This window comes from Loxodonta africana, chromosome 1 (assembly GCF_030014295.1).
Source record: "Loxodonta africana isolate mLoxAfr1 chromosome 1, mLoxAfr1.hap2, whole genome shotgun sequence".
Classification (NCBI taxonomy): Eukaryota; Metazoa; Chordata; class Mammalia; order Proboscidea; family Elephantidae; genus Loxodonta; species Loxodonta africana.
Window position 1 is genome coordinate 237,930,424 of NC_087342.1, and position 121,901 is coordinate 238,052,324.

Below are 121,901 nucleotides of genomic sequence, written 5' to 3' on the forward strand. Positions count from 1 at the left end.
TGTAGTAGACCATATGATTGTCTGATTCAAAATGGCCAATACCAGTTCTTTTCAACACACTAATGCCTGGGGTACTGATCTTTATGTGTTCTACTTCACTTTTCACGACTTCCACTTTTCCTAGGTTCATACTTTGTGTGTTCCATGTTCTGATTATTAATGGATGTTTGCAGCCGTTTCTTCTCATTTTGAGTTGTGCCACATTAGCAAATGAAAGCCCTAAAAGCTTTACTGCATCCACATCATTAAGGCAGACTCTACTTTGAGGGAACCCCGATGGTGCAGCGGTTAGGAGCTTGGCTGTTAACCAAAAGGTTGGCAGCTTGAATCCACCAGCCACTCCTTGGAGACCCTATGCGGCAGTTCCACTCTGTCCTATAGGCTCGCTGTCAGTCGAAATTGACTCGATGGCAACGGGTTTGGTTTCTTGGTTTTTGAAGAGGCAGCTCTTCCCCTGTTGCCTTTTGAACGCCTTTCAGCCTGAGGGGCTCATCTCCTGGCACTATATCAGACAGTGCTCTGCTGATATTCATAAAGCCTTCACTGGCCAATTTTTTCAGAATTAGATCATCAGGTCCTTTTTCCTCGTCTGTCTTAGTCTGGAAGCTCTGCTGAAGCCTGCCCACCATGGGCGGCCCTGCTGGTACTTGAAATACTGGTGGCCTGGCTTCCAGCATCACAGCAACACAGACACCACAGTAGGACAAACAGATAGCCGGGTGGTGGAACTATCATACGTCTCCTCGATATGTCTTGATCTGGTAGCTGTCTTGTCTGTTCTACTGCAGGGGAACAACTTCCATGTTATTTCCTCCATATTCCCTTAGTGTGTGTATCTGTGAGGAAGGCACAGAAGGCTTCCTCTTACTTCTGATTTCTTGCCCTAGCTCATCATCATAGCAGTTTAATTGGCTCATGTGTTACTGTGAGAGACTGTCCAGATTCTACATGCCTTCCCTGACAGATGGTCCAAACCTATTCTTGCCCCCAAACTTCAAACGCTCACATGAAACCATCTTTCCTTAATAGTAAATGCTTTATCGGTTTCTATAAGATTGACCATTGCATCTAAGGAATCATTAAATCCTGACCCATAATAAAGGTGTACTGGTAGACCCTGACATATGACCCATTCAAATTATGACAAACAGTATTTGCTGATGTTATCATTCTCATGCCAATCCCCAAAGACAAATAAGATCAGATTTATGAAGATACTGATAGTAAAACGCAATAATAATGAAAACTAAAAAAATGAGGTATTCCACTATGTCAAGCCAACTTATGATGGAGTCATCGGAACGGAACCCCAATGCAAGTTGGGGACTACCTGTATTTAAAAAAAAATTAAGGAAGAGGTAAATCTAATTTGATTCCAGTTGCTTTATCTGGTCTCATTAGAATGTCTAAGATTTTGTCAACAAGGACTTTTATTTTTTATGCCCAAACCAAATCTGTTGCCATTGAGTAAATTTCAACTCATGGCGACTCCAAGTGGGTCAGGCTAGGACTGTGTAGGATTTTCAATGGCTGATTTTTTGGAAGTAGATCACTAGGCCTTTCTTCAAGGCACCTCTGGGTGGACTCGAACCACCAACCTTTCAGTTAGTTGTTAAGCGCTTAACTGTTTTCCCCACCCAGGGCTCCATTTTATTTGCCAAATAATATAAAGTAAGAACTTGATGGACATGTAAGATCAGCACAATCCTGACTTGCTATATTCTTACTTGACTCCTTTAAATCTTTCCTGGAACGAGGTGGGGAGCTTATAATGTGTAAACACACGAAAACAGGCAATGGACAAAAATACCATGTTTAAATGTCCTGAAACTTGTTTTTTCTTTATTCTTCCTTCCCCTCTCTTAATTTTTTATGAATCCCGTTATCCCATCCAGGTCGAATAGTAGAGCTTTCCCACGTGCTGCATCCCAATCACAAGAGTTAATCATCTGGACGCTCACAATAGTAAATTGTCTTAACCTTCGCAGCAATCACTTCCTTGAGTTTTGCTTTTTATAGTTGTATCACCCACAGAGCACCCCTATTCACAACAGTTGTCTGGCGTCTCTTGTTTTCTGTTCTTTTTCCTTATTTATTTATTTTTATTGTGTCAAAACGCACATTAGATTTACCATCAGCCACATTTGGTACATCCAACGTTGTTCGCCAGTCACCACTGTCTACTTCCAGAACATTCCCATCACCCTAAAAGGAAGCTCCACGCCCATTGACAGTCACTGCCCCTGTTCCCTCAGTCCCTGCAACCACCAACCTGCTTTCCGTCTGTGAACTTGCCAGCTCTGGGTATTTCCTATAAATGGGATCACACGGTATGTGGTTTACGTCTGGCTTCTTCCACTTAGCATCATGTGGAACATCGTTTCCCCCGTCAACATAATGTATTCAGGTGAACCCACTGGAACTTTTGTGTCTTATGGCTCCTCAGATGGTTTCTCATCTGGCAGCAGTGGTGTCCTGGATTGAATTATGTCCCCCAATAACGTATGTCAATTTGGCTGGGCCGTAATTCCTGGTATTGTGTGACTTTCCTATATGTTGTAAATCCTGCCTCTATGAGGTTAACGAGGGAGGATGGGTGGCAGTTGTGTTAGCGAGGCAGGACTCAACTTACAGGATTGATGGGATGGTGTCTTGAGGCAATCTCTTGGGATATAAAAGACAGAAGTGAGCAGAGAGACAGGGGGACCTCATACCACCAAGAAAGCAGTGCCGAGAGCAGAGCATGTCCTTTGGACTCGGGTTCCCTGTGCGGACAAGCTCCTAGTCTGGGGTAAGATTGATGAGAAGGCAAATAGAGACAAAGCCTTCCCCTGGAGCTGACACCCCGAATTTGGACTTTTGTTCTACTTTACTGTGAGAGAAGAATTCTCTGTCTGTTACAGCTGTCGAAGCCATCCACTTGTGGTATTTCTGTTACGGTGGCACTAGATGACTCAGTGGTAACACACCCGGGCCGGTAAGGCTCTGCCATTGTACACTGGGATGATAACCTAATAGTCACAAGGCAATCAAGAGGGGCATTTTTAAAATAAGGCTGTAAATACCCCAGTGGAGAGCCTTTTGCTGCAATGTCTCACTTAGGAGTTAGGATGTAAGAACATAGAATAGTTTGGGCATTTTTATTGGGTTTTCAATAATTCAATTCACTCTGAATGACTGGCTGATCATTAAGTTCACAAAAATAATTTTGAACAAAAAATAATTGATTAAAAAAACAAAAAATTAACTCCTGGCGTTTTTTGTACTGTTTTCACCCAAGAATCCTTTAAAAATGTTTATAGTAACCATTTTTTCATGTTTAGATAAACACCTAAAATAATTGTAATAAATCGTATCCAGCACACTTAAAGGCCTGGGCTGTATTTTCCCAAGAAGAAGAATAGTCGCCATCAAGGGGACCCTGACTCATGGCAGCCCCCCCCCGCCCCGTGTGTCGGAGTAGAACTATGCTCCGTAGGGTTTTCAATGGCTGATTTTTTGGAAGTAGACTGCCAGGCCTTTCTTCCAAGGTGCCTCTGAGTAGACTTGAACTGCCAGCCTTCTGGTTAGCAGCCCAGCGTATTAATGGTTTGCGCCACCCAGAGACTCCTATTTTCTTAAAATCTCTGAGCAAATAAACACACGCTGGGGGTTAATCACCACTTGAACATGGTATACTTTGTCAGAATTGTTATATTTATCTATACCTTCACAAATATATTCCCAATGAGGTAGTTAATGTGGGACTGGAAGGACTGAGTTCCCTGGGGCATAAGTCTTTGGTTTTCCAAGGACCACGTCACCTTCTTTTTGTTTCATTTTTGGCCATTTGGGATGGTTGCTTGTTCATAAGCTTCTGGAGCTCTCGAGTTATCCTTTTGATATTTAATCCATTCCTGGAAGCTCCAAAAGTAGCCTCATTGAAAGGGAAAATGAGAAGGAAGTTGCCTGCCTGGGGCTTGGGCTCCTGGCTGCTGTCTGGCTGGAGACCCAGGGAGAAGCCCGTCTTGCAGGCGTGCGCCTGGATGCGTGGGGCTTGGGCTCCTGGCTGCTGTCCGGCTGGAGACCCGGGGAGAAGCTCGTCTTGCAGCCGTGCGCCTGGATGCGTGGACGGTATGGAACGAAGGGCTTGCGCGGTGTGTGCTTGCTCGTTAACTTGGGTTCGGTCTTGGGTGGCTCTCTCGTTGCTAGAAGTACATCTTGCTTGTTCGTTTGTTCCCTAAGTGGGGAAGTCTGTGTGTTTTTAGAACATGTTCTTTCACCTTTCTCCATGGTGGGTTCATCCTTAGTGAAAACTCTACCTGTGACCTGTAAGAAAGACCAATAGGGTGGAGAACTGTACACATTACTGAGCCCCCCTCTATCAATGTTGGCAAAGGAGATGCTGGCATCACCCTGGGGGGCACGGCCACATCCTTTCCCCTGGTTTCTTGGGCCAGTTAAGTGAACCAATCTGATGACGTCATGGATGAGTTTCCTCTTCACTGACACATCAGTGGAACAGTGCAAGGACAAGTCCGGGCTGAAGTTGACTTCTAAGAGCCATGGCTTCAAGTTGTCATCAATCAGAACGTCAAACCCGAAGAGCTCGAAGCAGTTGGCAGCACAGGGGACTGAGGGAGCAATGGTGAGCACCGTCAGGATGACCACGCAGTTGATTTTCTGCCACAAGAGCAGGTCATCCACGTCACTGCTGCAGAGATAGGAGAAGAACCTGCTGAGGGTCCACTTGCAACCACGGCCGATCACGTCTTCGAACTTCTCGTAGGAGGCCCCCAATTTATTGAGGCTGCTGTTGGTCAGGTGGGCATAATTGTTTTGCAAATTACTGAGGTCGAACTTTTCAGTGGCAAACCGTACTAACCCTTTCTGGTAAATATAAATGGTCAGAGGCTTAAAGCCAGTGACACAAACGTAAATACGGAGGTTGCATTTATATTTACCAACAAGCAGAGGGTTGCAGATATATTTCTGCACTACGTATGTATCATGGAAGACTAAGTCTTCAATGTCATTGAAAATTAGGATGCCTCTTCCACAAGATAATTCCGCAGGCTTGCAGATCCAGTAGCCGGGCTTCGTACCGAACATCTGTCTCTCTTTGGAGTACTCAGCTACAAACTTGTGGTAGTCGTTGGGCATGATGAATGTCAGAGGGATGAATTCGTAAAGAGAAGCACCGTAAACCCCCTTCATGTACTTTAGGAGCTTTGCCAAGTCATCCTTCCTGGTGAGTTTGGCTGTTCTTGGGTGGTGGTTCAGTTGCTGCCAAGGCTTGAGGTTGGCATGCTCCACCATTGGAAAAGGGGAAGCCCTCCAGTACAGGTTCCAGTCTTCGTCTTCCGCGTCCCACGTTCCTTTATCAAATTCATTCCAGCCGTGCTCCAGGAGGACGCTTTGCACGACTTTGGGGGTGGTTTCATCCACGCGGAACACTGGTGGTTCCACCCCGTCCCCTGGATGTTCCTCTTCCACCATCAGATAAGGTTTTCTTTTCTAAAAACAGACATCAGAAAAGGGTTAGAGGAGAGGGCTGAGGTGAGCTAGGGGAGCTTTCAGGTACAACAGTGCGATTCCTAATGCCAGCTGCCTGGCCTGTACTTCCCACACTACCTACACTACACGCCTTCCTTCACAAACATGCCCGTCTCTGGTTCCTCTGCAGAAATAAATGCGTCTCTGCCCACGCACCTCCTGAACTGCCTATGACATTCTATTTAAAAAAATAAAAAATCCTCTGCTGTTGAGTCGATTTCCAATTCGTGAAAACCCCATGTGTTACAGAGTAGAACTGATATCCACAGGGTTTGGGCTGTGATCTTTGTGGAAGCAGGGTGCCAGGACTCTCTTATGCAGTACCACCAAGTAGGTTTGAACTGCCGATCTTTAAATTAGCCTCTGACCACAAACTGATTACTCTACCCAGGGACCGAAGGCATCCTATTAGTGATACGCTAAAACGTTTGTGATCCCGCCATCAACGTTCTGAGGCTGACAGTCAATACTAGGTCAATAGATGAGTCCTGTAGGCTTAAAACTGAGCGTTATTTAGACCAAAAAAGTAATGCAAATTGTTTATGGTTAAATGAACCTGGAAATGTTAAAAGAAGCTTAAAACAATGATGTTATGTGGTTAGTAAGCATTTCATTGGCTTGAGGAGTTTAAGGAAGGCAGTCAGACACCTCCGATGGTGCTCCCAGTACCCACCTGTTCACGCCAGAAACCCTGAAAGGCTTTCAGTGGCCAGAGGTCTGCATCATTCAAATAAATGGCAATTTGTGAGAAAAATAATAGCGAAGGAAAATTTGAGTTTTTAAAAACTCATTTGACAAAAACAATACTGATGTGAAGACTGGGCCTAGTACCATGAAAGAGAAAAAGAAAATAGAAGAGTTGACATTTTTCTTAACTTTTAAAGAGAGACAAGATAGCTTTTGAGAAAATTATAGCTGCTGATGAAGCATGAAATTTTGGTATGATCTAGAAAAAAAGTAAAAATGTCAAAGTCTCTCGGGGGACAATGTGTATTTCTGAAGTTGTACGATGAAGTGTTCGTTAAATATTCCAAGTGAAGGCAACTTTAATTTGTTTCTTTGATAAGGTTAGTGTTGTTCACGACTAATTGATCACATAAGGCCACATAAATACCTCACTGGTAGAAACCACGGGGTGTTTGGGAGATTACGGTTGACGCAGAAGGAATAAATTTTGGTTTAGTAGTTCTCACGTATGCCATGGGAATACTTTGACACCGGCTGTATTGTCAGTGAAGCCAGTTTTGACCAAAAAAGAAAAAAACAAGAAAAAAAAGGAGAGAGAGAGGAGAGAGGCAGAGACGGGGAGAGAGAGACGTGATGAAAAAAGCCAGAGAACAATAGGTTGGTAAGGTTGTGGGGAAACAAACGCTCATCCGCTGCTGGCGGGAAAACATAACGGTGCAGCCGCTGTGGAGAGCGGTTTAACGGTTCTTCAAAAAGTTGAACCTAAAACTACCATATGACCCAGCAATCCCAGCCCGAGGTATATACCCAGAAGTGACGAACAGAAATGCAAATAGGAACCTGTTCACCAGTGCTCACTGCAGCATTGTTCACAACAGCCAAAAGGAGGAAACAACCCAAAAGTCCGTCAGCTGAATGGTACACAAAATGGGGTCTACACATACAACCGAATGTTGTTGTTAGGTGCCGACAAGTTGGTCCCGACTCATAGTCAGTTCTGAAATACTGCCTGGTCCTGCGCCATCCTCACAGTCATTGTTATGGAATGTTACTCAGCCGTAAAGAGCAACGAAGCTCTGATGCGTGCCACACCACGGAGAGGCCTCAACAAGGTCATGCTGAGGGAAGCAAGTCAGGTGCAAAAGGTCAGATACTGTATGGTTTCACTTACATGAGATAAGCCAATATACAGACACCAAAGACTGTTCCTGATTACCAGGGGTGAGAAGGAAGGGAAAAGGGGCAGTTTTTGCTTAGGGGCAGTGAGGTTACGTTAATGGTGGTGGAATAATTTAGAAAAGGATAGTGATAATGGTTTCACTACATGAAGAATATAATCAGTGTCCCTGAATTATACATGTGGAAATTCTTTAACAAATAAACAAACAAACAAAAAAAAACCCACAGGCTGGGGTTACCTGTGCACTGAGGAACTGAGTTATTGTTACGTGCCGTTGAGTTGATTATGAATCATAAAGACTGCTTAAGACCCCTTATGACAGAGTAGAACTGCCTCATAGGGTTTTCTAGGCTGTAAATCTTTATGGAAGCAGATTGTCAGGTTTTTCTCCCAAAGAGCAGCTGGGTGGGTTTGAACTGGTGACTTTTTGGTTAGCAGCTGAGTGTTTCACCATTGCACCACCTTGTTGTTGTTGATGGTAGTGCCACCTAACAACATCAGGGCATAAGCTGAGACACCTGACAATTTCACCAGCTCCGTCTTAAACCGGAACTTAGATGGAACGGCTCAACGAAAAGGGCTGCACAGACTTTATTCTGTAAATCACTAAACATTCTCTCAAAACTTAACAACCTTACCTAGGACTATAGCTCTAGGCTCATGTGAAGTCACATAAATATGTTAAGATCAGCCCTGGAGTGTATCAAAGTGTAATTTTACTAACAACATGTGAACTGCCAACATTCATTTTTTAAAAAGTACTATAGGGACAGTTGGGGCCCTGGCGGTACAACGGTTAAGAGCTTGGCTGTCGACCAAAGGGTTGGCAGTTCGGATCTACCAGCCGATCCTTGGAAAGCCTATGGAGCAGTTCTACCCTGTCCTGTAGGGTCTCTACGAGTCAAAATCGACTCAACAGTGACAGGTACGGTTACAGTGAAAACTGTGAAAGCCAGAACGTGCCAGGACTGCCTAGATTTTTCTGGGTCTCTTAAGTTTCCCACTTTTGACAGGGTGCAGTCTTACCACTTTTCTATTGCTCTCTATTAGTGGAAAATACTTGCACTTTCCTTCTCTGACAGGTTTCCACCTTACACAGATTCTGGCTTTTGCAGGTTTTACTGTATATGACAAACATCATGGCCTCCAACTTGGGTTTCGATATACTTTCTTAAGTAGGAAGATGAAGACTAAGTTTTACAGTTATGAAGTCCCTGCATGGTGCAAGCAGTTAGCATGCTCAGCTGGTAAGGGAAGGGTTAGCAGTTAGAGTCTGAGACACCTCAGAAGAAGGGCCAGAGGTCCACTTCCAAAGAAATTAGCCCAGAAAACCCTATTGAGCATATTTCTATTCTGGCACACTTAGGGTTGCCATGCATCAGGGTCAACTCGATAGCAACAGTTTGGGTTACAATTACGGTCCATGCCCCCACACGTCTGTCAGTTTGTCATATGTGGGGGCTTGCATGTTGCTGTGATGCTGGAAGCTATGCCACCGGTATTCAGATACCAGCAGGGTCACCCATGGAGGACAGGTTTCAGCTGAGCTTCCAGATTAAGACAGACTAGGAAGAAGGACCCGGCAGTTTACTTCTGAAAAGAATTAGCCAGTGAAAACCTTACAAATAGCAGCGGACCATTGTCTGATATAGTTCTGGAAGATGAGCCTCCCAGGTTGGAAGGCACTCAAAAGATGACTGGGGAAGAGCTGCCTCCTCAAAATAGAGTCAACCTTAATGACATGGATGGAGTAAAGCTTTCGGGACCTTCGTTTGCCCATGTGGCACAATTCAAAATGAGAAGAAACAGCTGCAAACATTGACTAATAATCAGAACATGGAATGTAGGAAGTATGAATCTAGAAAAACTGGAAAACATCGAAAATGAAACGGAATGCAGAAGCATCGATATCCTAGGCAATAGTGAGCTGAAATGGACTGGTATTGGCCATTTTGAATCGGACAATCATATAGTCTATTATGCCGGGAATGACAACTTGAAGACAGATGGTGTTGCATTCTTTGCCACAAAGAACATTTTAAGATCTATCCTGAAGCACAACACTGTCAGTGATAGGATAACACCCATATGCCTACAAGGAAGACCAGTTAATGCGACTATTATTCCAATTTGCGCACTGACCATTAAGGCCAAAGATGAAGAAATAGAAGATTTTTATCAGCTTCTGCGTTATGAAACTGATCAAACACGCGATCAGGATGCATTGGTAATTACTGATGATTCGAATGTGAAAGTTGGAAACCAAGAAGAAGGATCAGTAGTTGGAAAACATGGCCTTGGTGATAGAAAAAATGCCAGAGATCCGATCATAGAGTTTTGCAAGACCAACGACTTCTTCTCTGCAAATACCTTCTTTCACCAACATAAACGGTGACTATACACGTGGACCTCGCCAGATGGAATATGCAGGAATCAAATTGGCTACATCTGTGGAAAGAGATGATGGAAAAGCTCAACATTATCAGTCAGAACAAGGCCAGAGGCCAACTGTGGAACAGACCATCAATTGCTCATATGTAAGTTCAAGTTGAAGCTGAAGAAAATTAGAACAAGTAGACAAGAGCTAAAGGACGAACTTGAGTATATCTCACTTTAATTTAAAGACCATCTCAAGAATAGATTTGACACTTTGAACACTAATGACTGAAGACCAGATGAGTTGTGGAATGATACGAAGGACATCATACATGAAGAAAGCAAGAGGTCATTGAAAAGACAGGAAAGGAAGAAAAGACCAAGATGGATGTCAGAGGAGACTCTGAAACTTGCTCTTGAACGTCAAGCAGCTAAAGCAAAAGGAAGAAATGATGAAGTAAAAGAACTGAACAGAATATTTCAAAGGGCCACTCGAGAAGACAATGTAAAGTGTTATAATGACATGTGTATAAAGCTGGAGATAGAAAACCAAAAGGGAAGAATACACTCAGGATTTCTCAAACTGAAAGAGCTGAAGAAAAAATTCAAGCCTTGAGTTCCAACAGTGAAGGACTCTATGGGGAAAATATTAAACGATGCAGGAAGCATCAAAAGAAGATGGAAGGAATACACAGAGTCATTATAACAAAAAGAGTTACTCAACGTTTAACCATTTCAAGAGGTGGCATATGATCAGGAACTGATGGTATCGAAGGAAGAAGTCCAAGCTGCACTGAAAGCATTGGCGAAAAACAAGGCTCCAGGAATTGACGGAATATCAATTGAGATGTTTCAACAAACGGGTGCAGCACTGGAAATGCTCACTCATCTAAGTCAAGAAATATGGAAGACAGCTACCTGGCCAACTGACTGGAAGAGATCCATATTTATGCCTATTCCCAAGAAAGTTGTTCCAACTGAATGCGGAAATGATCGAACAATATCATTAATATCACATGCAAGCAAAATTTTGCTGAAGATCATTCAAAAGCTGCTGCAGCATTACCTCGACAGGGAACTGCTAGAAATTCAGGCCGGTTTCAGAAGAGGACGTGGAACCAGGGATATCATTGCTGATGTTGGATGGATCCTGGCTGAAAGCAGAGAATACCAGAAGGATGTTTACCTGTGTTTTATTGACTATGCAAAGGCATTCGATTGTGTGGATCATAACAAATTATGGATAACGTTGCGAAGAATGGGAATTCCAGAACACTTAATTGTGCTCATGAGGAACCTTTGCATAGATCAAGAGGCAGTTGTTCAGACAGAACAAGGGGATACTGATTGGTTTAAAGTCAGGAAGGGTGTGTATCAGGTTGTATCCTTTCACCATACCTATTCAATCTGTATGTTGAACAAATAATCTGAGAAGCTGGACTATATGAAGAAGAACGGGGCATCAGGATTGGAGGAAGACTGATTAACAACCTGTATTATGCAGATGACACAACCTTGCTTGCTGAAAGTGAAGAGGACTTGAAGGATTTTCTGATGAAGATCAAAAACCACAGCCTTCAGTATGGATTACGCTTCAAAAGAAAGAAAACAAAAATTCTCACAACTTGATCAATAAGCCACATCATGATAAATGGAGAAAAGATTGAAATTGTCAAGGATTTCATATTACTTGGATCCACAATCAACACCCATGGAAGCAGCAGTCGAGAAATCAAGCAATGCATTGCATCGGGGAAATCCGCTGCAAAGGACCTCTTCAAAGTGTTGAAAAGCAAAGCTGTCACCTTGAAGACTAAGGTGCGCCTGACCCAAGCCACGGTATTTTCAGTTGCCTCATACGTGTGCGAAAGCTGGACAATGAATAAGGAAGTCCAAAGAAGAAATGATGCCTTTGAACTGTGGTGTTGGCAAAGAATATTGAATATACCATGGACTGCCAAAAGAAAGAACAAATCTGTCTTAGAAGAAGTACAACCAGAATGTTCCTTAGAAGCAAGGATGGTGAGACTGTGTCTTACAAACTTTGGACATGTTGTCAGAAGGGATCAGTCCCTGGAGAAGGACATCACACTTGGTAAAGTACAAGGTCAGTGGAAAAGAGGAAGACCGTCAATGAGATGGATTGACACAGTGGCTGCAACAATGGGCTCAAGCATAACAATGATTGTGAGGATGGCGCAGCACCGGGCGGTGTTTCGTTCTGTGGTACATAGGGTCGCTATGAGTCAGAAACGACTTGAGGGCACCTAACAACAACAGTATGGCCCATGGGAAGGTGTGGCCACAGAAAGAATGTTGGTACCTTTGACCTAGAAGTCCTGAAAACAGCTCATTTGTCAATGAGGCCTGGTGTATACCGAATTCCTATGCGGTATTCCAAGATGCTGATATCAGATCTCCACATAAAAATGGGTGATGGGACACATATGAGACCTTCTGCAGGCCAAAGCCGGGGAGGGAGTCGGGAAGATGCTGGCCCAGAAAGCACAGGCTGCTGTGTTTGCTTCCCTAATCAGAGAAATGCCAGCACACTTGACGGGTGGATGAGCACCAGGCACAGATAATGTGATCGCTGGAGTCCCGGGGGCTTCACAGAGCACAGCCACATCGTTGTTGGCAAGCTGCAAGGGATGAAGACGAAGCTTTCTATCTGTTTATGTCCAAGTCCCTTACCATGAAACGCTGCATGATGGAAATCCCTGGTCAAAGTCCTCATCGAGGAGGAAAATAACCACACACATTTAACTAAACTGCACCTACAGCCAGAACAAGTGAAAACATGTTCACCTCCGAACACGCTGCCAAAAGGCACACGCTGTCAGGTAAGCAACGTTCTCACACCCTACACTGGCTGTAGCACAAGCAGATTCAATCAGACCCTGAACGGCATTTCGTGGGTAGTTGCAGCCTTATTCTTCAGAAGCCAAATTCTCAAGTTTTATTGGATAATTAATATGATTACAGGGCTGTATGATCTCTTTGAGGCTGGCTCAGCCCTAGCCAGAAACTCTCCTGGATTGTGAAGGGGAAAAGGTGTCTCTTGCCCTTTGTGGTGGTCCTGGGCATTCTGGGTCCCATGGGATAGGAAGGAGCCCAAATCAATGTACCCACCGCTGCAGGGCCACTGTTTTCCCTGAAGATGGACTCTTGACCAAGAGTAAGGAGGAGAGGGTAACTCCCAGCATCACCGCAGCCTCTGTACCCAGTAAGCCTCCAGTTTTCATAACCGCTTCCTTCCAAAATGGGCTTTCATCAAGCGACTGGGGGTCTGTTCCCAGTAGGGCAAATGATTAATCAACTCCCTCCACCACCTGTCTGTCAGTCTGTCATGCTGTGGGGTCTTGCGTGTTGCTGTGATGCTGAAAGTTACGCCATCGGTATTTCAAATACCAGCAGGGACACCGATGTTGGACAGGTTTCAGCAGAGCTTCCGGATTAAGACAGACTAAGGCCAAGTGATCTACTTCCAAAAATCAGCCAATGGAAACCCTGTGGATCACAACAGAATATCGTCTAAAGTAGTGCTGGAAGACGAGCCTCCTCGGTCGGAAGGTGCTCAAAATACACAGTGATGGCAACAGTGGACTCAAGCATACCAACAACCATGAAGATGGCACAGGACTAGGCAACGTTTTGTTCTGTTGTCCATGGGGTAACCAGCAGCCAGAGCTGAAGCAACGGCAAGGAACAATACCACCGTTAACTCCTTAAGGTACGGATGCCTCCAGGCAACTTTCCGTTTCAGCTGGGATCCAGCTGAAGTGTTAACCCGTGTAAGTCAGTGTCCTGAATTTCAGTCCCCACTGAACTGAGTAAGGAAGTGTTTTGGAGTCAGGGAAAGGGATCCTTCTTTAGGTGACCCTGAAATCAGAGCACAGAAAAGCAAATGGGTTCCGTCAATGCAAAACCTGCTGCCGTCAAGTACACTCTGGCTCATGGTGACCCCGTGCATTACAGAGCAGAACCGCTCTGACAGGCTTTCTCGGCCGTGGCCTTTATGAAGGCAGGTTGCCAGGTCTTTCTTCCATGGCAGTGCTGGGTGGGTTTGAACTGCCAACCTTTAGGCTAGTAGCCTAAAGAAAGCTGCTTGCACCATCAATGCAGAGAACCAATTTTTCTACTAAAACACCAGGCAATGATTATAACCAGTGTTCCTATTTATATCTCACAAGTGGCAAAGATGAAAGAAATCAAACTAGATACTTGGATAAAAAGATCTCCGCTGTTAGGGATCTAGAAATTAACTCCAACAGTGTTTCCCTGCTTATTCAGAATCCCTGAGGATTCACTATACATGGCCTGTATTTTCACTTGCCTCTTGTGTTGTTGTGGGTTCATGGACTGTTTTACTGTGATTAGGGGCAGCGGCAGCTGTCTGCAAACATGAGGAAGAGCCATGTGCTGTCTCGTTATGAACACAAAGTTCACGCACACCACTGGTTTTTCACACTGCTCCTTGGCACGGCGATTTGCAAATTTAGAAGTCGGTTGTTTGGACATACAAAGCATTCCATTTTTATTAAATAGAAAAAAACAGAGGCCATAGGCCTCCTGTAAAATTCTCCTGAGTTGGCGCAGCCAGTTTGTGGAGAAAAGTCCGGCTCCAACTCTTTGACTCCGGGATGGCCAGTGCCTGGTGCTTCCCCGTTTCCTGATGGGCACTTCCCCGTTTCCTGATGGTTGTGGTTTATTGTTCAGGTGGAACAGAGAATACTCCTTATAGTAAGGAGAGGGGGGAATATATATATAAACAAACCCCAACTCGTAGCGACCCTGTAGAACAGAGTAGAACTGCTCCATATGGTTTCCAAGGCTGTGAATCCTTATGAAAGCAGACTGCCACATCTTCCTCCCACAGAGCCGTTGGTGAGTTCAAAAGCCAACTTTTCGGTTAGCAGCCGAGCACTTTAACCACTGGGCCACCAGGGCTTCTTCATATACGTAAGATTTACTCCTTTTTTCATTTGGCAGCCTCAAAGGAAGAGCTCCTACGTAAAAGTCCTTCTAAATAAACACTGGTGTTGCTCTAAACCCAGGGCCATTTGATTGTTTTGTTATTCAAAATCAGAGCCAGTGTAAAGTTTCTGCGCTAATTACGAAGGAAGCCCTGTTTTCTCAATAAAACTTGAAGCTACCCGAGGGCATGATAACTTGAGGACATGTCTTGCCCTCCAGACTAGCTGGCATTATACCCGTCTTCAAGAAACGTTTGTTAAACTGACTTGGAATGGAAATGCTATAAATAGTCCAAGGACTTCACCCCTTTACAAACTGGGGATGGAAGACAGTGTTTTGAGTCCTAGAAAGCCTTCAACAATATCCCACTGCCTATCGGAGTCAACTCCACAGCCACAGGTTTACGGTACAAAGTCCGCACTTCTCGGCGTGCAGTCAAGCCTTCCAGGAGCTTCTGGTAGCCTGATCTCCCTCACAGCCCCGCCCCTCACCCTATGATCCCGAACCACACACTCCAGACGTGCAGACACTCCCTGAGCAGGCCGTCTGCAGCATCAGGCTCCCACCCCACCGTCCTTCTAGGCTCACACGCCCTCCCCAGCTGCTCCTCCTCTACAGACCCACCTGGCTTTCAAAACCCAACTTGAGGGCCTTCTCCTTGAGCCCTCCTTTCTCCCCGCTGTGGGAAATGTTCTCACTCTCCTCTGGGGTCAGTACTGTTGTTGCCGTTATTTGCCATCAACTCAGCTCTGACTCATGGTGACCTCATGTACAAAAGAACAAGACATTGCTTGGCCCGGTGCTGTCTTCGCAGTCATTGGCATGCTCAAGGCCATTGGTGTGGCCTCTGCGCGTTTTGAGTGCTTCCAGCCTAAGGGGCTCATCTTCCAGCGCTATATCACACAATATCCTGTTCTGATCCACAGGGTTTTCATTGGCTAATTTTCAGAAGCAGATCACCAGGCCTTTCTTCCTAGTCTTCCTTCGTCTGAAAGCTCCGCTGAAACTTGTCCACCATGGGAGACCCTGCTGGTATTTGAAATACTGGTGGCATTTCTTCCAACTTCACAGCAACATGCAAGCCCCCACAAAGGACACATTGAAGCCTTCCCTTCCTCCCTACTGTAAGATCCTTCTCTCCCTGTTCTGAGGCCCACACTGCTTCATGCCTATCTATGGAAAACCTCATGTTCTGTCCTCGAGCACAGCCCAGGAGTCCTACAGCACAGCTGGGGTGTTCTATATCACGTACAGGTGCCCGTGAGCTCCACTGGACTGCACCTTGTTCAATCTGAGCATCTGTCACAGCTCCTGAGAAACATTGCACGCTCAAAATGTTTTGGTAAATTTCACTATGGAGGAGCCCTGGTGGCGCAGTGATTAAGAGCTCGGCTGCTAACCAAAAGGTTGGCAGTTCAAATCCACCAGCCGCTTCTTGGAAACCGCATAGGGTTCCTGTCCTTTGTCCTACAGGGTTGCTTTGAATCAGAATTGACTTGAGAGCAATGGTTTTGGAACTATGGGGTGCATTTAAATGATAGGGTCCCTCCCTTGGCTAACATTCTTCACAGACACACGTCTATGTGTTTTCTCTTACAGAGCTAGCACCTGGCACCTTGTAGGGCCTCAGCACACATTTGGGGGACAGAAAACTGTGTTGAAGTAAAACAACCCAGGTCACAGTGGGGTGCCCTCCCCTCTGAATCCACACTCAGGGTAGAATATAAAACGAACCTGTTGGTGAGAGACGTACTTACTCTTCCTTGAGGCCCTGGCCGCCCTGCCCTCTGGAAGGGGCCCTTCCCGGGATGGGGGCCACACTCCAGTTTCAGGAGTGGCCCGCATGCACTTATCCCTGCACTTGTCTTGATGTAAAGCAGGCAGGAAAGGCCCTCATGTAGACACTGGTCCCGAGGGCGGCTTTCGAGGTGTCTCTGCTCAGTAGCTGCACACCCCATGGAAACAGGGCGGCCTGGGGGTGAGTGCTGGTTGCCTAGTGACGCAGAGCCCCGCTTCATCACAAAGGTGAGTGTCATCACCACTGAGAGAGGTGGGGGCTCCACTGAGAAGAGGGGTCTGCTGCAGGCTGAACTATGTCCCCCCGAACATGTTCTGGGACCCTCAGCCTTACGCCTGTGGGTGTGAGCCTGCCTGGAAATGGGGTCTCTTTGTTATGTTAATGAACCATGTCAGAGCAGGGCGGGTCCCAAACCTAATCCCTTCTGAGAGATAAAAGGGCAGAATAGACACAGATGGGGGACGAACATGGAAACCCTGGTGGCGTAGTGGTTAAGAGCTTGGCAGCTAACCAAAAGGTCAGCAGTTTGAATGGACCAGCTGCTCCTTGGAACCCCTATGGGGCCGTTCTACTCTGTCTTATAAGGTTGCTATGAGTCGGAATCGACTCGATGGCAACAGTTTTGGTTTTTGGCTTTGGGAGGACAAGTGGGGAAGTCACCCGCCCTGTGAGGATCATCTACAAGCCAACAATGCAAGGAGCACACAAGCCTACTGACAAGAAAGGAATCAGGGGGGCTGAGACCCTGATTTGGGCTTTTAGCCTCTAAAACTGTGAGAAAATAAATCTCTATTTTTTTTAAACCAGTCACTTGCGGTATCTCTGTTATGACAGCGCTGGGTAAGAAGACAGGACCAAGGCTCGTCAGCATCTTCATCCCAGCTTCAGGCGGATTGTCGTCGTTCCAGGGCCCCCTTTGAGCTGCGGACTCTGAGGACGAGAGGTGGGCGGGGCAGGCGGGCGGGGGGCGCTCCCTACAGAAGCAGGCGTCTCCTCTTCCTGGGACCCCCTTTTGCTTTGTTGTTGCTGTTAGTTGCTGTCGAGTCGATTACCACTCATGGTGACCCTGTGTGCCAATCTGTTCCCATAAAGATCACAGCCAAGAAAACTGCCCCCAAAGGGTTTTCTTGGCTGTGATCTTTATGGGAACAGATTGCCAGGTCTTTCTTCTGAGAAGGCTCTGGGGGAGTTCAAACTGCTAACATTTTGGTTAGCAGTTGTCTTAGTTTTCTAGGGCTGCTATAACAGAAATACCCCAAGTGGGTGGTGTTAAGAAACAGAAATTTATTCTCTCACAGTTTAGGAGGCTAAAACCAAAAAAAAAAAAAAAAAAAACCAAACCCACTACTGTCAAGTTAATTCCAACTTATAAAGGCCCTATAGGACAGAGTGGAACTGCCCCATAGGGTTTCCATTGCTGTAATATTTACGGAAGCAGGCTGCCACATCTTTCTCCCGTGGAGCGGCTGGTGGGTTTGAACTGCTGACTTTTCAGTTAACAGCTGAGTGCTTAACCACTGTGCTACCAGGGCTCCTTCTTGGAGGCTAGAAGTTTGAAGTCAGGGCACCAGCTGTAGGAGAAGGCTCTCTCTGTTGGTGCTGGGGGAAGGTCCTCATCTCTTCTCGGCTTCTCTTTCTCGGCTCCTTGGTGATCTTCGTGTGGGATGGCGTCTGTCTTTCACCATCTCTGCTTCTTCTCTGTGCCTAATTCGCTTGCCTTATACCTCACAGGTGATTGGCTTAAGACATATCTTACACTTACAGGACTTCATTAACATAACAAAGAAAAGCCTATTCCAAATGGGATCACATGCACAAGTACCGGGGTTAGATTTTACAATACATATTTTGGGGGGACACAATTCAATCCATAAAAGCTGCCGAGTGCTTAATCATTGTGCCACCAGGGCTCCTCCGTTTGCTTTACCTTAATACCAGAAAACCAAACCTGTTGCCCCTGAGTCATTTCCGACTCATAGTGACTCTATAAGGACCGAGTAGAACTGCCCCATGAGGTTTCCAGGGAGCGGCTGGTGGACTCGAACCATCGTTTGGTTGGCAGATGAGCTCTTAACCACTGAGCCGCCAGGGCTCCTGCTTTTCCTTAAAGGGATCTAACTTCCCCAGGTGGCACAAATGGTTTAGACTTGGCTATTAAGCTAAAGGTTGACGGTTTGAACACACCCAGTGGTGCCTCGGAGGAGAGGCCTGGCAATCTGCTGCTGCAAAGATCACAGCCGAGAAAACCCAATGGAGCTCTGCTCTGTAACACGTGGAGTCACTGTGAGTTAGAGTCCACTCCACAAAAATGGGTTTTTTGTTTTTTTTTTTGGTTTAGTGGATTTGTAAATATTTTATGCCTGCATAAAAGCACTTGAGTTTCCAAAATGAATCTTCAGTGTGTTGTTTAAACCTGGTTTATCCCAGAGGCCCCAACGCCTCGATCAGACCCACCCTTCCAGCTAAGATCCACCCCTCCAGCCCCTGTGTTCTTGTCAAGGCTGGCAGGCCTGTCTCAGGCCCCACATGTGGCCCGTGACCACGCTAGTCAACTAGAACCTGTGGACTGCGTCCATCCCAGAGCCTCCTAGCAGAATCCTCTGCCCAGCTCATTTAGACTCCAGCATGCTGTTCCCTCGGCGGATTGATGTTTAATGTTTTATCCTCAACTGTTTAATTACAGGCAACATTATAACCCTTCCAGAACAATCATTTGCTTCATGGACTGAGTAAAAACTGCGCAACACAGCAGTTGAAGCTGTTGACTTGGTGAGATCCAGCAAGAAAGAAACAGTGAGGATTTTCTAATTAGCAAGCCCAAGATGGAAGGAACTCACAGTGGAACGTGGATGGCATTTGTCTTTCTGGGGTGACATGTGTGTTCCTTGTTAATCATTGTTGTCCTCCAGCCATATGTGCCGGTAAACTTTGTGAAAATGAAGTGTAATTAAGTTCTCCACTCTGACTGTCTCCTGGAGCGGGAAATGGAGGGCTGCTTTAGCAAGTATTTTGTTTTCGTTTGCAGTTGGAGATGGTAACGCAGGCACGGGGAAGGGTATCTGGGCCCAGACTATTGAGTATAGCGATTTATTCAACAGTTTTTAATTTTCCCTTTCAATTTGAGAAGTTCAGGTGAGACTGAGAGACTCCATGCTTACTCTCTGCTTAGGTATCTGGGCTAAGAAATGGGGGAACCAGCTACCGAGCTGAGGAGATAGCTAAGGGAACTGAAAATAAGGAAAACGCAGTGTGGGCTTAACCAGAAGCCAAACCCACTGCCAAAGAGTCAATTCTGACTCGTAGCGACCCTCTAGGGTGGGCTCATCAGGCGAAATGCCTGTGTTTCCACCAGCAGTACTATCAGCAAATACACTTCCCCAAACTTCTCTGTCTCCTTTTGAGTATTTCTCTGGATCTCATACCGGGCTCCATTCTCTGCTGGGCTTGAGTTCTCCATAGTCCTCAGATGTGGGAAGCTTTAACAATGGCTTAAGCCCCCCAGTGACTGACCACACAGGTTTTGGGCTTAGTGGGCAGAGCACACCAGCTACCAGGGCAGCACTGGTCTGAGGCCGTCTTGCCTCTCAGCCTCTGGCTGAGGCACACGCTCTTTGGGGCTCTCTAGATTCCGTTGTGTGGACTTAACCGATGTCCACCATTTTATAGTGTATGCTGTCCCCAGCTTCAAATATGAGTGCCCACTCAGTGCCAGAGCGTATACCTGCTCTGCGAGAATCAAGAGGGCGCTGGGTGCATTTTCATGCTTAAATCTTTAAGGTGAAGTGCAAGGAAACTCTCAACCAATATGCCAAATTTTAATTTTAACTCTTTTAACTCCTTTCCCCCAGGCCCTCTGATGGGAAGATAATTCCATCTACCAGACCAACGACTTCTTCATTGCAAATACCTTTTTTCACCAACATAGATGGTGACTACACACATCAGGAAACCCTGGTGGTTAAGAGCTATGGCTGCTAACCAAAAGGCCAGCAGCTCAAATCCACCAGGTGCTCCTTGGAAACCATGTGGGGCAGTTCTACTCTGTCCTTTAGGGTTGCTATGAGTCGGCATCGACTCGACAACAATGGTTTTTTTTTTTTTTTTTTTTAAATACACGTGGACCTTGCTGGACGGAACACACAGGAATCAAATCTACATCTGTGGGAAGAGACAATGGAAAAGCTCAGTATCATCAGTCAGAAAGAAGGCCAGGGGCCAACTGTGGAACAGACCATCAATTGCTCATATGCAAGTTCAGGTTGAAACTGAAGAAAATTAGAACATGTCCACGAGAGCCAAAGAAATATCACTGCTGATGGCAGGTGGACCCTGGCTGAAAGCAGAGACTACCGGCAAGATGTTTACCTGTGTTTTATTGACTATGCAAAGACATTTGACTGTGTGGATTACAACAAATCACGGGTAACATTGCGAAGAATGGGAATTCCAGAACACTCAATTGTGCTCATGAGGAACGTTTACACAGATCAAGAGGCAGTTGTTCGGACAGAACAAGAGGATACTGCGTGGTTTAAAGTCAGGAAAGATGTGCATCAGGGTTGTATCCTTGCGCCATTCAATCTACATGCTGAGCAAATACTCTGAGAATACATGAAGAAGAACAGGGCATCAAGATTGGAGGAAGGCTCATTAACAACCTGCAATATGCAGGTGATATAGCCTTGCTTGCTGAAAGTGAAGAGGACTTGAAGCACTTACTGATGAAGATCAAAGACTACAGCCTTCAGTATGGATCACACATGAACATAAAGAAAACAAAAATCCTCACAACTAGACTAATAAGCAACATCACAATAAACGGAGAAAAGATTGAAGTTGTCAAGGATTTCATTTTACTTAGATCCACAATCAACAGCCATGGAAACAGCAGTCAAGAAATCAAAAGACGCATTGTATTGGGCAAATCTGTTGCAAAGGACCTCTTTAAATGTGAAAAGCGAAGATGTCACTTGAGGACTAAGGTGTGCCTGACCTAAGCCATGGTATTTTCAATCACTTCATATACATGTGAAAGCTGGACAATGAATAAGGAAGACCAGAGAATTGATACCTTTGAATTATGGTCTTAGCGGAGTATACTGAATATACCATGGACTGCCAGAAGAACGAACAAACCTGTCTTGGAAGAAATACAGCCAGAATGCTCCTTGAAAGTAAGGACGGAAAGACAACGTCTCACATACTTTGGACATGTTATCAGGAGGGACCAGTCCCCAGAGAATGACATCATACTTGGTAAACTAGAGGGTTGTTGAAAAGGGTACGACCCTCAGCAAGATTAACTGACAACAGTGGCTACAACAATGGGCTCAGGCATAACAAGGACTGTGAGGATGGCACAGGGCCGGGCAGTGTTTCCTTCTGTTGTGCATAGGGTCGCTATGAGTCGGAGCCCACTCGACGGCACCTGACAACAAGGTCTACCTGCTACTCAACAAAACCGCTTAGACGTCTAGTAACATATAAAAATTAACATGTCCACAACCAAACTCTTGCATTTTTACCCCACAAATCTGCTCTTCTGTGATCCTTCCCGAATCTTGGCAGTTACTTCATTCTTCCAAGTCTTTGTGAAGCCAAACTTCTGGCGGTTTCTTTGGCCCTCTTTCTCTACACCACCAGCACCTCCCATATGTTGTTGTTGGGCGCCATTGAGTAGACTATAACTCATTGCGACCCTATGTGACAGAGTAGAGGTGCCCTATGGGGTTTTCTAGGCTGTAATCTTTACAGAAGCAGATAGCCAAGTCTTTTCTCCCACATTACTGCTGGGTAGTTTCAAACCACCAACCTTTCGATTAGCAGCTGAGTGCTTACCCACTGTGCTGCCAGGGCTAGAATATCCCAAATCTGACCCGTTCTCACCTCCTCCGCTGGCAGCACAGCCATCTCCACACCGTAACCAGAGTGGTCCTTTTAAAATGAAGTCATACCCTGTCAGTCCCCTGATCGAAGTCCTCCAGTGGTTGCCATATTGCTCAGAATAAAATTTAAAATCCTGGCCTAAGTCCTTATCTCCAGGACCCAGCATCATCTGGCCCTGGCTCATTTCTTTTGTTTTTTGTTTGTTTGTTTTTGCAACCATCACTATGATTTATTTCCAACCCCTTACCATCACCCTAAATAGAAACTCTGAACCCATGAAGCAATAAATCCCAGTTCCCTCCCTCCCCCCAGCCGTTCATAACCGCTGTTCTACTTTGCTCTCCATACTTTTACCTACTCTAGCTATTTCATGTAAGTGATGTATTCCATAGCATCATACGATATTTGCCCTTTCATCTGACTGACTTCACTCAGCATGCTGTTTTCAAGGTCCACCCATGTCATTGTGTACATCAGGACTTCATTTCTCTTTATGGCTGAGTAATATCCCATTGTATGGATACAGCACATTGTGATTACCGACTTAGCAGTGGAATTGTTTCCACCTTTTGGCGACTGTGAACAGTGCTGCTGTGAGCAGTGGTGTCTGTTTGAGTTCCCGCTTTCATGACTTTGGGGCACACGCTCAGGCCGGCTTCTTTCTGACCTCATCTCTGACCACTGTCTGACTCCACACTGCACTGCAGACACGCTGGGCCCCGGCTATCTCAGGCCATTGGTGCTTCCAGTTTATCTAACTGGGCTCTGTTCTGCTGGAGGGCTCATGGTTCTGTTCCTCTGTCTTTCAGGCCACTATTCATGTATCACCTGGTCAGAGAAGTCGCACACGTCCACCCTACATAAAACAGCAATTTTCCTCCATCAGGGCGTGATCACCTGCCTTGGCACCCTTAGCTACGTTATTGTTCTTCATGCCACTTACCACCAATAACTTATTACACATGATTTGTTTAGAATAAAACTCTGAGAGAGCAGACACTGCTCTTTTGTTCACTGCTGTATTGACCACGCCTGGAACAATGTTTGGCACGCAGCAAGGAGTTAGTAAATACGCGTTGAGAGAATGATCTGACACACTCTCATGTACTTATTAGGTCATTTCCGTGTGTGACAAGAACTGTTGAGGGCAAAATGACCCTGCTTGGGATCTGCTGGGGCTGAGGATGGAAGCTCAAGGAATTGGTAAAGACTAAGGAGTGGTTGCTGGGCAAGCAGAAGCCAAGATGGTCTCCTTGGGAACTGTGCTGTGCAACGGAGCCTGAGGGGAGCGGGGCTGGTGGAGGAGAGAGGAAGTGAGACAGGAGGGAGTGCTGGCCAAGGGCCACTGGAGCGGCACAGGAGTTCTTGCCAAAATCGGCATTGAAAGAGCTGCAGCTCTCAAATGCGAAATTTCCTACATTTGTCTTGCCGCAAGGAGGTTATGCTCTTCTCAGGATTTCGCTCATGGACTCGACGGTGCATGGGGTGTGTAAATTCTCACATTGGTACCCACTAGTGCAATCTCAGCTCTTGACTGGCTTCTTGGCCACATTTTCAAAGTCTCCATGGCTGTCGTTGGTGATCTTCAGGGCAGTGGCCGGAGACCAAGGAAGCAAGGCCTACACTGCGGAACTGGGAGGAAAGACGCCAGAAGAGGGAGGATAGCACCGAGTACATAAATAAGTTTCTTTTGAATTCCTGGATGAAGACTTCACCTTCCAAAGCATCCTGGCAGGAAAGCCTCTGAGGTTTTTCTTTGTTTTATTTTTATAAACAGAGTGGCTAAGGACTAAAGGTAAGGGAGCCTTGAGAGTCAGATTTATGCTCTCTCATAAAAGAGATAATGAATTGGCACTGAACCAAAGTGAACTGGGAACATCTACAAACATGGGCAGGGGAGGATATGAAACACCGGGCAGCGCTGGTGAGTGGGTAGACACCGCCCTGCCCACGCACAGCTGCTGAGGCTGTGGTGACCAGCCCTGTCCTCTGGGGGCACTGTGCAGCCTCCATTGTCGTCTCCTCTGGAAGCTGGAGGATTGGCCCAGCCCAGGGCATGTCCACCAGGGCAAAGGAGCCTGGCTGGCCCTATGAAAACTCCTGGAGGACCACACAGTGCCCCCACTGGAAACATGTTCTGAGTCTCCGGCCCCTCGAAGAGCACTGAAAGCCATTTGGAGGGAAGAACGGAGAGGTAAGGGTGAGGAACCCTACCAGACTCTCCTCCAGACTCAGATATTCTCTCAGCTGTGCCATTTGCCCACCTTCTCACCCCTGGGCTCTCTGGGGTGACAGACAAGTTTCCCGGTTACTACAGGGGACAGTTTTAAGTGCCAGAGTGCTCTGGAGCACTACAAGAGGGCACCTCACCCAGGCAGGGGAGCTGCCAGTGGGGCGGAGGGCCATTTTAATAAGGCCTCCCAGGATGAGTGAATTTTGAGGGTTAAATTAGTTATGCCCTCAAACAGGTGGGGGCAGGGGAAGGGGATTTTAATAAAGCAGCAGGAAGTACAAAGTCAGAGATGTAAGAGAAATTGTATTTTTGGGAAAATAAGGGATGTGGGGCAAAGAGACTAGACCGAGTTGTGAAGGGCACTATATGCCAGGGTTCCGTGTTTGGATTTTATCCTGAAGGAAACGGAGAGCCTTTGGTGGACTGTGGGGAAGGGACCGTTCCGTGTCATTCTCACGCTTTGGAAAGACTGTTGATTTGGTTATGAACCAATAGTGACCGTAGAGAAAGGAGAGATTTGGAAGATATTTGAAAAGTCGCACCCCGGGAGCTGGAGGCAGATTGGATGCCGGGTTGCAGAGCAGAGGACAGTGCTGGCCCCGGGCTCGGGCGGTGAGGGTCATGCTTCTGTGTGGCTGTTTGTATGAGGGCCACGGGAGGGTGCTACTGAAGGTGCAGAAGGAGAAAATGGTTGTTGTATGGGTGTCCTCGGGCTGCCCTAACAAAGTACTATAAACTAGGGGCTTACTGAAGCAGGAATTTGTGCACTCAACGTTCTGGAGCCTAGAAGTCAGAAGTCAGGGTGTCAGCAGGGCCATGATCTCTCCAAAGCCACTAGAGGAAGATCCTTCCAGTCTGTCTCAGCTTCCAGTGGCTCCAGCGTTCCTTGGCTTGTGGCAGCATCACTCCAGTCTCTGCCTCAGCCTTCACAGGGCCGTCTCCCCGTGTGTCTGTCTGTGTCTTCTTATAAAGACACCAGACAGATTGGATTAGGAGCCACCCTGCTCCAGCATGGCTCCATGTTAACTGGTAACGTCTTCAAAGACCTGTTTCAAATAAGGTCACATTCTGAGGTTCTGGGGACTAGGATTTCAATTTTTTTTTTCTGGGGGGGCACAATTCAACCCATAACAGTTGTCCAGCAGGATTGTGAGTGAGAAATGGGACCAGAGTGCCTGAGGAATGACTGAGTGGGACATCAGAATGTAGGGGTGTCTGGAAGTGGCACAGGCGGAAGCGAATTGCCCCCACCTGGTGCCTTGACATGGTAATCGGTGTCCCCCACTGAGGGAGGAGTTGGCCGGAAGCTGAGGAAGGGCCAGGTTTGCCAGGGTGGGATCCACGCAGCTACAGCTGCTCAGCTTGAGGGCCTGGCCGAGGCTGGAGGCCGGGATTTACTAAGATACCAACTGCTAAGTTGTCTGAGTTTGTCCCAGAGGTCTGGGCAGCCTAGATATGGCAGCTAGGATGGTGATTTATTCAGGATTGGAGTTTTGCTAGTTGTCTGGATGTTAGAGAAGTTGTTTTTCAAATGTTGTCTCATGGTGTCCAACGGGCAATGGGATCCTGTGATGTCACAGCCCTGAACCGCAGTAATAATATTAATTCTAATAGTGAAAGATCTTTAATCCTAGAAATTCTTTTTTTTATTCTCAGTTTTTTTTTTTTTTATACAAAAGGATAAATATTATATGTTCCCGATTATATGAAATATCTAGGAGAGGCAAATGGAGGGAGACAGAAGTTTATTCATGGTTAGCAGGGTGGGGGGCAGGGAGGAGAGGAGCCGTTGCTTAAGCAACACAGAGTGTCCGTTTGAGGGATGACGACCTTTTGGGGGATGACGACCTTTTGGGGGATGACAACCTTTTGGAGGATGACAACCTTTTGGGGGTGACAACCTTTTGGGGGATGACAACCTTTTGGGGGTGACGACCTTTTGGGGGATGATAGCCTTTTGGGGGACGACAGCCTTTTGGGGGATGACAACCTTTTGGGGGATGACAACCTTTTGGGGGATGACAACCTTTTGGGGGATGACAATCTTTTGGGGGTGACAACCTTTTGGGGGACGACAACCTTCTGAAACGGATAGTGGTGACAGCTGCATAACATGGTGAATGGAATTAATGTCACTGAATTGTGCTCCTAAAAACGGAGAAAATGGCAAAAAAAAATTTAATATTTATTGTTATATAAAACCCGTTGCCATTGAGCTGATTCTCATAGCGACCCTATGGGACAGAGCAAAACTGCCCCACGGGGTTTCAGGGCTGTAATCTTTACAGAAGCAGACTGCTGCATCTTTCTCCCATAGAATGGCTGGTGGGTTTGAACCGCCGGCCTTTCAGTTAGCAGCTATGCACTCTAACCATTGGCCACCAGGCTTTCTCTCTCTCTCTCTCTCTATATAACCACAATAATTTTTTAAAGTTCTCAACTCTTTACAATGTACTTTATATGGAGCACCTATATGAGCACGCTGTTGCAAGAACAAGAGAAATAGGATTTAAAACAATGACACATTAGGCTCCCACATTGGCTACACTTTCAGACACTTGGGGAGTTTTCAAGCATTGCTGGTGCCCAGGCTCCCCAGACTGGCTGACTTGGCATGGGCTCTGGGTGTCTGAGGCGCTGAGAGTCTGGGGGTTAGAGGTCAGAAAAAGAGAAACCCTAAAGTGCAGAGGGAGTCTCTGGATGGGACAGACAGTTAACATACTTGGCTGCTAACGAAAAGGAGGTTCAAGTCCACCCAAAGGCACTTTGGAAGATAGGTCTGGAGATCTACTTCCAAAATGTCACAACCTTGAAAACCCTATGGAGTGTATTTCTACTCTGACACATGAGGGGTCGCCATGAGTTGGGGGTCGACTCGACGGCAACTGGTTTGGTTTTATGACCTGATGGGAGCAATGCTCAGGACTGGAGGAGTACTAGGCTGGGTGGAGGCTAGGGGCCAGTAGAGGACTGTCCACAGCCAAGGAGAAATGAGAAGGACAAATCACACAGGACTAGAGGGAGCCTGAGGGAAAGGGAGTGAACGGGAGAGGAAAGAGTGGATGAAAGCATCTTGGGGTGAAAGGAGAAAAGAGGAACAAAAATCAGGGAGGCCTGATTGAGAGGCACCAGAGGATGTGAGCATGAGAAGTGAAGAAGGGCCCAAAGGGTGGCAGTGTCCTCAGGACCAGCACCACAGGGCTGTTAAAGAAGATGAGGGATGACAAAGGATAGCTGTCATGATGAATGTGGGTTTTGACTGTAAGGATGGACATGTAACATCTAACAGTCTCTAGGTCCAATTTTATCATGTAAATAGGTTACATAAAATATCCTAGCTGAAATTATTCTGGAAGACCTTTGTCAGGGATTAAATTATGTCCCCCCCAAAAAAGTGTGTGTCAATTTGGCTGGGCCATGATTGCCGGTATTGTGTGATTTTCCTGTATGTTGTAAATCTTGCCTCTACGGTGTTAATGAGGTAGAATGGGCGCCAGTTGTGTTAGTGAGGCAGGACTCAATCTACAAAATTGAATTGTGTCTTGAGGCAATCTCTTTTGAGATATAAGAGAGAGACGTGAACAGAGAGACAGGGGGACCTCGTACCACCAAGAAGGCAGTACCAGAAGCAGAGCACGTCCTTTGGAGCTGGGATCCAAAGCTCCTAGTCTGAGGGAAGACTGATGAGAAGGCCGACAGAAAGCGCCTTCCCCTGGAGCTGACGGCCTGAGTTTGGACTTCTAGCCTACTAGACTGTGAGAGAATAAATTTCTCTCTGTTAAGGCCATCTACTTGGTATTTCTGTTACAGCAGCCCTAGATGACTAAGAACAACCTCCAACAACCCAATTTCCACCTTGGAGTCAGCTCCACCCCATGGCAACCCCGTGTGTGTCAGAGCAGAGCTGGGCTCCATAGGGGTTTCAGTGGCTGATTTTTCAGAAAGATCACCAGGCCTTTCTTCGGAGTACCTTTGGGTGGACTTGAACCTCCAACCTTTCAGTTAGCAGCCAAGCACGTTCACTGTTTGCACCATCCAATGATCTACAACCTTCTAAATCACTTCTTTGATGAAATCATTTCGTGTGTGTGATCCAGATGAGGACTTAGAATAAAAGTATTTGAACAGAAAGTGAGCCCATAATATAATTGCATTTATTTAGAAACTCATAATCTATAAATTTCAAGAGGCATAAATGCTAGTCCCAGCTACGTCACCTGCTGACTTTGTGAGGTAAAGTTAATTCACTTTGGTGGACATCAGTTTATTCATCTGTAGAATTATGGTGTTAGACTATATTATTTTAAGCAGTATTTCACTTCTTAAAAAAACAAAAATAACAACAACAAAAACAAGTATAACTGTACAATTTTAAGCAAGTTCTAACTGGCTGATTGTACCCTGAGTTTCTTTCTCTTGTAAAAGCTTGCGTCTGAAATTAAACTAACTGGTACCTGCATGTGTACCTTTGATCTCTACGGACAAGACAGTGGACAGATAATTTGTTATAATAGAAAAAAGTATCACATGGACAGTGAAATTACATAAGGCCTTCAGAATGGCAAAATATTGCTGAATAGTTGTGGAGAATCACCTGTATTCTCTGAGGCATCTTCAAATAAAACGCTTGTGCCGATATTTTCTTAGTTCACCTGCCACAACAGTTGTTGCCATCACATTTTTGTTTGCATTTCTTCTTCTTCCTGTGCTTGGTTTGTCTGCTCTTTAGCAAGTGGCTTGATCTGGGTCTTGGCCTCTAGACGCTCAACAGTTCCATAAGCCACCATAGTCACAATCAGGATTCCTAGCAGGATGTAGAGTTTGGTGTAGACACATAAATATGTGCTATATCCAAATGCAATGACGAACCCCAGCGCCTCCCACAGGCGGTAATTTGCAAAGGCAGCCTCCTTATTCTTCTCAAACAGAGTGCCATAAAGAGCTGCAAATGAGACACAGGAGTGAAAATGCTGAAAACAAACCTCAGACGTGAGCCTTTTAACTATTGCTGAAAATAGCATTGCTTTCCCACAGCCCTGTTTCCTTAACCAAATCGGGACCTTCTCTTTTTAAAAAAACAGAATTATCTCATGATGTGGAATATATCATGTCAGGTCAGTCCCGAGCAATGAAGAGCCAACATATGTATAATAAACACCGAACTAAATGAGACGAAGGAGCACTTGGGTGCTAACTGAGAGGTCCGCAGTTGGAACCTACCAGTCTGCTTCCGTGAAGATTTACAGCCCTGGAAACCCTATGGGGCAATTCCGCTCTGTCTTATAGGGTTGCTGTGAGTCCAAATTGACTTGACAGCAATGGATTTGGTTTTTAATATGATATGTTAGCTCTTGAAGGCATCTAGGCTGAGACCCTCACTCTAGATAAGAAAAGAGAAGCTTAGAGATGGAACTGGCCTAGGATGAGGCATGGCTGTTCGTCAGAGTTCAAAAATAAAGACAGACAAAATTCACAATTATATTGGGGAAAGGCATGAGTTCTTCACTTAGAGAATGCCTTCAGAAACGTGCACACTAGCTGGGAGAGAGGGGACCTCAATCTCTGGATTTTCAGATGGCCACAGCAGAGTTCATGCAATTACTGTTGTGTGGAACTTTCATTCCTATCCTGGATAGTTGAAGAGAGAAAGAGTGTGATGGATTGAATTGTGTTCTCCAAAAAGTTATGTGGAAGTTATGGGGTCCCTATGAGTGGGAAATCAACTTGACAGCACCTAATAGCAACAACAATAACTCCTGTACCTATAAATATGATGGTATTTGGAAATAGGGGCTTTCTTTTCTTACGTTAATGAGTCATACTTGAGTACGGTGGGTGCAAAACCTAATCATTTCTGAGTGGTGTCTTATAAAAAGAGCAGCAGAGACACACAGACACACATGGGGGAAGAAGAGTCTACAAGCCCAGGAGTGGCAATGATCGCCAGCAGTCACCAGAAACTAGGAGAGAGGCCCATAGAAGGAATCCACGTGCTGGACACCCTGATCTGGATGGCCTTTTAGCCTCCAGAACTGTTCTTTACAGCCACCCACTTTTATTTTTTTGTTACAGCAGCACTAGGAAACTAAGACAATGAGTTTAGCCAAACAACGCTCCAATGTCAAAAGTACCCCCACCCATGACCTGGATGAAAAGTGTTAAACTGACATTAAAGGACTAGGATCAGTCTTGGAGGAAGTACAGCCAGAATGCTCCTTAGAAGCCAAGACGGCAAGAACTTCGTCTTGCTCATGGATGTGTCATCAGGAAAGACCAACTGCTAGAAGAGGACATCGTGGTTGGTAAGGTGGAGGGTCAGTGAAAGAGAGGGAAAGTGTCCATGAGATGGATTGACACAACAGCCTCAGACGTGCCAGCAATCATGAAGATGGCACAGGGCAAGGCAACGTTTCGGTCTCTTATATGTAAGGTTGACATGAGTCAGGACCAACTTGATGGCAACTAACAAGAAGGAGCCCTGGTGGCACAATGGTTAAACACTCAGGTGCTAACTGAAAGGTTGGCGGTTCAAACCCGCCTAGTGGTTCTGTGGGAGAAAGACTTTGCAATCTGCTCCCATAAAGATTACTGCCTAGAAAACCGTCGTTTTCTAGGGGCAGTTCTACTCTGTCACATGGGGTTGTTATGAGTTGAAAATCAACATGATGGCACACAACGACAACAAAGGACTAGTATTGAAGAACCCGCAGGTGATTTCCTGAAGGTTTGGGAGAAAAATGACCTAATCTGGTAAACGCTTCCAGATGAGAGTATATTACTTGTTGTTTGCAGCATAGTGAATTTGTCGATATAACTAGATGGGACTCCATGTCTCCCAGGCGTGAGTGAGACAGCCACTGTGTCTGTGAAGGGGTAGCAGTCATGATGACGGACACGTGCAGTAAAGGCATTGGTTCCTGAGGACCATCGCAGCATCGCAGTGACTTCCAGGCCTCCAATGAGTCCTCCTGGTGCACCACCTTCCCGAGCTGCCCGCTCTGCCCTGCCTCAACTCAGCTGGTGGGCCTACCTTCTTTACCAGGAGACCCTCACCTTCCTAAACCACCACCTCAAGCTGTACATCTTCCACCATGGCCAGAAAGGGCACCCACCTGTGCAATGGGCCCACCTTGTCTCCATGGTTAGAGCCCCTCTCATGCCCCTTCCACCTTGTTGTGTTATTGTTAGGTGCCATCGAGTCAATTCAATTCATAGTGACCCTGTATACAACAGAAGGAAATACCGCCTGGCCGTGCGCCATCCTCATGATCGTTGTTATGCCTCAGCCCATTGTTGCAGCCACTGTGTCATTCCATCTCATTGAGGGTCTTCCTTTCCCCTTACGCTCCTGTTGCCACCTTCCCTTCAGCCTCGAAGCAATGCACACTCGAGTCTCCCCACTGGTCACACGAGCTAGCAGATCATCCTCGCGGTCCCTCTCACCCCCACTTACACTTGGCTACCTACAATCTTATCCGTGCAATCCACCCTTCACACACTGACTCAGGACCTGCTATACAGTAATCACAGAACCAGGCACTACAAACACGAAGACAGGCAGGTTTCTACTCCCAAGGAGCTCACGGCCTACTGATTAGATGTGGACTCCTGGCTGTTTAGATTCGCTCTCAGATCTGACCTGTCCGTTCCACCTGCTAGGAGAACGGACAGGTCTGGCTTTCACCATCTCTAGGAAACCCTATGGGGTGGTTCTACTCTGTCCTATAGGGTTGTCATGTCTCAGAATTGACTCGACAGCACCCAACAACAGTCTTACTTGTGGGGTCCTTGGGTGGCGCAAACAGTTAATGCACTCAGCTGCTAACTGAAAGGTTGGAGGTTCAAGTCCACCCAGAGGTGCCTTGGAAGAAAGGCCTGGTGATCTACTTCTGAAAAGTCAGCCACCGAAAACCCCACGGAGCACAGTTCTATGCTGACACACGCTGGCACGCCATGACCTGGAGCTGGCTCAACAGCCACTGGTGGTTAGCCTTATTTTACTCCAGAATAAACCTCCCTGTCTGCCGAATAATTTTCTAATTTTCTAAAATGCAAATACAGGCATGTCACCCCCGAGTTCGAGACTCTTCCGTAGCTCCACCTTGGTCTGGGAGTAGAGCGTGGTGCAGGCCCCCCACCCCCACCTGGCCCTGCTCCTACCCTACATCCCGCACTCTGGCTGTACTCACACACTCTTCAGCGCCGGCCGCATTCGCCTGTGGTGGCCCAGAGGAGGTGCCCCACCTGCGCTCCTGGTGGCCCCTTCCCCGTGATGCTGAATCCCAGCACCCGTCCACCCAGCCAAGGGCTCTCGGGTTGCTGACCCTTCACCCTCACAGCTCTGAAGAATCCTCTTTCACGCCTTCCTGCCCCCCCGACACTCTCCCTACGCCTGTCTTCCACTAGACTGTGGACTCCCAGAACTGTGATCCCCGTGCTCATCATGGTGTCAGGTCAGCAAAAGATATCTGCCGAGGGTGAATGGATGGCTGGACGGATGGACAGACGGACAACGTAGCAACGTGAGTAGGGCACAGAGGGAAAGACCCCATCGTCGACCTGCAGGGTCACCGAGTGCAGTCAGAGACAGGGGCTTTTAAGGGGAAGGTGACCCCAGAAAATGCAGGAGCAGACCAGGGCGGGGCGAGCCGTCCTTCTTCTTCCCCTTCAGCAAGGCAGATCAGCTGCTGTGCTTGGTGCAGCCCCAAACCAAACAGAAAAACAAAACAAGCAGTCATGGCGACCCTGAGTGTCAGAGTAGAACTGTGCTCCACGGGGTTTTATTGGCTGATTTTTCAGAAGTAGATCCCCAGGCCTTTCTTCTGAGGCACCTCTGGGTGGGTTCGAATCTCCAGCCTTTCGGTTAGTAGCCAAGCATGTCACCATTTCACAGGTCCAACCAGAGATGCATGATTGCAGGGGACTGAAAGAATGAGCGAATGGAACGTCTCAGGTGGCCTCTGGGATGGGGCCAAGGGAACACGCAGCCACTGCCCCCGCCCTATAGACCAGCCTGTCTCCAGGCAGGCCACTGTAAGTGAAGGGGCTGAGGCAGAGCCTGGCCCAGCACTGAGGCTGGACATGCCTTCCCACAACTTCAGGGGGTGGGGGGCACGTGGGGAGGAGAGCCCACACCACAAATTCCATGGGGTCAGTCTTTCCTTGACTTTTCTTCTGCTCCTTTTACTTTGCTTCTTTCCTTCTACCCCAGATTTCAAGGGGAGCAGAAAGGGTACCCGTGGAAAAGGCCCAGCAGGATGTTGACAGGTTGGGTTGCTCTCTTTCGTTTCTGCTCCTTTGCGCTGTGCCAGCCATCAGAGCAGGTGTCACCGTCCAGGCCTTTGAGTGGAGGCCAGGGTACCAGAGACCAGGATGGAGGCACCTTGGAGGACAATGTACTGAAGTCTGCAAGGCTCGATTTATAACCCAAACTTCAACCTCCCTCATTCTATAGCAATGGGAGACTCACACAGTGGAAATGATTTCCACCCTCAGGCAAAAGCTCAATAAATCTCAGGGCTGAAGTGTGTCAGAGACTGGTGGTCTGGCAGGCTGGGCATTCCCTGGGTAGGAAGCCCCTTGGAAATCAATGCAGGAGAGATTCTACCTGCTCAGCACCTGCAGGGGCCAGCCTCCTCGGGAACAGTCACCTGCAACCCACGACTAGGGTGAAACTGGGGGAGTTGGGGCTGGCAAAGTGAACTCTGTTCTCTTGCCTGTGAGGGTGTGTTTGGTTTCTCCCCTGGCTTTTCTCTCTGAGGTGGCTCGCCAGCCGGTTACCCAGGAACACTCTTATCAGGCAGTCAACGGATCAGAGACTGGGAAAAAACCAACACTGACGGCAGTTTGGGTGCAGGCCAAGCGCACGTGATTTCAAAACAGCCTCAGTCCCGGTAGCGTGGATTTCCTCCAAAACAATTCTACAGATTGTAAACTCTGTGAGATACCTGGGACAGAAACTGTTTCTTTATAATTTTTTAAAATACTCTCGTGCCTAGCACAGTGTGAGGTACGTGATAAAACAAGTCCTCTACTGAAATTTTGACTTCCCTAATCACTGGGCAGATCTCTGGTGGTGCAGTGGTTAAAGCGCTCGGCTGCCAACCAAACCGTCGGCAGTTGGAACCCATCAGCTGCTCCACAGGAGAAAGATGTGGCAGTCTGTCTCCGTAAAGATTACAGCCTTGGAAACCCTATGGGCAGTTCTACTCTGTCCTATAGGGTCACTATGAGTAGGAATCAACTACACAGCTGTGGGTTTGGTTTGTTTTTTTGAATCATTGGGCAAGTGCAAATCAAAACTACAATGAGTTACCACTTCACACCCACTAGAATGGCTATAATAATTAAAAAAAAAGGACAATAGTAAGCGTTGGCAAGGGTGTGGAAGAATTGGAACCCTTAAACATTGCTGGTGGGAATGTAAAATGGCGCAGCCTTTGTGGAGAAGTTTGGCAGCCCCTCAAAAAGTTAAACATAGAACTACCAGCAATGCCACGTCTGTGTACATATCAAAAGGAACTGAAAACAAGAACACAAAAAGTGAACACCAATGTTCACTGCAGCTCTATTCACAATAGCCAAATGGTGGAAAGAGCCTAAATGTCCAGCAACAGATGCATGGATAGACCAACTGTAGAGTACATACACTGGAATATTATTTAACCACAAAAAGGAATGAAGTTCTGATACATGCTAAGATCTGGGTGAACCTTGAAAACATATTGAGTGAAAGAAGCCAGTCACTAAAGGACACATACATAAAACATATAGAATAGGTAAACGCACAGACAGAAAGGCCAGAGGTCACCAGGAGTCCCTGGGTGGCACAAATTGTTACACACTCGACTACTAGCCTAAAGGTTGGTGGTTTGAACACACCCAGAGGTGCCTCAGAAGACAGGCCTGGTGCTCTGCTTCTGAAAGGTCACAGCCTTGAAAACCCTACAGAGCAGTTCTACTGTGCACACGTCCTGAGTCGGAATCAACTTGACGGCAGCCGACAACAGGCTGGAGAGAGAGAGAAGGAGAGTCATCGCTTAAGGAGTGTGGGCTTTCTGTTCAGGGTGATGAAAAAGCTTTGGAAATGTGGTGGTGATGGCTGTATGTGTCGAAAGTGTAAGTAATGCCACTGAGCTGTACACTTAGAAACTGTCAAAATGGCAAATTTTAGCTTACAAATATTTTACCACAATAAAAAATCATATCACGCACACACGCACACAGATACCTACCCTTGCTTAGAAGGCGTGGGGGTGGGTTGACCAGGAGAAGGCAGCGGAGGAACGAGAGGGCAGATTCGGGCACCGCTCCGGCTGGCCCACCCCGGCCCTGGAGCGAGGTACAAAGCAGCTTGTACTTGGGTAGAGACAGGCTCTATTGGACCCTCATCCTTTTTCTTGACCTAAGCTAGGCAGGCCACACAGAAGCAAACAAAACCCAGAGGGCCCGTTGGCCCCCTAGAGCCCAGCACTGGGTGATATAAGTGGTTAAGTGCTCAGCTTCTAACCAAAAGGTTGGAGATTCGAGTGCACCGGAGGCACCTCAGAAGACAGGCCTGGTGACATACGCCTGAAAAATCAGCCACTGAAAACCCTGTGGAGCACAGTTCTCTGACACACGTGGGGTCGCCATGAGTCACAGTCAACATGACAACAGCGGGTAATAATATTAGAGCCCATTGCTAAGCTACAAGGAGCCCTGTTGGTGCTTGGCTGCTAACCGAAAGATCAAGGGCTCAGACCCACCCAGCAGCTCCGAGGGAAAAAGGCCTGGCGATCTGCTTCTGTGAAGATTGCAGCCCAGGAAGCCCAAGGGGCAGGCCCACTCTGCACATGGGATCACTGTGTGTCAGAGTCCACTCGACAGCACACAACAACAGCAGCACTAAGCGGCAGCCTCCCGTCCCTCTCCTGGGGCCCCAGCCAGGGCCTTCCGGTGACATGATGGTCCATCACTTCTAGCTTACCATCCCACACCCAGACAGGCAGAACCTGCCCAGAGCGGGGACACAGCACCTATCTCCCACTCTGCCCCAGGTGTGGCCTGGCGTCTCCCTTACCCACCTCTCATGGCCTGCTCCCGCAGTGGGAGACGGGCCTTCCCAACAGTGCTCACAGGAAGGGGGGAGGTTCCAGGCCAACAAGAAGGTTCTGGAAACTCCCGGGAAGTCAACATCAGGAGCAGCTTCTAGGCTTTTGGTTACCTCAACTGCCCGCCCTCCGTGGGAGTGTGTCTGGAGGCATGAGGTCACAGGCAGGTGGGGGAAAACAGCGATGTCATCGAGAGAGGGGTTAAGTCCCAGGAGGAAAACTGCCCAGCGAAACTCAGGGTACAAAAGGCACCCTCTTCCCATGAGCAAGCCTCCTCCTGCCCCGAACAGCCACATAAGCGGGTTCCAAAAACAGGCGTTTATTCACAAGTCTGAGAGAGGGCTGTCTTATCTCCCCATCCAGAGCGTGTTGTTGTGCTTGTCTGAGAAGTTTTAAACAACTTTCTCTGTATTTAAAGGGAGAGATGAAGAGCAGATATCTTTGTGTTTATTTAATTGGCTTTTTGTGAAGTTACTCATAACGTTTCAGCTGCTGCCACGGACCAACAAGTACAGCCCCTAATTATTTTTCTAATTCTAAAGTAGCAGTGGGCGGCTCCCCTTAGAATCACAGATATGCCCTTTAAGCAGAGTATGTAATCTGGGAAACAAGGGCCTCTTTGGGACTCTGAGAAGATAGCCTTTGTGTGTGAAATTCTGCAAAGGAAAAGTTCAAAGAGAACCAAACAACAAAACCCTCAGAAGTTTAGTCAGCTTCTGAGATTATTCTAAAGACTCCGTATCTTTCTTTTGAGAACGACCTTAAAATTGAATCCAAACACAAGGTTCTAGGGAAGGACGTTTGAGTTGAGAGGCCGTGGCTAGAAGTGGTAGATTACTTCATTTTCTAAGGCAAAAGGGTTCTACTGCACCCTTAGCAGGTTGCAGTAACAGGAAAGATGCAGCCCAATTTCATGAATATTCCAACAACATGGGCCACTAACCAAAAATTGGACCTTAGAGCCTACCCAGGGGCACCTCGGAAGAAAGGCCTGGCAATCCACTTCTGAAAAATCGGCTACTTAAGATCCTACGGAGCACAGTTCTCCTCTGACACACGTGGGTCACCATGAGTAGGGGTCGACTCAATGGCAACTGGTTTTTTTTTTATGGGCAAAGAATTTTAAGTAGTTTTTTGGTCTATAGGCTGGTACTTTTCAGAGATTTCAAGATGAAATTTAGATTGCAAATGATTATAAATCCCTGTGCCCCTCAGCTAAGGAAACCCACTCCCTCTCTCTCTCAGTCCAGTGCTGGTCACCTCGAGTCTAGATCAGCTTCTTATGTAGCCATGTGCTTCTAAACACGTGAGGTTATTTCATAAATTTAGCCTTTCTGGGCCTTAATTGTCTTAGATGCCAGACAAGGAATTTGAAATTCTCGAGTCTGATTGCAAAGTTTGACCACCAATGAGGAGACACTTGATGGGGAAGAGAGGACTAGAACACCCGTCATCTCAGGCCCCTGCGTTCAGAATAACTTGCTGCATCAGGGATGTAGGAAGAGCTCTCGGCATGTGAGGGCTTGAGAGCCAGAAGTTAGCTGGAAAGTAGGCAGTGCCTCTGGCCCTACAACAGAAAAGACGAGGCTGAGGAAGACATGAATAGTAACTGGACAAGAGTGAGGACCCTTCACGTGGAGCAACAGAGGAAGGAGAGTCGGGAACAAGAGGAGGAAACAGAATGTGTGGTTAATTGCCTCCATGAACAACTAACTGCCTAGTTCGCGATGAGAACAGAACTGGATGGTGCCTGGCTACCACTAGTGAACATTTTGATCAAAGAGTGTGTAAGAGAATCCTGATCAAAAGGGGGGAAAAATGTAAAACATAATTTCAAATTCTAATGGAATCCAAACTTTCTGGAGCCATGGAGGGTAGATGGACCCCTGAAATTACTGCCCTGAGAAAATCTTTAAACCACAGACCGAAAATATTCCCTGAAGTCTTTAAACCAAACAACAACAACAACAAAAACCCAAACCTGTTGCCATCAAGTCAGTTCCAACTCATAGTGACCCTATAGGAAAGAGTAGAAGAAAATAAAAAGAGTTTAGGTTAATTAGTGAAGAATGTCTGCCTTGAGCATTGTGCTCTTTTAAAGAGGATCAGATTGACAGTAGCAACCCGGAAAGTTTAGATAGGAAGCTTGGGAGCAGGATGTTTATGTTAATGGGGGAGGAACAATTTGGAAAAGGAGGGTGAACATGGTCACACAACTTGAAGAATGTAATCAATGTCACTGAATTGTACATATAGAAATAGTTGAATTGGTGTGTTTTGCTGTGTATATTTTCAATAACAATAATTAAAATAAAAGAGTAAGGAACCAGTTCTCCTTCCTCCCTCCTAAGTCAGGCTCTATCCAGAGGAAGGTGGAACACAGCTGGCAGAAAAGGCACCCTGATGTGGGCCACAGGAGCCGCCTTTCAAGAAAATGTGGAGAAAGAAATCTGGGGAGGCTCCATTTTTCCCCTTTTAGGAATCTGCACCCCCGTGTGCCTGTTTCTGTTGTGTGTAGGGTCACTGTGAGTCGGAACCGACTCGACGGGCACCTAACAGCAACAATAGGACTATGTGTGTGTGACTTCAGGCCCAGCCTAAAGGAGGTGATGCCCAAAGCCAGTCATAACAAACAAACAAATCAAGCTTTTGAGGGAATTCCTCAAGATTTTGTTCCTATTTTAACTCAAACATAAAGAAAGCAACACATTTATTATGTCAAAATTCACCGAAATACCAATGGTTAACAGCATGGTGGCTGGAGAGGAGAGACATTAAAAAGGAAAGGAACGTAGACTGACGGTGATGTTCCAATAATTCTGAAATTACTTCTCATGTGTATGAGGGCTAAACAAATAAGCAAATACACATTTATCTGTGTACACAGTGGGTGCCAGGTGTCAGAGGAAGAAGCCACAGAGGAACAAGGGGAAGACAAGAATGAACCCAGAGGTGCTGGATTCGAGTTGGATACAGCACCCGTATTTATTGCAATACGCATACAGACAGATACAGAAATAAGTACGGATATGTGTGCGCCCTGGTTAGCAGACGCATGTGCGTTTTCTCACTCTGGCCACTCAGAGGGCCTAGGAGAACAACAACGCAGTAGCACTGAGCACACCTAGTGCCCAGTTCTTGGTTTCTAATATTATCCTCCAACGACAGGAACCTGAGCTCCTTGGAAGGCAGCTCATTCTACGGTTGGAACAGGAAAAACACAAGACGAGCCTCGAATATCTTGTGGTGCCAGAAAGTAAGGAAAGTCAGATGTTTGGAGTCTATCAACCCTCAAATAGCCCCTTTGCAGCTAACAGAGCAAAAGAGGTTTTTAGACCAGACCAGACATTTTATGTCCTAAATGCAGTGTAATGGCACGTACGGGTTGCTGTGGCAACTGTACCCATCTTTTCTCAGCTGTCAGAGAGAATAAACTGATAGGAGTTGTTGGCACAGCTCTGACGTTCCAAAGGCCCCCAAAGTCCCTAGCACCCAGTGGGAAATAGCAAGGCCCGAATTTCACAATTCTGCCCGGAGGGAGGGGACCGAGGGCTGAGCCATCATTGCTTCTAAGGTGGAGTGCCACAATTAAAATCTAAATTGAGAGGTGAGGCCTAAGAAGGTGGGTTAGGCCACACTGGGTTTCACTCTGCTCCACTGATGAGGAGAGTAAGTGGCCCAGGTGCTTTCTTCAGGGAAAGGCACACATTCAAGGAGAACAGGATTAGAAATCCAATTTGCTATTTGCAATAAAATGCGGCAACACTGTTCGTGGGATGTGTGGCAAAAGCCAGGTGAAATTCCCAGTTTTTAAAAGACAGAGACCTTATGAATGTGTGGTGCTGAATGAAGGCCCCAGGGAGCCCACCTGCAGGGAATTTGGTCATTAAGATGCCACTCCCGGCTGGGACCAGGGCAAGGACAGACTCCACAAGATATTCTCAAACATATGAGAATAAAGATTTCCCCCAACAGCGGTTTTGTCCTTGAAATAAAATATTTACTTTTTATCTGCTCAAAAAGACAACTACGGCATTTTAATTTCACGCCCCTTATTCGATTTGTATTTGAACACTTTGGCTAAGGCTTTTCCTTGGAGTGTCATCTGACCGTAGAAGGGAAGGGAGAATTGAAGCAATTATGCAGATATCTCAGGGAGAGAAAACACAGCACTCTGGCTGGCAACCCTTTCAAACACCTGGAGAGTCACAGGACAGAATACCCTGCGGCTGTTTGCTTCAGTCCTTGTTTCACTTTAGGGTGGAGGTCATCTTCAACAATAAATGCTCTCAGAGAAGCCAGTTGCATTTTAGGCAAACGCAGGCCGGGAGATACATTTGCGGAGTTTCGTAAAGTTCCGAGGACCTTTCATACTTCCAAGGAGCCCGGTGGTACAATGGTTAAATGACGGGCTGCTAACCAAAGGGAGGAGACAGCGGCTCTGCAGGAGAAAGGCTTGGCGAGCTGCTCTCGTAAAAATTACAGCCAAAAAAAGAGAAAACCCTACGAGACGGTTCTGCTCTGTCACATGGGGCGGCTATGAGTGGAGATGGACTGGGCAGCACCCAGCAGCCATCCTTGCCTCCACGGGCATGCTGAAGTGAGCTCGACATGGGGCGGCTATGAGTGGAGATGGACTGGGCAGCACCCAGCAGCCATCCTTGCCTCCACGGGCATGCTGAAGTGAGCTCAGCCCTGGTGCTCACGGGGTGAGGGGCCCAGGAGTCCTACGGGGACATGCCAGGCCATTGGTTTATATCTGGGCTGCCAAGGAAAGCCGAAGTGACTTTCTGTTTACCTCTCCTGCACTGAGTCAGCATTTGTTCTGTTGAGTGATATCACATAACTTGCACGTGAGCAGTTCCAGTCATTCCTCCCTTCCAGTCATTGACCTTGATACCAGCAAACCAGACTATGGCCAGGAGCCATTTGGGTACAGAACGTCACTAAAGCCACCTGCATTACTGAGGCTGGAGGAAAGACTGGAACTCAAATTCCTTAAATCCAACAGGATTAGGTCCGTTCCAAGATTTTTTTTTCAGCTGCCCTACAAATACTGGCAGGAGTCCCAGGGTGGTGCAAACGGCTAACGTGCTGAGTGACTCACGAAAAGGTTGGAGGTTTGAGTCTACCCGGAGGTACCTCAGAAGAAAGGCCTGGTGATCTACTTCTAAAAAATCAGACACCGAAAACCCTACAGAGTGTAGTTCTGCTCTGACACACGTGGGGGCGTCATGAGTCAGAGTTGACTTGGTGGCAACTAGTATTTCATTGCAGAAAACAACCAACCAACCAAAAAAGCCCCCTGGCACTGCCAATCTTTTCCCTGGTAGTTGCTCCGCTTCCTTGCTCCATTTCCACCTCAGGCCCCTCGAATGTAAGCTGCCTGCACCTCTTTGCTCCATTTCCACGCCGGGCCCCTCGAGTGTAAGCAGCCTGCACCTCCTTGCTCTGCACTCCAAGAGCGTGGAGGTGCCCCTTCCTCCCCTGACTTCTCTGGACACCACTCCTCCGGCCTCCTGCCCAATCTTTCCTCCTTTAGGGCCTCTGCAGGCTCACCGTCCACCCTGCCTGTGGCTGTGTGCACGCCCCGGTCAGCCGTGAGGTCTGGTGAGGACAGGGCATCGGCATCCAGTCTGACTCCAGCCAACCCCTCTGCAGAAGCCTCTCCTCATCTCCCCTCCCCCCATACCCCCACGCCGTACTTCCAGAAGGCTGACCGCTCCCCTGGCTGGCCACAATGTGGTGCCCCCTCCCAGAGTGTAGCTCGTCTCCTGTCCCCAGCCCTGGCTGGGGCCCTGCGACTCTGCTCAGAATGCTCTTGATGAGGGCGGTGGACAGTCAGGAAGGGGCCGTCCCCACAGGGACACAAGGCTGCCTCCGGGCAGAGCTGGCCCTGGGTGAGCAGGACAGGCCCACAGTCTGCAGGCCCCACCTGAAGGAGCTGGAACTTGTCCTTTTACATCACGGCCTGAGTAAGCGCACAGAGGACAGCTCTCAGACCCAGAGTCAGGACGTCAGGACGGAAGCTCTTGGCCTGTCCCACTGCCTGGTCCCACTGTCCTTGCTTGGGACCTAGGCCAACTCCCACAGGGCTCTGGGCACACAATGTCCCCCACCCCCAATGAGCCTGCTCTCCCAACCCACAGGAGACCCCGTCGGGAAACTTGGAAGGGGGCTGGTGCCGGGCCTTGACTCACCGTTGTTTTGGGTCTGCCACACAGCGTCTGACAAGCCCCAGAGGGCGGAGAAGATGAAGAACACAGCCAGCTGGTCAGGATAGGGCTTCCACAGCAGGAGGGCAATGATGCAGCACAGGTGGGTCAGTGCGCCTGTGGGGGGCGGGGGGAGGGGAAAGGGAAGTGAATGCCCACCCACTGAGACAGCCAGGCAGTGGGCTCAAATGAGGTGACACAAAGGTGGCCTAAGAGTGGTGGGGGGGCAGGGATGCAGTGCCCACTGCCATCCAGACTGGGACAGGCCAGCTTAGGAGTAGGGACACAGAGGTGAGTCAGGGAGCCTGCAGGTGTGGGGGGGACCACAGGGATGGGAGTGTCCACCACCATCCACATGGAGACAGGCAGTGGGTGGGCATAAATGAGGTGACACAAAGGGACCCTTCCCATAACCACTTGAGCTCACAGCACTGAGGCCACAGGGCCCTGAGTGCCCGCCACCGTGGAGATGGAGGTGGCCAGTTGTCTTAGGTGTGGGGACGCCAATAGGACCCTTTCTGTGACTATTTGCAGATGTAGCACAGGTCTGGCCATACCTCAAATGCCCACCCTTGAGTGAGCTGGGGCAGGAATTGAGTCCTGTAGCTGTGGTCCAGAGCCTGGGGACTGGGTGAGGGGAGACACAGCTCCTGTTCGCTGATGAACAGAGAGAAGGCAAGGTCTCCTGGCGTCGCCCTCACCCCTCCACAGTGCACATGCTTAGGGCTGCCCTGGCCAGGGCCCAACCTACCCAGCACGTAGATGGCGACGCGCCCTGTGTACTGTGACAGCTTTCCGTACAGCAGGGAGCACAGCGCGTTGGTGGCTGAGAAGCAGATCATCACGTAGCCCACGAAGTGGATGCCCAGGGCACAGGTGACATAGGACTGCGGGGGAGGAGCAGGGGTCAGATGGAGCTGCACCTGTACCAGGGCTGAGCCCACATGAGAGTTTGATCAGGGGATACAGTTCACACGAAATCGTTGTTTGTCAGGTGGCAGCCGACACACCTATTTGACCCTCCAACTCCCAGTGTACAAGAGCGAGGCTGAGCATTCTAAAAACAACCCCCTCTGGGACAGGAACAAAGAAGGAATGATTGGGAGTAGATCTGGACAAGATTCTTCTCCATGTCTTTGCCCTCTGTTGTGGCATCTTAGGCATTTTTCACAGGGGCTAACAGAAACCATTCTTCCTACTAGACAGACAATTAAAAGAGGATGCGAAGAAAGTGGGTGGAAATCTCGATAGTAAGTGTCCTCGGCGACCACGTTAAATGGTCTCCAACCAGGAGTACTGACCAGACCTGCTGACCGTGTTCCCTCCAGGAATGCCAGTCAAGGACAGACCTGCAGAGGAGGGAACAGGACCCCCAGGCTTCCACCAAAGCCTGGCAGCAGAGCGTGCGGCTGCCAGTGGGTTGGGGTATCAATGGCAGGTCTGATGGGAGAAGCAGAGAGGTCTTGCCCAAAACACCATGTGGACGATTTGCCATTTTGCTCAGACTTTTGAACTTCTCAGACTCCCCACCAAAGCTGTCCTGGGAGTAGGGGCCAGATAAAATACAGGACACACAAATACTGCACAGGGCATGTGTACACTAAAAGCATTTGTTGTTTATCTGAAATTGAAATTTAACCGGCATCCCATTGTCTGCCCTGCTAACTTAGAAGCCCTCACAGGGAGAGAGTGGAATTGCTGTGGTAGAGAGGGTGAAAGATGGGGTGAAGAAGTATGGGCTTCCTAGGTCAGGGTGGACTAGACCTAGAGGGAAGGGCCCGTGGGACAGGGTACCACCCCCAGTTCCTGCTCAGCTCCTGCCATACCCCATCTCACTCCAGTACTTCCTGGAAGAGAGAACTCCCACTCTCATCCAGTGGGGAGACAGACTTTGGGGCTGAGAGCCAGTTTTGGCGTGTCCCTCCCTTGACATCTGTGAAGGTTCTTTGGGACAGGAGACCACCCTGCTGTGAACCCCAGAAAAGCCTTAGCGAGCAGCTCCCTGGTGGACGCTGACCAGGGCTCCAGGTCTGATTGGGCCAAATTCCCAGGGCAAGGGGCACTTGGGGTGCCTGGTGTTCCTGTCCCACCTCAACCAGCCCCTGAGAGGGGTGTTCCTTCATGCAGAGAACAGTAAGGTGAATCAGGAAGATGGTGGAGATCATGGGTGGGAGGGGCACTGTGCCTGAGAGCCATAATGAGTCATTTCTACACTGGGATGTTTATTTGAAAGTTAGAATGATAAAGGACTCCAATGCTATCTGTGGATTTGAATGTTTCCCCCTATTTCTCACTCTAAAATGAGAATATAGCATGAGTCACTGGCAGATATAACACAAAGAACTACCCTCTGTGACAGCTCAGTAATAGCTGCCCGGCTAACAGCCTTGGTGCGTTCCCCTGCAGATACTTAGCAGGAGCGAAATTTTCCCTTGAGACGAGAACTCAAAGCTCATGTGAACTGGAAGTTCCTGGGAAGCTGGTTCCTTGGAACCAGCTGGAAGTTCCTGGGAAGCTAGAATCATAAACTTGTCTGTCATTGGACCGAGGGAGACCTCCAACAACCAAGGACCCCTGTCTTACCTCTTGGCCTCAGGTAGGGGCACCAAGGCATCCCCGCATCCTCAGTCAGCAGCCCAGCAGGCGTAGTAATAGGACCTTGCCTGCTGTGCGCTGCTGGCTTCCTGCCCTCGTACCTTTGTGTAGTCGCCAGCCAGGAACCCCTGCTCGAAGCCACTGTACATGGGCAGCAGAATCAGGAGGCGCAGCCGCGGGTCTCTGAGGAGCTTGAAAGTCGCCAGTAAGTTGGACCACAGATGCAACTTTTCTCCTTCACTTTTCTGCTGGGGATCTTGTATTGGTTCCAGAACTACTGCTACGAGCAAGACTGCCAGCAAGCCGCATCCTGATGGGAGGGGAAAGGGGGATGCTGCAGTGCTGGTGGGGGAGCCCGGCCTCGCGCATACCTCAGAGGGCCCCGCTGTTGACACCTTTCCACCCAGACATGCACAAAGTGACTCCTCAGCTCCACTGTCTGTAATGAAGCTACTGTCCCTTGGGGCTAAGCTGGCCAGGCACCCGAGGGACTGCGTCCTTTGCAGCTATTCACGTCAGCCACCCTACTTCTACGGTTCATCTCAATCCAGGTTTAAGGTGATGTTAGACAGGCAAGCCAGTGATCTCCAGTGTCACCTGGATCCTGACATGATTTCACGTCTGTTGGTTCTATGATCAGCCTCTCACTTCCAGGCTTTGACATAGCGCAGTGGGTCCATGTTGTCTTCCATGGCATAAATACAAAAAATTAGGGAGAGACCCCCGATGTGCCCTTAACCATCCACTCAGTTTCTCTCATCCTGATCTTTGCAGCAATTTTTCTACTAAGAGCCAGTCTCACCCTGAGATGATGAGCCCGTAAGCTTACCATTCACCACAATTTTTGTTTATTCCAAACCTATGTATAAAAAAAAAAAAAAATTTTTTTTTTTTTTTTTTTTAGGAGCTGGTTAATTGTGGGATATCTCAACTGCCATAGGGTATTGTGCATTTGAAAACAGGATTTATGTACTAAATGGGAAAGTCTTGCAGATAAATGGCCGAGTGAATGGCGGTGTGTCCAACGTGCCTCCACATGTTGTGAACGCGTAGGGGTATAAAGATCTACTTGTTTGGATATGCACTCAGTATTTCCTATTAGTGCCTGATCCAAGCCATGGAGTTTCCAGTCGCCTCATATGCATGGGAAAGCTGGACAACAAATGAGGAAGAACGAAGAAGAATTGATGCCTTTGAATTATGGTATTGGTGAAGAATATTGAATATACTATGGATTGCCAAAAGAACAAACAAATCTGTCTTGGAAGAAGTGCTACCAGAATGCTCTTTAGAAGCAAGGATGGCAAGACTGCATCTTAAATACTTTATCAGGAGGGACCAGTCCCTGTGAAGGACATCACGCTTGGTAAAGTACAGAGTCAGCGAAAAAGAGGAAGACCCTCAATGAGTTGTATTGACACAGTGGCTGCAACAATGGGCTCAAGCATAACAATGACTGTGAGGATGGCACAGTGTTTTGTTCTGTTGTACGACTCTAAGGCACCTAACAACGACAACAACAATATATGCCCAGAAAATAAAGAGGGCACAGGTTCCCAGTGGAGAGGGGGCGGTGAGGACAGGTGAGAGGGAAGCCTGTTCCTGTATGTCCTTTGACAGTGTTTCCATTTTGAACCCTGCGAATGGGGTATCTATACAAAAAAAAGAAAGAAAGAAAAAGTATTCTTTTTACTCTTGAAGGGACACCCCTAACTTTCATTATTACAAAACTTCATGGCTAAATCTTTGCACCTACCATCCACACATATGATTTTTTGATAAACCTTCCTTTCTCTGGAGCCCTGGTGGTGCAGTGCTTAAAAACTTGGCTGCTAACCAAAAGGTCAGCAGTTGGAATCCCCCAGTTGCTCCTTAGAAACTCTATGAGGCAGTTCTACTCTGTCCTATAGGGCCACTATGAGTCAGAATTGACCCAATTGCAATGGGTTAGGTTTTTCGTTTTTTTTCTTCCTTTCTCTAGACAGGAAAATCTGGTGGCGTAGGGGTTAAGTGCTACGGCTGCTAACCAAAGGGTCAGCAGTTTGAATCCACCTGGCACTCCTTGGAAGCTCTATGGGGCAGTTCTACTCTGTCTATAGGGTCACTACGAGTCGGAATCAACACATGGCACTGGGTTTGGTTTTGGTTTTTTGGTTCTCTAGACTGAGAAACATTTACTCTTTTACTTTTTTCTTTATAGTGCTGTTGTTAGTTGCTACGCACTCATGGTGAGCCCGTGTACGACAGAACAAAGCATTGTCTGGTCCTGCGCCATCTTCACAATCCTTGGTGTGCTAGAGTCCAGCGTGGCAGCACTGTGTACTCTGAGTGCCTTCCAGCCTGGGGGCTCATCTTCTAGCACTACATGGAGAATGTTCTGATGTGATCCACAGGGTGTTCATTAGCTGATTTTTGGACCTAGATCACCAGGCCTTTCTTCCTAGTCTGTCTTAGTGTGGAAGCTCTGCTGAAACTTGTCCACCGTGAATGACCCTGCTGGTGTTTGAACTACACAGCTTCCAGCGTCACAGCAATACGCAAGCCAAGTATGACACATTGAGGGGGTAGTCTCTGTTTGGAAACCCTTTCATTCCCTTAATGATTTTAAGGGCCTTTTGTGATATCTTTGTGTCCCCACTGTTTTTCTCTGCCCGGCAGTGATAATTACACGTGGGGTTTGGGCACCACCGACTAATTCCGGGGGGCGGCAATCTCTCCTCTCTCCGGCTGGTGGACAGAATCCTTCAGAGTAATTTCTAACCACTGATTCTGAGCTCCGAGGCTGGGGCCTGCCATCCCTTAAAGACGGTTTGAATTGTTTTACGTCTTTACTTGGTTTCACCAGCCTGACCTAAAGTCCCTTCTGTCTCTCACAGGCGATAGGAACCCTTGTGTAATCTACCGCAGTCGGCTTACCACGTGCTGCCCAGCACAGCTAACGGGTGTGACTGGAATCGTGGGTCTCTCGGCCAGCCCTCCTCCAAGTCGTCCCCCCAAACGGTAAAACCAGCCCTGGCACGCACCTCAGAGGGACCTCGTAGTTAACACCTTTCCACCCGGAGAGGCACTAAGTTACTTCTCAGCTTCAATGTCTGTAAGTAAGCTGTTTTCCCTTTTGGCTAAACATATTCTCCTTCCAATTTCATGGTAATTCAACATTTTAATAAAGTCTCTGAAACACTGCATGGAAGCCCGAGTACCTCTGCCCCCCAACCCCCTGCCATGTCATGGTCACCCTTCATTTCCTCTAAGGTCCCTGGGTGAGGCGGACTGTTTGCGCTCTATTAGGAGCCAAAACGTTGGTGGTTTCAACCCACCAACTGGCACTGCGGAAGAAAGCCCTGGTGGCCTGCTTCCGGGAAGATTACAGCCAAGAAAACCCTACGGAGCAGTTCCGCTCTTTAACACATGGGGTCTCCGTGAGTCAAAACCTACTCTAAGGCAAGGGTTTATCCCCCTTCCTTTTCTTTAGTGTTGTGATCACTGACAAACTGTCAAACAGGCTGCCATGGGTTACTAGGCCTGGGTATGTGGGACACCCTTGGGCACTTCGTAGCTAAAGCGGACCGCAAACCCAGCTCGGTGATGGACTGCGTGTAAAACAATGCAGAAGAGACATCCTCCCACTAGCTGCACGTACGTATAACTCCTGCTGGCGTCTCACCTGCAGGCTGAGGCTTCAGCTTTGGAGCAGCGCAGCAGGACGCAAGTGCCTCCTCAGACAAGAAGCCTCATGGGAGCACGGGAGAGGTGATCAGGGAGATGGACCACAACTCCCCTTAGTTAGGACGTGAGCAGCCGGAGCTGCCCTTTACCCAGATCCTCCTGAGAGGCACCACCGGGAAACGGCTGGTGTTGCACAACTATATAACGCGCTGCAATCTAAAAAGCACGGCTCTAAATTCTAGAGAACGGCTCTAAGTTCTAAGAAGAATGACTCTAAAGAGAATCTGAAGAGGCGAAACTAAATTAGAAGGACAAACTCCACAAATCCCTGAAATGACTTGAGGGAGGTGGTGGTCTTTATCCTGTGGTCCATTTCTCTCCTTTCCTTTATAAAGAAACAATTTTCTTTATAGTCACATGGTCTTGCTAAAGCAAGAAGACATACGTACATAAGACCCTGCAGAAAGGTGTGCTCAGAATAATAAGAGCTGCTCTCTGTGTGTTACATATATGTGCTGTCTGCTTTGACTAAGCTTCTAGACGTCCCCCCTGCCTCGGGATCCCGGATTCTCTGAGAAGCAAGGATGACAGGTAATGCATAGACAGGGCCTGGGCTGCTGTGGAGGGGACATGGGAAGAGGGCCTGGCTGCTGTGGAGGAGACACGGGAAGAGGGCCTGGCTGCTGTGGAGGAGACACGGGAAGAGGGCCTGGCTGCTGTGGAGGAGACACGGGAAGAGGGCCTGGGCAGCGGCTCTCACTGGGGAAAGCACAGCTGCTCGGTGCATGTTTAATGAAAAACTAGTTTGCTCTGTAAACTTTCAACTAAAGTACAATAAAAAAGAAAAAACCGAGTTCTGTAAACTCAGGGTTGCTATGGCCTCTTTCTCTCCCCCACATTCCACATCCAGTTCACAGTTAATCCCATTGGTCTTTACCCTAAAATCACCTCAGCTCTACTCTTTCTCTCCACTCCCTCTGCCCTGCCCCTGGCTCCTCCTTCCTCCTGTGTGGATCATCACACCAGCTTCCTAACCCACCTCTCTACTCATTGCTTCTCTGTTCCTCCAAACCAGGCTGCCACCAGAGTCAGCTTAGGACACAAATCTGAGTGTGCCAAAGCCTCTGCAATCTGCTCATAGCAGGTCGTGTGACCCCCACACACACCCCTCCTTTCTGTCCCCTCCGTCCACCTCCAGCTACTGCTAGCTCTCACTGGGCTTCTGGGCACCTCTGCTCTGCTGTCTTCTCTGCCTCTGTGCCCTGTGCACATCTGCTTGTACGCCCTCTCACCCCTCTGTCAGCCTGGTTAAACTTTACTCAGCTCCCACACGGTCTCAAAGCCCCTGGGACCCACTTGCTCCAGGAGGATGGACTTACTGGTCAACAGGGAGCTTTGCTCCAAACAGCTACCATATCAGAGCCTGGTTAGTCAAAGGTGTATACGTGCCCTTTACTGGATGCTAAGCGTACTACAGGGTGGCTATGTGTTGGAATCAACTCGATGGCAATGGGCTTAGTTTTTTGGTTTAAGCATTGGGATGATGAACTGGACTGCAAGTGTAGTGAAGGTGAGGTTTTTATCTGGAGAGAAGGCCTAGTGTGCTGGGCAACATGTGCTTCCCGCGTGGTCACGTGATTGTTCACGAGAGCTCTCTGCATTCCTCTGACTTGGACGTGATGTTGAGAGAGACCCGGGTGTTGGCGGCAGCTTATGTCTCACCATGAAGGTGCTCCCCGCCATCAAACCTGTTGCCGCCGGGTCGATTCTGACTCATAGCAACCCCACATGACAGAGTAGAACTGCTGCATAGGGTCCCGTGGCTGTAATCTTTAAGGGAGCGGGTCGTCAGGTCTTTTCTCCTGAAGAGGGCCTGGTGGGGTCACATCACCAACCTTTCGGTTAGCAGTTGGCCCACTGTACCACCAGGGCTCTTTTTTCCCACCTGTGTCTGCCAGCTTTACTCATCTTGGATTCCCAGGAGGAGGTTGGGCTCGGTCCCACCAAATCTGATGTATCTGATATTTAAGGGGGACATATTTCACACCTTCATGAATTCAGCAAGGACATGAATGTAAATTCCCTCCCAAATGCTTAAAACAAAAGAAAACCCTAGTGATGTCCCCTTCAAAGTTGTAATAAATCCATGAACACAAGAGTTGTTGTTGCCTTCATGTTGATTCTCATTCATGGCGACCCCACATGTGCAGAGTAGAACTGTGCTCCATAGGGCTTTCAAGGCTGTGACCTTTTGGAAGCAGATCACCAGGCCTGTCTTCTGAGGCATCTCTAGGTGGGTTTGAACTGCCAACCTTTTGGCTAGTAATTGAGTCCTTAACCATTTATGCTAAAAGAAACTCTAAGGATAAGACTCGTAAGGATAAGCCTCATAAATGTCATATGATAGAACTCATATGACAATTAACCTCCTTTGGGCAACGGTTTTCTCATGAACTTCCAATGTCTGTATATCTTTGCTCTGTTGCTGACCAGTGATTGGGAGCCATGAGGCTCCGTGGATGTGAGGATGCGGGGGTGTGGGACCTATCAGGAGGAGCCATGCAAATACATTCCTCAGAAAAAAGGCAATTTAGAGATGTGATGGACTTTCAGGGTCACTTGCAGGTAGTTGAAATACAAATAGGCAATCCACCAATGGGTGGTCCACTGTGGTGCTGACCCGTATGGTGTCACCAGCCCCATGTGGACACTGAGTACTTCAAATGTACTGGAGAGACAGGAACTGAATTTTTGATGTAATTTAATTTAAATAACAGCCAGATGTGGCTAAAGACCACCACCATATGGGACTGAGCAGGCATAAAACACTCCCATCATCACAGAAAACTACAAGACAGCACTGATGATCTACTGTATTCAATTTCGTACAGAAAATACCCACTTACGACCCAGCCCAACACATTTTCCAGGGATATTTCAATCAAGAAAGGTAATTGTTGTTGTTTTTAGTGGCCATCAAGTTGAGCCCAACTCACGGTGACCCCATGTGGACAGAGTAGAACTGCCCAAATAATTGGGTTTTCTTGGCTGTAATCTTAATCCTTTGGCAACTCATGGGACATACAGTATTCCAACCAATTTTTATGCCTCTGGAGTTCTCTGGGAAGGAACTAGCCTGATTTTAATGGTTTAGCCTTAAGGTGGGAGCCTTTTGAAATGTGTGGAACTCAAGAGCCCTGAGTTGGAGCCTCATTTTTGGTTAGACTGAGCATTATCTTAGGTGATACCGCCTGAGTGTGTGAATTTTGTAGTTTTGACAGGTTTGCCTTTATTTTTGTGAGATAAGCCTCCTCACTATGTTTCCCAGTTGCTATGTTCTCATTCGAATGTACTATCTCGAGAATACGTCATCACCAGTCTTCATTCAGTCATAGTGGTCATTTTCTCCTTGACGCCATTCATTGTTTCCAGGTGTTACTGGATCCCTGCTTTTCTAGCTTTTGAACAGTACATAATACACGGCAGTGCTACTTTTCAAGAGACTCCAAAGTCCTATAAGTCATTCTTAGCCTGCATTCAATCTTAGGGTCCTGTCATTGCTTCCACGTGTAGCAGGTGGTATGAGCAGGTCTGCAGTATTCCAAGGCAGCTGTTTCTGCTTCTTAGCTGCTAGTACTGCTTTTGTTATAATGAAGAATACACAGTAGTGGTAATTTTCCTGAGTTTCAAATTTCTTTAGTTTTATATTTTTGGCCTGCCTATACTGCTTTTGCTTCTCATTTTGAGTCATGACACATCAGTAAATGAAGGTCTTAAAAGCTTGACTCCATCCACATCGACGACCTTAATGGTCGACTCTAATTTGAGGAGGCAGTTCTTCCCCAGTCGTCTTTTGAGTGCCTTCCAAGCTGGGGGCACATCTTTTGGCACTCTATCAGGCACTGTTCCGCAGCTATTCCTAAGGTTTTCACTGGCTAATTCTTTTCAGAAGTAGACCACTGGATCCTTCTTCCTGGTCTGACTTAGTCTAGAAGCTCAGTTGAAACCTGTCCACCATGGGTGACGCTGCTGGTATTTGAGTGACACATGGGGGACCTCGTACCACCAAGAAAGTAATGCCAGGAGCAGAGAATGTCCTTTGGACCCAGGGTCCCTGCGCTGAGAAGCTCCTAGACCAGGAGAAGATTGATGACAAGGACCTTCCCCAGAACCACCAGAGAGAAAAAGCTTTCCCCTAGAGCTGGCACCCTGAATTTAGACTTCTGGCCTCCTAAAATTGAGAGGATAAATTTCTCTTTGTTGAAGCCATTTGCTTGTGGTATTTCTGTTATAGCAGCACCAGATAACTAAGAAAAGTTTTGAAGAGTTTCATGAAAAATAAAAAAAAGGCTAAGAAGAAGAAGACTAAAATAAAATGTATGTATGTGTAGTCATTACTGGGTGTCTTTATGTTTTGCAAATTGGCAAGACATGAAATAAACGATTTTATCATTGACTAATATCAGCAGGATTTACAATGTCTGGGATCTGCTGGGACAAACGGGATCCCAGATAATAAGTATCAAAACCTGTAACTCATAATAAAAATTCTGAATTGGCCTTTTAATCGGCATACCTTCCATTAGTGAAAACATTTGGTATCTACAAAAAATTCAAAGCAGAAAATAATTGGGTCACCAATTAACAGAAGCAGATCACCAGGACATTCTTCTATGGCATTGCTGGGTAGGTTCAAACCGCCAACCTTTACGTTAGCAGTCAAGCACAAACATTTTATGTCACCCAGGGACCTTAAACCAAACCAGCTGCTATTGAATCAATTCCAACTCCTGGCAACCCCATGTGTTTCAAAGTAGAATTGCTCCATAGGGTTTTCAATGGCTGATCTTTCAAAAGTAGATTGCCGGATCTTTCTTCCAAGACACTTCTGGGTGGACTCGATCTGCCAACCTTCCTGTTAGTAGCTGGACTCTAGAAAGATTATCCTTTGGGTAATGATGTTTTCAGTGCAGGAAAGAGGCCCCCGCCCTGGCCCTCCATACACATACCTGTGTAGATGCCTACTAGTGTGTAAATGAGCTCCTGGGTCGGGCGCTGGGTGCTGTTGGTGGGCTCGGTGGCCATCAGGCAATCACTGGCCCCACAGTGCAGGAACTCCTCATCCGGAAGATCCTCTGTGAAGTCGAGAGTAGACAGTGAGGCCGGGCATTTGGGGAGTGGAGGGGACAGGTGAAAGAGAAGGTGAGGGTCACAGCAGGTCAGGGCCAAAAAACACAGATCTCAGGACACATCTGCCTCCAGCGTGTCAGCATACTTGGATTTGAGCCACTTTGAGTGAATGTAGTTTGTTTTCTGTAAAGATTCACTTAAGAATAAATATGGAATAAACAGTAGTTACTTGTCATATTTTCCTGACATAACTGAAATTTTTCAACTTTTCAAAATAGATCAAAAAGAAAGTCTAGTTATAGCAGTTAAAAGCTTGGCTGCTAACGAAAAGGTTAGCAGTTCGAATCCACCAGCCACTCCTTAGAAACCCTATGGGGCATTTCTACTCTGTCCCCCACTTGTCTGTCAGTTTGTCGTATGTGGAAGCTTGCATGTTGCTGTGATGCTGGAAGTTGTGCCATCGGTATTCAGATACCAGCGGGGTCACCCATGGAGGACAGGTTTCAGCTGAGCTTCCAGACTAAGACAGACTAGGAAGAAGGACCTGGCAGTCTACTTCTGAAAAGATTTAGCTAGAGAAAACCTTACGAAGAGCAGCAGAACACCGTCTAATATAGTGCTGGAAGATGGGCCCCCCAGGTTGGAAGGCACTCTAAAAATGACTGGGGAAGAGCTGCCTCCTCAAAGTAGAGTCAACCTTAATGATGTGGATGGAGTAAAGCTTTCGGGACCTTCATCTGCTGATGTAGCACGACTCAAAATGAGAAGAATGGCTGCAAACATCCATTAATAATTAGAACCTGGAATGTACAAAGAACGAACCTAGGAAAATTGGAAGTCATCAAAAATTAAATGGAATGCATAAACATCAATATCCTAGGCATTAGTGAGCTGAAATGGACTGGTATTGGCCATTCTGAATTGGACAGTCATACGGTCTACTATCCTGGGAACGACAACTCGAAGAGGGAAGGCATTGTGTTCGTCATCAAAAAGAAAATTTCAAGATCTGTCCTGAAGTACAACTCTGTCAGTGATAAGATAATACCCATAGGACTACAAGGAAGACCAGTTAATACAACTATTATTCAAATTTGCACACCAACCACTCAGGCCAAAGATGAAGAAATTGAAGATTTTTACCAACTTCTGCAGTCTGAAATTGATCAAACATGCAATCAGGATGCACTGATAATTACTAATGATAGGAATGCAAAAGTTGGACTCAAAGAAGAAGGATCAGTAGTTGAACAGTATGGCCTTCGTGATAGAAACGATGCCGGAGATCCCATGACAGAATTTTGCAAGACCAATGACTTCTTCATTGCAAATACCTTTTTTACCAACATAAGCAGCGACTATACACGTGGATTTGCCAGATGGAATAGGCAGGAATCAAATCGACTATGTCTATCGGAAGAGATGATGGAAAAGTTCAGTATTGTCAGTCAGAACAAGGCCAGGGTCCCACTGCAGAAAAGACCATCAATTGCTAATATGCAAGTTCAAGTTGAAACTGAAGAAAATTAGAACAAGTCACCGAGAGCCAAAGTACAACCTTGAGTATATTCCACCTGAATTTAGAGACCGTCTTAAGAATAGATTTGACCCATTGAACACTAATGACTGAAGACCAGACATGTTGTGGAATGACATAAAGGACATCATACATGAAGAAAATAAGAGGTCATCAAAAAAACAGGAGAGAAAGAAACATCCAAAATGGGTGTCAGAAGAGACTCTGAAACTTGCTCTTGAATGTCGAGCAACTAAACCAAAGGGAAGAAATGATGAAGTAAAAGAGCTAAACAGAAGATTTCAAAGGGCAGCTCGAGAAGATGAACTGAAGTATTATGACATGGATAAAGGCCTGTAGATGGAAAACCAAAAGGTAAGGACAAGCTCAGCATTTCTCAAGCTGAAAGAAGTGAAGAAAAAATTCAAGACTCAAGTTGTGATATTCAAGGATTCTATGGGGAAAATATTAAATGACTCAGGAAGCACCAAAAGAAGGTGGAAGTAATACACAGAGTCACTATACCAAAAAGAATTGTTGGACGTTGATCCATTTCAGGAGGTACCATATGAGCAGGAACCAGTGGTCCTGAAGGAAGCAGCCCAAGCTGCACTGAAGGCACTGGAGGAAAACAAGGGTTCAGGAACTGACAGAATACCTGTTGAGTTGTTCAGCAAATGGATGCAGTGTTGGAAGTACTCACACGTCTATGCCAAGAAATTTGGAAGACAGCTACCTGGCCAACCAACTGGAAGAGATCCATATTTATGTCCTGAAGAAGGAAAACCAAAAGGTAAGAACATGCTCTGTATTTCTCAAGTATGCTTCCATCTTCATGTCTTATTCCCAAGAAAGTTGATCACACCGAATGTGGAAATCATCGAACAATATCACATAGTAGCAAAATTTTGCTGGAGATCATTCAAAAGTGGCTGCAGCAGTATATTGACAGGGAATTGCCAGAAGTTGAAGCTGGGTTCAGAAGAGGACGTGCAACCAGTGATATCATTGCTGATGTCAGATGGCTCCTGGTTGAAACCAGAGAATACCAGAAAGATGTTTACCGGTGTTTTATTGACTATGCAAAAGCATTCGGCTGTACGGATCATAAAAAATTATGGGTAACATTGTGAAGTATGGGAATTCCAGAACACTTAGTTGTGCTCATAATGAACTTGTACCTGGATCAAGAAGCAGTTGTTTTCACAAACAAGGGAATACTGCCTGGTTTAAAGTCAGGAAAGATGTGTGTCAGGGTTGTATCCTTTCACCATACCTATTCAACCTGTATGGTGAGCAAATAATCCAAGAAGCTGGACTGTATGAAGAAGAATAGGGCATCAGGATCAGAGGAAAGCTCGTTAACAACCTGTGTAATGCAGATGACACAACCTTCCTTGCTGAACCAAACCAAAAGCCAAACCCAGTGCCGTTAAGTTGATTCCGACTCATAGCAACCCTATGAAGAGTATATGAAGCACTTACTGATGAAGATAAAAGACCACAACCTTTAGTATGGGTTCCACTGCAAGATAAAGAAGACAAAAATCCTTACAACTGGACCAATAAGCAACACCATGATAAATGGGGAAAAGATTGAAGTTGTCAAAGATTTCATTTTACTTGGATCCACAGTCAACACCTATGGAAGCAGCACTCAAGAAATCAAAAGGCACATTGCATTGGGTAAATCTGCTGCAAAAGACCTCTTTAAAGTGTTGAAAAGCGAAGATGTCTCCTTGAAAAATGAGGTGCGCCAGATGCAAGCCATGATGTTTTCAGTTGCTTCGTACGCATGCAAAAGCAGATGATGAGTAATGAAGACCAAAGAAGAATTAACGCCTTTAAATTGTAAAAAAAAAAAAAAAAATTTTTTTTTTTTTTAATTGTGGTATTGATGAAGAATATTGAATATACCACGAACTGCCAAAAGAATGAACAAATCTGTCTTGGATGAAGTACAGCCACAATGCTTCATAGAAGCAAGGATGGCGAGACTATGTCTCATATACTTCAGACATGCTGTTAGGAGGGATCAGTCCCTGGAGAAGGACATCATGCTTGGTAAAGCGGTGGGTTAGTAAAAAAGAGGAAGACCTTCAAAGAGATGGATTGACACAGTGGCTTCAACAATGGGCTTAAGCATAACAATGATTGTGAGGATGGGGCAGGACTGGGCGGTGTTTCATTCTGCTGTACATAGGATCACTATGAGTCAGAACCAACTCAATGACACCTAACAACAACAACATGAGTCGGGTTCAACTCAAAGTTCATGAGTTTTTTTTGTTAGTTGTCATATTATTTTCCTAACATAACTGAAAATTTTCAACTTTTCAAAAATAAATCACAAAGAAAGGCCAGTTATACCAGGTGTCAGGAGCTCTGGGCTCCCTGTGAAGTGTCTACAGCCAGCTACATGACCTGGGCTGGTTATTTAATATTTCGTGAATGTTAGCTTCCTTGTCTGTTAAAAGAATAAAATTTGAACCATTGGTGATTGTCAGTCGGAACAGCATCAGAACCTCTGTAGAGTTGGAGATGTCGTGTGGAAAGAATACCCAGTGTTTTATTGTTTTCATAACAGAAATGTCACCACGTAAAACCCTACAGCATCTTCTTGGCTGGTGAGAAGGCGTTGTGATGGCCACGGCACCAAAGGCTGGGAAACATGCATGCGCTCAGCTCTCGAGCTCTGTCCTGTGACCACTGCCTTCAAAGTGAACTTTTCAGTCCCTTACCAACCAGTAACGCCAGAGTCTGGACTTCCGTCTCCATTTCTGTTGCGTTGCTGCTGACAGAAACAGCAGTACTGAGTTACAATTGAAAAGTATGAACCATAGAGTTCTCCCTTCTGTAGATGCATTTAGGAAGTGATGACGTCACATGAGGAGAAAGCGCAGAAGGTTTTGGTTACAGAGTTCCCAAAGGCGGGATTTTATATGGGATGGCAAGAAGGACAGCCACAAGGAAGGGAGAGAAGTAATCCTGGTAATGGTCAGCAGTCAGGAATTTTTTCTCCATTGGGAAAGGTTTCTTGCAAGAACAGATAAGATTTCTTTCTTCAGCCGTTGGTTTAAATCCTTCACACAGACATCAAAGGGGGCAGGCACAGACAGACACTGCTTTAGCTCCTGCCTGGGCAAGGTCAGGCAGACAAAGATCTGCTCAGACACCAGCCCATCAAACACTCCAATCAGTTTAAGGATAAGTGGTCTTAAAAGGAACGTTTAAAAGACTCAATGCAGTGGAAAAATAAATCAGTCCAACCAGTTTTTAAAGAGTGTAAAAGGGCAGTAATGACTCGACTGCCCAGACTACACAGGACATGGCCCCTGGCCACGGCTCCCCAGTGCTGGCTGTGGGATGCAGCACCAGAATCAGAGGGGCACTGTGAAAAAGATGGGCCCATAGACCCACCCGGATTTTCCCAGGGAAGAGCCCTGGGAACAGGTGACTCTGAAACACAGCCAAGTGAGAGCCACCTCTTGAAGCACGGCCTTATCCACCTGCCCAAATTACCCTGAGAACAAAGCCAGTACCAGTTGCCCTCGAGTCAGCTCCAACACGTGGCAACCCCATGTGTGTCAGGGTAGGACTGCGCTCCATAGGGTTTTCAGTGGCTGACTTTTGGAAGTAGGTTGTCAAGCCTTTCTTCCAAGGTGCCTCTAGGTGGACTTGAAGCTCCAGTGAGCTTCGGTTAGCAGCCGAACACATTAATCTTTTGCACCACCCAGAGACTTCACAGAATAAAGACCTGTCCTTAACCTGGGTCAGTTACCCTCTCTCAGCGATCCCACTGAAATCCCTGCCACCCCGAGGCCAGTAAATGCTCTTTTGTCTTTCACCTTGAGTGGGAGTCTGGCCAAATACCAGAGATGAAATCAAATTGCCCCACACACCAGACGACTGGAATATGAGAAAGAAGATTCCAAAGTACTGGCTGACCACGTCTTTGCTGGCTTCGCCTGCTTCCTCTGCGTGCCTGTTTCCCAGGATGGTGATGTACGTGCATTGGGCGGACCAGAGGGGGGCGCCTCCCAGGCCGAGCAGTATGGAGGTGGGGATCAAGGTGTACCTGTAAAAAATGCAAGTATACCTTCAAATACGCCGTGCATTTCCCTGTCCTTTCTTCCGCACACTTGGGCAGGAAGGAAACCCCTGCCTAGCCCACTGTAAGGCCATTATGTTTACTGACTGACTGGGTTGATGACTTCACCGTTACCCACTGCCACTGCATCGATTCCATCTCACAGTGACCCTATAGTCCAGGGTAGGACCATCCCATAGGGTATCCAAGGCGGCAATATTTATGGAAACGGACTGCCACATCTTTCTCCCACACAGCAGCTGGTGGGTTTGAACTACCAACTTTTTGGTTAGCAGCCGAGTACTTAACCACTGCACCACCAGGGCTCCTTCAAGTTTATAAAAACGCATTGCTGTCTAGTTGATTCAGATTGATAGTGACCCTATAGGACAGAGTAGAACTGCCCCGTAGGGTTTCCAAGGCTGTAATCTCTATGGAAGCAGACTGCCACATCTTTCTCCCGTAGAACAGTTGGTGGGTTCGAACCACCAACCTTTCGGTTAGCAGCTGAGTGTTTAACCATTGTGCTGACACCAGGACTCCTTCGAATTTATCTAAACCCATTGCTATCAAGTCAATTCAGATAGTGACCCTATAGGACAGAGTAGAACTGCCCCGTAGGGTTTCCAAGGCTGTAATCTTTACCCGAAGCAGACTGCCACACCCTTCTCTCTCAAAGTGCCTGGTGGGTTTGAATCTTTTGGTTAGCGGCCGAGCACTTAACCACTGCACCACCAGGGCTCCTTAGAGCCAGCATGGAAGCAGAGAAGTACCATTTGGAAAAAGAGGAAGAAAGCCAAACTACTGTCCTGTTACTGAGACTAAGAGAACAATTTCAAGAAACAGAGCCTGTTTTGAAGGGGACACAGGGGCAACAATGAGGGTGTGAGCACAAAGTACGTGAGATGGAAGGTCCCCTCAGAGCCGAGCCTGAGGAGCCACCAGAAGCCCGCCGCACGTGTCAGGGGAGGTATACCAGCTGGCGTGGAAGTTTCCCAGGGAGAAGGCCACGTAGCAGCACATGGAGCCGGCAATGGTCCATTTGCAGCCAAATTTCTTGATGAGGAGTGGGGGGAGGAACATGGAGGACAGAAGGATGGCTCCATAGAGGGTGCTGAGAGACGTCACGCCAAGGCCAGCCTCACTGTTGAGGCTGCTCTGTGGAAACAAAACAGCCCAGTCAGAAGTGGGCCTCCACACAGCCGGGGGAGAGGCCGAGTCAGAAGTGGGCCTCCACACAGCCGCGGGAGAGGCTGGTGGTGGGCCACCTCAGGTCCCTGGAGCCTGCAGCAGCGACAGGCTTTAGCTCTGCCGGACGGGTGTGGTGACATGAGGGGACAGACTGCCTCTAAGTACGCACCCACTGCTGCTGAGTCCGTTTTGACTCATGGCAGCCCTGTGTGACAGAGAGAACTGCTTCGTGGGGGTGTCTTGGCTGTAATCTTAACGGGCCCTGGTTGGCAGGCCTTTCTTCTGTTGTACCACTGGCTGGGTTTGAACTGTCAACCCATAGGTTAGTAGTCAAGGGGTAACTGTTTGAGGCGCCCAAAAAGCCTTCCTGAGTGTTAGGGAGAGAAAGAGGGCTCGTGCCCGGGACGGGGTGGGCCTAGGAGGCCTCTTGTTCCTGGGGAATCGCCTTTGCAGGGACGAGAGTGGGAAGAGGCAGTGGAGATGATGAGGAGGTAGTAGCTTTTTCAGATGCCTTCGGAGGGTAAGAGTCTCTCTGACAACGAAAGTTTACCTTCTTCTTTTTGCCACGTTTTAACTGAGTGCCCAGCACAGCTTGGTATGGAAGGACCCAAAGGCTGAACAGGGAAGCAGAACCAGAACGGCAGACAGGGAAGGAGAACCAGGACGGCAGGCAGGGAAGCGAACCAGGACGGCAGGCGGGGAAGCGGAGCCAGGACGGCAGATGGGGAAGGAGAACCAGGACGGCAGACGGGGAAGGAGAACCAGGATGGCAGGCAGGGAAGGAGAACCTGGACGGCAGGCAGGGAAGCGGAGCCAGGACGGCAGGCGGGGAAGGAGAACCAGGACGGCAGGCGGGAAGGAGAACCAGGACGGCAGGCGGGGAAGGAGAACCAGGACGGCAGGCGGGGAATCGGAACCAGGACGGCAGGCGGGGAATCGGAACCAGGACGGCAGACGGGGAAGCGGAACCAGGACGGCAGACGGGGAAGGAGAACCAGGACGGCAGGTGGGGAAGGAGAACCAGGACGGCAGGCGGGGAAGGAGAACCAGGACGGCAGGCGGGGAAGGAGAACCAGGACGGCAGGCGGGGAAGGAGAACCAGGACGGCAGGCGGGGAAGGAGAACCAGGACGGCAGGCGGGGAAGCGGAACCGGGACGGCAGGCGGGGAAGCGGAGCCGGGACGGCAGGCGGGGAAGCGGAGCCGGGACGGCAGACGGGGAAGGAGAACCAGGACGGCAGGCGGGGAAGGAGAACCAGGACGGCAGGCAGGGAAGGAGAACCAGGACGGCAGGCGGGGAAGGAGAACCTGGACGGCAGACAGGGAAGCGGAACCAGGACGGGAAAAGCAACCTCAGGGATTGAAGCTGGGCTTTTACAGTGAATGAGAGACCAGCATCGCAGTTTCCTAATTTCACCTGTAGGAGGAAAGAGGGAGGAGGAAGAGGAGGAGGACTTCTCCTGGATTCTGACCTGTAAGGACCCTATGGGACAGAGTAGAATTGCCCCGTAGGGTTTCCAAAGCTGTAATCTTTACAGGAGCAGACTGCCACACCTTTCTCCTGAGGAGCAGCTGGTGAGTTTGAACTACCGACCTTTCGGTTAGCAGCTGAGCGGTTAACCAGTGTGCCACCAGGGTTCACAGAGGGTAGTAGGGTGGGTCCTAATGCAGTATTACTGGCGTCTCTATAATAACAGGAAGGTTTGGACATGGAGGCACTGAGACACAGAGGAGAAGGCCAAGAGGTAGGTATTCCTATCCCCATGGTAAAGACGAAGAGAGAGACACTGAGTACCTTTGCAATCCTACACACAGCTAGTTAACAGGAGAGCAGGACCTCAGAGCCCATCTGCATGACTCCAAAGCCAGAACTTTCAATACATGGACGATTGAAAGTCCTTCTTACCTGGTCTCCCTGACAAGATAGAATGTTTTGGACCAAAAGTCCCTGCATAATGCTGCTGGGTTTCACGGCCCAAAGCACTCCTTTTGCCCCCGTTATCCCCTATCCCGCAGGTAAAGTCCAAGCTCCTGGGGCTGATTCTGGCTCAGCCAGGCTCCCCAACTCCAGGCTCTGCTCCGCATCCTTTCTCTGTGAAGCGACCCTACCCCTCATCTCTCTCTACTCTCACCTTCTCCCTCCGAATTATGCCCATTCTCCAGGGCACAGATCAAGGACTACCTCTTCACCAACGTCCTTCCTGACTACCCTCATTCATGGAGATCAGCCCTCTGAGCTTGTTCTAGAATTGACCTCTCTGCAGTCACTGGACCTCTAGTACCTGTCACCTGGTTACCCTTTATGATGACAATCCCTCTGAAGGCAGGGAAAACGTTCTGCTTTTCAAAAACCTCCCCCAATGCCTTGCTCAAAACGGGTACTTAAAACATTTGTTGATTAATTATAACTGAAAGCAAGAACGGCTTGCTGTTGTTGTTGTTAGGTGCTGTCGAGTCGATTCCGACTCATAGCGACCCTATGCACAACAGAACGAAACACTGCCCGGTCCTGCACCATCCCCACGATCATTGTTATCCTTGAGCTCATTGTTGCAGCCACTGTGTCAATCCACCTCGTTGAGGGTCTTCCTCTTCCGCTGACCCTGTACTCTGCCAAGCATGATGTCCTTCTCTAGGGACTGATCCCTCCTGACAACATGTCCAAAGTATGTAAGACCCAGTCTTGCCATCCGTGCCTCTAAGGAGCATTCTGGCTGCACTTCTTCCAAGACATATTTGTTCGTTCTTTTGGCACTCCATGGTATATTCAATATTCTTCGCCAACACCACAATTCAAAGGTGTCAACTCTTCTTCAGTCTTCCTTATTCATTGTCCAGCTTTCACATGCATATGATGTGATTGAAAATACCATGGCTTGGGTCAGGCGCACCTTAGTCTTCCGGGTGACATCTTTGCTCTTCAACACTTTGAAAAGATCCTTTGCAGCAGATTTACCCAATGCAATGCATCTTTTGATTTCTTGACTGCTGCTTCCATGGCTGTTAATTGTGGATCCAAATAAAATGAAATCCTTGACAACTTCAGTCTTTTCTCCATTTATCATGATGTTGCTCGTTGGTTCAGTTGTGAAGATTTTTGTTTTCTTTATGTTAAGGTGTAATCCATACTGAAGGCTGTGGTCTTTGATCTTCATTAGTAAGTGCTTCAAGTCCTCTTCACTTTCTGCAAGCAAGGTTGTGTCATCTGCATAACGCAGGTTGTTAATGAGTCTTCCTCCAATCCTCATACGCCGTTCTTCTTCATGTAGTCCAGCTTCTCGGATTATTTGCTCAGCATACAGATTGAATAGGTATGGTGAAAGAATACAACCCTGATGCACACCTTTCCTGACTTTAAACCAATCAGTATCCCCTTGGTCTGTCCGAACAACTGCCTCTTGATCTATGTAAACGTTCCTCATGAGCACAATTAAGTGTTCTGGAATTCCCATTCTTTGCAATGTTATCCATAATTTGTTATGATCCACACAGTGGAATGCCTTTGCATAGTCAATAAAACACAGGTAAACATCCTTCTGGTATTCTCTGCTTTCAGCCAGGATCCATCTGACATCAGCAATGATATCCCTGGTTCCACGTCCTCTTCTGAAACCAGCCTGAATTTCTGGCAGTTCCCTGTCGATATACTGCTGCAGCCGTTTTTGAATGATCTTCAGCAAAATGTTGCTTGCATGTGATATTAATGATATTGTTCTATAATTTCCACATTCAGTTGGCTCACCATTTTTGGGAATAGGCATAAATATGGATCTCTTCCAGTCAGTTGGCCAGGAAGCTGTCTTCCATATTTTTTGGCATAGACGAGTGAGCGCCTCCAGCGCTACATCTGTTTGTTGAAACATCTCAACTGATATTCCATCAATTGCTGGAGCCTTGTTTTTCACCAATGTCTTCAGAGCAGCTTGGGCTTCTTCCTTCAGCACCATCGGTTCCTGAGCATATACCACCTCTTGAAATGGTTGAATATCTACTAATTCTTTTTGATATAATGACTCTGTGTATTCCTTCCATCTTCTTTTGATGCTTTCTGCATCGTTTAATTTTTTTTTTCAGTAGCTGAAACTGAAAAAGAATGGCTATTGCTATAAAAATTCTGAGATCTGGTTGGAAGATGGAAATTGATCACTATCTTCTTAAGTTGGCGTTACCTGGAAATTTCTCTTTACAACTGTATTGCTAGGAGTATGGTGTGAGAGAGTTGGTTTGGCTTGAGCCTTTTTATTAATACTGACATATTAAACACTCAAGTGTTAAACTCTTGTGTATTAATGAGCTCGCCTCCTTTTATGTAATGGAAGAGTACAGCATTCTCTGCACTGGGATTTCTTTCCCACTCACAGCAATGCTGCAAATTGACAAGATATATTTGTCCCTTGTAATTGGTTTGATTGCACATCACTGAAAAGGAAGACATTTTAAAATCCAAAGTGGGAACTGAATTTTAGAAGCTCTTGTCTTTTGCTGGAGCCCTGGCGGCCCGGTGGTTAAGAGCTCAGGCTGCTGACCAAAAGGTCGGCAATTTGACTCCACCAGCCACTCCTTGGAAACACTATGGGGCAGTTCTACTGTCTTATAGGGTTGCTATGAGTCAGAACCAACTTGATGGCAGTAGGTTTTTGGTTTGTCTTTTGCCAGGTGAATGACTGTGTTCACACACCTGTGTTTGCATGTGTAGGAGTGGCAAGCTGCAGATGCTGTCTGCAAACACTCGCCTGTATTCTTGGCATCGTGGAGGGCTGCCTGAGTGGAAGCCCATTGGTGGTCTTTGAGGCTCTCCTTCCTCTGGCCCCCAAATCCTGAGGCTAGTTCCCAGTCAGTCAGCTGGGCAGCTGTTTCCTGGGAATCCCCCTCCCCACCGTCATCACCAGGCTCCTCATCTCAGACGCTCTGTCCTGCCTCTGACGTTCCTGGGCACCTTTTCTAAAGGGGGAGGACTCTGATTGGGCCACACCTTGTAGAATCCCCTGCCGGAAAGCACAGATGACTCAGACCACTGCTCGGTCCAGTTCAGCAGGGAAGAAGGTTCCAGACACACTGACAAGGTTGTGGAGCCGCAACAACTCCAGACGTTACGACGTATAATGGCAAGAAAGGAGACCCCGCTTCCTCCCCCCCTTTCCTTTAAAATCACCCCTGGCTGTAATGCCTTTTCTGTGAATCTTCCTGGAGACAAGACTGATAGGGGTTCAGTGAAGAAAATACGAAATTTGGAATTTCAGGCTGAGTTTGAGCTTCTTTGCCAATGTAAGGGTCTGATGTGTTTGTGTAGGACCAGCGAGGACAGAAAGTTAGACTCTCTCCCTTCCTACCACTCTACCCTTGACTCCGAGTCCCCTGGCTGTTCTTATGGTTCAAGGCCATACACACAGTAGGTTCCTAATTCTTGTCCTTGGTTGACAAACCAACAGAGGCTCTGAAAATGTTTTATGATATGACAGCCCCAAGGCCACAGGGTGCTGCACTCTGGATGCATCCCGGGCAGTGCTGATAGGATGCTGCCCCAGCTGTGGGCCCATGGCCTGCCCAGCCCCTGGGTGCCCTGGAGGTTGAGTCCATGGCAACAGAGCAGAATTACACCGCAACCACCTCAGGAAGACAGGACACATCCAATCTACTCCACGGTGTGCACAGCCACAGCCACGGCCTCGTAGAGGAGCTTGTTAGAGTTCCAGGTTCACAGCCCCGAGGAGGTGAGAGCTCAGTAAAGGGTCCAAAATACGCAGAAACCACTTGGTCAAAGTTCACAGTTTGCTCAGGGCAGGTTTGGAATCTTCAAGGCCTGGCGAAATTTGATAAATTCGCATTGTTGCATCTGATTACAGAGCCCGCTGCACAAGCCACAGAATTCACAACGATTTGTCCTGTATCTCATATCTCCTCCTTGTATCTCCACATGTGCCCGGCCCACCCCAAGGCCAGGAATGTTTTATGTCAACTCGGTAACCCAAGTCCTTGCTATCTTTGTCCATGGGGCAAACACACGCTGGGCGCTTGTGCAGTTCTTCCTGGGACGTGTGGTGGTGGTGGTGGTGGTCACCGTCAGGTTGGTTCTGGCTCACGACGCCCCGTGCGTGCGGGCTAGAACTGCTCCACAGGGCTTTTAAGGCTGTCATCTTCCGGAAGCAGACCACCAGATCTCACTTTTGAGGTACCTCTGGGTGGGCTTGAACCGCCAACCTTCCAGTTAGTAGTCCAGTGCTTACCCATTTGCGCCACCCCGGGACTCCACTGGAATGCTAATGGGAGCCATACATTGTAGGATTGAATACAAGAACTGCTGTTTAGTGAAGAAAAACAAAGACACAAGGAAAATATTAGTCCAAAGGACTAATGAACTGCAGCCTCCACCAGCCTGAGCCCAGAAGACCTAGATGGTGCCCATCTACCACCACTGACTGCTTTGACAGGGATCACCATAGAGGGTCCTGAACAGAGTGGGTGAAAAATGCAGAACAAAGTTCAAGTTCACAAAGACCAGATTGACTGGTCTGACAGAGCCCGGAAGAACCCCGGAGACTATGACCCCGCAGACACCCTGCTAACTTAGAACTGAAGCCGCTCCCAAAGTCCACCTTTCAGCTGAAGATTAGACAGACCTATAAACAAACAATAACACATGTGAAGAACGTGCTTCTTAGTTCAGAAAAGTGTATAAGACCAAATGGGAAATTCCTGCCCAAAAGCAAAGATGAGAAGGCAGGAAGGGACAGGAAAACTGGACAAATGACCACGGAGAACCCAGGGTGGAAAGGGAAAGGGGGAGAGCACTGACACATTGTGGGGATTGCAACCAATGTCACAAAGCACTTCGTGTACACATTTTTGAATGAGAAATTAATTTGCACTGTAAGCTTTCACTGAAACACAATAAAATAATAATTTTAAAAACCCTGCTATTAATTTCAAACAGTTGTTTGGAGGGGGACAGAAACACTAGGGTGAGCTGAATAAAAAGGCATCACACATTCGTCATACTCCTGTGACTACTAGGATTCTCGGAGGCCGAGAGAAGCGCCAACGTGAAGTAACGCTCACCTGCAGATTCTGCAGCCCCCCGTAGGCCGTGAAGAGCAGGAGGAACCCGAAGGAAACCACCAGCACGTTCTTCAGGCTGCGGTCCATGGAGCCGGTGGCAAGTGCTGACCATCAGCGGGTGTGGGACCTTGTGGCAGCCTACGAGAAACAAACAGAGGGACAGGAAAAGCAGTCTGCGCTGAGAAGTCGCATTCTCTCTGTCATCTGAGTCAAAGGCCTGTTAGTCGTTAGAGCCGCTGCACTTAATGAACCTGGTTATCGCGGACACCGCAGGGCTCGCTGAGGGCTGCCATCCATTCTCCTTGTCTGCAGTCCACAGCTACCACTTTCTTAAGCGGCAAGAGATTAGGAATCCTACTGATATGTGCATGATTGTATTTTCCCTGTTAATTCCTAGTAGACATGGTCTTTACTGTAATGTGATAAATGTCATACACACACACACACACACAATGGTGCCTTCCACATTAAGAGAAATTGTCAATGTGCAGAACCTGGAATGTATTTCAGTCTTAAAGAACTAAGCATACACGTCAGCTTCAAGATAAACACAGTTCAGCTTCTGAAAGAGAGTTAATGTGATACTAAGACCCAGGGGCCAAAGTCTTAGTATCTCAAAGACCATCCAGTTTTACAACACTGCAGTAATAAAAAAAGAATTTATGGGAGACGTGCCTCTAGTACTTTACCATTTGCAAAGCTCTTTTCCTCACATCATTTTATTTTACCCCACAACAGCACTGTCATAATTATTTAATAGGACCCTGAGCCCTGGTGGCTCAGTGGTTAAGAGCTCAACTGCTAACCAAAAGGTCGGCAGTTCGAATTCACCAGCTGCTCCTTGGAAACCCTATGGGCAGTACTACTCTGTCCTGTGGGGTCGCTATGAGTCGGAATCGACTCGACGGTCACGGGTTTGGTTACAGGTAGACATGAGAGCAACAGGTGAGTACGAGGAACACTAACGGAGGAGGCGGGTGAGGCCTACAGCTTCAAATTCCATCCTGTAACATTTTAGCTGGGTAGTCTCAGGTAGGCGGCGCTATTCTCTGGACTCAGCTTTCGCATGGGAGGAGGGTTGCAAAAGTTCAATCAGCTAAAACATGTGAAAGGCCCTGGAAGAGCCCCTGACAATAGTAATCACTAGCCAATGTTAATAGACTTAAGATGATGTTTTAACTTAGAGAGAAAATACCACTTACAGCAATATTTAAAGAAATATAATACCTAGCACAACATGGACTTTTTTTACACTAAGCTTATTATCCATGAACTTCAGTGAATTAATTCATGACTTTCTTTTTCTGATTAGATAACACTTTAACTTCAATTCTGGCCTATCTATAAAACCAAAGCAAACTTCGATTCCGGTTTCTGATGACCCCGTACGTAACAGAGTAGAACTGTGTTCCATCGGGTTTTCTAGGCCGTAATCTTTACAGGCTGAACGTACCATGAACTGCTGAAACAATGAGCAAATGTGTCTTGGAAGAAGTATAGCCAGAATGTTCCTTGGAAGCAAGGATGGTGAGACTTCCTCTCACGTACTTCGGACATATTATCAGGAGGGATCAGTCCCTGGAGAAGGATGTAAGGGTCAGCAAAAAAAGAGGACGACCCTCAACTAGATGGATTGACACAGTGGCTGCAACCATGGGCTCAAAAACATAGCAACAATTGTCAGGATGGTGCAGGACAGGGCAGTGTCTCATTCTGTTGTACCTGGGATTGCTGAGTCAGAACTGACTCCCCGGCACCTAACAACAACAGTCCTTGCAGGAGTAGTCCAAGGCAGATTTGGTTGTTCTTTTTTTTTTTTTTTTAATAATTTTTTATTGTGCTTTAAGTGAAAGTTTACAAATCAAGTCAGTCTGTCACACATAAGCCTATATACACCTTACCACATACTCCCATTTACTCTCCCCCTGATGAGTCAGCCCCCTCCCTCCTTCCAGTCTCTCCTTTCATGACCATTTTGCCCGTTTCTAACCCTCTCTACCCTCCCATCTCCCCTCCAGACAGGAGACGCCAACACAGTCTCAAGTGCCCACCTGATACAAGTAGCTCACTCTTCATCAGCTTCTCTCTCCTACCCACTGTCCAGTCCCTTCCATGTCTGATGAGTTGTCTTCGGGGAAGGTTCCTGTCCCGAGCCAACAGAAGGTCTGGGGACCATGGCCGCCGGGATTCTTCTAGTCTCAGTCAGACCATTAAGTCTGGTCTTTTTATGAGAATTTGGGGTCTGCATCCCACTGTTCTCCTGCTCCCTCAGGGGTTCTCTGTTGTGCTCCCTGTCAGGGCAGTCATCGATTGTGGCTGGGCACCAATTAGTTCTTCTGGCCTCAGGATGATGTAAGCCTCTAGTTCATGTGGCCCTTTCTGTCTCTTGGGCTCATAGTTATCGTGTGACTTTGGTGTTCTTCATTCTCCTTTGATCCAGGTGGGTTGAGGCCAACTGATGCACCTTAGATGGCCGCTTGTTAGCATTTAAGACCCCAGGCGCCACACTTCAAAGTGGGATGCAGAATGTTTTCATAATAGAATTATTTTGCCAATTGACTTAGAAGTCCCCTTAAGCCATAGTCTCCAAACCCCCGCCCTTGCTACGCTGACCTTCGAAGCATTCAGTTTATCCCGGAAACTTCTTTGCTTTTGGTCCAGTCCAGTTGAGCTGACCTTCCATGTATTGAGTATTGTCCTTCCCTTCACCTAAAGTAGTTCTTATCTACTAACTAATCAGTAAATAACCCTCTCCCACCCTCCCTCCCTCCCCCCTCTCGTAACCATAAAAGAATGTGTTCTTCTCAGTTTATACTATTTCTCAAGATCTTATAATAGTGGTCTTATACAATATTTGTCCTTTTGCATCTGACTAATTTCACTCAGCATAATGCCTTCCAGGTTCCTCCATGTTATGAAATGTTTCACAGATTCCTCACTGTTCTTTATCAATGCGTAGTATTCCATTGTGTGATATACCATAATTTATTTAACCATTCATCTGTTGATGGACACCTTGGTTACTTCCAGCTTTTTGCTATTGTAAACAGTGCTGCAATAAACATGAGTCTGCATATATCTGTTCGTGTAAAGGCTCTTATTTCTCTAGGGTATATTCCGAGGAGTGGGATTTCTGGGTTGTATGGTAGTTCTATTTCTAACTTTTTAAGAAGATTTCCAAAGTGGTTGTACCATCTTACATTCCCACCAGCAGTGTATAAGAGTTCCAATCTCTCCGCAGCCCCTCCAACATTTATTATTTTGTGTTTTTTGGATTAATGCCAGCCTTGTTGGAGTGAGATGGAATCTCATCGTAGTTTTAATTTGCATTTCTCTAATGGCTAATGATCGAGAGCATTTTCTCATGTATCTGTTAGCTGCCTGAATATCTTCTTTAGTGAAGTGCGTGTTCATATCCTTTGCCCACTTTTTGATTGGGTTGTTCTTTTTGTGGTTGAGTTTTAACAGAATCATATAGATTTTAGAGATCAGGTGCTGGCCGGAGATGTCATAGCTGAAAATTTTTTCCCAGTCTGTAGGTGGTGTTCATTCTTTTGGCAGTCCATGGTGCACTCAATATCCTTTGCCAACACCACAATTCAAAGGCATCAATCCTTCTTCGGTCTTCCTTATTCAATGTCCAGCTTTCACATGCATATGATGCGACTGAAAATACCATGGCTTGGGTTAGGTGCACCTTAGTCTTCAAGGTGACGTCTTTGCTCTTCAACACGTTGCAGCAGATTTGCTCAATGCAATGCGTCTTTTGATTTCTTGGCTGCTGCTTCCATGGCTACTGATTATGGATCCAAGTAAAATGAAATCCTTGACAACTTCAATCTTTTCTCCGTTTATCATGATGTTGCTCATTGGTCCAGTTGTGAGGATTTTTGTTTTCTTTATGTTGAGGTGCAATCCATACTGAAGGCTGTAGCCTTTGATCTTCATTAGTAAGTGTTTCAAGTCCTCTTCACTTTCAGCAAGCAAGGTTGTGTCATCTGCATAACGCAGGTTGCTAATGAATCTTCCTCTAAACCTGATGCCCCGTCTTCTTCATAGAGTCCAGCTTCTCGGATTATTTGCTCAGCATGCAGATTGAATAAGTATGTGAAAGAATACAACCCTGACGCACACCTTTCCTGACTAAATCTATCAGTATCCCCTTGTTCTGTCTGAACAACTGCCTTTTGATCTATGGAAAGGTTCAGCCACTAGGTGTCACTGCGTTGCTACCACGGACTTCACCAAAAGCTTGATGGGTTTTAAGTGATTCATAATCACACTTAAAATCATTAAACCTCCTGCCAAGGACCTAAAGATTGCTCTTAATTTAAGGGAAGTCTAATCAGTGGTTTGCTCTTTTAAAGAAAGCACTAATGTAAGCAAATTAATATCAACTTCCTTGACATTCCAGTCTGACATCTTTGCTAATAAAAGCAGCAGCACATACGCTCAGATTTGTCCTGTTTGTTAGTAACACACTTTTTAAAAGTCTGCTTTTAAAATGAAAAATGTAAATGCATGAAGTAGAGCAAATTGTTGTTGTCTACCTTAGGAATTCTCATGCTTTGGAATACAGGTATTCAGTGCTTAAAAAAAAAAGCAATAAAGAGGAAAAGCAGTTTCTACGAGCACAACTCTGGCTTGAGAGAGAACTTTCTCTTGGCAAACACTCCAAGCCATATTGTAGCGTGAGGAGGACACCGCTGGGCCCGCGCGGGGGCCTTGCAGCTGGGGCGTGATGGCACCCTAGTCGAGGTGTTGAACCTGGGCCGGAGGCGTTGCCTCCTGACTGAGCGCGCGTTCACTGGATCCAGAGCTTCTCCCAGCTGAGGCAAAACGGAGGGTCAGTCTGAGAAAAAGATCTGTGAGGAGTCGGCTCTGCAAGGTCCTCAGTGAGACCCCTCAGCTAGTCTCCTTGACCTGGCAGAGCGGTGGGCACCCTCACTGCAGAAACCCAGCTGAGGGGAGAAGACTTGGAATGCTCTGTGGGGCCTGGGCCTCCTGATACCTTCATCACAACAGCAGTGATGAGTCGCCTGTGCTGCCCAGGTCGCTGGTAGTGCTTTGGTTTCCTGAGGCTCTTGATCTCCTTGCCCTGAGAGGCCTTAGCGGGCACTTCCATGTGGGACGTCTGTGTGGCCTGGCTATCGCCAGCAGGCATCCTCTCTGAGGCCTCTGCGAAGCTCTCCTCTCCACAATGTCTGAAAGGCTGAGCATCCTCACCTGTGCCAGGGATAGCGGGGGGCGGGGGGGGGCCCTCCAGGTCTGCAGTTCCTCACTTCCGACTTTTCTTTTGATCTTCCTGCCAGTTCAGCAGTTAAGTGAGACTTGAGATCAGAAAATCTTTCAGTAGCTCACTGGCACAGAGGTTCCTGGTTCTGAATACACTGGTGTGCACATGCACACACACACAGGCATGCACAGATGCAAGTACACGTGAACACACACACATGCACACACAGGCGTGCACACATGCACACACACATGAACACACACATGCACACAGGCTTGCACACATGCACGTGTGCACATACACATGCAACATGTGCACGCACGCATGCACACATGTGCACACACATGCATGCATGCACAAACACACACAGGCATGCACACACACATGCACACACACATGCATGCACACACACATGCATGCACACATGCACGAACACACACATAGGCATGCACATGTACACACACAGGCATGCATGTGCACATGCACTCACATGCACACGTGCACACACACACATGCACACACAGGCACACACACATGCACACAGACGCATGCATGCGTGCACACATTTTTGTTTTCTAAGCATGTATGTAGAGCTCCTTCTCCTATGATCAGCCTTCTGCTGCCTTCACTGCTTCTACAATCATTCCACTACTACTTACTGGGTGCCTGCTATATGCCAGAGGAGTGCCTGGGTGGCACAAACGGTAGCACTCAGCTGCTAAACAAAACGTTGGAGGTTCTAATCTACCCAGAGGCACCTCAAAGAAAGACTTGGCAATCTATTCCAAAGGATCACAGCCATTGCAAGCCCTATGGAGTACAGTTCTACCCTGACACACATGGACTCATCATGAGTAGGAATGAACTTGGCAGAAACTGTTCCATTTGGTCCCTTGTATGCGGGTATTATTCTAGGGGCCGAGGATACCACGCTGATAGGATGAGGCGTCCCCTGTTCTCATAGACTCTAAACACTAATAGAGAAAGCAGACGCCCTCCCCTGGTGACTGGTGCTAAGCCAGAACTGAAGCAGGTGCTGATAGAGAGTACAGGGGCAGAGTGGGACTTTAGGGGCACACACACTCCCCACTCACACACACCCCACCTCTCCTACACACCCACCTCCCACAAGGATGGCAGGATAGCACCCGGCCAGTGATGGAACTGCCCAGCCCTCACTGCCCATCTGCACAGGCTTCCTCTCAGCAGAAACTGAAAGGACCAGCTCTGCGGCTCAGAAGACTTCCAGGAGGCCCAGCAAACCAGAACAGGCAGCTCTTCTGACTGAAAACGACCCGGCTGAGAGCTGTGAATAGAACTGGAGCTGATATTTGGACAATCGAGGTCAAGTACATATTCATCTGGGGGGGCAGTGGTGGTCAGTAGTAGAATCCTCGCCTTCTGTGTGGGAGACCTGGGTTCCATTCCCAGCCAATGCACCTCACGTGCAGCCACCACCTGTGTGTCAGTGGAGGCTTGCGTGGTTTCTATGAGGTTGAACAGAAGATTTCAGACTACCACAGACTAGGAAGAAAGGTGATCTATTTCTGAAAATGAGTCAGTGAAAACCCTATGGGTCACAATAGTCCAGTCTGCAACTGATCGTGGGGTTGGCACAGGACAGGGCAGCATTTCGTTTGTTTGTACGTGGGCTCACCATGAGTCAGGTGCCGACTCGACGGCAGCTAGTAACAACGACAACAGCAACACATCTGTCTACAATATCTAGATAAATGGCAAAAAGTGGCAATGATGCTGGAATTATCTAGATATTTTTTCAACTGATTATTTTGTCTGCATAGACAAAGCCACCAAAACCCAAATCCTGTTGCCTTTGAGTTGATTCCGACTCAAGAGCAACCCTATAGGACAAAGTAGAACTACCCCATAGGGTTTCCAAAGAGTGCCTGGTGGATTTGAACTGCTGACCTTTTGGTTAACAGCTGAGCTCTTATCCAGTGCGCCACCAGGGCCCCAGACAAAGCCATGGTGATGCTCCATCGTGTTGGTAAATCTCCAGAGATAATGTTCTTCCTTTGCCCCCATTGCACGGCCACCGGTAATGTTTGAACCCCATCCCCAAACTAAACAATGCTGTTCTGTGCAGGGTTTACCTCACCTTGAGGCTTCCTCAGGTCCAGTCACCACCAGAGCACATGGCTTCTGACACCCGGGAGAGTTTCAGAGCACTGAGGTGGGTTTACCTGCTTTGCTTTGAGCTACAAGGAAAATGAAGGACTCCTTTCAACAGTCTGTTGAGAAGTCATTGTGCAACAGTTGTTTTTGCTGCAGCAAGTGGCAAAGCTTGTTCGTGAGTTATAGGTCACACAACAACAACGTGTGTGGAAACTTCTTTACATCTTTTGGAAATATTTGCTGGCAACTGTAGAAAGATAGGCTGCTAAAGTATTTGATGTGCTTAAGTGAGAATATTCCATGTAGACTTCTATTAAGAATTATTGTTTATCGGATCCAAATACCAACAGCATTCTTTAATGAAATGGAAAAGCTAATCGTTAACTTTATGTGGAAAGGAAAGAGGCCTGCATAAGTAAAGCACTATTGAAGAAAAAGTATAAAGTAGGAGAACTCGCACTACCTGACCGCAGAAGTTAGTCTACAGATATGGCAGTCAAAACAGCCTGGTACTGGTACAAAGACAGATACATTGGCCAATGGAACAGAATTGAGAACCCAGATGTAAATCCATCCACTTATGGTCACCTGATCTTCAACGAAGACCCAAAGACCATTAAATGGGGGAAAAGATAGTCTTTTCAACAAATGTTGCTGGCAAAACTGGATGTCCATCTGTAGAAAAGTGAAACAGGACCCATACCTCACACCATACACAAAAACTAATTCAAAATGGATCAAAGACCTAAATATAAAACCAAAACTATGAAGATCATAGAAGAAAAAATAAGATCAATGCTAAAGGCCCTAATACACAGCATTAACAGGATATAAACCATAACTACCAACACACAAACTCCAGAAGATAAGATAGATCACTGGGCTCTCCTAAAAATTAAACACTTATGCTCATCAAAAGACTTCACCAAAGGAGTTAAAAGAGAACCTACAGACTAGGAAAAACTTTTTGGCTATGACAAATCTGACAAAGGTCTAATCCCTAAATCTATAGGAAAATCCAACACCTCGGCAACAAAAAGACAAATAATCCAATTAAAAAATGGGCAAAGGAAATGAACAAGCACTTCACCGAAGAAGACACTCAGGCGGCTGACAGGAAATGCTCATGATCACTAGCCATTGGAGAAATGCATGTTAAAACTACAATGAGTTACCATCTTACCCTGGAGAAATGCATGTTAAAACTACAATGAGATTCCATTTCACCCTGGAGAAATGCACATTAAAACCACAATGAGATACCATCTCACCCCAATATTACTGGCACAAATGCAAAAAAACAGAAAATAACAAATGTTGGAGACGCTGTGGGAGCTTGGAACTCTTATACACTGCTGGTGGGAATGCAAAATGGTATAAGCATTTTGGAAAATTATATGGCGCTTCATTAAAAAGCTAGAAATAGAAATACCATATGATCCAGCAATCCCACTCCTAGGAATATATCCTAGAGAAATAAGAGCCATCACACAAATAGACATATGCTCACCCATGTTCATTAGAGCATTATTCACAATAACAAAACGATGGAAACAACCTAAGTGCCCATCAATGGATTAGTGGCTAATCAAACTATGGTACACACACACAATGGAACACTACAAAACAATAAAGAACAACGAGTAATTTTCAAAACATCTCACAACCTGGGTGAAGCTGGAGGGCATTATGCTGAGTGAAATATGTCAGTTATTCACAAAAGGATAAATACCATATGAGACCACTGTTATAAAAACCCATGAAAAGGTTTACATGCAGAAAGAAATAATCTTTGATGGCTGCTAGGGAGGAGGGGGTGAAGCAGGAAAAACACTAAATAGACAGTAGATAAGTGGTAACTTTGGTGAAGGGTAAGACAGTACACAATACTGAGAAAGTCAGCACATCTTGACAAAGGCAAGGTCATGGTAGCTCCGTAGACACATCTAAACTTCCCCAAGCGACAGAACTACTGGGCCGAAGGCTATGGTGACCACAGTCTCGGGAAACAACTAGCTCAAGTGGCATAACATAGTTTATGAAGAAAATGTTCTACATTCTGCTTTGGTGAGTAGTGTCTGGGGTCTTAAAAGCCTGTGAGCGGTCATCTAAGATACAACACTGGTCTCACCCCATCTGGAGCAAGGGAGAATGAAGAAAACCAAAGACACAAGGGAAAGATTAGTCTAAAGGACTGATGGACTACAGCCTCCACCAGACTGAGTCCAGCATAACTAGATGGTGCCTGGCTACCCCCACTGACTGCTCTGACGGGGATCACAATAGAGGGTCCTGGACAGAGCTGGAGAAAAAAGTAGAACAAAATTCTAACTCACAGAAAGAAAGGCAGACTTACTGGTCTAATAGAGACTGGAGAAACACTGAGAGTATGGCCCCCCAGACACCCTTTTGGCTCAGCACTGAAGTCACTCCTGAGGTTCACCCTTCAGTCAAAGATTAGCCAGGCCCATAGATGGGCACACCAGCCCAGAGGCAAGGACAAGAAAACAGGAAGGGACAGAAAAGCTGGTAATGGGGAACCCAAGGTCGAGAAGGGGAGAGTGTTGACATGTCGTGGGGGTGGCAAGCAATGTCACAAAACAATATGTCTATTAATGGCTTAATGAGAAATTAGTTCTGTAAACCTTCATCTAAAGGACGCACAAAAAATTATATTTAGAAAAAAATGTACTGAAGGGCATTCTGGAATATTCTGTGTTCCAGAAACAGGAATGGGTAATTCGATGACTGTTTTATTCAATAAAAATTATTAAGCACTGAGAAAAAACAACAACAAAAATAATTATTGCTTAGTTTTAGGATAACAATAGCATGTGCTCATTTTAACAATAAATTATATACACGTGAGTACGTGTATGTTGTTGTTAGGTGCCATTGAGTCAGTTCCAACTCATAGCGACCCTGTGTACCACAGAACAAAACACTGCCCAGTGCTCACAATTGTTACACTTGAGCCCTTTGTTGCAGCCGTTGTGTCAGTCCACATCATTGAGGATCTCCCTCTCTTTCACTGACCCTCTACTTTACCAGGCATGATGTCCTTCTCCAGGGTCTGGTCCCTCCTGATAACATGTCCAAAGTATGTGAGACGAAGTCTTGCCATCCTTCCTTCTAAGGAGTGCATGTATATATGAATATAAACATACATATGCATACATACATACATGGAGTCCCTGTGCAGTGCAAATGGCTAACGTGCTTGGCTGCTAACTAAAAGGTTGGAGATTTGAGTCCGCTCAGAGGTACCTCAGAAGAGAGGCCTGGTGTTCCACTCCTGAAAAAGCAGCCGCTGAAGACACCATGGAGCACAGTTCTACTCTAACACACATGTGGTCTTCATGGTTGGGGTCAGCTTGGTGGCAACTGGTTTTTTTATACACATATGTGTACACACATACATACAATGAATCTGTAAGTAGAGACAGTCAAACTCTTCTCTAGACAATGGGATCGTTGGGAGAAGGAGGCAAGGATACTCTTACTTCGTATGCCCAGTATCTACACACTGTTCCCATGCTTTTTATAAAGAGCATCTGATTTTAAAAAGAATAAAGATCGTTAAAGGAAAATATACTTGGTATAAAGAAACTTTCTTACCAAGAACACTAAAAATGAAACTGAAATCCCAGCTTATCTCTAGATAGCTCATTTTCATCATTAATCTGCATTTTGTTCTTGTCTTTTGTGTGGTTTTCCCACAGGTTTTCTCCCCTTAGTGCTTCTTTTAGGAGTCCCCGGTGGAGCAAACAGCTAAGCACTGGCCTGCTAAACAAAAGGTTGGAGGTTTGAGTACACCCAGAGATGCCTTGGGAGATAGCCCTGGTGATCTACTTCTGAGGAATAAGCCATGGAAAACCCTACAGAGCACATGTGGGGTTGCTGTGGGTCAGGGTCAAGTTGATGGCAAGTGGCTCTGCTGCTTTTAAGCACAGCACTCCCAGTGGTTTATAAAACAAAAGCAAAGAAGAGCATGTGGCTCCAAAGCTGTTACCAGAACCAGCATGGCATAAGGGAAGTCCTGCTCAGGCCATTCTAGCCTTTCAGGCTGAGTGCAAACATCTCCTCTCGCCCATCCCACCAGCCCACTGGGCGATCCTTCTGGCCCCTATGGAGATGACAACTGTTTCCAGGCCGCACATAATCACCTATATTCAACCTCCTTCTCCCCCTGGGGTCAACTGTTCCCTGAGGCCCAGCCTGTGTCCAGAGCTGGGAAGGAGCAGCGAGCATGGTGGGGAGAGGACAGGCCTATGAAGATGTCTGTGTCAACCGTCATCACATTCACAAATATGCCCCGAGACCTACTAGGTGGTAGACACAGCAGAGACGCGCAACCCCACCAGAACAGGGCCCCTCTGTCCCTGTGTCTGCTCTTGGTAGGGGGCCAGCGTGGTGGTGGGATGGGCCCTCTAACCCAGGCTCTCAACTCCAGCTCCCTCCCTCTGCGCAGGTACCCACGTGCTGGTTCAGGCAAGGTGTACCTCCTGCCCCTCAGCTACAGCTCCACGTAGTAGGGCCAGAAAGCAGAGAAGGAGTGGAGGGGGACAAAGGGAGGCCGCTCTCCCTCCACGGAGGAGAAAGACCAGCTGATGATGTGTTTTGAGAACTGGGGAGGATTATGACTCACAAGGCGGAGTGAGAGTTCTGAGTTTACAGTGTGATGTCTCCAGCAGGGCTTGGCCGCCTGGGTGTGACTTCAGCCTGCCCTGGGACTCTGAGGGTTCCTGCTGCTCTGTTAGTGGCTGTTGAGTCCACTCGAACTCCTGGAGACCCTGTGTGTGCAGAGTAGGAATATCCTCCACAGGGTTTTCAAGGCTGTGACCTTTTAGAAGCAGATCTCCAGGTCTTTGTTCCGAGGCACCTCTGGGTAGCTTGAACATCCAAACTTTCAGTTAGGAGTCCATTGCTTAACCATTTGTGCCATCCAGGGAGGCCAAAAGAGGCTCCTGGGAGTAGAACTGAAGAGCCTCCACAGCAGAAAGCCATCCATCTTGAACGTTTTTAAACACCCGCTGTTGGGTAACAAAATGATCTGTGTCCGTTGGCCTTTGGAATCCCAGACGGTGTGTCTGTACCCTAAAAGCTGGGCCATTGCTTTTCTTGGGACATTTAGAAGCAACATTGTGTTTTTCAAAGTAACCCTTGATGTCTCTGTGTTTTTCTTACACGTGTGGTCAGTTAATGACATGATATTTAGCTGTGTATTCCCAGTGACCAGAAAATAGTCATACCTACTAAAACTGAAAAATGCAAACTCTATGTTGAGAAATAGGGGTCCCTGGATGGTGCGAATGGTCAACATGCTAACTGGAAGGCTGGAAATCCAAGTCCACACAGAGACCTGGCAATCTACTTTCAAAAAAATCAGCCATTAAAAAGCCTATGGAGCCCATTTCTACTCTTGACACATATGGGTCACCGTGAGTGAGAATGGCTCAGCAGCAACTGTTTTTTTTTTTCTCTCACTGTCTCTTTTCTTTTCTTTTTTAATAGGATGAAAACAAGAACTTAAGGAGGAAAATGTACATTTCTAGCCTTCAGACTCTATAGTTTTTTCTCTTCATCCATTGGCTGCTTTGTTTTCTTTCCTCTTACCCCTTCAGTTTGTCATACTGTGGGGGCTTGCGTGTTGCTGTGGTGCTGGAAGCTATACCACCAGTATTCAAATACGAGCAGGGTCACCGCTGGTGGACAGGTTTCAGCTGAGCTTCTAGACTAAGACAGACTAGGAAGAAGGCCCTGATGGTCTACTTCTGAAAAGAATTATCCGGTGAAAAACTTATGAATAGCAGTGAGATGTTGTCTGATATAGTCCGGAAAGATGAGCCCCTCAGGTTGGAAGGCACTCAAAATATGACTGGGGAAGAGCTGCCTCCTCAGAGTTGAACTTTATGATGTGGATGGAGTCAAGTTTCAGGACCTTCGTTTGCTGATGTGGCATGACTCAAAATGAGAGGAAACAGCTGCAAACATCCATTAATAATTGGAACCTGGAATGTATGAAGTATGAATCTAGGAAAATTGGAAATTGTCAAAAATGAAATGGAATGCATAAACATCATATCCTAGGCATTAGTGAGCTGAAATGGACTGGTATTGGCCATTCTGAATTGGACAATGATATGGTCTACTATGTTGGGAATGACAACTTGAAGAGGAATGCCTTTGCATTCATCTTCAAAAAGAACATTTCAAAATCTATCCTGAAGTACAACACTGTCAGTGATAGGATAACATCCATATGCCTACAAGAAAGATCAGTTAGTATGACCATTATTCAAATTTACGCAACAACCAGTAATGCCCAAGATGAAGAAATTGAATATTTTTACCAATTTCTGTAGTCTGAAATTAATTGAACATGCAATCAGGATGCAGTGATAATTACTGGCGATTGGAATGCGGAAGTTGGAAACAAAGAAGGATTAGTGGTTGGAAAATATCGCCTTGGTGACAGAAATGATGCTGGAGACACCAGGATAGAATTTTGCAAAACCAGTGACTTCATTGCAAATACCTTTTTCCCACTAACATAAACGCAGGAATCAAATTGACTACATCTGTGGAAAGAGATGATGGGAAACCTCAATATCATCAGTCTGAACAAGGCCAGGGGCTGACTGCGGAACAGACCATCAATTGCTCTTGTGCAAGTTCAAGTTGAAACTGAAGAAAATTGAGCAAGTCCACAAGAGCCAAAATATCCCACCTGAATTTAGAGACCATCTCAAGAAAAGATTTGATGGGTTGAACACTAATTACCGAAGACGAGACAAGTTGTGGAATGATATCAAGGACATCATACATGAAGAAAGCAAGAGGTCATTAAAAAGACAGGAAAGAAAGAGAAGACCAAAATGGATGTCAGAAGAGACTCTGAAGCTTGCTCTTGAACATCGAATAGCTAAAGCAGGAGGAAGAAATGATGAAGTAAAACAGCTGAACAGAAGATTTGAAAAGGCAGCTCCAGAAGACAAAGTAAAGTATTATAATGACATGTGTAAAGACCTGGAGATAGAAAACCAAAACAGAAGAACATGCTCAGCATTTCTCAAGCAGAAAGAACTGAAGAAAAAAATTCAAGACTCAAGTTGCAATATTGAAGGATTCTACAGGGAAAATATTAAACAATGCAGGAAGCATCAAAAGAAGATGGAAGGAATACAAAGTCACTGTACCAAAAAGAATTGGTTAGTGTTAACCATTTCAGGAAGTAGCGTATGATCAACAACCAATGGTATTGAAGGAAGAAGTCCAAGCTACACTGAAGGCATTGGCCAAAAACAAGCCTTCAGGAAATGACAGAATACTAACTGAGATGTTTCAATAAACGAATGCAGTGCTGGAAGCGCTCACTCATCTATGCCAAGAAATTTGGAAGACAGCTACCTGGCCAACCGACTGGAAGAGATTCATATTTATGCTTATTCCCAAGAAAGATGATCCAACCGAACGTGGAATCATCCAACAATATCACTAATGTCACACACAAGTAAAATTTTGTTGACCATCATTCAAAAGTGGCTGCAGCAATATATTGACAGGGAACTGCCAGAAATTCAAGCCAGATTCAGAAAAGGATGTGGAACCAGGGATATCATTGATGACGTCAGATGGATCCTGGCTGAAAGCAGAGAACACCAGAAAGATGTTTAAAAAAAAAAAAAAAAGGCATCTGACTATGGATCGTAACAAATTATGGATAACATTTCAGAGAATGGGAATTCCGGAACACTTAATTGTGTTCATGAGGAATGTGTACATAGATAATAGGCATTTGCTTCAACAGATCAAAGGGATACTGCATGGTTTAAAGTCAGGAAAGATGTGGGTCAGGGTTGTATCCTTTCACCAAACTTATTCAATCTGTATGCTGAGCAACCAGACTATACGAAGACTAACACAACGTCTGGATTGGAGGACGACTTATTAACAACCTATGATACGCAGATAGCAAAACCTTGCTTGCTGAAAGTGAAGAGGACCTGAAGCACTTACTGATGAAGATCAAAGACCACAGCCTTCAGTAGGAATTACATCTCAACATAAAGAAAACAAAAATGCTACAAACTGTACCAATAAGCAACATCATGATAAATGGAGAAAAGATTGAAGTTGTCAAGGATTTCATTTTACTTGGATCCATAATCAATACTCATGAAAGCAGCAGTCAAGAAATAAAAAGGCCCATACATTGGGCAAATCTGCTGCAAAAAACCCTCTTTAAAGTGTTGAAAAGCAAACAATATGAACAATTAAGGACTAAGGTGCCCCTGACCCAAGCCATGGTGTTTCCAATCACCTCATATGCATGTGAGAGCTGGACAATGAATAAGGAAGACTGAAGAAGAGTTGACGCCTTTGAATTGTGGTGTTGGTGAAGAATATTGAATATCCCATGGACTGCCAAAAGAACAAACAAATCTGTCCTGGAAGAAGTACAACCAGAATGCTCCTTAGAAGCAAGGATGGCGAGACTGCATCTTACATACCTTGGACATGTTGTCAGTAGGGATCAGTCCCTGGAGAAGGACATCATGCTGGGTAAAGCAGAGGGTCAGTGGAAAAGAGGAAGACCCTCAATGAGATGGATTGACACAGTGGCTGCAACAATGGGCTCAGCACAACTAGCATTGTGAGGATGGTGAAGGATGGGGCATTGTATTGTTTTGTCATCCATAAGATTGCTAGGAGTCGGGACTAACTCGATGGCACCTAACAACGACAACGTCTCCTTCCCAGCCCAGATGTTTTAAAATTGTTTGTAAACCACTACTTTTCACTGCATTTCTCTTATTTTTTAAGAGTTGGATATTTGGATTCATTTATTGAACAGCTGTGTTTTGAACTAGGATGGCTAGGTGTCATCAGCTGTGCTAGAGGCCTCTGTGGAGCCCATGAACCTGTGTTCTCATGATCCACAGAAGATCAGGACAGTAAACGCAGGTATAAAATCTCTCCTGTGATGCAGTAGAAGGTATATGTTATTGTTGTTGGTTTTCAACTCATCGCAACCCCATGTGACAGAGTAGAACTCCCCTATAGGGTTTTTTTTGGCTGTAATCTTTATGGGAGCAGATTACTAGGTCTTTTTCCCATTGAGCTGCTGAGTAGGTTCGAACCATCAACCTTTCAGTTAGCAGCTGCGCGCTTAGTCTTGCACCAACATTGTTTTGAAAATACCAGTGCAGCTCCCTGAAAGATTGACACCCGCCTCTGAGTTCGACGGCACTGGGTTCTGAGGTTTTGGGAAGAGCTTAAGCTTTGTTCTGCAGGGTTGTGCAAGGCAAGCAATTTGCAAGGGAGATGAGTCAGCAGCTAGGTGTCCTTGGACTTGGCACACTTTTGCCCAAGCGCCGTGTTTTGCACCTAAGTTAAAACAACAACGAAACAGTTATCACTGAGTTATTCCTGACTCATGGCGACCCCATGTGTGCAGAGTAGAACTGCACTCTGTAGGGTTTTCATGGCTGTGACCTTGCAGAAGCAGATTGGCAGACCTTTCTTCCAAGATGCCTCTGGATGGGTTCGAGTCATCAACCTTAAGGCTATTAGTAGAAGGCTTAACTGTTTGTGCTACCCAGGGACACCTTGCACCTAGTTAGAGCATTCAGTGACTATTTGCTGGATTTAGTAGAATTTGCTTCAGCTCTGTCATGAGGTTGAATGTCCAGACTCTACTAGAAACGCCGACTTTGTGTTAATATTCCCAGAAAGGATTTAATATCCTGTGAGATTCTGACACTCTCGAATAACTTACTGAAAGGCCCTAGGGCCCTAAAGAGCCAATATTTCTTTGAAAGGTTTGCAAATTCCTGTCTTCTGGATACCTGAAGTTACTGTCGATACTTCTTCCTGGAAGTGCTTTCATTTGACCACACTCTTAAAACAACTACATAGTTAGAAGTTCTCTTTCAACCTTATAAGGGGCCTCTGTTACCTAGTCTCTTTCACTCATCAGACCCCTATTAAAGAATGAAGTTTAAGGGTGTGTGTGTGTGTGTGGTGTATGTGTGTACATCACAAACATTTTTATCCTGTTCCACCAAACCTTTCTAGCTGGTGGGTAGTGCAGGGGAGTGAGAGAGGAAGCGTATTTCAGGGCTAGGTTTACACCATCAATCATTTCCAAATGTACCTACAACACACCTTGGTTCCCTAGTACCTGACCCAGCTTCACTTTCAGATATGGAATCGAGAATGGATTATCCAATAAACAAGGTAAGCACGGGCTTACCTGTGCTTACTTACTACTCTGAAATGAACAATTTCACATTTTTTCACCACATCGAAGGTTCTGCTTCTAGGTATGGGTGGCATCTGTCTCTCCCAACCCCACCACATCTTCCTACAGAATCAAAGCCTCTTTTCAAATTTACAGTCCCTGACCAGGCAGAAGGCCCAGTAAGCAAGGTAAGCATGGGCTTACTCATGCTTACTTACTAGTCTTTAGTGAATGATTTCACATAGCTTTCAATTTGCTGTGGTGTGGTGAAACCCATGTGAAATCGTTCACTACAGGTTAGTAAGTAAGCCTGTGCTTACCTTGGTTATTGGATAATCCACCCCTGTTCAGGATCTACACTTCTACCTGGGATTCTGGAAGTGAGAAAACCTTACAGCCAACCCATTGCCTTAGTTTCTTAGTTCTGCTGTAACAGAAATACCACAAGTGGGGGCTTTAAAGGACAGAAAGTTATTTTCTCAGTCCTGGAGGCTACAAGTCCAAATCACAGCCTTGGCTGTGTGGGTTCTTTCCTTGCTGGTGGCCCCAGGTGTTCCTTAGTTCCTTGGTATTTCTTGATGTGTACTCCACTCTCACATGGCGTCTGTCTTCCCCTGGCTGTGTGTCTATGAGGCTCTTCGTATAACTCAGAAGTGATGAGATTTAGAACCCACCCTATCCGGGTATGATGTACTTAAAATAACAAAGAAAACACTATTTCCAAACAGGAACATATTGCAGGTATAACCAACCCCCTTGCTGATTCATAGCCACCCTTTAAGGCAGAGTAGAATTGCCCTGTAGGGTTTCCAAGGAGCAGCTGGAGGATTTGAACTGCTGAACTTTTGAGTTGCAGGTACAGGGGACAGGATTTCAATACATATTTTGAAGACACACAGTCTAATCCATAACACTCACTGTCCTTCAACATTTACTATGAAATATGTTATTTTCCACTGACAAGGTTGAACTTGCCCTGAGCCGTGTGCTCCCCCAAAATAGTGCAGTTATGAAATCCCACCAACTTCTTGTTTTCTAAAATCTGACGAAACTTTTAGGTTCAGAGAACTGGCTTAGTGCAAAGAGCCACCCTCCCCAATATGACTCAGATAAGACCCCTGTCTACTTTTCCTCATGACCCCCTAGGACTCACCGATGACTCTTCTTATCCATGACAAGGCCAAACACAGACCTTTCCCCTATGGCCCGAACCTGCTGATGAGGCCAGACACAGACACTGCCCACCACTCCCCCATTCTTTGTTTCATGAAAGGTTAGCTAAGGTCACAACTGTTTGTCCTCTTGAAGCTAGCTAGACCAGAGGTGTTTCCTGTTCAGTCGATTGGCTGAGATTTCCCCTGGTTGCAAACAACCCTGCTGTCAGTCACCCCACCTGTGACCTGTCCACTCTTCCCTGGACAACTGTAAGGCAAACCCACCTGCCGAGGTACACTGAGGCTCAGACCTGAGAGCCCTCCTCATTGCAATGATCTGGGCAAACCCAGCCTCCTCGCCTGCCTGTTTTTTGCCTTCGATGTCACACATGTACTTACGTACAACCCTTTAGGAAAAACTATGAGGTCTTTAAAAACTCTGCTTCAGGAGATAGAAAGAGAAGAGTCATATTACTTCAGCGCTGTTGTTAGCTGTGGTCAAGTCGGCCCCGACTCATGGGGACCCCATGCACAATGGAACATAATGCTACCCAATCCTGCACCATAGGACCATTGGGATCTATAGGGTTTTCACTGGCTGACTTCCAGAGGTAGATCGTCAGGCCTTTCTTTCTAGTCTGTCTTAGTCTTGAAGCTCTGCTGAAACCTGTTCAGCATCGTAGCAACACCCAAGCCTCTACTGACAGGTGGCGCATTGGCCATGACTCAGCACCTGCTATGTAGCAATCACAGCACCAAGCACAGCAAACGTGAAGACAGGCAGATTCCTGCTCCCAAGGAGCTCATGGCTGATTGATTAGATGTGAACACCTGGCTGCTTAGATTCCCTCTCAGATATGACCTGTCCATTCCACCTGCTCAGCACAGTGCCTTCCCTCTCCTCTGGAGTCATCTCTGGCTTTCCCCATCTCTAGGAGACCCTATGGGGCACTTCTACTCTGACCTATAGGGTCACTATAACTCAGAATCGACTCAATGGCACCCAACAACAACAGTCTCACTCTGGAGTCCCTGGGTGGAGCAAACGGTTAACACACTCAGCTGCTAACCAAAAGGTTGGAGACTCAAGGCCACCCGGAGGCATCTTGGGAGAAAGACCTGGTGATCTACTTGTGAAAAGTCAGCCACTGAACACCCAGTGGAGCACAGTTCTACTCTGACACACGCCAGCTTTCCCTGGGTCAGAGCCAACTCGACGGCAACGGGTTAGTTCAACATTACTTGGCATTAATTATTTTCTTCCCAGAATTTTTTATTTTTATTTTTTAAGGCAGGTCTCCTCTGAGAGGAATTTGAGGGGTAAGTCCTGAGGATTAGACAGAGCAGTCTACACTGACAGTCCACAGCATGAACCCCAGCCTGTGTCTGCCTACGAGGGCCTCCTCAGGCTCCGGGAAGCCCACTAATTCAGCTGGACCACCTGTGTCTTCAGCTGCTGGCCACGGAGACTCAGAAAAAGGCACCAGTCCATTGGGACCTGAACTGTAGCCTCTCCAGTCAACCCTTCAGCCACCCCTTGACCCAGCCAGGTCTAGCCATGGGGCCTGGAAACTGCCCCTTACAGCCAACAAAGTCACTGACAGACACATTTTACGTTCACACCCAGAGCTGGCTTTATGTCCAAGAGCTGTTGGCTCCTCAGAAGTGTGTTTTCCATTCACACACCTTACCTTCCACAGGATTCTCTCCAGGCTGGCCGAGGTGCTGGACCCCTGCTATGGTCCTGGCTGTCCTGGTCGCCTCTTATCCCCTCTCCTTATCTCGTCCTGCTCTCGCTCTGGCTCTAGCTGCTGGTCAGGGAGGAAGTCTTTGATATTCCGAGAGTAGGCAGCTCAAGCTGGTTGGACAACTTGCTAATATGTCCTCCTGGGACTCTTCTCTGTGGAACCACCTCCTGGGCAGTTACTTCAACCGGCATGGCAGCCTTTTGAGAAGAGAGCAGTTTCTGTATTTGTTTGCCCAGGGCTCACATTACTGTCGGTAGGATTCTAAATGCTGGGAGTTACTAAAGTTTGCAATTTCTTTCATCCCTGACGGCAAATTTCAGGTTGTGATGGGTTATCTGCTTCAGTAGATACCATTACTGGCTGTATTTCCTTGACAATAGAGCCCACGTATTTTCAATTCTACCCACTTCCTGCCTCTGCTCTCTGACAGTCCCAGAGCCAGGTTCTTAGGCGAAAAGAAGCAGATGGGGCCTGGCTCCAGTCATGACTCACATTTAGTCCAAGTCATCTGCTGGAGGGGCAGGCTCGGGGGCACAAATATGGTGCCCGCACCATTTCTTCACAGGAGGTAGGAGTCACACCCAGAGAAAGAGGAAGGTGCCTCGTCCCAGGGCCAGAAGGCCAGGTGGCAACTCTGCACACAGATCTTGGAGAAATCCTAATCCTGGCTCCCTAGCCACTCTGCTTTGTGAGTGAGGCCACAGAGCCATCTTCCTGCCCTAGAGGCTTTCTGTGGCCGAGCACACAGGGTCTCTGTGGAGCGATGGTGTCTGACTCCAGCTCTTTCCTAACGTCCCTCCCACATACCAGTGACAGGGAGTGCTGATAGCGCTGGGTGCTTATACGAAAACTCTGATTAAAAAAAAACCGAGGCCCAAAGTGACAGATTCCTGAGCACGTAGGGAAGCTCTCAGAGGTCTCGGACCTTTGTGGAATGTACCCAGAAAAACAGGGAACAAAAAAGTATGTGAAGACACAATGACCATAAAGTTGAGCAGGTTCCACTTTGTGACAAAGACATCTGTTAACCATAAACTACCTCAGAGCTTGTTTTGTGCAAAGAATTTAAGTTTAGGTAATTTCCCTCGCTTCCTGGGAGATAATTCTAAAACTTTAGAATCTCCCGAATAGGTGTGGTGCCTTTATGATTTAACCCCCGGCCCCAGACAATACCTGAGGTTTTGTGCAAAGAGTCGGGGCGGGGCTGGCCAGGCCACAGACAACACTAGTCACTGAGGTCAGCTGATCTCAGAGGAGGGGCAGGGTCCGGTCAATAAGATTAAAGATTAGATAGTGGTTAATTTTCTCCTCTATTTCCTCTTTCTTCCTTAAAATCTCATTGTAAGTGGCCAAAAACGAGTCTCTGCTTGTTTTTTTTCTGAACAGAGAGGTCTCCCTGTATGCACACAGATTAACTACTCGAAAAAACACTGTTAATGTTGTTAGTCGCTGTTGAGTCAACTCTGACTCATGCCAAGCCCACGTGTGCAGAGCAGAATTTCTCCCAACAGTTTTCAAGGCTGTGGCGTTTCGGAAGTAGATCCCCTGGCCTCACTTCTGAGGTGCCTCTGGGTGGGTTTAAACCACCAACCTTTGAGTTAGTCCAGCGCTTAGCCATTCGCACCACCCGGGGGTCTGAATAAACCCTATAGACTTTAATTTCCTTGGGTTTCTGTTATTTTTGATACCGAAAACATAATATCAGCTTATTCGCCGTTTGACTTTGACTCTCACTGGCTGTAAATTTTCTATCACGGGCCCATGCTCATTATCCCCACTAAACTCAACATGGCCACACAGCACCCGCACATTTAGCTCAGTGGAGGCTTTCATCACAGCCCCATTTTTGCACATTCTGGTTTAAGTTGGAGTCCTGTTTGCAACCACGTCTTTTCCTATAGCCCTAAGATGCAAATTATGATCCTTGCTTTGCTTCCACCATTGATAGCAGATTCGAAACGCTGTCTGGACTCCTTCTTCGCATTTGGGTTTCTTCTGTGGCACCTCTCGGTAGTTCTTCATACTTACCTCCCTGTACACCCTTTAATCATTCAGTTCGCTGCTGTTGTTGTTGTTGGTAGGTGCCATCAAGTCGGCTCCGACTCACAGTGACCCTGTGTACCACAGAATGAAACACCGCCTGGTCCTGCACCATCCTCACAGTTGTTGCTATGTTTGAGCCCACTGTTGCAGCCACTGTGTCAATCCATCTTTTGAGGGTCTTCCTCTTTTTCGCTGACCCTGTGCTTTACGAAGCATGACGTCCTTCTCCAGGGACCGATCCCTCCTGACAACACATCCATAGTATGTGAGACGAAGTCTTGCCGTCCTCGCTTCTAAGAAGCATTCTAGCTATACCTCTTCCAAGGCAGATTCATTCATTCTTTTTCCAGTCCGTGGGATAGTCAATATTCTTCGCCAACACCGCAACTTAAAGACACCAGTCTTCTTTGGTCTTCCTTATTCATTGTCCAGCTTTCACATATATATGAGGTGATTGAAAATACCATGGTTTGAGTCATGCACACCTCAAAGTGACATCTTAGTGTCTTAACACTTTAAGGAGGTCTTTCGCAGCAGATTCGCCCAAAGCAAAGCATCTTTTGATTTCTTAACTGTGGCTTCATGGCAAGATTCATTCATGTAACAAGTATTTTTTGGATGCTAATGAGGTGCCAGGAATTGGGGAGGAACTAGAGGTGAAGCTGGGAGCACAGCAGTCATGACCCTTGACCTCACAGCCTCACAGTCAATAGGGAGATGCAGACAAATGAGCAGGTATTTGTACTGTAACATGAGAGATGCTGTGATGGGGTTGTACAGGTGCTGTGGCAACAAGTCAGGGGGAATGTAATCTAGATGTCGGTGTAGAGCCCGTGGGGTGACATCTAAGTTAAAAATTTGGGCATGACCTTTGGAATAGGGTGAGTGTTCCAATCAGAGGAACTGTATTGAAATAGCCAGAAAGCAAGAGAATTCATGGCTCACAAGACTAAATCAAAATAACTGTGTATGGCTGGCCGGGGAATTTGTACATTAACTGGTTGGGGGATTTGTGTATTGGCTGATGGGAAGATTTGTATACTGGCTGGTTGGAGGATTTGTATACTGGCCAGCTGGGTAGATTTACAACTGGAAAAGTCACAAGAACCACATTATGAAAAGCCTTGTAAACTGTAGTAAAGACTTTGGACCTTGCTAACATTTTTAAGCAGGAGAATGTCAAGATTGCATACCCAGATACCTAACTTCACCGCTGGCTCTATTTTATCCCTATCTTAACTCAGGTACGGTTCCTGTGAGTCAGAATCACCTTGATGACAACAGGTTCTTTTTTGGGGGGAAGGGAGCTTACCTTAACTGATATTGATTTCCTATGCAGATAGAATTATTCTACATGTTTATTTCTGCTATTCACATCTTTTTCAATAACGTGCTCCCCCCCCCCCCCGCCGTCGAGTCAATTCCAACTCATAGCGACCCTACAGGACACAGTAGAACTGCCCCATAGGGTTTCAAGGAGTGGCTGGTGGATTTGAACTTCCGACCTTTAGGTTAGCAGCCGTAGCTCTTAACCACTGCACCACCAGGGCACCGCCCTTAGGTACAGCTCTACCTCTTTCTTCTGATGGCTGCATGAACATTGCGTCGTATGGAAATATCATGATTATCTGGTACCAGCCCCTTGTAGATCAGCTGTAAACTTCCTAGTTTTCTGCTATGCTAACCACCACCACAGTGGCCATGCCTCCGCATCTGTTTTTGAACACAGGTGCTTGTATTCATAGGAGAAATTTGTAGAAGCAGAATTACAAAGTGTGCACGAATTAACCTTTGGCCTTAACCAGTTGCCCTCCAAAAGCGTATCCTGACGTTCCGCCAGCGGATGCGGTGCAGCACGTTCTGTTTCCCTCCGTCTCGCTGTCGGCAGATGGGATCTTGCTGCTCTGCTGTCTGTCTGCTGGCTGATAAGCCAGGCCTAGTGTCTCCCTTCGCTTTCCTACAAGTGCTTGTGAGATACAGCATCATTTCATATTTATCAGCCATTTGTACTTCGTTTTCTAGAAACTCACTTTCCATATCATTCACCTGTTATTTTGTCAAGCCTTTCTCATTAATCTGCGAGTGTTTGTTTTATGTCAAGGAACTAGCCCTTCCTTTCTGTATGGCATATTTGCCCACATACATTTTTTTTTTCTTTTTTTTGGTGACATTGGTTGCGAACCCCATGACATGTCAATGCTCTTCCATTCTCAACTTTGGCTTCCCCGTTACCAACTTTCCTGTCCCCGCCTGGCTTCTCGGCCTTGCCCCTGGATTGGTGTGCCCATTTAGTCTCATTTTGTTTTATGGACCTGTCTAATCTTTGGGTTTTAATCTTTGGCTGAAAGATGGACCTCAGAAGTGACTTCAGTATTTAGTTAAAAGGATGTCAGGGGGCCATACTCTCAGGGTGGCCATATACAAATTTTTTAATTTATTTTATTAAACCATGCAGCAACGTATTTTTATTTTTTGGTATGCTTAGGAAAACCTTTCTGAACGTATTTTTAAAAACTCATACTTTCTTTTTGTACTTTTGTGTTTTTTTTTTTTTTACATTTAAATCATTGATCAATTTGGAATTTATGTTGGTAAAAGCAGTAAGTTAGGGGACCAGCTTTTTTTTTTCCAAATCATAAGCCTTTTGCCTCAACCACATTTATTGACTAATCCATACTTCACATCAGTTTGCAGTGATAACTAGCGTAAACCACATTTTTATGCACATGTCAGGGGATCCCTCAGGATTTACTTCATCCGCTTGTCCATTTCCATGGCAGCTTCGTACCGTGTTTTAGAATCTGGTAGGACAAGTTTCTCGTGTCCTTATTTTCCTGATGTCTCTGGGAAGCTGCCTCTGACACAGAGTGGTGTGGTGTGCAGAAAGCTGCCTCTGACACAGAGTGGTGTGGTGTGCAGAAAGCTGCCTCTGACACAGAGTGGTGTGGTGTGCAGAAAGCTGCCTCTGACACAGAGTGGTGTGGTGTGCAGAAAGCTGCCTCTGACACAGAGTGGTGTGGTGTGCAGAAAGCTGCCTCTGACACAGAGTGGTGTGGTGTGCAGAAAGCTGCCTCTGACACAGAGTGGTGTGGTGTGCAGAAAGCTGCCTCTGACACAGAGTGGTGTGGTGTGGTGTGCAGAAAGCTGCCTCTGACACAGAGTGGTGTGGTGTGGTGTGCAGAAAGCTGCCTCTGACACAGAGTGGTGTGGTGTGGTGTGCAGAAAGCTGCCTCTGACACAGAGTGGTGTGGTGTGCAGAAAGCTGCCTCTGACACAGAGTGGTGTGGTGTGCAGAAAGCTGCCTCTGACACAGAGTGGTGTGGTGTGGTGTGCAGAAAGCTGCCTCTGACACAGAGTGGTGTGGTGTGGTGTGCAGAAAGCTGCCTCTGACACAGAGTGGTGTGGTGTGGTGTGCAGAAAGCTGCCTCTGACACAGAGTGGTGTGGTGTGCAGAAAGCTGCCTCTGACACAGAGTGGTGTGGTGTGCAGAAAGCTGCCTCTGACACAGAGTGGTGTGGTGTGCAGAAAGCTGCCTCTGACACAGAGTGGTGTGGTGTGCAGAAAGCTGCCTCTGACACAGAGTGGTGTGGTGTGCAGAAAGCTGCCTCTGACACAGAGTGGTGTGGTGTGGTGTGCAGAAAGCTGCCTCTGACACAGAGTGGTGTGGTGTGGTGTGCAGAAAGCTGCCTCTGACACAGAGTGGTGTGGTGTGCAGAAAGCTGCCTCTGACACAGAGTGGTGTGGTGTGCAGAAAGCTGCCTCTGACACAGAGTGGTGTGGTGTGCAGAAAGCTGCCTCTGACACAGAGTGGTGTGGTGTGCAGAAAGCTGCCTCTGACACAGAGTGGTGTGGTGTGCAGAAAGCTTTAAAGGAGTGCTCTCGATGTGACACTGGCGAGGAAAGGGAAGGAAGCGGAGAGGGCAGAAGGAAAACGGACGGGAGAAACGGAGAGGGCACAAATGAAAAGACACTGAAGTGTGCTGGGAGGGAGCTGGAGGCAGGAGACCACGCTCCCGGGCCTGGCGACCGCTCCTTCCCACCGCCTCCTTCGTTTGTGTTGCTTAGCTGGAGGTCAGCACTGAACATACTTTTACACTCAGGAAGTAGAAGCAGTGGAAGGTCCAGGCATGTTCTGGGCATGGGCTAGAGGCAGGGGGTTGGACAAGGGCGATCGAAACGCTTTGTTCACATTTGGCACCCTCTTTGGCACTTTTTCATCAAGCACTTTCAAATCAAGCCATTATCAAACATATAGAAGCTTCTAGACACTTCCTTTTGCATTTCCACATATCACCATCCAAGAAGGGCAGGTGAGGGGCTTAGAGGTTTGCTTCACTCAGCTTTTCTTCTAGGCCTCAGTCAACAGTCCCTGGAGGTCCATCTGAGACCAAATAGCCATTGGTGTCGAGTCGATTCCTACTCATAGCGACTCTAAGAGACAGAGTAGAGCTGCCCCATAGGGTTTCCGAGGAGCTGCTGGTGGACTCGAACTGCTGACCTTTTGGTTAGCAGCCATAGCTCGTAACCACTGTGCCACCAAGTCACCCTAATTTAGTCCCAGCTGCATTAAAAAAACCAAACCTGTTGTCATCAAGTTGATCCTGACTCATAGCGAACATATAGGACAGAGTAGAACTGCCCCATACAGTGTCCATGGAGAGGCTGGTATATTCGAACTGTTGACCTTTTGGTTAGCAGCCAAGCTCTTAACCACTGCACCACTAGGGCTCTGGTCCATTTGAGGCAAGGTTGGAATTCTAGGTCACTAGTTAGTTACAGTCAGAGTGCTCCTTGGAAGTGAGGATGGCGAGACTTTGTCTCACATACTTTGGACATGTTATCAGGAGGGATCAGTCCCTGGAGAAGGACGTCATGCTTGGTAAAATGAAGAGTCAGTGTAAAAGAGGAAGACCCTCAATGAGATGGATTGACACAGAGGCTGCAACAATGGGCTCGAACTTATCACTGCCTGTGAGGATGGCACAGGACTGGGCAGGGTTTCGTTCTGTTGTACATAGGGTTGCTCTGAGTCAGAACTGACTCAATGACTCAATGGCATCTAACAAAAGGTTGCCTCACTGCCGTAGGGCTCTGAAACTGGGATAGCCCTTTGGAGTGACTGAGTTAGGGCCAGCTGATCAGGCCTGTCTCCCTCACCTACCAGTTCTTCCTTGAAGGCCCAGAGGCCAAGGATGGTCAGCCCAAGGTACACCCAGAAGCTGGAGAAGTAAGTCCTCCAGGCCTGAAGGGGGAGCTAGTGGCAAGGCAATATTTCCACTACATTTATGTGATTACCAAAACCCAAAAAACCCACTGCCGTGGAGTCAATTCCAACTGATAACGACCCTATAGGACAGAGTAGAACTGCCCCATAGAGTTTCCAATGAGCGCCTGGCGGATTTGAACTGCCGACCTCTTGGTTAGCAGCTGTAGCACTTAACCTTTACTCTGCCAGGGTTTCCATTTATGTGATTACTCCTCAAAAAATAATTGATGACATTAACTGAATTATCACACACTTTCAATTTTTATGTAATTTAGTAAAATTTTATGATGCTAAAAAAGCCTACTGATATTTTCATTAGAATCGTAAGAATTTGTACATTAATTTAATATGACAACAACATAGATTTACCAAGAACCAGAGTTCATATCAAAGGTCAATTGTTAGACCACGTTCAAGAACAAAGTGTGCTATGAGGTCAGGCTGAGGGTCACAAACAAAGATCCTCGGTTGTTTGATTGATGGTATAAAACACATTTTAATATTACAATTGTTGGCTTGAAACAGCATTTTATTATTTTAATTGTTCACAGGTGAGGGCGGGTTTCATTCCTGTTGGTGAGAATATTTGCAATGCTCACTCGTCATAGGAATGGAATTCAGCTTTTCCTGTGTTGGTTCATTTCAAGTATTAGTCAAGATTAGGTCGGTCTCTGAGAGTCATAAACTCCAAGTCAACAATGGCTTCCACAAGGGAACATTTTCCGGCTTTCCTGGGTGGTGCAAAGGGAAAACACGCTCAAATGCTAACTGGAAGGTTGGGGGTTTGAGTCCACCCAGAAGTGCCTTGGAAAAAGGCCTGGCAATCTACTTCCAAAAAATCAGCCACTGAAAACCTGATGGAACACAGTTCTACTGTGACACATGTGGGGTTGCCATGAGTCAGAGTCAACTAGACAGCAAAAGTAGGTCTCCCAAGGGGGCACTCCTTGGTCATCAGTGGCCCAGCACCTGGCCTCAGGGCTGCCCATCCACCCGGTGGTTTACACTTCACTGTCAAAGTTGCTTCAGAGCAATCCAGGGCACGCCCAGCCAGTCAGAAGGAAGAAGCCGCAGGAAGAAGGTGTTACCCTCCTGGTAACGGCACACCTTGAGTGCGCCACACGCCGCTTCTTAGACTCCATTGGGCACAATTTAGTCCCAGCTGCATTAAAAAAAAACCAAACCCATTGCCGTGGCGTTGATTCCAACCCATAACAACCCTATAGGACAGAATAGAACTCCCCCATTGGATTTCCAAGGAGCGGGTGGTGGATTTGAACTGCCGACATCTTGGTTAGCAGATGAACTCTTAACCACTGTGCCGTCCCCTCCAGCTGCACTAGAGGCTTGGGAATGCAGGCTTCATTTTAGGAGGCAAGTGCTCAGCTAAGGATTAAGAGTTACTGCAGAGGAGACCCTGAGTAGTGCCAACAGTTAACACCATCTGCACCCAAAAGTGCCTCAAAAGGAAGGCCTGGGGGTCGATTCTGACTGGTGGAAATCCCACGTGTGTCAGAACAGACTTGTGCTCCGTGGGGTTTTCAGCGGCTGAGTTTTCAGAAGTAGATCTCCAGGCCATTTGTCAAGAAGGAGAGATGTTTCTCCCCACGTAGCAGAACCCAAACTCATTGCCGTCAAGTCAATTCCGACTCACAGCCACCCTACAGGACAGAGTAGAACTGCTCCATAGGGTTTCCAACGAGCGCCTGGTGGATTCGAACTGCCGACTCTTTGGTTAGCAGCCGTAGCTCTTAACCACTATGCCACCAAGGCTTCCCACCCTGTAGAGGGGGTAGTTTAAGTGTAGTGAATGTACATAATTTGCCCAAAGGTACAGAGCTACAAATAGCGAGAGCCATGGCTCAAAACCAGGCCTGGCTGCCTCCAGAGACCATGCTTTTAAGAGCTACACCAAATATACCCTCTTTGGGGTCCATTTTTCTCATCTATGAAATGGAGGCAGTAGTTGTAAGTATTAGAAGCAATGTATGAAGTCCCTAGTATATCAAAGATTTTCAGTAAATGGCAGTTATTTTGTTATGACTATAGCTGACAATTTCTTCCAATGGGTGTGTTTTGGTTGCTCAGACATCTGTTTTAGACTTGTTGTCCTTGTTAGATGCCCTCAAGTCAGTTCTGACCTATGTACCACCATTACAATCATTGCTATGCTTAAGCCCATTGTTGCAGCCACTGTGTCAACCCATCTTGTCGAGGGTCTTCCTCTTTTTCGCTGACCCTTTACTTTATCAAGCATGATGTCCTTCTCCAGGCTCTGATCCCTCCTGATGATGTGTCCTAAGTAAGCCAGATAAAGTCTTGCCATCATTGCTTCAAAGGAGCATACAGGAAAGCTGTATTTCTTTCATGGCAGATCTGTTTGTTCTTTTGGCAGTCCATAGTATATTCAATATTCTTCACCAACACCACAATTCAGAGGCATCAATTCTTCCTTGGTCTTCCTTATTCATTGCTCAGATTTCCAATGCATATGAGGTCATTAAAAACATCATGGGTTGGGTCAGGTGCATCTTAGTCCTCAAAGTGACATCTTTGCTTGTTGACACTTTAAAGAGGTCTATTGCAACAGATTTGCCCAATGCAATATGTCACCTGATTTCTTGACTGCTGCTTCCATGGGTGTTGATTGTGGATCATAATAAAATGAAATCCTTGACAACTTGAATCTTTTCTCTGTTTATCATGATGTTGCTTATTGGTCAGTTGTGAGAATTTTTGTTTTCTTTATGTTGAGGTATAACCCACACTGAAGACTAGAGTTTTTTTTTTTTTTTTAATAGAAATCTTCTGTTCAGCTCTTTTACGTCGTCATTTCACCCTTTCGCTTTAGCTACTTGACTTCAAGAGCAAGTTTCAGAGTCTCTTCTGACATCCATTTTTGTCTTTTCTTTCTTTCCTGTCTTTTTAATGACCTCTTGCTTTCTTCATGATGTCCTTGATGTCATTCCACAACTCGTCTGGTCTTCAGTCATTAGTGTTCAACGCGTCAAAACTATCCCTGAGATGGTCTCTAAATTGAGGTGCGATATACTCAAGGTTGTTGTTTAGCTCTTGTGGACTTAAGCTGCCCAAACTCTGTTCCCCTCTGCCCCTGCTCCTGACAACAACTCTTGCTCCTCTAGCATGACCTAACGAGCCGTATAACCCCCTTCCCACCAGGTGGGCATAAAAGTGATGAACGTGCAGTCAGTGCGGCTTTAACAACAGAGTCCGAGGAGGATGCATGCTAACCTGCTGGTTTGTGGTTTAAGTCAGAATCCCAGAGCAGCGAGAGCCAATTTTCAAGAAAGGTAACTTCTTGCATCTTGGGGTCTCAAACCATTCTTTTGTTTTAAATTGCAGGGTTGCTGGTGAATGTTCCAGAAAGTCGACTTGGCCAGAATCTCTTTGCCAGGCTGGTTTTGAACTCTGCTGGGCCAACATCTGGACCTGAAAATCTCTAAGAGACCCAGGAGAAGACTCAGGACCAGCAGTATTCACTATCTCTCTCTCTCCTGTGTTTTGGTCTCTCGCTCTCATTCTCTCACTCTCTCTCTCCTCTCTTTCTCTTGCTCTCTCACGCTGGTTTTCTCCTCTCCTTTGTGTGTGCAGACTTGTAGGCAGGACACAGCATCATTTAGCTCTAAGAAGTGCACAGCTTCACAAGCCAGGCTGCCATCAGACATATCACCAGGAGTAAACATGGAACCAAACCAAAAATGAACAAATGTGTTCCCCTAAAGCCAATTCAGACTCAAGGTGACCCCACTGTGTTACAGAGTAGAACTACCTCATAGGGTGTTCTTGACTGCAATCCTACAGAAGCAGAGCACCAGGCCTTTCTTCCTCAGTTAGTAGTGAGGCACACCCAGGGACCCAGGGACCATGGATGTGGGACAAAGGCAGCCAAAGACAGACAGGCTCCCAGGAATTCTGATGGTTGTCCTGGTGCAGATTTGGATTAGAAGCAGTTTTTAAAGAGAATGAGCACAGCCTCATTTGGAATGAGGTCTCATATTTCATATCTGTTTATCTTCTTTAAACACTTGGATTTTGTGACACAAGACATGCTGTGTATTTAAAGTTCATCTAGGTACTGGTTTTCTAGGGAGTCGAGGATTTCCTGCTAAAATGTAGAATTCCCAGCATTTCCCATTTTCAGCATATGCAGACCAGGGCCAACATCCTGGTTTCAGGAGACAAGACCTGAGGTATGATCAAGAAAGTGAAAAGATAACGCAGAGAATGGGAGAACATATTTACAAAGTATGTATCTGATGAGAACTAATATCCAGAACATAAAAACTCCTACAATGCAGCAGTAAAAAGACACACAACTCAATAAAAAAAAATTTTTTTCTCCAAAGAAGATACACAAGTGACCAGTAAGCACATGAGAAAATGCTCAACATCATTAGTCACCAGAAAAATGCAAAGTAAATCAAAAAGCCAATGAGATACCACTTCATACCCACTAGGATGGCTGTAATTAAAAAAAAAAAAGAGACAATACAAGTTTTGTGACGATGCAGAGAGATTAGAATCTTCATACATTGCAGGTGGGAATGTAAAATGGTGGCGCTTCCTTCAAAAGTTAAATATAAATTTACCACATTGCTGTTGGGTGCTATCTAGTTGATTCCAACTCATAGCAACCCCATGTGACAGAGCAGAATCGCCCCATAGGGTTTCCTAGGCTGTTATCTTTATGGGAGCAGATAGCCAGGAGGGTTCAAACCACGGCCTTTTGATTACCACCTGAGGGCTTAACCATCGCACTACCAGGGCTCCTAGGGATATACGTAAGAGCATTGAAAACACGTTCATACAGAAACTTATACATGAATGTTCATAGCAGCATTAATTCACAATGGCCAAAAAATGGAAATAACCTGAAATATCCATCAACTAGCAAATGGATATACCAAAGGTGGTAGACCCATACAATGGAATATTATTCAGCCTTATGATGGAATGATGTACTGATACAAGCTGATGTATCCATAAGATCAAGGTAGTTTTGTGCTTTTCAAACCTTCTATACGTATGTTGGCGTGATCTCTTAGCAGTGTAGAAAAATGAGATTACACCTCTCACTATCATGATGGCTTTGCCAATTACTTCCTGTAGAGCCATCAATTTTTGCTTTAAATATTCTGAAGTCTATTTCTTTAGGCTATACAAGTTTAGATTTGTTATATTTTCTTACTGAGTTAAATGTTTGTAAAACACATTGTGCCACCTTAAACCAAAATCAAACTCGTTGCTCTGGAGTCATTCCAACTTATAGCGACCCTATAGGATAGAGTAGAACTGAATTGACTCATACAGTTTCCAAGGCTGTAGTCTTCACAGAAGCCGACTGCCATATCTTTGTCCTAAGGAGTAGCAGGTGGGTTCGAACCACCAACCTTTCGGTTAGCAGCTGATCGCTTAACCACTGTGACATCAGGGCTCCTTAAATATTATATAAATCAACCAAACTAAACCCATTGCTGTCAAGTCGATTCCAACTCATATAGACCCTATAGGACAGAGTAGAACTGACCCATAGGGTTTCCAAGTCTGCAAATCTTTATGGAAGCAGACTGCCGTATAGTGACCTATTTACTCCTAATAGTGCTTTTATTTATCTTAAAGTATTTTTGATCCAATAATACTAATAAATTTCTAAAGGTTACACCAAAAAAAAAAAAAAAAAAAGGCCAAACCCATTGCCCGTCGAGTTGATTATGACTCACAGCGACCCTGTAAGACTGAGTAGAACTGCCCCATAGGGTTTCCAAGGAGCAGCTGGTGGATTCGAACAGCTGTGTCTCATGAAAAAGTATATAGCTGGATTTTAAAATATCTACTCTACAGGATTGCATGTTTGATTGCATGATCGAACATGCAATCAAGATGCATTGATAATTACTGGCAACTGGAATGTGAAAGTTGGAAACAAAGAAGGATCCGTAGTTGGAAAATATGGCCTTGGTGATAGAAACAATGCCGGAGATCGAATGATAGAATTTTGCAAGACCAACGACTTCTTCATTGCAAATACCTTCTTTCACCAGCAGAAACGATGACTATACACATGGACCTCACCAGATGGAACAAACAGAAATCAAATTGACTACATCTGTGGTAAGAGACAATGGAAAAGCTCAATGTCATCAGTCAGAACAAGGCCAGGGGCTGACTGTGGAGCAGACCATCAATTGCTCATATGCAAGTTCAAGCTGAGACTGAAGAAAATCCGAGCAAGTCCACAAGAGCCAAAATATGACCTTGAATATATCCCACCTGAATTTAGAGACCATCTCAAGAAGAGATTTGACACATTGAACACTAGTGACCACAGACCAATCGAGTTGTGGAAGGACATCATACATGAAGAAAGCAAGAGGTCACTGAAAAGACAGGAAAGAAAGCAAAGACAAAGGTGGATGTCAGAGGAGACTCTGAAACTTGCTCTTCAGTGTTGAGCAGCTAAAGCAAAAGGAAAAATTGATAAAGTAAAAGAACCGAACAGAAGATCTCAAAGGGCCTCTTGAGAAGACAAAGTAAAGTATTATAATGACATGTGCAAAGAACTGGAGATGGAAAACCAAAAGGGAAGAACACGCTTGGTGTTTCTCAAGCTGAAAGAACTGAAGAAAAAATTCAAGCCTTGAGTTGCAATAGTGAAGGATTCTATAGGGAAAATATTAAACGATGTAGGAAGCATCAAAAGAAGTTGGAAGGAATATACAGAGTCATTATACCAAAAAGAATTAGTTGATATTCAACCATTTCAAGAGGTGGCATATGATCAGGAACTGATGGTACTGAAGGAAGAAGTCCAAGCTGCTCTGAAGGCATTGGCAAAAAAACAAGGCTCCAGGAATTGATGGAATATCAATTGAGATGTTTCAACAAACAGATGCAACGCTGGAGGTGCTCACCCGTCTATGCCAAGAAATATGGAAGACAGCTTCCTGGCCAACTGATTGGAAGAGATCCATATTTATGCCTATCCCCAAGAAAGGTGATCCAACCAAATATGGAAATTATAGAACAATATCTTGAATATCACACACAAGCGAAATTTTGCTGAAGATCACTCAAAAGCTGCTGCAGCAGTATATCGACAGGGAACTGCCAGAAATTCAGGCTGGTTTCAGAAGAGGACGTGGAACCAGGGATATCATTGCTGATGTCAGGTGGATCCTGGCTGAAAGCAGAGAATACCAGAAGGATGTTTACCTGTGTTTTATTGACTATGCAAAGGCATTCAACTGTGTGGATCATAATAAATTGTGGATAACACTGTGAAGAATGGGAATTCCAGAACACTTAATCGTGCTCATGAGGAACCTTTACATAGATCAAGAGGCAGTTGTTCAGACAGAACAAGGAGATACTGATTGGTTTAAAGCCAAGAAAGGTGTGTGTTAGGGTTGTATTTTTTCACCATACCTATTTAATCTGTATGCTGAACAAATAATCTGAGAAGCTGGACTATATGAAGAAGAACGGGGCATCAGGATTGGAGGAAGACTCATTAACAACCTGTGTTATGCAGATGACACAACCTTGGTTGCTGAAAGTGAAGAGGACTTGAAGCACTTACTAATGAAGATCAAAGACCATAGCCTTCAGTATGGATTACACCTCAACATAAAGATAACAAAAATCTTCACAACTGGACCAATGAGCAACATCATGATAAAGAGAGAAAAGATTGAAGTTGCCAAGGATTTCATTTTACTTGGATCCACAATTAACAGCCATGGAAGCAGCAGTCAAGGAATCAAAAGACGCATTGCGTTGGGCAAATCTGCTGCAAAGGACCTATTCAAAGTGTTGAAGAGCAAAGATGTCACCCTGAAGACTAAGGTGCGTCTGATCCAAGCCATGGTATTTTCAATCATCTCATCATATGCATGTGAAAGCTGGACAATGAATAAGGAAGACTGAAGAAAAGTTGACGCCTTTGAATTGTGGTGTTGGCAAAGAACATTTAATATACCATGGACTGCCAAAGAATGAACAAGTCTGTCTTGGAGGAAGTGAGGCCAGAATGCTCCTTAGAGGCAAGGATGGCCAGACTGCATCTTACATACTTTGGACATGTCAGGAAGGATCAGTCCCTGGAGAAGGACATCATGCTTGGCAGAGTACAGGGTCAGGGAAAAGAGGAAGACCCTCAACCAGGTGGATTGACACAGTGGCTGCAACAATGAACTCAAGCATAACAACGATTGTAAGGATGGCACAGGACCGGGCAGTGTTTCATCCTGTTGAGGATAGGGTCGCTATGAGTCGGAACCAACTCGACGGCACCTAACAACAGCAAAAACACTCTACAGGAAAGTTGTGCTCTCACAAAGGAGGGTATTGCAATTTCCTTGTGACTGACCTGGGGACCTATTGCAAATCACTAAGTCAAGAACAGATGTTGTTGGGTCATTTCCAAGGGATCCCCCCCTCCATAGTAACTAAAGGGTATCTAGCTGTGATGGTTAAGGTTGTGTGTCACCTTGACTGGGTCATGATTCTCAATGGTTTGTCAGTTAGGATGTAGTCTGGCAGTTATGTAATGATGTAATCCCCTCCATGATGAGATCTGATATAATGTAACCTCTCTGTGATGAGATCTGCTATGAGTAGCCAATCAGTTGAAAGGGAGTTTCCTTGGGGGTGTGGCCTGCATCCAATATATGTGGAGATTCTGGCAAATCTCACTGGCTTTTCTCTGCTCTGAATTCTGCATTTGGCTTGTCCATCATCTGACCTCCAATTCTTGGAACTTTTGCCTACCATCTGACCTGTCGATCTTGGATTCATCGGCCCCTGCAGCCATGTGAGTCAGGAGAAGCCTCCAGCCTGATGCCTGACTCACGGACTTAGGACTTTCCAGCCTCAGCAACCACGCATCGCCTCATATGTATTTGAAAGCTGGACAATGAACAAAGAAGATTGAAGAAGAATTGATGCCTTTGAATTATGGTGTTGGCAAAGAATATTGAATGTATCATGGTCTTCCAGAAGAACAAACAAATCTGTCTTGGAAGGAGTACAGCCAGTATGCTCCTTTGAAGAAAGGATGGTGTCATGAATTGAACTGTGTCCCCCCAAAATATGTATCAGCTTGGCTAGGCCATGATTCCTAGTATTGTGTGATTGCCCAACATTTGGTCATCTGATGTGATTTTCCTGTGTGTTGTAAATCCCGTCTCCATGATGTTAATGAGATGGGATTAGAGGAAGTTGTGTTAATGAGGCCGGACTCAATCTACAAGATTAGGTTGTGTTTTAAGCCAATCTCTTTAGAGATATAAAAGAGAGAAGCCAGCAGAGAGACAGGGGGATCTCATACCACCAAGAAAGTAATGCTGGGAGAAGAGTGTGTCCTTTGGACCTGGAGTCCCTGCACTGAGAAGCTCCTAGTCTAGGGAAACAGAGAGAGAAAATCTTCCCTCGAGCTAATGCCCTGAATTTGGACTTCTAGCCTACTAGACAGTACAACCAGAATGCTCCTTAGAAGCAAGGATGGTGAGACTTTGTCTCACATACTTTGGACATATTATCAGGAGGGATCAGTCCCTGGAGAAGGATATCACGCTTGGTGAAGTAGAAGGTCTGAAAATGAGGAAGACCCTTAACAAGATGGATTGACACAGTGGCTGCAACAATGGGCTCAAACATAGGAACAATTGTGAGGATGGCGCGGGACAGGGCAGTGTTTTGTTCTGTTGTGCATAGGGTCGTCATGAGTTGGAACCAACTCAACTGTACCTAACAACAACAAGCCTGTTAAAATGTGAGAGAATAAACTTCTGTTTGTTGAAGCCATCCACTTGTGGTATTTCTGTTATAGCAGCACTAGATAACTGAGACATATGGTGAGACTACGTCTCACATACTTTGGACATTTTGTAAGGAGGGACCAGTCCTTGGAGAAAGACATCATGCTATAGGGTCAGCAAAAAAGGGAAAGACTCTCAATGAGATGGATTGACACAGTGGCTCCAACAATAGGCTTGTGCATAACAATGATTATGAGGGTGGTGAAGGATTAGGCAGTATTTTGTTCTGTTGTACATGGGGCTGTTACGAGATGGAACCAACTCAATGGCACCTAACAACAACAACACAACCACATGAGGCATTTCCTTGATGTAAATATCTCTTTCTCTCCCTATATATATACACATACATATATATATATACGCACTTAACTGGTTTTGCTTCTCTAGAAAACTCAGCCTAAGATGCTAGCCAACAAAGATTCTTTAAAACAATTACGTATTCTCATATTTTATGCTTCCCACCTTTGACAATGATGTGATTTCTCTTAATTTGCTTCTTCTGTAACAGTATATTAGACTTCCTGATTGTGATTCAGTAGACTCTGCTAGTCTCTTGTACCTGGTACGCACCAGCAGACCCTCTTTGCAATGATTGTCTTTGTCTTGGCTTAATAAAAATCTCTTCTGATTAAATTTGAGTCTGGGGTCTTTTTCCCTACTACAGGACTGGTTCTCTTTCTTCTTGTTTTTGTTAGTTCTCACTTATAGTGACTTTTTTCCTTGTGACCTTTGATTGTGGGTTCATAAGTCACTTTGATAAACACCAATTCTATAGAATGGAAATGTTTCCTCCGGAAAGGTTTGTATTTCCTTCTACCAGTGAGTAGAAGGTGCTCCTTACCTAGGACCTCTTTCATCTCCTTGGATATCCTGACTTAATGAAAGAGTCTCTAGTTTACTTCTACCTCCTTGCAATGGCTTATGGCTTAGTCTGTGTGTTTGGTCATGCTCTGTTCTCAGAATGTTACGGATTGAATTGTGTCCCTCAAAAATGAGTGTCAACTGGGCTAGGCCATGATTCCCAGTATTGTACGGTTGTCCACCATTTTGTGATCTGATGTGATTATCTTATGTTGTAAATGCTACCTCTATGATGTTAATGAGGAGGGATTAGAGGCAGTTAGGTTAATGAGGCAGGACTAAACCTTCAGGTTTATGTTGTATCTTGAGTCAATCTCTTTTGAGATATAAAAGAAAAAAGCAAGCAGAGAGGAGAGGGACCTCATACCACCAAGAAGAAGAGCTGGGAGCAGACTGCATCGTTTGGACCCAGGGTCGCTGCACTGAGAAGCTGCTAGACCAGGGGAAGATTGATGACAAGGACCTTGCCCCAAAGCTGACAATAGAGAGAAAGTCTTGCCCTGGAGCTGGTGCCCTGAATTTGGACTTCTAGCCTCCCAGACCGTGAAAGAATAAATTTCTGTTTGTTAAAGCCATGCACCTGAGGTGTTTTGTTTTAGCAGCACTAGGTAACTAAAAAAAAAAAAGACACAGAGCAACTGTCTTTTCACCTTAGCTTCCTCCTCACCACTCTCTCCTTTGATTTCATGTTCATGGTTTTCTGAGGACTTTTTCTGGCTGTTGACAATTTCCCTTGCTTATAATGGTAATCAGTTTGAAACAGGGAGTTGGGATGGTCCCCATGAATGGGATTGTTTCAATCATCAGGTTGGAGTAATTCTCTAATAGAGTATAAAGGAAGTCGAGCAAGCAGCTAAAGGTTGAGCTTTCATGAACAAAGAGAAAATGATTCAGGCAAATCAAATAGATACAAGGGAGGACTTAACTTCAGTGATCTCTCCTAAAAGACAAATATTGTTTAGAAACTCCCAGTGACTCCCTGTTGCCTATGGGATAAAGTCCACATTCCTTAGCAGAGTGCATTAAGTTCTTCATCATCTGACTTTCTCAGCTTCATCTCCCACCATTTCACTACTCCTTTCACCTCACCTTGCTCTTCGTAATGCCCCGGATGCTGTGATGAAGCCAACTTCTCTGTTTTTCTCCTTACTCTTTTAGGTGGCCTGCATTCCTTTCCCCACCTGGAACACTTGCCCTGATCCCATCTCTTCTCTGCCTGGCAAACCCTTATTTTTAATTTGAGACCTAGCAGAGAAGTCACCGCCCCTGCGTGCCTTCTCTAATCCCTCCAGCTGGAGTAGGTGTTATGTGTCCTGCGCTCCTGGCACAGTAGGGTTGGCAGTGTGTTTGTTACATTGCTGGTTGCATGTAATTATGCAGAGCACTGGCCCAGGGCCAGCCTCTGTAATGAAAGCTCTACGTATATTAGTTCATTAATTATCACAATTCTTTGGCGATTTTATTATAACATAATGTATATAATATGTAAAATGGAACCTGGTGGAGTAGTGGTTAAGAGCTAGGCTGCTAACCAATAGGTTGGCAGTTCGAATCCACCAGCCACTCCTTGGAAATCCTGTGGGCAATTCTACTCTATCCTATAGGTCGCCATGAGTCAGAATTAGCTCGTTGGCAATGGATTTTGGTTTGGGTTAATATGTGAAATATATATTATGTATAATTTCTGGTAATATATATTATGAACAACATCGGAAAGGTCAATAATTTGAACCCACCAGCCGCTCCGCAGGAGAAAGATGTGGCCGTCTGCTTCCATGAAGATTTACAGTCTTGAAAACCCTATGGGGCAGTTCTACTCTGTCCTATAGGGTGGCTGTGATTCGGAATTGACTGGATGGAAATGGTTTTTTTTTTTTTGGAATGCTATATATATAACAATATTAAGTATTATAATTACAACAGTATATGACAATAAAGTACTAGTATTTTTCCTATTTTAAAGATGAAGAAAATGAGGCTTAAAGATATTATAGGATGTGCCCATGGTCAAACAACTAACAACTTGAAGGGACGCACATTTAGGGATATTTCGAAATACACATATTGTGTCAACCTCCTTAGAAGCGAGGATGGCGAGACTTCAGCTGGCTACTTTGGACACACCATCAGTAAAGACCAGCTGCTAGAAAAGGACCCCATGTTTGGTGACGTAGAGGGCCAAGGAGGGCAAGGAAGCTCCTCAGTGGGACGGAATGACACAGAGGTCTAAACAATGGACTCAGTCACACCAACAATTGTGAAGATGGCGTAGGACCCGGCAACATTTCATTGTTATACAAAGGGCACCACGAGTCGGAGTCAACTCAATGGGAACTCACAGTAACCACACACTGCATCATGTTTCAAGAGAGGTTTTGCAGTATCAGACTAATAGTGACTAACAATAAGAATTAAAAAACAAAATCCCCATTCAATAAAAGGAGAAACCTGGAGCCCAGCAACCCTGCAGCTAGAACCAGGGCCCAACCCCCATGCCTGACTTGGTAGACCGTTCTCTTGGCTCTGTGAATGAAATCTGCCCCTCTGCTCCTTGGTGTCATCAGTATAGTGCCGGTACTTTGCCAAACACTTCATCATATTCATTTAGTCATAGTGATACCGTGAAGGACACAGGTGTGGCTACAACTTTGCCCTTTCACAGTCGGAAGAGCAGACACTGGGCCTCACCTCAAAGCCACGCCACATCGTCTGTGCAGTTACCAAGATTCTCTCATTGGCCTTTAGAGGTCCTTAGAGTCTAACATTTCAAATCACAGAATGGCTTTTGATAAATATAGGAACGCAGTTTTGCACTACAAGGGACGGCTGAAGGGCCAGCTGTGGCAGACGACATCCTAGATATTCACGTGCCTGTGACCTTTTCTCAAAGAGACTGAGCAATTTCCCATCTCATCTTTATCACCCATTCTCCACGGATTCTTGTCCACACCCAACAAAACATCCGTAAGTGAGTAGAATTGCCTTACCACATGCTGTTATATACCTGTACCTGAATTGCCATTGCGCTGACAATCCAGTTTACGGAAATGCCAGCCTATTTAAGTCGCGCTTAAAATCAGTCATTTCAGCACCCATGGCAGCACTCGTGCCAACCATCTGGTCGAGAATAAGCCCATATACCTATGTGGAGAGGACCTTTTGAGAGGCAGTGAATGGAAGGATGTTTTGAATGTGAGAGATTAACGCTTACGAAAAGAGAAATGGTGATGTATCCCCAGAAACATCTGGGACCATCCATGGGGCACCAGGACCAAACCCCAGTTAAATATAGTAGGTCATTTAATATCCCACATGTGCCCATTTTCTTAGCTTAGCTCACTGACCAGGTGGTGTCGAAGACAAAGACCAGACAGCCAAGGAGATTGAGTTTGCTCAGACCATTGCAACAGGGAGGGCTCTCAGGTCTGAACTTCACAGTGCCTTGGCAGGTGGGTTTGCCTTACAGGTGTACAGGGAGGAGTGGATAGGTAACAGGTAGAGTGACTGACAGCGGGGTTGTTTGCATCCAGGGGAAATCTCAGTCAGCTGGCTGAACAGGAAACACTCATCTCTGGGCTAGCTAAGCTTCAAGAGGACAAACAGTTGTAACCTCAGCTAAGCCTTCGTGAGACAAAGAATAAGGAGCTGGAGTCTGAGTCTGGCCTCGTTAGCAGGTTTGGGCCACAGGGGAAAGGTCTGTGTTTGGTCTTGTCACAGGTAAGAAGGGTCATCTGCGACACTTAGAGGATCATGAGGAAGAGTAGACAGGGATCTTACCAGAGCCGTATGGGCCAGTGTGGCTCTTTGCACTGAGCCGTTTCCCTGAACCCGAAAGTTTGGGGAAATTCTGTAACTGTCACTGTTTTCCAGGAGCACAGGGCTCAGGTAAAGTTGAGGATGGTCAGCTGTAGGTGCCTTGAGAATTGGGATTGTCCTCTTGTCTTAACTAGCTCTGGCTGCTGTAACACACTCCACAAGTAGGTGACTTGAAAGAACAAAAATTAATTTTCTCAATGTTTTGGAGGCTAAAAGCCCAAAATAGGATCTCAACCGTATCAGTCCCTTCCTTGGCAGTAACCCCAGGTGGTCCTTGTTGTTGTCAGGTACCGTCGAGTTGGTCCAGATTCACAGCAACCCTGTGTACTGCAGAACGAAACACCTCCTGTTGTTATGCTTGAGCCCATTGCGGCAGCCACTGTGTCTGTCAATCAGTCTCATTGAGGGTCTTCCTCTTTTTCGCTGACGCCCTACTTTCCAAGCCTGATGTCCTTCTCCAGGGACTGATCCCTCCTGATAACATGTCCAAAGTGTGTGAGATGTAGTCTCTCCATCCTTGCTTCTAAGGAGCATTTTGGTTGTACTTCTAAGACAGATTTGTTCTTTCTTTTGGCAGTTCATGGTGTTTTCAATATTCTTCACCAACACCACAATTCGAAGGCGTCAATTCTTCTTAGGCCTTCCTTATTCATTGCCCAGCTTTCACATGCACATGAGGTGATTAAAGACACCATAGTGCACCTTAGTCCTTAAAGTGACATCGTTGCTTTTTAACACTTTAAAGAGATCTCTTGCAGCCTATTTGTCCAATGCTTGTGTCTTTTGATCTCTTAACTGCTGCTTCCATGGGTGTTGATTGTGGATCCAAGTAAAATGAAATCCTTGACAACTTCAATCTTTTCTCCATTTATCATGATGTTGCTCTTTGGTCCAGTTGTGAGGATTTTTGTTTTCTTTATGTTGAAGTGCAATCCATACTGAAGGCTGTGGTCTTTGATCTTCATCAGTAAGTGCTTCAGGCCCCCTTCACTTTCAGCAAGCAAGGTTGTGTCATCTGCATAACACAGGTTATTAATGAGTCTTCCTCCAATTCTGATGCCCTGTTCTTCTTCATATAGTTCAGCTTCTCGGATTATTTGCTCAGCATACAAATTGAATAGGTATGGTGAAAGGATACAACCATGACACACATCTTTCCTAACTTTAAACCATACAGTATCCCCTTGTTCTGTTTGAACGATTCCTCTTGATTTATATATAGATTTCCTCATGAGCACAATTAAGTGTTCTAGAATTCCCATTCTTTGCAATGCTGTCCATAATTTGTTAAGATCTACACAGCCGAATGCCTTAGCATAGTCAATAAAACATGGGTAAACATCTTTCTGGTATTCTCTGCTTTCAGCCAGGATCCATCTGACATCAGCAGTGATATCCCTGGTGCCACGTCCTCTTCTAAATCCAGCTTGAATTTCTGGCAGCTCCCTTTCAATATATTGCTGCAGCCGTTTTTGAATGATCTTCAGCAAAGTTTTGCTTGCATGTGATATTGATGATATTGTTTGATAGTTTCTGCATTCAGTTGGATCACCTTTCTTCCAGTCAGTTGGCCAGGTAGCTGTCTTCCAAATTTCTTGGCATAGATGAGTGAGCACTTCCAGTGCTGCATCCATTTGTTGAACCATCTCAGTTGGTATTCCGTTAATCCCTGGAGCCTTGTTTTTCACCCATGCCTTCAAGTGTAACTTGGGCTTCTTCCTTCAGTACCATGGGTTACTGGTCATATGTTACTTCCTGAAATGGTCGAACATTGACCAATTTTATTTGTTACAGTGACACTGTGTATTCCTTCCATCTTCTTTCGATGTTTCCTGCGTCGTTTAATATCTTCCCCAGGTGTTCCTTGGTTCTTAGTAACCCCTCTCATGGCATCTGTATTCCCAGTGTATGCACATTTATATAACTCAAAAGAGATTAGGTTTAGGATCCACCCTACACTGATGTGACCTCAACTGATTGATTACATTACATTGCATGATAGAAGGTGATTTGGTGAAGTGGAGGGTCAGTGAAAGTGAGGGGAACCCTCAGTGAGATGGACTGACACAATAACCACAATGGACTCAAACATACCAAAGGTCATGAAGATGGGAAGACCGGCAACTTTTCATCGTGGTAGGTGATTACATTAGATTATACAGTAAAACATGGGCAAGGTGGAAACTGTGTAAGGCACAAACCTGTCAGAGAAGGAAAACTCTAAATATTTTCCACTGAATAGAGAGTGATATCAAAGTGGAGAGTGCACCCTGTCAAAAGCAGAAACCCTGGGAGACCCAGGAAAACAAGGCAGCCCCGTTGAGTTCCAGCTCTCACAGGTTTCACCGTATTACATCCACAGCTATAGGCATTAGGATCTAGCACATTTTTGGGTGGGGGGGGGTTGTGGGGGGGGGCACAGTTAAATCCATAACACCTCTTCGATTGATCCAGCAGGCACTACACATACAGCCGATGGCCCATAAATTGTGGCGAAGGGGAAAAATTGGTATGATATATTTTTCGAGTTACCTCACGCAAACGATGTTAAACCTTGTTACATTTCAGGCAGTCCCTGAGTTATGAACGTCAGACTTATGTACAATTGTGGAAGAACCGGTAGTAATCAACCAACCCCCATAAACCTATTATATTAAAAATTCAAGTTACACACAGTGGTTCGTAATAACAAATGGGCACTACTTTGTGACACACATCAAAACATTATCACCATTATTACTGTGATTATGTTAAAGATGTTTTAATGTATCTGGAGTTGTTAATGTTTTATGCATAAAAAACGTACACTGTATACTATATACTAAGACAGGCATTTGACTAAATGACATTAAATACAAACTGTACCTAACTGTTCCAATTTATGTACAAATTTGACTTAAAGACAGATTTAGGAATCTTGTAATCCGGAGACTCCCTGTAATTGCGATGGTTTCCTCACTCACCCAAAAGTGAAGGAAGGGAAGCCCTAGGTTTCCATCTTCTTCATGGAGAGTCACACCTGGCCGGGGCCATGGGACTTGGTGGGGAAGCTCTCAGAAATGCCCACGAGAGCTCCAGCCTCTGTGCTAGGGTCAGGCTGACCCTGGGCACAGGAAAACCATGTGGCCCCTCTCCGACCATCTGCCCCCAAAAGTCTGTTAGAGCCAGAGCCTTGGTGGAGCCCATGCAGCTCTGCTGGGAGACACGCCCATGCCCAGTCCAGACTGGACTTGGGCTCTGTTCTTGCCCTCCCCGGTGCTTGGAGGGAGCCCAGCTGTAGACCACCAAAAAGGAGTCTCAAGGCTTCCGTAGACGAAGCCTGCACCAAAGTGAACTACTTGCATCTTCTAAAGACTAGGATATCAGTCATTCTTTTTAAATTGTCATTTGAAACAGCAGGACCAGTATGCAAAGACTCTCCAACAAGGTGGTTAAATACAAAACCCTCTTTGAAGAGCAACCTCAAGGGCAGCAAAAGAAAGCAGTCAAGGACGCCATGTTATTTCAATGTAAGGTACGACTCCTTGCCTGAAAGAGAGCGTAGGAGGATGGTGTAATGAATTTAGCATTTTCCCTGAAGCAGTGATGGCTGACTGCTAATTGTGAGAACCTGGGTCTCTGCTTTTGAATATCTTTTGAATAGACAGTTTAATCTGTAGCTTGGAATACGAGGTTGGGCTTGGAGATCTTAGACCGATACATGCAAGGTCATGGATAGGAACTGAAGGTGGGACCAGGACTCTGTAACTTACCCAGGGCAAACACTTTCTGGGGTCACTGTGACCTTTCCTTCCTTGGGTTTCTGTGAGAACCTGGTTTTTATTACACCATCTCATACGAAATTGACTGCTGCCTGGTATTATTTTCTAAGTGTTTCATGTCATCTTATTTTCCCAACTGGACCCCACTGAAATTCAGATTCAAATTCGACTAACATATTTTGAGTGTCTAATCATAAGGTGGGGAGCCCTGGTGGAGCAGTGGTTAAGAGCTACTGCTACAAATCAAAAGGTCGGCAGTTCGAATCCACCAGCTGCTCCTTGGAAACCCTATGGGGCAGTTCTACTCTGTCCAGTGGGGTCACTATGAGTTGGAATCAACTCAATGGCAACAGATTTTTAATCATAAAAAAAAGTCCCTGGGGGGTGCAATCAGTTAATGTGTTTGGCTGCTAACCAAAGGTTAGAGGTTCGAGTCTACCCACAGCTGCCTCAAAGAAAGTCCTGGCAACCTAGTTCCAAAAACTAAGCCATTGAAAATCATCTGGAGCACAGCTCTACTCTGACACACAGGGTCACCATGAACTGGGCTGGGCTGGATGCCAGCTGGTTGGTCACAGGCCAGGCACTGTTCCAGGCTCTTCTGACGCTTCACCTTATTACTCTCCAAGGATAGAGCTTTGTCTTCTTTGCTCTCTGACATGATGCCAGGTACACAATCGGTGCCAACTAAATGCTTTGCACCTGATTTTTCAGCTGAATTGCCACACCTCAGGCAAAACACAGATATTTTCTGCGAAAATATTCCAGGTATTAGACACTGCATTCTGGTTGTGTTCAGAACTGAATCAAGAAAAGAAAACCCGTTTCTGATTCCTAGAACCTGGGAGTCTAACATGATCATTCACATGTAACAGAATGTTAGCAACGGACTGAAAACCTTAAACACTTTAGCGTGTTCTGCACCTTACAGGTGTATGTTATATCTGAAAGACAATTTTCAGAAATGAGTAAAATCATGGTTCTCATCCAGATATAAAAACGAACAGGTGTAAAGCATTTTATTTTAATCCAATGATACGCGAGAAACAGTCAAATGTTTATAAATTAAAGGAAAAGTCAAAATAGCACAAATTTATGTGGAGTAAAATCAAAACCAAACCAAATCGGTGCTGTGGAGTCCCTCCCGACTCCTGGAGACGCCCCGTGTTACCGGGTAGAACTGCGTCCGTCCGGACTCCCTGAGACGCCCGGTGTTACAGGGTAGATCTGCCCCCGGAGACGCCCCGTGTTACAGGGTAGATCTCCCCCTGGAGACGCCCCGTGTTACAGGGTAGAACTGCGTCCGTCCCGACTCCCGGAGACGCCCGGTGATACAGGGTAGATCTGCCCCTGGAGACCCCCGTGTTACAGGGTAGAACTGCGTCCGTCCGGACTCCCTGAGACGCCCGGTGATACAGGGTAGATCTGCCCCTGGAGACGCCCGTGTTACAGGGTAGAACTGCGTCCGTCCGGACTCCCTGAGACGCCCGGTGATACAGGGTAGATCTGCCCCTGGAGACGCCCGTGTTACAGGGTAGAACTGCGTCCGTCCGGACTCCCGGAGACGCCCCGTGTTACAGGGTAGATCTGCCCCTGGAGACGCCCGTGTTACAGGGTAGAACTGCGTCCGTCCGGACTCCCTGAGACGCCCGGTGTTACAGGGTAGATCTGCCCCTGGAGACGCCCGTGTTACAGGGTAGAACTGCGTCCGTCCGGACTCCCGGAGACGCCCCGTGTTACAGGGTAGATCTGCCCCTGGAGACGCCCCGTGTTACAGGGTAGAACTGCGTCCGTCCGGACTCCCTGAGACGCCCGGTGTTACAGGGTAGATCTGCCCCTGGAGACGCCCGTGTTACAGGGTAGAACTGCGTCCGTCCGGACTCCCGGAGACGCACCGTGTTACAGGGGAGATCTGCCCCTGGAGACGCCCCGTGTTACAGGGTAGAACTGGGTCCGTCCGGACTCCCTGAGACGCCCGGTGTTACAGGGTAGATCTGCCCCTGGAGACGCCCGTGTTACAGGGTAGAACTGCGTCCGTCCGGACTCCCTGAGACGCCCGGTGTTACAGGGTAGATCTGCCCCTGGAGACGCCCCATGTTACAGGGTAGAACTGCGTCCGTCCGACTCCCGGAGACGCCCCGTGTTACAGGGTAGAATTGCGTCCGTCCCGACTCCCGGAGACGCCCGGTGATACAGGGTAGATCTGCCCCTGGAGACGCCCGTGTTACAGGGTAGATCTGCCCCTGGAGACCCCCGTGTTACAGGGTAGAACTGCGTCCGTCCGACTCCCGGAGACGCCCCGTGTTACAGGGTAGAATTGCGTCCGTCCCGACTCCCGGAGACGCCCGGTGATACAGGGTAGATCTGCCCCTGGAGACGCCCGTGTTACAGGGTAGAACTGCGTCCGTCCGGACTCCCGGAGACGCCCGGTGTTACAGGGTAGATCTGCCCCTGGAGACGCCCGTGTTACAGGGTAGAACTGCGTCCGTCCGGACTCCCGGAGACGCCCCGTGTTGCAGGGTAGATCTGCCCCTGGAGACCCCCGTGTTACAGGGTAGAACTGCGTCCGTCCGGACTCCCTGAGACGCCCGGTGTTACAGGGTAGATCTGCCCCTGGAGACGCCGGTGTTACAGGGTAGAACTGCGTCCGTCCCGACTCCCGGAGACGCCCGGTGATACAGGGTAGATCTGCCCCTGGAGACGCCCGTGTTACAGGGTAGAACTGCGTCCGTCCGGACTCCCTGAGACGCCCGGTGTTACAGGGTAGATCTGCCCCTGGAGACGCCCGTGTTACAGGATAGAACTGCGTCCGTCCGGACTCCCGGAGACGCCCCGTGTTACAGGGTAGAACTGCGTCCGTCCCGACTCCCGGAGACGCCCGGTGTTACAGGGTAGATCTGCCCCTGGAGACGCCCGTGTTACAGGGTAGAACTACGTCCGTCCGGACTCCCGGAGACGCCCCGTGTTACAGGGTAGATCTGCCCCTGGAGACGCCCCGTGTTACAGGGTAGATCTGCCCCTGGAGACGCCCGTGTTACAGGGTAGAACTGCGTCCGTCCGGACTCCCTGAGACGCCCGGTGTTACAGGGTAGATCTGCCCCTGGAGACGCCCGTGTTACAGGGTAGAACTGCGTCCGTCCGGACTCCCGGAGACGCCCGGTGTTACAGGGTAGATCTGCCCCTGGAGACGCCCGTGTTACAGGGTAGAACTGCGTCCGTCCGGACTCCCGGAGACGCCCCGTGTTGCAGGGTAGATCTGCCCCTGGAGACCCCCGTGTTACAGGGTAGAACTGCGTCCGTCCGGACTCCCTGAGACGCCCGGTGTTACAGGGTAGATCTGCCCCTGGAGACGCCGGTGTTACAGGGTAGAACTGCGTCCGTCCCGACTCCCGGAGACGCCCGGTGATACAGGGTAGATCTGCCCCTGGAGACGCCCGTGTTACAGGGTAGAACTGCGTCCGTCCGGACTCCCTGAGACGCCCGGTGTTACAGGGTAGATCTGCCCCTGGAGACGCCCGTGTTACAGGATAGAACTGCGTCCGTCCGGACTCCCGGAGACGCCCCGTGTTACAGGGTAGAACTGCGTCCGTCCCGACTCCCGGAGACGCCCGGTGTTACAGGGTAGATCTGCCCCTGGAGACGCCCGTGTTACAGGGTAGAACTGCGTCCGTCCGGACTCCCGGAGACGCCCCGTGTTACAGGGTAGATCTGCCCCTGGAGACGCCCCGTGTTACAGGGTAGAACTGCGTCCGTCCGGACTCCCTGAGACGCCCGGTGTTACAGGGTAGATCTGCCCCTGGAGACGCCCGTGTTACAGGGTAGAACTGCGTCCGTCCGGACTCCCGGAGACGCCCCGTGTTACAGGGTAGATCTGCCCCTGGAGACGCCCCGTGTTACAGGGTAGAACTGCGTCCGTCCGGACTCCCTGAGACGCCCGGTGTTACAGGGTAGATCTGCCCCTGGAGACGCCCCGTGTTACAGGGTAGAACTGCGTCCGTCCGACTCCCAGAGACGCCCCGTGTTACAGGGTAGAACTGCGTCCGTCCCGACTCCCGGAGACGCCCGGTGATACAGGGTAGATCTGCCCCTGGAGACGCCCGTTTTACAGGGTAGAACTGCGTCCGTCCGGACTCCCGGAGACGCCCGGTGTTACAGGGTAGATCTGCCCCTGGAGACGCCCGTGTTACAGGGTAGAACTGCGTCCGTCCGGACTCCCTGAGACGCCCGGTGTTACAGGGTAGATCTGCCCCTGGAGACGCCCCGTGTTACAGGGTAGAACTGCGTCCGTCCGACTCCCAGAGACGCCCCGTGTTACAGGGTAGAACTGCGTCCGTCCCGACTCCCGGAGACGCCCGGTGATACAGGGTAGATCTGCCCCTGGAGACGCCCGTTTTACAGGGTAGAACTGCGTCCGTCCGGACTCCCGGAGACGCCCGGTGTTACAGGGTAGATCTGCCCCTGGAGACGCCCGTGTTACAGGGTAGAACTGCGTCCGTCCGGACTCCCGGAGACGCCCGGTGTTACAGGGTAGATCTGCCCCTGGAGACGCCCGTGTTACAGGGTAGAACTGCGTCCGTCCGGACTCCCGGAGACGCCCGGTGTTACAGGGTAGATCTGCTCCTGGAGACGCCCGTGTTACAGGGTAGAACTGCGTCCGTCCGGACTCCCGGAGACGCCCCGTGTTACAGGGTAGATCTGCCCCTGGAGACGCCCGTGTTACACGGTAGAACTGCGTCCGTCCGGACTCCCGGAGACGCCCCGTGTTACAGGGTAGATCTGCCCCTGGAGACGCCCGTGTTACACGGTAGAACTGCGTCCGTCCGGAGTCCCGGAGACGCCCCGTGTTACACGGTATATCTGCCCCTGGAGACGCCCCGTGTTACAGGGTAGAACTGCGTCCGTCCCGACTCCCGGAGACGCCCCGTGTTGCAGGGTAGATCTGCCCCTGGAGACGCCCCGTGTTACAGGGTAGAACTGCGTCCGTCCGGACTCCCTGAGACGCCCGGTGTTACAGGGTAGATCTGCCCCTGGAGACGCCCCGTGTTACAGGGTAGAACTGCGTCCGTCCGACTCCCGGAGACGCCCCGTGTTACAGGGTAGAACTGCGTCCGTCCCGACTCCCGGAGACGCCCGGTGATACAGGGTAGATCTGCCCCTGGAGACGCCCCGTGTTACAGGGTAGAACTGCGTCCGTCCGGACTCCCTGAGACGCCCGGTGTTACAGGGTAGATCTGCCCCTGGAGACGCCCCGTGTTACAGGGTAGAACTGCGTCCGTCCGGACTCCCTGAGACGCCCGGTGTTACAGGGTAGATCTGCCCCTGGAGACGCCCGTGCTACAGGGTAGAACTGCGTCCGTCCGGACTCCCGGAGACGCCCCGTGTTACAGGGTAGATCTGCCCCTGGAGACGCCCCGTGTTACAGGGTAGATCTGCCCCTGGAGACGCCCGTGTTACAGGGTAGAACTGCGTCCGTCCGGACTCCCGGAGACGCCCCGTGTTACAGGGTAGATCTGCCCCTGGAGACGCCCCGTGTTACAGGGTAGAACTGCGTCCGTCCGGACTCCCTGAGACGCCCGGTGTTACAGGGTAGATCTGCCCCTGGAGACGCCCGTGTTACAGGGTAGAACTGCGTCCGTCCGGACTCCCGGAGACGCCCCGTGTTACAGGGTAGATCTGCCCCTGGAGACGCCCGTGTTACAGGGTAGAACTGCGTCCGTCCGGAGTCCCGGAGACGCCCCGTGTTACACGGTATATCTGCCCCTGGAGACGCCCGTTTTACAGGGTAGAACTGCGTCCGTCCGGACTCCCGGAGACGCCCCGTGTTACAGGGTAGATCTGCCCCTGGAGACGCCCCGTGTTACAGGGTAGAACTGCGTCCGTCCCGACTCCCGGAGACGCCCCGTGTTGCAGGGTAGATCTGCCCCTGGAGACGCCCCGTGTTACAGGGTAGAACTGCGTCCGTCCGGACTCCCGGAGACGCCCGGTGTTACAGGGTAGATCTGCTCCTGGAGACGCCCGTGTTACAGGGTAGAACTGCGTCCGTCCGGACTCCCGGAGACGCCCCGTGTTACAGGGTAGATCTGCCCCTGGAGACGCCCGTGTTACACGGTAGAACTGCGTCCGTCCGGACTCCCGGAGACGCCCCGTGTTACAGGGTAGATCTGCCCCTGGAGACGCCCGTGTTACACGGTAGAACTGCGTCCGTCCGGAGTCCCGGAGACGCCCCGTGTTACACGGTATATCTGCCCCTGGAGACGCCCCGTGTTACAGGGTAGAACTGCGTCCGTCCCGACTCCCGGAGACGCCCCGTGTTGCAGGGTAGATCTGCCCCTGGAGACGCCCCGTGTTACAGGGTAGAACTGCGTCCGTCCGGACTCCCTGAGACGCCCGGTGTTACAGGGTAGATCTGCCCCTGGAGACGCCCCGTGTTACAGGGTAGAACTGCGTCCGTCCGACTCCCGGAGACGCCCCGTGTTACAGGGTAGAACTGCGTCCGTCCCGACTCCCGGAGACGCCCGGTGATACAGGGTAGATCTGCCCCTGGAGACGCCCCGTGTTACAGGGTAGAACTGCGTCCGTCCGGACTCCCTGAGACGCCCGGTGTTACAGGGTAGATCTGCCCCTGGAGACGCCCCGTGTTACAGGGTAGAACTGCGTCCGTCCGGACTCCCGGAGACGCCCCGTGTTACAGGGTAGATCTGCCCCTGGAGACGCCCGTGTTACACGGTAGAACTGCGTCCGTCCGGACTCCCGGAGACGCCCCGTGTTACAGGGTAGATCTGCCCCTGGAGACGCCCGTGTTACACGGTAGAACTGCGTCCGTCCGGAGTCCCGGAGACGCCCCGTGTTACACGGTATATCTGCCCCTGGAGACGCCCCGTGTTACAGGGTAGAACTGCGTCCGTCCCGACTCCCGGAGACGCCCCGTGTTGCAGGGTAGATCTGCCCCTGGAGACGCCCCGTGTTACAGGGTAGAACTGCGTCCGTCCGGACTCCCTGAGACGCCCGGTGTTACAGGGTAGATCTGCCCCTGGAGACGCCCCGTGTTACAGGGTAGAACTGCGTCCGTCCGACTCCCGGAGACGCCCCGTGTTACAGGGTAGAACTGCGTCCGTCCCGACTCCCGGAGACGCCCGGTGATACAGGGTAGATCTGCCCCTGGAGACGCCCCGTGTTACAGGGTAGAACTGCGTCCGTCCGGACTCCCTGAGACGCCCGGTGTTACGGGGTAGATCTGCCCCTGGAGACGCCCCGTGTTACAGGGTAGAACTGCGTCCGTCCGGACTCCCTGAGACGCCCGGTGTTACAGGGTAGATCTGCCCCTGGAGACGCCCGTGCTACAGGGTAGAACTGCGTCCGTCCGGACTCCCGGAGACGCCCCGTGTTACAGGGTAGATCTGCCCCTGGAGACGCCCCGTGTTACAGGGTAGATCTGCCCCTGGAGACGCCCGTGTTACAGGGTAGAACTGCGTCCGTCCGGACTCCCGGAGACGCCCCGTGTTACAGGGTAGATCTGCCCCTGGAGACGCCCCGTGTTACAGGGTAGAACTGCGTCCGTCCGGACTCCCTG

The 121,901-nt window shown here is 47.2% G+C and overlaps 2 protein-coding genes across 3 annotated transcripts; both read right to left on the minus strand.

Moving 5' to 3' along the window:
- Positions 1-3,799: 3,799 nt before the first annotated feature.
- TTLL2 (tubulin tyrosine ligase like 2) lies at positions 3,800-5,694 on the minus strand. The gene is made up of 2 exons (XM_010598882.3): positions 4,068-5,694; positions 3,800-3,978 (listed from the first exon to the last, which is right to left on the minus strand). Exons 1-2 carry the CDS (start codon positions 5,476-5,478, stop codon positions 3,800-3,802), a joined length of 1,590 nt encoding a protein of 529 aa, XP_010597184.1. The 5' UTR covers positions 5,479-5,694.
- A 23,651-nt stretch (positions 5,695-29,345) lies between these two features.
- On the minus strand, positions 29,346-68,309 carry UNC93A (unc-93 homolog A). Of its 2 annotated transcripts, XM_003419214.2 has the most exons (8): positions 68,223-68,309; positions 60,953-61,134; positions 59,735-59,964; positions 54,250-54,375; positions 45,676-45,884; positions 43,731-43,866; positions 42,965-43,096; positions 29,346-29,614 (listed from the first exon to the last, which is right to left on the minus strand). In XM_003419214.2, exons 1-8 carry the CDS (start codon positions 68,307-68,309, stop codon positions 29,346-29,348), a joined length of 1,371 nt encoding a protein of 456 aa, XP_003419262.2. The 2 variants fall into 2 exon arrangements, with proteins under 2 accessions (XP_003419262.2, XP_003419261.2); XM_003419213.2 differs by lacking the exon at positions 54,250-54,375.
- Between the last annotated feature and the right edge of the window lie 53,592 nt (positions 68,310-121,901).

Excerpts from the sequence above, each read along its gene's own strand:
- TTLL2 (XM_010598882.3), bottom strand. The coding sequence starts at position 5,478 with ATGGTGGAAGAGGAACATCCAGGGGACGGGGTGGAACCACCAGTGTTC. Across the intron at positions 3,979-4,067 it reads CAAGACGAGCTTCTCCCCGG|ACAGCAGCCAGGAGCCCAAG; the intron begins GTCTCCAGCCGG and ends GTCTCCAGCCAG.
- UNC93A (XM_003419214.2), bottom strand. The coding sequence starts at position 68,309 with ATGGACCGCAGCCTGAAGAACGTGCTGGTGGTTTCCTTCGGGTTCCTC. Across the intron at positions 54,376-59,734 it reads TGGCCAGACTCCCACTCAAG|AGGATCTTCCGGATGAGGAG; the intron begins GTGAAAGACAAA and ends TCGACTTCACAG. Across the intron at positions 43,097-43,730 it reads CGTCGCCATCTACGTGCTGG|GCGCACTGACCCACCTGTGC; the intron begins GTAGGTTGGGCC and ends CGCCCCCCACAG.